At 39.9% G+C, this 144179-nt stretch overlaps 5 protein-coding genes, 2 long non-coding RNA genes, 1 other non-coding gene and 2 pseudogenes across 10 annotated transcripts in view; 2 read left to right on the top strand and 8 right to left on the bottom strand.

Annotated features, from left to right (window-relative positions):
* The window catches only part of LOC107804481 (uncharacterized), a 951-nt gene extending 633 nt beyond the window's left edge, over positions 1 to 318 (bottom strand). The window contains exon 1 of the long non-coding RNA XR_001652261.2: positions 132 to 318. This is a non-coding gene — a long non-coding RNA (uncharacterized LOC107804481). The remainder of the gene's footprint in view (positions 1 to 131) is intronic.
* Positions 319 to 475: 157 nt separating this feature from the next.
* Positions 476 to 2245, top strand: LOC107804482 (bidirectional sugar transporter N3). The gene is made up of 6 exons (XM_016628383.2): positions 476 to 728; positions 823 to 859; positions 946 to 1156; positions 1268 to 1429; positions 1531 to 1650; positions 1751 to 2245. Exons 1-6 carry the CDS (start codon positions 683 to 685, stop codon positions 2066 to 2068), a joined length of 894 nt encoding a protein of 297 aa, XP_016483869.1. The 5' UTR covers positions 476 to 682; the 3' UTR covers positions 2069 to 2245.
* Positions 2246 to 10660: 8415 nt separating this feature from the next.
* Positions 10661 to 12901, bottom strand: LOC107804483 (small ribosomal subunit protein eS1-like). Its single transcript, XM_016628384.2, has 7 exons — positions 12763 to 12901; positions 12632 to 12679; positions 12442 to 12547; positions 11704 to 11841; positions 11439 to 11624; positions 11162 to 11362; positions 10661 to 11046 (listed from the first exon to the last, which is right to left on the bottom strand). Exons 1-7 carry the CDS (start codon positions 12771 to 12773, stop codon positions 10951 to 10953), a joined length of 786 nt encoding a protein of 261 aa, XP_016483870.1. The 5' UTR covers positions 12774 to 12901; the 3' UTR covers positions 10661 to 10950.
* Positions 12902 to 64422: 51521 nt separating this feature from the next.
* LOC142179916 (uncharacterized) lies at positions 64423 to 80023 on the bottom strand (annotated as a pseudogene).
* A 259-nt stretch (positions 80024 to 80282) lies between these two features.
* On the bottom strand, positions 80283 to 97689 carry LOC142179915 (uncharacterized). Its single transcript, XM_075250808.1, is given in 8 exon segments — positions 80283 to 80343; positions 80894 to 82001; positions 82083 to 83005; positions 83072 to 83805; positions 95498 to 95637; positions 95640 to 95716; positions 95795 to 96686; positions 96939 to 97689. Coding segments are annotated over 8 exon segments (4686 nt in total).
* Positions 84159 to 86391, bottom strand: LOC107821959 (uncharacterized; annotated as a pseudogene).
* A 506-nt stretch (positions 97690 to 98195) lies between the features above and the next one.
* Positions 98196 to 100151, bottom strand: LOC142179914 (uncharacterized). The gene is made up of 2 exons (XM_075250807.1): positions 98990 to 100151; positions 98196 to 98755 (listed from the first exon to the last, which is right to left on the bottom strand). Exons 1-2 carry the CDS (start codon positions 100149 to 100151, stop codon positions 98196 to 98198), a joined length of 1722 nt encoding a protein of 573 aa, XP_075106908.1.
* A 13270-nt stretch (positions 100152 to 113421) lies between these two features.
* On the bottom strand, positions 113422 to 114688 carry LOC107786111 (uncharacterized). 2 transcript variants are annotated; one of them, XM_016607548.2, is made up of 3 exons: positions 114213 to 114688; positions 113792 to 113863; positions 113422 to 113620 (listed from the first exon to the last, which is right to left on the bottom strand). In XM_016607548.2, the coding sequence occupies exons 1-3, from the start codon at positions 114657 to 114659 to the stop codon at positions 113516 to 113518; spliced, it is 624 nt and encodes a 207-aa protein (XP_016463034.2). In that variant the 5' UTR covers positions 114660 to 114688; the 3' UTR covers positions 113422 to 113515. The 2 variants fall into 2 exon arrangements, with proteins under 2 accessions (XP_016463034.2, XP_016463035.2); XM_016607549.2 differs by having other exon boundaries at positions 113792 to 113860.
* Positions 114689 to 114797: 109 nt separating this feature from the next.
* On the top strand, positions 114798 to 114871 carry TRNAI-AAU (transfer RNA isoleucine (anticodon AAU)). Its single transcript has one exon. It is a non-coding gene; the product is annotated as a tRNA-Ile (tRNA).
* Positions 114872 to 115835: 964 nt separating this feature from the next.
* Positions 115836 to 118251, bottom strand: LOC107786112 (uncharacterized). 2 transcript variants are annotated; one of them, XR_012708369.1, is made up of 5 exons: positions 117828 to 118251; positions 117113 to 117540; positions 116742 to 116835; positions 116574 to 116646; positions 115836 to 116383 (listed from the first exon to the last, which is right to left on the bottom strand). It is a non-coding gene; the product is annotated as an uncharacterized LOC107786112 (long non-coding RNA). The 2 variants fall into 2 exon arrangements; XR_001648057.2 differs by having other exon boundaries at positions 115846 to 116383; positions 116750 to 116835; positions 117828 to 118248.
* Positions 118252 to 144179: the final 25928 nt, after the last annotated feature.

Here is a 144179-nt window from a genome sequence, read left to right as displayed (position 1 = left end):
ACAAATTTAAGAAAAACATAGAACTATTGGTAACATTTCATTTCATTTATACACAATACAGATAAAATGACAACACACCAAGAAAGGAAAAGCCGAGCTAGTAAAGCAAAGCAAAGCAAAGAGAAGCATACCCTGAATTCATCAGCCATTAGCAGCAAATTGATTTTCTCTTCTAAATAGCTGCACAAGAGCCAAAACTTGATGGCCCCAACTCTATCATTGATGCAAATTGCAAGCTTTAATTGGTCCCTTTGTCATTTCTGGACTGATTTCTGCCTCATTTTGTACAGAGAATAAAAATCCTCCATAGAAATAAAGCATGAGTTGTACAAGTAATAGTGCTCCTAAGGATTGGGGGATGACATAATAAAAGAGCCACCTGGGACCCTTGCGCTTTGAGGATATTGCCATAGCATCATGACTTATCTGCTTTTCGCACTTTAATTAAATATTTGTCCAAATACATTATACACAGAGAGAAAAAAAAAAGATCTTAATTTTAAATGTTGCATGCACCAACTTTAATAATTCCCATCCCTTGCCTATATAAACATGTCAAGCAAACCCTCCTAATTTCACAGCCAAGTAGAAAACTTGATTGTCTTTTGCAACTCTAGCATTTTGGGTGAGAGGCGAAGTGTTAGAGATTTGCACTTCTTTGGCTAGAAAATACTAAAAAGAGATGGCTGGTATTTCTGGTCACTGGGCTTTTGCCTTTGGTGTCCTTGGTAAATATAAACATGTTTTCTTCATAAAATATATATGTTCAATGTGTTGAGGTTAAACTCATCGTCTCTTTCCTTTTTCTTTTGCAATTTGCAGGTAACATCATCTCATTCATTGTGTTCCTTTCTCCACTGTGAGTCTCCATATACATTTATTTTTTGAAATGATCAGTTTATTTTGACTTGTAATCTGACTGACACCATATTTTCTCAATTGCAGGCCCACGTTTTATAGGATATACAAGAAGAAATCAACAGAAGGCTATCAATCAATCCCGTACGTGGTTGCGCTCTTTAGTTCCATGCTTTGGATTTACTATGCACTTCTCAAGACCAACACTACACTCCTCATCACTATAAACTCCTTTGGGGTCTTCATTGAAACTATCTACGTTGGTTTCTACCTTTTCTACGCGCCAAAGAAAGCCAAGGTGAGGTTTTACAAGACATCTAGTTAAGGAGTTTTTTTTTTTTCAATCTTTCCTCTTTCTAAAGCAAGAAAATTACATATAATTTTGATCTTCAAAATTTAATTAATGCAGGTCCAAACTGTGAAGATGCTCCTATTATCAGTGGTGGGTGGCTTTGGTGCTATAGTTCTGGTTACCCAATTTCTATTCAAAGGAGCAGTTCGAGGGCAAGTAGTTGGATGGATTTGCCTTGTGTTTTCCTTGTGTGTGTTTGTAGCACCCTTAGGCATTGTGGTGAGCTTTTATATACAAATATTTCAAAACATGGTCGTCTTCTCGTTTTTTCTCCCATGCATGAAGAATATAATGCTGATGATTTTTATCATTTTATGCAGAGAAAAGTTATAAAAACAAAGAGTGTGGAATACATGCCACTTCTCCTATCAGTGTTTCTCACGTTAAGTGCTGTGATGTGGTTCTTCTATGGTCTTCTACTAAAGGACATCAACATAGCTGTAAGTTCTTTAATTGCATGTATCCACGTTTACGTGCGTAAAATTTCTTGGATCTTATCAATGTAAGTCATACGTGTACTTTACTTGTTATCTTATATAGGCTCCAAACGTATTGGGATTCATATTTGGTATTCTCCAAATAGTACTCTACGCAATATACAGCAAAAAGGAGAAGGCCATATTAAAGGAGCAAAAACTTCCAGAGATACAAAAGCCAGAAGTCATAGTGGTGGACGAGAACATGAACAGTAAAAAGCTTCCAGAACTGACACAGGAACAGATTATTGACATAGTGAAGCTTGGTTTACTGGTTTGCTCAGATAAAGTTAACGTAGCCTCGCTTCCACATGATACTACTTGTGGAGTTAAAGCACCTAAAGTAGAAAACATGCCCAAGCTGCAAACTGTAGAAGCCTAGGACAGTTAATGTCAGGCTTGGAATTAGCATTGATCTCAGTGCAGCATATATATAGTTTTCCTAAGTAATCCTGGTGTGTATGTACACAAGTTATCTCTATATAAGCTCATATATATAGTTTGTGTAAGCTTTCTCTTGGCATGTCCTATAAAAGAATAAAATGGTCATCTTGATCTATATATAAGAGGCTAGGCGTGAAAGTTTTCTTTTACACCAATAAAAGTAATTATTTATAGTTTATCCCGGTTAATTCCTATGTAAGCGTTAAAAGTGTATGTTTGCTGTATCGTTTTTATACACTATCACTGATATAATGATCACTTATACTATTTAATGTTATACTAAGAAGTGGTAGAATGCCTGACTAGTGGAAAAGGTACCTTGATTCCAATTTATAATAAGAATAAAAAGAAAATATTCAAAGTTGTGTGAATTTTGCAACATTATATAAACTTATGTGTCATACGACAAAACTTTAGGATAAAATTATAAATTATAAATCTACTCAAGAACATTACAAAAGTGAACAAGAATCAATTTGGATGTGCCCGATAGATCTACAACAGAAGATATACTCTTGTTAAGAAGATTGCAAAAATTTATCGCAAGAGGAAAAAAAAATACAACTTAATCATCGTTGATCTAGAGAATATACATAGAGTACCATGATATGCCTTGGTGGGGGGTTGGAAGAGAAAAAATTTCATGTTAATATATAAATATTATAAAGGGCATGTTATCATTAACGTGAAAACAATAGTAAGCTATAAAGGAATACTTCTCTCATAACATTAACCGGTACTTATTAACTCTAGTTGTGGATGAGCTAATCAACATAATGAAACGTCGTACGCTATTTGCTGACGATACTATATAAATTGATAAAACTAGCAAGAATGCGACCAAAAACTTGAACTATTAAGAAGCTTTGTGGAGAGTAAATGGTTTTAAGATAAGTAAATGTAAGACTAAATATACGCATTGCAATAATTTAGTCAACATAAAAGCGTGAAGTGGAGATGAGGTTAGATGGGATTTTAGTAGCTAAACGCGAATAGTTCAGATAATTAACTTGACTCATTAATTATTCCATAACAAAGGAATGATTGATGAAAGTAATAAGCATAGAATAAAAAATGAATGGCTGAACTTGAGAAGTGCTACAGAAGTATTATGTAATAGTAGGATGACCATTGTTAGCCCCTCGGCTAGATTGATCGAATATGGCATGGCGGTGACGAGGGATTTACATGATGGACCTCGGCACGGTCCTATGATGGTTATGGCATCATGCTGACAAGATTGTCCGACATGGGTAGGTGTTGATGGGCATGGACTGTTGCACGACGACATGTGGCTTACGTGCCAAGACATGACAAGACCATGGAAAGGCAAAAGCAACAGGCAGCAAAAGCATAGCAAGGGCTGGAAAAGCTAAGGCAAGCTAAGGCAGGGCGTGGCAAGGCAGATGGGCGTGGGCAAGGCAGTGTCATGGGCGAGCTGGGCATGCAGACTGGCAGACATGCGCGTAAGGCGTGTTGCACATTAGCATGGCAAGATTTGGCATGTTGGCGCCAAAATTCAAAGGTTGCGCCCATGTGCCACACGCATGCAAGGCAATTGGGCAGTTTTCTATTTTTCAGCAAGAGTGGCTATGTGGGTCTTGGGCAGTTGTCCTTTTCAAATTCGAATGTTTGAAATCCTTTGCAATTGGGGATGTAAATTGCTAGTTTAGGATAAGGCAAATGCCAAAAACGTGTGCCTATATGTATAGGCTTGGTAGACTTGTCAAAGGCAGAGAGTTGGCTGTCTTTGGCTATCATTTTGTAAGACTATTTGTATGTGTTCTTTATAGCACGACAAAGTTGGAAAGAAATTTCTGTAACTGTGTGCCTTGTCTGATTTTTGTATGATGTTATATTCTAAGTGTCAAACTGAAACATGAGGGAAACAGGAAGAGGGTTGAGTCATTGTTGTGTGACTGTCGTGCAGTGTCAAAACAAAACAAATTGATACTGTAACAACTGTTATCAGAGCAACGTCGGCAAGATCTTGGAATTATCATGGCTGGAAATACAGAACTTCATGAAAGACTTCAGAAGTTGAAGGCACCGGTGGGAATAACTGATAACGTTGTGAATCTGGTGATATTTTGACGCAGATCCATGGTGTTAACACAGAACTTCAACACGTTCGTGAGAGTGTTGATACCCAACTGGTGGAATTGCATACTTTTCATGAAACTACTGCAAAGCAGTTGGAAAAGTCAAAGAATGAAAACGAGGATCTTAAAACAGAAATCCAAATCCTTCGACGGGTTGTTGCAAATGTGACCCAAGGAGGTGAAGAACATACCTAAATTAAGATTCCAGAGCCAAAGGCATTTGATGGCGTTAGAGGTGCCAAAGAACTAGAAAACTTCTTGTGGGACTTGGAGCATTACTTCTCCATTGCTCATGTCACGGAGAAGGACAAACTGACCGTGGCAGTGCAATATTTCAGAGGAGATGTAGTGCTGTGGTCGCGTACGAAAAATGCAGACGATGAAAGTGTTGGAAGACCCAAGGTTGATACTTGGGAAAAACTTCGTGACGTGTTGAGGTATAAGTTCTTGCCTAGCAACTGATCTTGGATTGCTAGGGATCGCTTGAAGCGGTTGAGACAAACTGTTCTATTCAGGAATATGTGAAGGATTTTTCATCCTTGTTGCTGGACATCCAAAATATTTCTGATGAGGATAAGCTGCATAATTTTATTTCTGGAATGCAATGTTGGGCTCGAAATAAAATCGTAGGCAAAGAGTTAAAGATCTGCCTAGTGCAACTGCGGCAGCGGATGCATTGGTGGATTTTCACTCAACTGGTCTAACTTTTTATCCTACCTCTTCTTCTAAGACAAAGAAAAAGGAGAATAGCAAGGATTGGAAGAATGACAATCGGAAGCAAGATAAAAATGATAAAGGAAAAGGGAAGATAGATGTTTCTTCGTCAAATACAAACAGGCCAATGGGTGGTGAAAAGGTTTGTTGGGCATGTCAAAAACCTAGACATCATGCTCGAAACTATCCAAATCAAGTTATCTAATTGCACAACAATCATGTTGAACTTTCCAGACCAATGGCCCAATATCATTGGGACATCTAGCGCCACCCCATAACCAGGTTGCGCCTTTGAGTTCACAACCTTCATCTTCGTCGGACACTTTGTCACTTGCAGCCCATACTCTTGAACAATTCTGGAGGCAACAAAGGTGTGCGTGACTCCGGTATCAACCATTGTCACAACACTCTTGTTTCTGATTTTCAAATCCACATACATTAGTGTGGAATAAGCATCAGCCAAATCATCCTAGCATTCACGTATGCAACTTCTTCCTTGGCAGCATTTTCTTCATCATCCGTCGTAGTTACACAAGCCAAAGTGTTCAACAGCCGCAACGGATTCACATAAGCAACAACTTTCTGTCCCTTTCCTTGTTTCTCCTCTTCAGTAAGAAGAGCAAAAAACAACAAAGTCACTCTAATTCCTCATTTGGATAGATTTATGTTCATGGGGGAGACAAACCCCGGCTTTGTGAAAGGTATTCGACCCTATGGGGATGAAAGAAATAACGTTGGGATACCTACTTTGATTTTTGCCATTGTATTTGAGAAAGGCTTAAAGAGTGGTGAGGAGACTTACCGCGCTGCACTTGTTGAAGTCAAGCCAAATGTGCAGATTGTGGTCCTGGATTGTTTTGCAAATTTGCTTAAGGAATTCAAAGATGAGATGCCTCCATAATTGCCTAGGGAGTTACCACCGAGAAGGGAGATTAATCACAGGATTGAACTTATTCCTGGATCATTACCGCATGGACGGCCTCCTTACCACATGTCGCTTATGGAACTGACAAAATTAAGAAAGCAATTGTCTATGTTGCTTGATATTGGGTTGATTCAACCATCGATGGCTCCATATGGTGCTCCTGTTTTGTTCCAGAAAAAATAGGATGGTACGATGCGGATGTGTGTTGATTATAAGGTGCTGAATAAAGTGACTATCAAAAACATGTACTCGATCCCTTTGATTCAAGATCTGCTGGACAGGCTCTCGAAGGCTAGTTATTTTACTAAGTTAGACCTAAGGTCAAGCTATTGGCAGGTTAAGATAGTCGAGGGGGATGCCCCTAAGACTACTTGTGTAACTAGATATGGTAGCTTTGAATTTCTTGTAATGTCACTTGGGCTAACCAATGCCCCAACAACTTTCTGTAATTTAATGAACAATGTTCTTTATGAGTATCTTGATGACTTTACAGTTGTTTACTTAGACGACATAGTCATCTATAGCCGGACCCATGATGGTCATTTGTATCACTTAAGGAAAGTGGTGGAAAGACTTAGAGCCTATCAACTCTATGTCAAGATGGATAAATGTGAATTTGCAAGTTGCGAAATAAAGTTTCTAGGCCATTTGGTTAGTGAAAACCAAGTGCATATGGAGCCAAAGAAGGTGCAAGCAATAGTTGATTGGCAAGCACCAAGCGGGGTAAAGAAACTAAGATCATTTTTTGGCTTGGCAAATTATTACCGGAAGTTTATTGCAGGCTATTTAAAAAGGGCTACTCCTTTGACAGATTTGCTGAAAAGGAATGTCAAATGGGTTTGGTCGGATTCGTGTGGCAAGGCTTTCTATGCATTGAAGAAGGCCATTGCATCCGAACCAATCTTGAAGCTGCCAGATTTTGACTTGCCATTTAAATTACACACTGATGCTTCAGATTATACTGTTGGCGGTGTGCTGGTCCAGGAGGATCATCCGGTTACATTTGAAAGCAGAAAGTTAAACGTTGTGAAGCAATGTTATTCTGCACATAATATGAGAAAGAGATGGTTGCAGTAATTCATTGCCTTCAAGTTTGGAGAGTCTATTTGCTGGGAACAAAGTTCGTGGTGCGAATGGACAATGTGGCTAATACATACTTTAAAACTCAACAGAAATTGAGTCTGAAGCAGGCCAGGTGGAAAGATTTCTTGGCTGAATATGACTTCGTATAGGTGCACAAACCTGGAAGAGAAAATCAGGTTGTCGATGCACTTAGCCGCAAAGAGGTATTTCCTGCAAGTTATGCACTTACTCGAATTGAATCTGATTTTCTAGATACAATCAAGTTATGTGCTGTGAACAATCCATAGTATGTGAAATTAATGAATCAAGTGATAAGACGGGACAGTTAGACGGTATTGGATTGAGGACGATCTGTTACACTTCAAATGAGGGAGAATTGTGGTTCCTCAAGGTGATGGATTGCGTCGTTCACCTCTAAATGAGACGCATGATACTCCTTATGCTGGTCATCCGAGAGTTGAAAGGATGTTTGCATTGTTGTCCCGAAATTACTTTTGGTTAAGATGGAAGATGACGTTGAGGCCTATGTGAAAACCTGTCTTGTATGCCAACTTGACAAGACTGAATGGAAGACAGAAACCGGTTTACTACAACCTCTACTGGTTCCAGAGTGTCTGTGGCCTTCTGTTTCTATGGACTTTATCAGTGGGCTTCCAAAAGTTGATGGCAAAGCATCAATTATGGTGGTGGTAGACAGATTCTCAAAGTATAAAGTTTTCGTTGCTGCTCCAACCATTTGTTTTTCTGAGCTAGCTGCTGAATTATTCTACAAGCATATGTCGAAACACTTTGGGGTTCCAAGGGATATTGTGAGTGATCAGGATCCGAGATTTACAAGCCGATTATGGACTGCTTTGTTCAAATTCTTGGGGACTGATTTGAAATTCTCGACTGCAAATCACCCACAAACTGATGGACAGACCGAACGTATAAATCATCTGCCTGAAGAGTATTATGTGACTGTTAATCGAATAAATTGGGTTGAGTTACTAGACAGTGCACAATTTTGTTACAACTTGCACAGGTCTTCGGCAACTGAAATGAGTCCTTTTGAGATAGTGTTGGGAAGACAGCCTGACACACCGCTGGAAGTTGCTCAGTTGAAATCATGGGGTAAGTGTCTTGCTGCCTATAGATATGCTCGCAACAAACATGAGTTGTTGGCTGAGGTGCGAGACAACTTGAGAAGAGCGACTACAAAAATAAAAAGGAATGCTGACAGAAATAGGCGGCCTTTGGAGTTCAATGTTGGTGACAAGGTGTTGCTGAAGCTTACGCCATAGATTTGGAAGAAATTCAGTAGCAAGATGTGTCATCGTGAGATGATTCCAAAGTATGACGGCATGTTTGAAGTTGTAAAGAAGGTGGGTGAAGTAGCCTATCGGCTAAATCTGCTGGAACATCTCAAAATTCACCCAACTTTTCATGTGAGTTTCCTAAAACCGTTTCATGAAGATGATGAGGATCCTACAAGGGAGGTGCCAAAACGTGCTCCTCCAGTAGAGCGCTAACAATTTGAGGAGACTATTGAGAAGATTTTGGATCACTGTACGCTAGGCCAAAGCAAAAAAGAACAGGCGAATAGAGTTCCTGGTTCAATGAACAGGAAAGCAAGAGTGCGATGCAACTTGGGAGAAAGGACCGTCTCTATGGCAATTTCAGGATCAAATCAAGGCGTATCCGGATTCTGTCGATTGTCGAGGGCGACGAGCTCATCTGGTAGGGGATGTTATATAGCTCCTCAGATTGATTGATCGTACATGGTGTGGGCATAACGAGGGATTTACATGATGGACATCGGCACGGCCCTATGATGGTTGTGGCATCATGTTGAAAAGACTGTCTGACATGGGAAGGTGTTGATGAGCAAGGACTGTGGTACGACGACATGTGGCTTAGGTGCAAAGACATGACAAGACCATGGCGTTGGCGTGACCATGGAAAGGCAAAGGCAACGGGCAGCAAAAACATAGCAAGGGATGGAAAAGCTAAGGCAAGCTAAGGCAGGGTGTGGCAAGGCAGATGGGCACGGGCAAGGCGGTGTCATGGGCGAGCTGGGCATGCAGACTGGTAGATATGCGCATAAGGCATGTTGCACAATGGCATGGCGCGAAGGCATGACAAGATTTGGTCTGTTGGCGCCAAAATTCAAAGGATGCGCCCATGTGCCATGCACAGTTGGGCAGTTTTCTGTTTTTTCAACAATATTGGCTATGTGGGTCTTGGGCAGTTATCCTTTTAAAATTCGAATGTTTGAAATCCTTTGCAGTTGGGGATGTCAGCTGCTAGTTTAGGATAAGGCGGATGCCAAAAATGTGTGCATATATGTATAGGCTTGGTAGACTTGTCAAAGGCAGAGAGTTAGATGTTTTTTGCTATCTTTTTGTAAGGTTGTTTATATGTGTTCTTTGTAGCACGAGTTTAATATAAAGTTGGGAAAAAATTCATGTAACTGTGTGCCTTGTCTGATTACTATATGATGTTATATTCTAAGTGTCAAACCAAAATGTGAGGGAAAAAGCAAGAGGGCTGAGTCATTGTTGTGTAATTGTCGTGCAGTGTCAAAATGAAATGAAAAATTGACCATGTAACAGCTACCAAGGTAAAAAGTAAAATATTTACAAAAAAACAGTATTATATGAGAGTAAATGTTGGGCTGCTAAAATGCAAAATGCCCACGAGGTAATTGTTGTAGAGATATGAAGTAAGATGGATGAGAGATTATAAAGATTATAAAAAAAATTCTTCAAACATATTTGCTTAGTTAGACAGCAGCTTCATTTGAAGTCTGAAGTTAGACAAAATGACAAATTCTCTCGTTCTCTACGGTTTAACCGACAAACCGTTCGATAACTGCCCGATAATTATTAATCCAATACAAATCTGTCCAATGTCTTATTGGATGGCTAACAGATTACTATATTTATACCGATATGCCAAATCATTAAAGCATAAATAACTGCCCGATCCACCCGATAATCATCCCTACTACTAACTCAAAAGCACTTATTTTTTTCTTAAAAACTTGACCAAAAACATTAAAATGCTGTGCTAACTCGACGGGCAAAAAAACTTCACAGTCGAAACCAAAAAGGTTATCGTTCCAAGAAACAAGAATCTACTATAGGGAGTACTACTATTGATCGCAAGTTCCAAATTGTCCCCAACTCTCAAAATCAGAAAAATACATGTTTATATTTAAGGCTCAATTTGATAAAGAGTAATTTAACACCCATACAGTTTATATCAAAAGTCCCGTAAACACGAAGAACTCATTTGGCACGAGAGATAAGGGATAATTAATTCCAATTTTAATTTGAGATGAGTTTATCTCATGTTTGATTGTGATAAAATTGTGGTATAACTAATCCCAAAATTAATTATATTACTTCCCAACCAAACGACCGCCAAGAGAACAGTCGGGTACAAGTTGGCGTTCCACAGAGTCTCACAATAAACTTCCACATTATTGGGGTTCAAATGTCAAAAGCATAGTTCCATGGCATCAATAAAGTCAGTACGAAGAGAAATGTTTTCTAGGTAGGCCAAGTACTAGTTTACAGAACGTGATAGCTTTATCAAAATTAGTGGGACAACAGCTTTTTGGGTGCACTAGAATTACCGACATCAGGTTTCAATCTTAATTATCAAAAACAGCAGTATTTTCTAAAGAAATAAAGAGTTCGTCCACAAGCACATCATTTACTGTCCTCCAAAATTTGCAGCTGCCAAAATCTATAAAAGATAGCACGACTCGCCAAGTTTCAAAGTGAGATAAAAGCACAAATGGGGCATAGTTAGCAGTAGATGTATCTTGGTCTATGATAAATAGCTGCAAAAACCATATCTTGGTCTATGATGATGTATAAATCAAACATAGGCAAAGAACAAGAAGCAAAATTTTGAGATCGTCACAACAAAACTCAACTTAAACAATGTGAGGCTCTAAAGACTATCACCATATTTGATCACATACTTCAGAAGGATGAAACGAGTCTACGCTCCAGGAACCTCGGGTTCTGCCTCTGCTACTGTCTCATCAGTTGGCCGATCCAACTTCACACCAACATCTTCTGAATAATCACCATGAACCTACAAGAATAACTCGAAATTAATAACAAAATAGCTTCTGGTATACAATACGAATAGTAAACTATGGATGTGTCCTGTTTAAATCAATACGACAAAGAACAGACACATAACATACCTCCATCAGCTTGCCAATATCAAACTTAGGGGCCTTGAGAATCTTGACTTTTCGAATATAAACATTTTGCAAGGGGAAGATGCTTGAAGTTGCTTTCTCAATCTCTCTGCCTATTGATTCAGGGATGAATTTGGCAACCAACTCCTTCAGGTCACATGAACTTGCTTGGTTCCTCATGATCTCAACCATCTTCCTACGGATCTAAGACAACATTAAAGGTACGGTTGTGAGAACTTGTATGTGCATAAGATAACACCAAGTTGAAAATACTACCAACCTGACGGATCTGGCTGCTTTGAGCATAACAGGTACGTTTCTGCTGGTTTGGGCGTTTCTTGGTAAAAGCAATGCAGAACATCCTCAGGGTATAACTGTCTGTTGTCTTGACATCCACATGGGCCTCAATCAAAGTCTGCCATTTGCGAACCAGTGACCTCAATTTGTCTGTTGTGAAATCCATTCCCTGTAATTACTTAACAAAGTTAGAAATCAATCTACAGCAGCAAATGCAAACAAATGATTGTCTGAAAGAATCATCTTACCCAGAAGTTTGTGAGGACATTCTTCCCTTGCACATCCTCTGCTCTCAACCTGATCTTCCTGAAAGCCTGATCCTCATCCTTTTGAAGATCAGCCAGACTCACTTCAAATACTCTATGCTTAAGTCCCTCTGAAGCAATCTGAGAGGAAAATAAGGACATAATTATTCCATTGAAATTGCAATTACAACCGTGCTTTCTTAGTATACAAAAGATGAAAAATCAAAGTTTAATCTTTTTTAGTGGAGCACAGTAAATAGACCCAAGAAAAGCAGGTAGATCAAATATAACATGAAACAGAGTAAACCTAGTAGAAAACAATACTCTAGATATGTGGTCCTCCAGCCATTTTAAAGATAAAAAGTCATAGAACCTTATTGGACAGTTGCTTAATTGCAAGATAACTTATTACATTTTAGCTTGTACGTCTCTATGAGAAGTTATAGCAGAAATCAACCCAATCCGACTAGCAACATTAATTAAACATTATAAATCACCAATTACTAGTAAAGTGTGAATACTGTAACAACCCTCCACCCTCCATTTGAATATTTATGTATAATTTAACAAACAGTCAAACTCTAACTACTGATAACCAACAGTACTCTCCTACACAAAGGCAATCAAACATTTCTTCACTTTAATGTCATTTAAGTGTAACTTTAATCAAGAAGCGCAAGATAGAAAGAAATGTAAAGGGCAAAATGAAGTAGAGACAAAAAGGAGAGGGAGAATAAAAACCTTAGTTCCTTGAGTCCTAGTAACAAGGGTTTTTCCAACGTTCTTGATATCAAAAACTGATGGTGCCTTAATGTCATACCAATCCTTCTTTGCGTACGGATCCGCCCTGCAATCCCACATTCACATATAGTATAACCACATTACACATACAAAACAAACGGACCAATGAATAAGTGTTAATGCTACTTACGCCTTCTTCTTTCCTCCCTTCTTTCCCTTGGAAATCCTCTTGTTCTTGCTGCACAATGGAACAACAAAAGAGGATTAGAATTTGAAAAGAAAAACAATCAGAAATATGGAATGAGCGTTAAAGAGAGATACCCGACGGCCATGTTGGGAAGGAGAGGTTAGAACTGCTTTGGGGGGATTGGGGAAGGGGATGAGGCGATACTTAAGAGGAGCTGCGGACGAGAAACCCTAGTTTCAGTAAGGGGTGGTTTGGTAGGGCTGTACATGAATAATGTTAAATATGGTGTATTAAGTATGCTTGTATTAGTTATACTAACATCACTTATATTGAGATATTTGATTTGATATATTAAAAAATTATATAATTTTTAAAATAATTATTTGTTTACAAAAATACTCTCATAAAGGATTTATCGTTTAAAAGAAACATATGTTAATGAATTATTTAATTTGTCTATATATATGGTAGTATAAAATTAAATATTTACTTATAAGAAAGAAAATATGCTAAGTATTTATTGATCTACTATGATATAATTTTATTTTCTACTTTCTTGGATTATTAGGCAAAGAAAGTTAATCGTTTTTCAAGGAAAGATGCAAGACGACTCTACAGGCACATGAGTGAAGTGATCCCCACCCGGGAATCACGAACAGAGTTGTTCCTATAATAGTATGATTCAGAAAAGGAATTGATTACAAGCCATTCCAGTATGTAGTAGTAGAGTACATATTTATAAATTTATAATGAAGAAATTGGCGGAGTATAGATATAAATAGCGGGAACAATTTCAGTTAAAAACTTTATATCAAACTTGTATTAATATAATAGCATATTTTAACCAAACATAAATTTTGAAGGGTAATTTTATCTTTGACTACGCTAATGCATGTATTAAAACCCATTTGTATTGTTAATACCATGGTTTTTTATGCATTAGTTATGCATAGGATAATACCAAATATGGTGTATAACTAATGATTTCATAACTAATGCAGTTCAAAAAATATACCAAACAAGATATTATTAATACACAAAACTAATACATACATTATTTTATCTAATGCATACTACCAAACGAGCCATAAGCAGCGTTGTTGTGTCACGAGCTTGGTTATATATATCTTCCCATGACAACATCTGCCACTTGTTTTGGGTTTAATTACGATAATATTTTAGATCCTCGTATCCGTTTTTTTTTTTAAAAAAAAAATCTTCGGGGATAGTCACACAAGTATTAGCACAAATAACACATAAGAGGTCGTTTGGTATAATGAATAAGCAAAAATAATCTTGGGATAAAAATTCTGCATCACCTTATATTTTGCTTGGTTACTAATCTAGAGATAAATTATTATAGGATTAAAAATTAGTACCGAGACAACTTATACATATCAGAAAGTGGAATAGTAATCCCAGAATAAAGCAGTAAAATTGAGAGATTATTACAAGATGCCAAACAGTCAATACAAAATAATATCAGGATAACTAATCACAACATAATTAGTCTCAACATAACTTATCTTCAAACCAAACAACATCGCATTTGGATTAGCTGGATTTAAGTAGTTCACTTTTTAAATGTTAGAAGCTGAATTTACGAATATGCAGTTAAATGAATTCATCGTTTGGTTATTAATATTAGCTAATATTGGTTATATCGAATACTTGACTTTATCTATCTCATGTAAAAGATGAGATTATAATCTTGGCATAACCTTATTTTCAATCAAACGATTTCTTAGTATTATACAATTAATTCAAAAGGATCATCTAGTCTGAATTTTAAAATGTATAACTAATATTCATATTACGTGCTTATTTTTTAAAAAAGTGGTCGATTTCTAAATACAAGATCATAAAAGTGGTCACCTGATTTAAATTTTAAATAAGCATCACTTCATACTTTATTTATTTTCTTTTAAGTGTTGTTAATAGGGTACTTCACACTTTATGTTGTCCTTCTACTTCTTTTGGTTGTCGCGTTGCCCTTCTAATATTGCCTCATTCAAGGCTCTTCTGATCAATCATCATTCATCAGATGAGAAAACGCAAGTAATTGGATAAAAAACTAACATATTTGAAATTTGTGAGGAAAATTTTGAGAGGGTTGTATACTTTTAGTTTGATCTTAATTTTAAGGTGGTTGTCCTCTTTCTCCGATCTGACAAGACCATGTATTCATCAATTCAAACCAACATGAACTTTTATTTTTACATTGTGGTAGTCTATCCTAAATATTCATGTGCCATTTATGTATTGTGGCAAGTTATTCATTTGGACCGTTTTGAAAGGTCATAATTTCTTTCTCGTTTCTTAATTACCGCCACGTATTTGTATGCTTTTCTAAGGCAATTTTCTATTACTTTAATTTATTCCCCTGTAATAAGCTAAGAGGAAAACTTCACGGGCGGGTAATCATATTGCTTATGTTGTAGGCAAGCTAAAGATTTTAAAAAATGATGAATATCATCAATGAATTCATCAACTATGTATAATCAACACTATGAATTCAGGAGCTTCCACTTCTTCTCCGCCTCTCCACGCCATATTGTGGTATAATTAGTTCCGTCTTTACAAAACTTATTAGCATATAACATGTTATGCAACATAATTTAACATACGGGGAATGTTATGCAGCAATTTGATTCCTGTGACAACCCTTTAAGGTAAAAGTACTACCATTTGATGTAGACTACTTGGGTAGAATAAGGGGAATATGCGGATTGTCTGCATCTAGACACTGTTAGCCTCCACAATGAGGAATACTACTGGTCGTACAAGTTTAGTGTATGATGCATAAGTTAACGAGATAGTTTGTCTAGGCAAAAAATATGCAAAGTTTTTTGTATTTTATATTTTCCATCACATGGGTCAAGGTAGAACTGTAAGATTGAGCATTGTCATTGGTCAATATTGAACATCATCATAGGTCCATTTGGTCTGATGATTTTTTTGGAGATTTGCAGTCGTACTATATATTTGTGTCACCTTTTAACATGTACCCTATTTTTAAAAATTATTGATTTAGTAGCCAGCTGACAAAAAATCCATAATTAAATGACAATTATACCCCTAACAAAAAATATAAAACCTACATCATGCATTAATCGCATGATCTCCAACCTCATTCGTGAAAAAAGATCTCCTCTATCACTTTGTCTCTCCTCAAAAGATCTCCTTCAACCCTAGTCGAAGATCTCCTCTGTCACGACCCAAATCTCACATGTCGTGATTGTCACGCCCCAACCTCGGGGAGCGCGACCGGCGCTCAACCGAGTGAACCCGGTCGAGCAAGCCTATTAAACCATTCCTACCCGACTCATTCATAATCCGAAAAGGGAACGCATCACCATTTGTAAAATAGGGGAGAGATCAGTGATATAACAATATAAACGTAACTAGTTCATTTTTCCTTATAAAGGTACATTATGCCATAGTTGAGTTTCCAAAATACAACTCGATCGAACGACCACCCCAACATACATACATTGCCCACATAAACGTCTACGGAGCCTCTAAGGATACAAAAGAGCAACCTGACAATGCCGGCAACAAGGCCCCGACTATACCTCAAGATATGAAGACTTATACAAAAGAAGGACTACATAACCCCTGGGAGAAATGGGGCTCACCAGGACTGCTGTGAGGAGAGAAAGAGAACACCACTATCTGCGATCGGCACTGTCTGCGATAGAACCACCTACATTCATTCAAAGATGTAGCGTCCCCGACAAAAGGGATGTTAGTACTGTCGAATAGTACTAGTATGTAAGGCAAAAACCAATCTTAGTAGAATGAACAGTGAAACAAAGAGAAGGCAGTCATACAAATCAATAAGTACTTCATGGAAATACAAGAAACACCAAGTAAGGATCACATAATTTCCAATCCAATCTTTCCATCTTTTTAGGTTAATAATCTTTAGTGCCAAAGCCATAACTCGTAATGCCATCGTGCTTTTACACGGAGTTCGGTCTCGGCCCGACCGTCTAAGCCATCCCAAGTGAGACATATCTATATCCATAATGTAATTCAATAATTCCAATACAAATGCCACCATGTATATAACATGGCGTCCGATCTCGGCCCGATCGGCTAAGCCATCTCACTTGAGACATAACCTCTTTCAATTGTCCACTCAATTCACATTTCTTTCTCATCTTCATTACATGGCACAAACAACCTCATTTATTAAGTAGTTCTTGGCACTTTGGCACATTTTACAATTCAAGTCTTTCCCTTTTTATTTGTTCAAGTAACGTCATCATTCATGTCGATAAGTACTATCACATAAGGCATTTCACACATAAGAGAAGGAGCTTGAAAAATCATAATTACGTTCTCAAATAGCATGGTGACATGGTAACCATCTAAAACAGTGAGGGAACATGAATCTTTTAATCAAACACACTAAGGCAAACAATTCTAGTATAATCAAGTTGGAACTTACACCAATTATTCAGACACCAGGAGTTCGATTCTAAGAAGAAGAGAGTTAGCCATACATACCTCAATTGCGCTTCTTTAGATTCTACAATTATCCAGAACCCTTAGCAACCTCAATCTATTTTAGCAATATACAAATTGAACCCAAAATTAGGAAAATATTCATGGTTCTAGTTCCCTTTTCCACACTCTTTTTACCCCACATGCATGCAAGATAAACAACCCTCATACCCATGGATCATCTTATTAATTACTCATTTTCAGTGTAAGTTTCAAAAATTTAGGGCTAGGGTATAGATTCTTACCTCTAGGATGGACGCCTAGATTGCTTTCCTTGATAATCTTCAAAGTTTCAAGCAAGAATTGAAGAATAATTGATGAGGATTACTTTCTTACTCAAAGTCTCCCTCTCTCACTCTATAGTATCAGGAAAATGAGCTCAAAATAGACTAAAGGGGGTGTTTTAACGGAATGGGGGTCGGGTTTTAAATTAAGAAAATGGGTGCTCCGACACAGGTCTGCAGTCGCATATGCGATCTCATAATGGATATGCGGTCCGCAAAGTGACTGCAGAAATGGCCCTCAGGGGCCTAAACTTTCGGCTCAGATATGCGACCAGTATGCGGTCTGCATACTTATTCTGTGGTCGCATAATGCACCGCAGAAACTCAAGAGGGATTATGCGATCGATATGCAGTCCGCATATCGATTATGCGATCGCATAATCGACCGCAAAACTAACCTCAAATTGGCCAAACTTTCTGCTTCACTCTGCGGTCATTATGCGGTCCGCAGAGTGATTATGTAGCCGCATAATGGGCCGTAGAAATACGTTCTTCTGCAAAATATTTTTCTCTCAGTTCGTAGGGAACGCAAGAATTTAACTTGGCACCACGAAACCCCGAGTATTTTGGTTAAAACTTTTACGGGTCCTTACAGTGATGGTGCATACCGCAATACTAGGCAAGTCGATAATTACAATAAACCACGCATATTTAAATTTGAAAAAATAACAAAATAGGTTTAAGAGTAAAATCTCATAAATACTAATACGAAAATACCGCGACTCAATACAATATTTTTTCCAAAATTCGGATGTCACTAGTACATGAGCATCTATACAATAACATGGTCTAACTACTAAAACACTGAAACATTATCTAGGAAGGTAGAATAATATAAATAAAACTAAAAGATAAAGGAGAAAATTCAAGGTCTGGGGACGCCAAAGCAGCTACGTCGAGAATCTCCGAACTAATAAAGCTCCAAAATCAATAACCACCGTACCCGAAAGTACCTGGATCTGCACACGAAGTGCAGAGTGTAGTATGAGTACAACCGACCCAATGTACTCAATAAGTAATAAGACTAACCTTGGGCTGAAATAAGTGACGAGCTCTATAGGCACAATCCAAATACAGAATTTAACAATATAGAAAAATGTAGACATGCTTTCAAGTTTAACAGTTTCAGCTCAAAACAGATAAAATATGCCAAATGTGATTGAAATGAGGAATGATACATCTCTATATCTAAATGTCAATTATACATGCCAACTGTAATGCAAAACAATGATAAAATCATATGCATACTCTCAAAGTATCAATTCACTCAGTCCTCCCATTCACTCAATCCTCATAGTCACTCATTCCTCGCAGTCATTCAATCCTCACAGTCACTCATTCCTCACAGTCATTCAATCCTCACAATCACTCAATCCTCCCAATTGCTCGGCACTCGCACTCAATAGGTACCTGCGGTCACTGCTGGTGAGTCAAACTCCGGAGGGGCGGATCCTGCCCAAGCGCTAAAATAAGCCAATTATGGCATGAATCAATAAAGCATGTTGCGGCGTGTACTCCGATCCCATAAATATCGTCACAGGAACCACCTCTATCTTCTTTGGATCCATCTTTGTGAACACCTACTTTTTGCACTATTTTAACACCTCTTAAAATCATTAGTGTTTTGTTATTTTAATTATTTTTCTCAATTTTTGTGTCTTTAATTGCATATTTCGTATCATAAAAATACAAAAAAAAAAAATATAGTTCTTTCTTCATTTGTGCATTTTAGGAATTAATTAACTATTCAATTGGTGAATTAATCAAGTTAATTGACCATTTAAAAAAGTTATTTAATTAATTTATTTGTTTGTGTAAATTTAGTTTGATAAGTTGGATTAAGAAAGAAATTGAGCCAAATTTAAAAGAGAAAGTGGCCAAGAGTGCAAGACAAGGGGTTGTTATGGGAGGATTTAAAACGACGTAGTTTCAAGACAAAACTACGTCGTTTTGGTTAAATAAATAAAAATCCATCATGGCCATTCATTCCATCTTAATCTAATGGTCCAAATTTATCCTCAACTAAAATATAAAAGCTGAAAATTAGATTTTTTGCCCCATTTGTTAACCCTAAATCTTTTTCCCATCTCTATCTCTTCTCCTCTTTCTCTCCAGCCGCCGCCCACTCGCCGCCACCTCTGCCACCATCCATCGCCGTGGCGTTTGGTCCAAACACCCCCAAAATTTTACCATATAATCTCTAACACCTTCTCTTTCCATATCTTCAAACCAAAACCTCCAAACCCCTCAAACTCTATGAATTTTAGATTTAGGAACCATAGCCGCCACCCCTTTTACCCAAATTTGTAGCGTTCATGGCATCTCTACCCCACAACACATACATGGTCGGATAGATTCTTGTTTGGACTACCTTTCCCTACTGATTTCGAAGCCAAATTCTGATTGTCATTTTTCCGGCGACTGCCTCACCACCACAAGCACACTGAGCCGCTGTTTTTGCCTAGATACGACCTGGGAACGACTTTTTTTAGGCGACATGGTGTTGAAATCACCATTCGGCTTCCCCAAATTGGTGGTACTAATGTCTACCACCTAGAAAAGTTCGTTCGAAGGTCGCTTTTCATCTTTTTTCACTGCTCGCGTGTTCCCTGAGATTTATGGATAGTTTCAAGCATGTTCGTTTGGTATAACTTTCATTCCCTCATTTTCTTAAATTTTGTTTTCCCGTTTGGTTTTGAATTTAGTTAAGTTTTTCTATTTTGATTAGTTGTTAGTCTATAATAAGTGTGTTGTGCTAATTTTGTGCAAAATTCAGCAAGATTAGTTGAATCGTTCTATTTATTTAGTCGTTTGTTTAGTCGTTGTCTTTCTTCATTTCTTAGTTAACGATGCTCGTCTAATTTCTGTTTTGAGCATTAGTTTGTGAATTTAGTTGTATGTTCTATTTTTTAGCTTGCACAAATCAATTTGTTTTAATCTAGTTAGTTTGAGTTTTAGTTCCATTTGAAGTCTTGTTTCTGTTTTGTTAATTTTAGTTGTTTGAGTTTGATTTGGTTCAAAATCAATAGGGTGATATTGATGTTGAAAAATCTAAAGTTTAGATGGGTTTGATCATGACTTAGGGAACTAGTGGCTTACTTTCCTACTAGTAGGGTGGCTGAAATGATATTTTTTCTCCTTGCTTCTGACATAGCAGATTTTCAGGCTGTCTGTTTAGCACATAAAGTCAGTTCTTTTGGACAGACTTTTGGTGAACCAAAATATGTCCAAAAGTGGCTTTCTTGGCCTATTTAAGTGTGCCCTTTTCCTCGTTTAGACTCTATCTTACACTTACACACATCTTTAGAGCTGCTCGAATGCACAAAAACTTGAGAGAAAAATAATAATCAGCTGAATACCTATAGTAAGTTGAATTTCAGAGCTTTGTGATCTACTATTTGAGTGTAAAATTTTTCACAAAAACAAAAAGATCTTTTGGGTATATATATAAGTATATTAATAATTTTATTTTGCTGGTCAGGCCCCAAAATAATAAGCAGCTGGCCCATTTCATAAATAATTGGGGCACATCTTACATTTTTCTTAAATGAAAACGAGCCCAGTGGCCCCATTGCCATGAAACTCAAGTTGGCCCATTTTCTCAAATAAAACAAGCTGGCCCATATTTAAATAAAAGCTGGCCAACCTTTTACATTCTAATTTAGTCATAAAATTCTAATAATACGATTTTCTTTTAAATAATTTAATTACCTTATTAATTAATTTAAATGGTTGGCAATTTTAGGCACGTTTCAAATATAGACCATGCGTTAATACACGATTCTTGGTCAACATTTAATTAATAAAATGGTCGCATGTGCATTCTCGCTCCTTGACCTTTGATTAATAAATTATTCTTTTCAGTAATTAATTTTATTTAAACCATGTGTACCGACACGTTCCTTGGTTTAGTACATGTAATTAAATAAAGGCATTATGTGCTTACACGCTCCTAGGCCAAAGTTAATAAAATTCAATTAATTATTAAGCGGTAATAGACAATAGTAATTTAAGGCAAATAAAGTATACTTTATCCAAAAATAATTCAAGTCAATTTTAGTCAATAAAAGCGATCGTGCTAGAACCACGAGACTTAGAGAATGCCTTACACCTTCTTCCGGGTCAACAAAATTTCTTACCCGGACTTTATTTTCGCAGACCAACATGAAAAGAGTCAATCTTCCTTTGAATAGGGATTCAAACAAAATGTGTCTTGGAACACCCAAAAATCAATTCCAAGTGGCGACTCTGAATAATAAAATAATCCCTACTTCAAAATTATCACTTTAATTGGAAAAACTCTTTAACTCACAACAATCCATAAAACAGCGCACCTTTCGTGCATATATATATATATATATATATATATATATATATATATATATATATATATATATACATGTATGCCACGTGTCCCAAGAATGCCACCGAATTGAGCCAAAACTCACACTTGGAGAACTTGGCATAAAACTTCTCTTACCTCAACCATTGTAGCACAATCCTCAAATGTTGTGCATGCTCCTCCTGGCTACGTGAGTACATCAGGATATCATCAATAAATACTATGACAAATGAATCAAGATATGACTGGAATACATTGTTCATCAGATGCATGAATGTTGATGGGGCATTGGTCAGCCCAAAAGACATCACGAGGAACTCATAGTGACCATAACGGATCCTGAATGTTGTCTTCAGAATATCCGAGTCCCGAATCTTCAGTTGGTGATACCAAGACCTCAAATCAATCTTAGAGAACACCATCGCTCCTTGAAGATGGTCAAAATAAATCATCAATGCGCGACAAAGGATATTTGTTCTTGATTGTAACTTTGTTCAACTGCCTATAGTCGATGCACATCCGCATAGTACTATCCTTCTTCTTCACAAACAGAACCGGTGCACCCCAAGGCGATACATTAGGCCTAATAAACCCCTTATCAAGAAGCTCCTGAAGCTACTATTTAAATTCCTTCAACTCTGCTGGTGCCATACGATACGGAGAAATATAAATGGACTTACTGCCCTGCACCAAGTCAATACCAAAATCAATGTCCCTGTCGGGTGGCATGCCCGACAGGTCTACAGAAAACACATCCGGAAAGTCTCGCACTACCGGAACAGAATCAATAGTAGGAATATCAGCACCAACATCTCTCACAAACTCCAAATATGATAAACACCCCTTCCCAACCATCCGTTGGGCCTTCAAATATGAAATCACCCTGCTGGGAATATAATCCAGAGAACCTCTCCACTCGATCCTTGGCAACCCCGTTATCGCCATCATCACAGTCTTAGCGTGGTAATCCAGAATAGCATGACATGGAGACAACCAATCCATACCCAAAATTACGTCGAGATCAACCATACTAAATAATAAGAGGTCAACTCTAGTCTACAATCCTCCAATGGTCACCACACACGACCGATACACAAGGTCTACAACAATAGTATCGCCCACCGGCATAGATACATAAACATGTGAAACTAAGGACTCACGTGGCATATCCAAATAACGAGTAAAATAGGATGATACATAGGAATAAGTAGAACCATGGTCAAATAATGTGGAAGCATCTCTATGGCACACAGAAAGAATACATGTGATCACTGCATCTGAAGCAACGACCTCTGGCCTGGCAGGAATAGCATAGAATCGAGCCTGACTGCCACCTGATCGGCCTCCCCCTCTAGGGCGACCTCTAGCTGCCTGAGCCCCGCCCGAGCTGGATGGGCTGGTGGTGAAGTAATTGGTGTGGAAGTCACCGCCTGACCCCTCTGCTGAACTAGACTTCCAAAGCAATGGGGACACTCTCTCCATACCTGCCCAAAATCCCCGCACTTGAAGCAACTCCCTGTTGGTGGTGGGGAGTGAATCGGGCCCCGAGAACCAGAATAACTGCTAGGAGAACCTGGTACAGATGAACCTTGAACCGATGGTGTACATGATAAACTCTAAGCTGGGAGAGCACTGAGAGATGACTGACCCAGACGAGCACTGTATGAACCATGTCTAGTTGATGCACCACAATGAACCAAACGAGCCATCTGAGCGGGTCTATAAGGACGACCCCAGCTGTGGTAGTACTGCCCCCAGAAGGAACACCGCTGAAACCACGCAAACTACGAGGCTTCTTGGCCTCCCTCTTCTCAGGCTCCTGACTTCGGACCAACTCTAGCTGCCGAGCAATATCAACCATCTTATCGAACCTAGTACGTGATGCATTCTCCTGAGTCATAACAAAACGCAACTGATAGCTGAGGCCATCATGAACCTCCTAATCCTCTCCCTCACTGTGGGAACCAACCAGATCGTGTGACGAGCCAACTCTAAAAATATAATCTCGTACTGGGTCACGGACATACCCTCCTGGCATAGTTGTTCAAACTGCCTCCACAACTCTTCCCCGCGGGTCGGTGGCACAAGCTTCTCCAAGAAGAGAACGGAGAACTCGTGCCATGAAACTAGTGCAACATCAGCTGGCCTACTCCGCTCATAGGCCTCCCACCATCTAAAGGCTTCCCTTGTCAGTTAAAAAGTAGTAAATGTAACCCCACTCGTCACGACCTTAAATCCACTAAATATCGTGATGGCGCCTAACACCGCCGTCAGGCAAGCCAACAATAAATGATTAACTTAATTACTCATTTTTGGTACTTTTGAAATCATAATTTTCATTAATTAAATGGTAAGAAATAGAATTCATAGGGTAAATGGTAATATATTTTTACAACTTAATTAATAAACAACTTGTAAGCACCCCCAAAACCCGGTGTCACAAGTGCATGAGCATCAACTAGGAAATATAAAAAAATACAACATCTGTCTGGAATACAACTTAGACAGGAGAACATAAATAACTCTGATGGAAACTATGCAGGCTGCGGATCGTAACATGAAATGCAGCTCACGGTAAATCCCCGCAATATCTGCGCCTCTACGCCTAAAAGATCACCAGACATATATGTACCTGCACAAAAATGTGCAGCAAGTGTATCATAAGTATGTAAATCAACGCGTACCCAATAAGTATCTAGACTAACCCCAGCTAAGTAGTAACGAGAGGTCGATATCGACACTTATTAGTGGTCCAATATGATAGATACAGCAATAGGTAAACAGATATGGGGCTGAATAAATAAACGAAATAAAAAAGTATAAATACGTGGTACAATCCTCCTCTCAGCAGTAAACTCAAACTCTCGATTAGTAGTTACCTCCTCAATCGGAGTATATGTATATATAATGGACCTCACCAGATAGGTCATCATAAATTGAATCAGGAAACCTCCCAGATACACTGGCTCCTGACAATTAATACGCACGATTCCATTGGAATATTTTATAGAAAGGCCGAGGCGTACGGCCTGATCCCATCATAACCGGTAGGAACCATAGATGCATCTATTATACTGTCGAGGCGAACGACCCGCTCCCATGAGAGTGTGGTACATAATCCTGCCGAGGTGAATGACCCGATCCCATAAAAGTGTGTGCATTGCCGAAGGTCGAACGATACGAACCATAGATGTTTTCTATTACACTGCCGATGTGAATGGCCCGATCCCATTAGAATAAAAAGCTTTGACGGGTCCTTGACCCCACTCACGAATAACGTGTGAGTTATGAACTTCAAGGAAACTTTTTGATGAAGAGGCACAACACGAGGGAAAAACTTAAGGAGAGTATAATTATTCCACGGCTAATCATGAAGCCTGTCGAATATCTATAATGGCAAGTCTATCACTCTACGAGAGTCTAGTATCCAGTTATAATGCGAAATAAAAGAATTAAACGAGCAAAGATAACCCCTATAATATAAGTATAGCATGGTATGAACCTAAGTCTATCCGGACAATAACATGAATCTAGCTACGTACGGACTCTCGTCACCTCGTGCGTACGTAGCCCCCGCAACAAGTAACACATATCAAATACATCACCTAGGGGTAGTTTCCCCCTCACAGAGTTAGACATGAGACTTACCTTGCTTCAAAGTTCCATAACTGACTTCAAAGCCTCTCTAACACCTCAAATTGATGCCTGTTGCTCCAAAACTAGTCAAACAATGTGCAAACCAATAAAAATATACTCCAAAACTCGTAACAAATCATTTTAAACCAATTCGCAACTCCGCTCGAAAAGTCGATAAAGGAAACCCTCAGGCATACGTGCCCGAATTATGAAACTTTTCGAGGATAAACATTACCCATAACATTACGAACTCAAATATATAATTTATTCTAAATTTCATGTCAAATTTCGTGGTAAAAATCTCAAAATACCAATTTCTAGGTTTCGTTCAAAATCTCACAATTTCTACCAATTTTCATGCTTGAATCCATATAAAAATCATGTATTTAACTCTAAATAAGTGGGGATAACTTACCTTGCCATCGATGATAAAAACCTCCACTTGAACCTCTCCAAGAATCGCCCAAACCAAGAGAGAATGAAAGAAAATGGGCCAAATCTCGTTCTTAAAAGAGCACACTGCCCAGCGACCACTTACACATGCGGTCACTTGAACGCTTATGCGGTCCCGCAGATGCGGCCAAAATACCGCTTTTGCGGTCCTTCTTCAGGCCCCTCAACTCCGTATCTGCGTCCCCATACTCGCTTTTGCGCCTTCGCTTTTGCGTCTCCATGTGCGCAGGTGCGGTCCCGCTTCTGCAAAACTCGACCGCATTTGCGGTCCCAGTGAGAACCGCTTCTACGACCCTCTTGGCCATTTCTATGGCTCCACACTGCGGCCAAAACCTCACATGTGCGGTTACACCAGAAGACAACTGCTTCAGCACTTCTTGCAAGTCCAAATTCGATCTGTTGATCATCCGGAATCCACCCGAGGCCCTCGGGACCTTAACCAAATATACCAACATGTCCCAAAATACGATACAAACTTAGTCGAAGACTCAAACCAAGTCAAGCAACATCAAAACTACAAATCGCGCCTCGAATCAAACTTACAAATTTCCAAATTCTATATCCAATGCCGAAACGTATCAAATCAGGTCCGATCGACCTCAAATTTTGCACACAAGTCATAAATGACATGGCAAAGTTACTCCAAGGCTCGGAATCCCAAATGGACATCGATAACATAAAAATCCATTTCAAGTCAAACTTAAGAATTTCTTAAACTTTAGAAATACCAACCTTCCATAATAAGCGCAGAAATGCTCCCGGGTGATCCGATACTCAACCCGAACATACGCTCAAGCTTGAAATCATCATATGAACCTATTGGAACCTCCAAATACCGATTCCGAGGTTGTTTACTCAAAAGTCTTACCTTAGTCAATTCTTCCAACTCAAAACATCCGAAATTAGAATTTTCTTCCCAAATCAACTCCGAACTTCCCAAAATTTAATTCCGACCACACGTGCCAGTCAATATACCAAAAGTGAAGCTACTCAAGGCCTCAAACCGTCGAACGACGTGCTATAGCTTAAAACGACTGATCGGGCCGTTACATTCTCTCCCACTTAAACATACGTTCATCCTCGAATGTGCTAAAACTGCTCTGTAGTTGTCCAAAATAACTGTTTAACACCTTGTGCACCTACCCGTGACACCACAACCCAGTTGAGCACATTAGCTCGAGCCAGACTGAAGATCCTTCCTGCTACCTTGGCTAACAAGCTTTAGAACCAAATTCCAACATCCAGAATTCTCCACGACACCATATTCTAACATGTGAATACTGTATCAATCACTACACACTGTACCAAAACATGATCATGCATTTATGCTTAAATCACACCATGCACCACATAACTCATTTGTCCAAGGCAATCTCTCCCCAAGCACAACAGTTGAAATTTCATGAATCCGGTGCCCGCAATACACCTCCTAAAACATGTAAGTCATGTTCCAACTCTTGCAATACTGCCACGATGGAAGAGATGTGGAGAAACTCATAACCACCTACCGAATCAACAAAGCATGGAGTCTCTTCTCCTGAACTGAATAACAATATTTGCTCTTTAATATACTTTATGTAAATCTGATCGCACTGATCCCAGGTCCAATTATCTCGTCTCACCCAGTACAAGCTGCTCAGGCAATAAGCCACCTCAAACACTGACCAAGATTCTCATATGACGCCATCAATGTGCCGACAAACTACAAACTCGAATATGACACATAAGAAAAAGCAAACTCTGGAAAAGAATTACTCAGCCTACATGTCTAATGAAACAACCGAAAAGATGTCATGAACCTTCCTCAGAGAATGGGAAACAAAACACACAAGAATAGGTATAGGGAACTGTACTCAACATCTCACTGTTGCGGCGTGCAACCCGATCCACACATGATGTCGTTGCGACGTGAAACCCGATCCAAACAACATACCCATGGCGGAGTGCCACCCGATCTGCACATAACAATCAAAAAGAAAAATACACATATCAAGCTGTAATACTTATACTTATGAAGTGCCCGAATATCGGCCACAAGCACGCCAAGTGCATAATTCAAATTCTGGGGAGACGGATAGCGTCGTATGCTACGAAACTCAAGCACAACTAAGGTGCAATAAATGACCTACATCTCGAGAAACATCTTGCTCCCACAATCACCACAAACTCTATGGGACCTCAATATGTGTGCGAATAATAAAACTGTCTCACAACCCACATGGCACAGTAGAGATTACACGGAATAGGTGACGACAGAAATAACATCCCAAGACCGAAGACTCCTCCGTAAGAAATGCTATGCTGAATGAATGCATCCCCGACCTGATGTAGAGCACACATTCACATTTAGACCCATCAGCGGACCTCAAGCCGATTTTGATCATACCATACTAGGCTAATAACCCTTCAATGATCCACAATAACCCTTGACACATAAGAACAACCGTCAAATCCGAAACAAACTCACACAGTCCACAACCCAAGGAATAGAACGCCTCTCAGGCATAAACACTCACATTAGCGATAGTACCATAATCCCCATACTTGGTTTCAATCTATAATCAATAAAGTGACTACATGTCACACTTGTACAATATTCTCGTGGGATGCGTCCCCACAACCTTCCGCATCAGGTAGCAAAGTCTACACATCTATACCACCAGTCATACTAATGTTGTAAAGCAACTCGAGAATCCGCAATTCAGTACACAAAGCCTCTTACACAGGACACCATTCTCAGGTGACGATAAAGAAAATACCAGCTTACTCTGAATATCTGAATTCTTCCATGCTCATCCGAGCTCGTGATGTTATTGACAACACCGAATCGCAACCTTGATCCTCAATTTCCAAATTCCCATATTGCTCACTGCACCAAACATGCCACTACGCGAGAGTACGACAATTTCACCATAACTCCTGAACCACCAATAGGATAAACATTTCATCATATAGAAACCTTTCACTTAACTCATTTCAGGAGAACCTTTGCAACATGCGACTGAATTCCATAACTGGAGGAAATACAAACCTCAAGTTGTGGTCTAATCCACCATAACTCTTCCGGGACCCATCTACACATAACAAGCCATCCTAATCAGACACCTCCAAATCAATCAACTTGCGGTGGCTGTCAAGCCCGCATGTATAGCCGCAAACCACCTGTATAACTTAACATTAACACACCGAATGAACTGATCACTGCTACAATCATGCTGATTCAAACCATTACTAACCGAACCAACTTGTTCTAATTTACTCTGGACTTGCCTTAGAAATAATAATAGCTCCATTCACAATATAACGAACTCAATTCGCACTCATCCCGAGTGATCCGAATCACGAGACCACATCGTCTCAATACTCATGAACCATCTCATACCCTCATTACGCACACAATAGCATCTTGAACTGGTACACCCATTCTCATAGTTCCTCTTCGACTCATAATTTATTTTCTCCTATTTCTTCAATGCTGCACCGCAGAGCGATGATCCTTAGGTGCTGCACTTTAATTCTTGAACCCACTAGAACTATTGTTGAGAGTCACCCACTCTGACCTGGTCCCAAACATAATCAAACTCTAGTGCGCTGCTAGCACGTGAACACCCTATCAGGGAAGTATAAACTCTAAGTCTTCCCAAAACCTGAACATGAATCGATAAGACAAAATGTAGCACATATTCCTCAAATCTTTTGCTCGAACTATCACTGATGTTTTCTTTCCTTAGTCATAATAACCCACTAACTCACTGATATTCAGAATCTGCACAAGCAGACAACCACGCGATCCAATCGTAGACGGTGGGCTCCCCCACTTAGCTTTAAGCTACCATCACAAAATGTAGATCCCACAATAATTCTTCCTTCTCAAATACCATGATCTCGCACCGTCGACCCACCAAATTCTCACCATCCCATATTAATCTTTGCATAAACATTCTGAACCATCAGCCACAACCACACATTCGATCTCCTGCTGGATAGTAAGTAGAAATCTTTGTAGAAACTTCATCGAAATCATGCAACCGTTGACCTGCTTACAGGAGATAACCCAGCCGTGGAATTCCATATCGACATCTTCCTACATCGCTGCACGGGGTACAACTACCACGAAATCAGTAACCCTCCTGAGCCCATTCTCATCCACTAGTTGTACATGTCTGTTCACACCCCATTGACATCAACTGAAAATCTGACAATACATTCCAAACTCGAAGTCATGTTGCATACAAATAAAATTCGTGGACCTAGTCACTGCCTACCATAATTCCCAAATTGCTCTAAACTTTCCTCAAGGCGGATGGCTATCCTACCAAAGAACCCATATGCTACTTTACCACTATCCCATTTTGGTTAAACCCTCTCCTTTAAGCAACTTATAGACTTTCGCTTTTCATACTTGACCTGCTAGTAATTCGACCACTGCGAGACACCTTTCGCCCTCTCCTTCCTCGTCTTTCCCTGCCCAAATACTGCATCAAAGCAAAATCCATCACTATAGCACCTGACCTGGTAAATTGCTACCAACTCTAAGCCTCCTCGAAGATCATCTTTCCCGAGCCATCAGCATTAGAAATGCCGATTCGATCCTGAAGCCATCATACACCTGCCATATCTGACAACTGCTTCTTAGGCACTATTTCACGACACCCTGCCCGAAGGCAAATCAAAGAAAACCATAACACCGGTGATCCTTAATGCATTCAACAAAGACAACGACACCACATCAAAATGAGAATTCCTCTATACTCAAGAACATCAAGTCTCGTTACTCCATCAACCAAAGCCCGAGCATCCATAGACTGATTTTCTTTCCTCTGTTGGAATTAAATGTTGAACCTCTGAATCATGCACTGAGAAAAATCCTCTTTTCAAGTCATTCACTGCCTCGACATAGAGGCAAGCACCCTACCATTTCATCAACACTGTGCGATAACAACGTCTGAACATCATAACAACCTGTGCATAGTCTCAAGACCATCAGAAATACAGCTACTGAGCAAAAATGATGGAACACCCTTCCGCAAGTAATAACTTGCTCGAATGCCTAAGGAGAAACATCATGCTCCACATCTGTAGTACCACTGCAACTCCTCGATGCCCAATTGACATGAGCATTGTACAACGTATAAGAATGAGTATGAAGGAAATAAAGGAATAAGCCTTAAAGGAATCAAATCGCACGATGAGGAATCAAGAAGGGAAGTGCTCCAAACAGCCCTGTAGCCTCTCAAAGATAAATACATACATCTCTGTACCGATCCGTAAGGCTCTACTAGACTTGCTCATGACTCGTGAGACTTATGTGAACCTAACACTCTGATACCAAGCTATCATGACCCAAAATCCACTAAAGGTCGTGATGACGCCTAACACCGCCGTCAGGCAAGTCAACAGTAAATGATTAACTTAATTACTTATTTTTGGTACTTTTAAAATCATAATTTTCATTAATTAAATGGTAAGAAATAGAATTCACAGGGTAAAGGGTAATATATTTTTACAACTTCATTAATAAACAACCCGTAAGCACCCCAAAAACCTGGTGTCACAAGTGCATGAGCATCAACTAGGAAATATAATAAAATACAATATATGTTTGGAATACAACTTAGACAGGAGAACATAAATAACTATGATGGAGACTCTGCATAATGGGAATTGTAACATGAAATGCAACTCACAGTAAGTCCCCGCAATATCCGCGCCTCTGCGCCCAAAAGACCACCAGACATATATGTACCTGCACAAAAATGTGTAGTAACTATAGCATGAGTACGTAAATCAACGCGTACCCAGTAAGTATCTAGCCTAACCCCAGAGAAATAGTAACGAGGGGTCGACATCAGCACTTACTAGTGGTCCAATATGACAGATACAGCAAGAGGTAAACAAATATGGGGCAAAATAAATAAACAAAATAAACAAGTATAAATATGTGGTACAATCCTCCTCTCAGCAGTAGACTCAAACTCTCGATTAGTAGTTACCTCCTCAACCGGAGTATATGTATATATAATGGACCTCACCAGACAGGTCGTCATGATTCAAATCAGGAAAACTCCCAGATACATTGGCTCCTGACAATTAATAAGCACGATTCCATGGGAATATCTTATAAAAATGTCGAGGCGTACGACCTGATCCCATCATAACCTGGTATATAACCATAGATGCATTTATTACATTGCCTATGAGAGTGTGGTACATAATCCTGCCGAGGCGAACAACTCGATCCCATAAAAGTGTGCGCACTGTCGAGGGTCGAACGGAGACCTACCTCGTTCCAAAGTTCCATAACCTGCTCCAAAGCCTCTCTAACACCTCAAACCAATGCTCGTTGCTCCAAAACTAGTCAAACAATGTGAAAACCAATAAAAATATACTCCAAAACTCGTAATAAATCATTTTAAACCAATTCCCAACTCCGCTCGAAAAGTAGATAAAGGAAACCCTCGGGCCTACGTGCCCGGATTTCGAATATTTTCGAGGATAAACATTACCCATAATATTATGAACTCAAATATATAATTTATTCCAAATTTCATGTCAAATTTCGTGGTAAAAATCCCAAAATACCAATTTTTAGGTTTCTTTCAAAATCTCACAATTTCTACTAATTTCCATGCTTGAATCCATATAAAAATCATGTATTTAACTATAAATAAGTGGGGATAACTTACCTTGTCATCGATGATAAAAACCTCCACTTGAATCTCTCAAAGAATCGCCCAAACCAAGAGAGAATGAGCGAAAATGGGCCAAATCCCATTCTTAAAAGAGCACACTGCCCAGCGACCTCTCGCACTTATGGTCACTTGACCGCTTCTGCGGTCCTGCAGGTGCGGCCAAAATACCGCTTTTGCGGTCCTTCTTCAGGCCCCTCAACTCCGCATGTGCGTCCCTATATGCGTTTCTACGCCTTCGCTTTTACGTCTCCACGTGCGCAGTTGCGGTCCCGCTTCTGCAGAACTCGACCGCATCTGTAGTCCTAGCCTCCCCTAGCCAGAACCGCTTATGCAACTCCGCACCTACGGCCAAAACCTCACTGGTGTGGTTACACCATAAGACAACTGCTTCAACACTTCTTCCAAGTCCAAATTCGATCTGTTGATCATCCAGAATCCACCCGAGGCCCTCGGGACCTTAACCAAATATACCAACATGTCCCAAAATAAGATACAAACTTAGTAGAAGCCTCAAACCACGTCAAACAACATCAAAACTACAAATTGCGCCTTGAATCAAACTTATAAATTTCCAAATTTCATATCTTGTATCGAAACATATCAAATCAGGTCTGATCGACCTCAAATTTTGCACACAAGTCATAAATGACACGGCGAAGCTACTCTAAGGCTCGGAATCCCGAACGGACATCGATAACATAAAAATCAACTACAAGTCAAACTTAAGAATTTCTTAAACTTTCAAAATACCAACCTTCCGTAATAAGCCGAAATGCTCCCGAGTGATCCGATACTCAACCCGAACATGCGCTCAAGCCTGAAATCATCATACGAACCTACTGGAATCTTTAAATCCCGATTCTGAGATTGTTTACTCAAAATTCATGCCTTAGTCAATTCTTCCAACTCAAAGCTTCCGTAATTAGCATTTTCTTCCCAAATCAACTCCGAACTTCCCGAAATTCAATTCCAACCATACGTGCCAGTCAATATACCTGAAATGAAGCTACTTAGGGCCTCAAAGCACTGAACGATGTGCTAGAGCTCAAAACGACTGGTCGGGTCATTACACCACTAGTCTCCAGAATACCCGTTGTGCGAAGAATCCACTGGCACTTATCCAAGAAGTCCTGAGCATCCTCTAACTCAGCCCCACTAAATGTTGGAGGCTTGAGCCTTCCAAACCTCTCTAGTCTCTTCTGCTCCTCATCACTCATAATGGAGCCCACCTGAGCCTGGGTAACTATAACCGACTGGGCTGGTAATACCCCGGTGTCTGAAGTACGTGCATCACCTGCTTTGGAGTACGGGTGGCAAGAGTCTGAGCACCTCCCCCGGCCTGAGAAGTGGCTGGCGCGACCGGGACTTAAACCGCCTGAGCAAGGCTAGTGGAAACAATTAATATTTGGGCCAGAGCCTCCTGAAGGCCTGGAATCACAATAGGCACAGCTGGTGCCTGAGTTGGTCCAACCAGCTCAACCACATCTAGAATCTGCTTCTAAGCTGGAGCAACTGGTGGATCTGTAGGTACTGCTCTAGCTGTTGTACGAGCTGCACCTCATTCTCTACCGCGACCCCAACCTCTCGTGGCCCTAGTTGGTGGCATTGGTGGCCATTTGCCCGGTCCGGTAGCACGTGTTCTCACCATCTGTGAGAGAATAGAATAACAGAAGTTTAGTTTCCGGAATCAACAAATTTACACGACAAGAACACAAGAAAGTGAAGTTTTCCTAATGGTTCGACAGCCTCTCGAAAATAAGTACAGACGTTTCTGTATCGATCCGCAAGACTCTACTAAACCTGCTCATGACTCGTGAGACCTGTGTAACCTAGGCTCTGATACCAACTTGTCATGACCCAAATATCACATGTCATGATGACGCCTATCGCAATATTAGGCGAGCCGCCAATCATAATAAACCATGCATCTTTAAATTTGAAAACAAAATAAAATAGGTTTGCGAGTAAAATCTCATAAATACTGATACGAAAATACTGCAACTCAATACAATATTTTCCTAAAATTCGGATGTCACTGAGTACATGAGCATCTATACAATAACATGGTATGACTACTGAAACACTGTCTAGGAAGGTAGAACATTATAAATAAAACTAAAAGATAAAGGACGAGAGTCTAGGTCTGCGGACACCAAAGTAGCTACCTTGAGAATCTCCGAACTGATAAAGCTCCAAAATCAGCAACCACCGTACCCGGAAGTATCTGAATCTGCACACGAAGTGCAGAGTGTAGTTTGAGTACAACCGACCTAATGTACTCAATAAGTAACAAATCTAACATTGGGCTGAAAGCAGTGACGAACTCCACAGGCACAATCCAAATACAGAATTTAACAGTACAAAAATGTAGACATGCTTTCAAGTTTAACAGTTTCAGCTCAAAACAGATAAAATATGCCAAGTGTGACTGAAATGAGAAATGATACATCTCTATATCTATATGCTAATTATGCATGCCAATTGTAATGCAAAACAATGATAAAATCGTATATATACTCTCACAGTATAAATTCACTCAGTCCTCCCATTCACTCAATCCTTACAGTCACTCTTTCCTCGTTGTCATTCAGTCCTCACAGTCACTCAATCCTCCCAATCGCTCGGCACTCGCACTCAGTAGGTACCTGCAGTCACTGCTAGTGAGTCAGACTTCCGGAGGGGTGGATCCTGCCCAAGCGCTAAAATAAGTCAATCATGGCATGAATCAATAAAGCATGTTGCGGTGTGCATCCCGATCACATAAATATCCTCACAATCAGGCCCTTGGCCTCACTCAATCATCAATCTCTCCAGTCTCTCGGACTCACGAATATCATGACAATCAGCCGAAACAATGATGATGTGATGTATCAATATATGGCAACAGAGAGTGAGATATGATATGCAAATGATAGATGTGATTGACTACATAATTGCAAATTAAGCAAGTAATTCAACAGCAATACGACCTCTGTGGGTCCCAACAGTACCAGCGTATGGCCTAAGAATGATTTCTAACATGAATCACCTCTCAATTTCTCTAACACATGGAGAATATATGGATAATAACAAGATTATTAGACTACACAGTTCCAAGGAATCGACCGAGTCATAATTCTTACGGTACACACCCACACGCCCGTCACCTAGCATGTGCGTCACCTTAACACCTACCACATAACACGTAATTCAGGGATTCTTACCCTCAAAACCAAGTTTAGAAGTGTTACTTACCTCAAGCCGTGCAAAATCTCTACTCCAATAAGCCCCTGACTCGCGAATCGGCCTCTGAACGCCTCAAATCTTGCACAAATAACTCGATACAATCAACACAAGCTATAGGAATCAATTCCATATGAAAAAAGCTAAGTTCTTAAGCAAAAGTCAAAAAGTCAACTAAAAAGTCAACTCCTGGCCCACGTCTTGAAATCATCCAAAAGTTACAAATTCTGAAACACCCATTCAACAACGACTCCAACCATACTAAAATTACTCAAATACGACACCAAATCGCCACTCAAAATCCCATATTCTTACTCTCCAATTCCTAGCCCAAAACTCCCAAAATTTTCACCTTAAAAATACACTAACTAGGTGGGAAATTCGATGGGTAATCAATATAATTAGATAAAAATGACCAAAAGTGTCTTACCTCAAGAAATCTCGCGGAACCCCTCTCAAAACAATCCTCCAACCGAGCTTGCAAGATCCAAAAATGAATAAAATCTCCGTACCCTTCAATTAAAGACACTGCCCAGGCCTTTCGCTTCTACGGGCCAAAAATATGTATCTGCGGAATCGCTTTTGCGAAGAAAACTCCGCATCTACGGAATTTACTAAGTTCCCAAGCTCCGCATCTGCACCCCAAGTTTGCTTCTACGGAAGCGCTTCTGCACGCCCGCTTCTGCGGAAACACCTGGCCATCCCAGCTTCTCCCCCATAATCTGCTTTTGCGACCTCCTTTCCGCAGGTGCAACTCCGCTTATGCGGACCACCTCTTCGCACCTGCGACCGCTGCCCAAATCTTTCCATACCGCACCTGCGATCACTTCTTCGCTTCTACGGTTACGCACCTGCGACCAATCCTCCGCAGGTGCGATGGCACCAAACATCAACAACCCAGAAATTCTCCTAACTCAAATTCCAATTCGATATCCATCTGAATCACCCCTGAGGCCCCCAGTACCTCAACCAAATATACAAGCAAGTCCTAAAATATGATACGAACTTAGTCGATGCCTTAAATCACATCAAACAACATCAAAACCACGAATCGCACCCCAATTCAAGCCTATTGAACTTATGAAATTCTAACTTCTACATTCGATGCCGAAACCTATCAAATCAACTTTGATTGACCTTAAATTTTGCACACACATCATAAATGACACAATGGACCTACAAAGTCAACTCTCGATTAAACTTCTCAATTCTCCAAATTCTAATTTTTTAACTTTCGCCAATTTAAGCCAAAATTATCTACGAACCTCCAAATCGATATCTGAACACGCTCCTAAGTCCGAAGCTATCAGAATCATCAAAATTCCATTCCGGGGTCATTTACACATAAGTCAACATCTGATCAACTCTTTCAACTTAAGCTTCCAACCTTAGGACTAAGTGTCCTAATTCATTCCGAAATATCTCCGGAGCCGAACCAACAATCCCAACAAGTTACATAACAACAATTGCGTGCATAATAAGTAGTAAATGGGGGAACGGGGCTACAACACTCAAAATGAACGGCCAAGTCGTTACATCTTCTAGTCTCAGCAGCTTTATCAAAAAAATAGAAACTTGAACCATATTCATATTCAGAATTCAAATTACAAAATACATTATAAATATTGCAATTCATCTTCAGAATTCGCATTAGTTATGAAACTGATTGAACTTCATCATATATATTTCTGCAATTATTTTGGTAATTCGTCATGCCTTTTTAAGTTTTGAACTTAAAAAAACAAAATCTGAATTCAATTAACTCCTATAGATATTTCCACTTATGGTCATGTACAAATCACACTTGCATGAAGTTGTTTGACAGTTATAACATGAAGTTTTTACTTATAGATCTTCAAAATCTTTTCAAAACATCAAATTTAATGCGTGAAGGATATAGAATAAAGTTGTTTTATGTTGAAGTCTGAAGTTTTAATCAAATACAAGCTAAAACTTCATGCTGATGTAGCATGAAGTTGTTTCACGTTGAAGTCTGATATTTCAATCAAACATAAGCAAAAACTTCATGCTAATGTAGCATGAAATTGTTTCAAGTTGAAGTCTAAAGTTTCAAATGAAATATAAAGCTAAAAGCTTCATGTTAATGTAGCATGAAGTTGTTTCAAAGATATAAAATATAAAACTTCAAACTAAACATGCTGAAGTTTTGTCCTATAATACGTAATTTTGTAAATGACTTTTTCCTAAACTTCATAATAAAACATGCTGAAGTTATTTAGTTCATTTGCTAAAATTTCATACTAAACATGCTGAAATTTTGTCTTGCGGTTTGTAATTTTGAAATGAGTTTTTTCCTAAACTTCATACTAAACATGTTGAAGTTCTTATGTTCATTTGCTAAAATTTTAGACTAAGAATGCTGAAGTTTGTTTATGTAGTCTGTAATTTTCTAATTAGTTTTTGCAAAACTTTAGACTTATGCATGCTGAAGTTTTTTAGTTCATTTGCTAAAACTTCATACCAAAATGTGCTAAAGTTTTGTCCTACAGTCTGCAGTTTTGCAATGAGTTTTTCCCTAAAACTTCATATTAAACATGCTGAAGTTTTTTAGTTCATTTTTTAAAACTTCAGACCAAAAATGCTTAAGTTTTTGTCCTGCAGTGTGTAATTTTTTTAATGATACTGTATCTAGACAGAAGTTAGAGGAAACAAGTACTACTAGCACCTGCACACTGGAAATCACTTCCACCAAAATAGTAACAAAGAAAATAGTATAAACCATCTTATCAACATGTATTACTAATACGAATACTAGATGAGATCAAAAGCTTCAGCTTCTGACATAGACTAACTGTGTAAGGTGAACAAGATGATGACTGCAAGCCATTAGTGTCAGCACATTAAGAAAAGAGGAATATGAATTCAACTTCTTTAGTTTCTGACTCAATCTGACCACTTGAGGCTTCGCCGCTGCTTCTACTTCTAGAGAATTTTCTGCAGATTCCCTAATTGTTGTTGTTGTCGTCGTCTGACTAGTTGTCTTTGCACCTGTAGGATCCAATACTGAATCCACTCCTCTACTGCTTGGTTCAACATTAAATATGTCTCTACCTCTACCTTCTCCATCTTTAATATCTCAAATATAACCTGCAAATATCCCATAGCAGATCACAAATCTAAAAACTAGACTATGTGTGGTTAAGAAAATAATCTGGCTTCTCAAACTTCAGACATATACATGCTAAACTTATTTAGTTCATTTGTTAAAACTTCATACCAAAACATGATGAAGTTTTGTCCTACAGCCTACAGTTTTGTAATGAGTTTTTTCCGAAACTTCAGACTAAACATGCTGAACTTTTTTAGTTCATTTACTAAATCTTCAGACTAAACATGCTTAACTTTTTGTCCTGCATTATGTATTTTTCTAATAATTTTTTGCTAAATTTCATACTTGTACATGCTAAAGTTTTTTTGTTCATTTCCTAACACTTTACACTAAACATGCTAAAGTTTCCATACTACAGGATAGTTTGATTTGCCTTGTTATTACTTTCAATGGGAGATGGACTTTTGATTACAACTACTTGGATCATGATACAAAACTTGTTTTGGTTAATAAACAAGTATCATTCAAACTTTCCTGAAGATAATTAGTGAAGTCACAGATTTTGATGCAACCAAATATGCACTAAAAATATGGTTTGATATCAAACTACATACAAGCAAATGGATGCTTGTGATGAAGAACTCAGAACATGTATACATTTGCTAACAACTGATTCAACTTATAAAAATTGCCATTTTTGTCATCGTAAAAATACAACTATTTTCTGACAGTATTGCTGCTTTAGAATCTGCAACATTTAAACCATCCCTTGCACATACAATAGATTCAGAACAACTTGTTGATTATCAACATGAAGTAGAACAACCAATAATGGAAGAAGACAACGAGCGACAACCTTCTAACATTACAGCTGATTCAGAATCTGGAACGCTGTAAGAATTACCTGTCGCTATAATAAATTCAGACCAGTTTGGTGAGGCCTAACAAGAAGAAGGACAACTAATAATGCAAATAGACAACCAACACACAATCCAACAATGTTTATTGTTATCTCCTGCAATGATAAGCAATAACCAAGATCAAGAAAAAACATAAATTATACTGATAACATCAGATACAATTGAAGAAATTGTTAAAACTTCTACTGCTTCTAAGAAATCAAGAAAAAGAGTGAGGAGAAAGCTGAAAGAATCTCCACTATGTTGACAATGAGTCTAGTCATCACGAGGAAAATAATAACATAGCGCCCGGTGACGAAGTATCGCCTGTTGATCCCATCAGAATTTCGGTCGCATGCCCAATTGATGCTAATTCACATGTGGCTATCAACACAAACCTGCCTACCGACCCCGAGAATAGCATCCGTGGTGGAGCCCGATAGGCAGCTCAAAATACACAAAATATTAGAGGAGACGAGATTAGTTTACGGGTGATCTTCAAAATATTGCAGGCTCAACAGGCGGCGATAGCTCAGTTACAGAACTAAAGCCGTGCACCGAGCAAAGTTGAATCCGATCCACCCTAGGAAGTCATCCGCAGGGATGGACCGGTCGCAGAAAGATCAAATAAAAATAAACCGGGGGCTAACCCCGAGACCATAAAGATGCTCGAAGAATTGACAAAGTGGGTAGAATCAGAGGAGAAGAAAATCGAAGCTAATGACAAAAAGATGGAAACTTACAATTCCAGGGTAGACCAAATCCCAGGAGCACCGCCGATATTTAAAGGCCTGGATTCCAAGAAGTTCGTACAAAAATCATTTCCTCCGAGCGCAGCTCAAAACCGATCCCTAAGAAGTTCCACATGCCCGAGATTGCTACCCAAATAAGCATGTAACCTCTTACACATGTGACATCAAAGGGAATGACTTGGAGGATGATGAGATCGAGTATGTCCTGTTAAAGAAGTTCGGAGAGACCCTGTCGAAGGGAGCTATGATATGGTACCACAACTTACCTCCTAATTCTATTGACTCATTTGCTATGCTTGCAGATTCTTTCATGAAAGCACACGCCGGGGCCATCAAGGTCGATACCAGGAAATCAGACCTTTTCAAAGTGAAACAGAAGGATAACGAGATGCTCAGAGATTCGTGTCGAAGGAAACATGAGGTACAATGCCTTGTTTGGGAGACCATGGATCCACAACATGAGGACAGTACCCTTGACTCTGCACCAAGTGTTAAAATTCCCAACACCAGGTGGGATTAAAACAGTTTATGGGAAACAACCAGCCACCAAGGAAATGTTCACGGTCGCGGCATCCACGATCTCAACATCGGATTCGAACCGGATAGTCAAAGACGGGGCCAAATAGCAATCACTGGTACCAGCCTCGACAGAATCAGAGGAACGAGGGGTAAACGAGGACGATGACTACGGGGTCCCTAGATCTTTCATAGCCACCAATGACTCCGACACTACAAAATCAACAGTCGAGGAATTGGAATAAGTCGCATTGAGTGCACACTTGCCCGAGTGAAAGGTACACCTGGGCACGGGGTTAAGCCCCAAGCTCAGGAAAAAACTCATTCAATTTCTTATAGGTAATGCAGATTGTTTTGCTTAGTCTCACCTTGATATGATAAGGACCCCGCCGAAGATAACCACTCACAAATTGAGCTTGGACCTGAAGTTCCATCCGATTAAATAGAAGAGGAGGCCCCAATCCGAGGTCAAACATGCTTTCATCAAGGACGAGGTATCTAAACTCCTTAAAATAGGGTCCATTCGGGAGGTCAAATACCCGAATTGGTTAGCAAATATAGTGGTAGTCCCTAAAAAGGGGAATAAATTAAGAATATTTGTAGACTATAATGATTTTAATAAGGCATGTCCCAAAGACTCCTTCCCTTTGCCCAACATCGATCGCATGATCGATGCCACGGCCGACCACGAGATCCTCAGTTTTCTCGATGCCTACTCTGGGTACAACCAAATACAGATGAACCCGAGTGATCAGGATAAAACCTCCTTCATCACTAAGTACGACACATACTTCTATAACGTGATGCCATTCGGATTAAAAAACATCGGTGGAACTTACCAATGCCCAGTAAACCGAATGTTCGAGGAACAAATAGGAAAATCAATGGAGGTTTACATTGACGATATGTTGGTTAAGTCCCTGCGAGCAGAGGGCCATTTAAAACATTTGCAGGAAACCTTTAGCATATTGAAGAAATACAAAATGAAGCTGAACCCAGAGAAATGTGCGTTTGGAGTTGGATCAGGTAAATTCCTCGGGTTCATGGTATCCAACCGAGGAATCGAGATCAACCCCAACACTATCAAATCCATCAAAGACTTCACGATCGTGGATAATATGAAGGTTGTGCAAAGATTAACCGGGCGCATAGCCGCCCTGGGGCGATTCATCTTGAGGTCCTCCGACAAGATCCACCGATTCTTCACACTATTGAAGAAAAAGAATAACTTCTCATGGACCCCAGAGTGCCAACGAACCTTGGAGGATCTCAAGTGGTATCTATCGAGCCCACCGCTGCTACACACGTCGAAGACAGATGAACAACTATACTTGTACTTGGCAGTATCAGAAATAGCGGTAAGTGGAGTCCTGGTCTGGGAAGAGCAAGGTACGCAATTTCCAATTTACTATGTTAGCAAGACCCTAGGTAAGGCAGAAACCAGGTACCCTCACCTAGAAAAGTTGGCGCTCGCTTTGCTAAAAGCCTCTAGAAATCTAAAACCATACTTCCAGTGTCACCCCATATGTGTCGTGACTACTTACCCGTTGAGGAATGTTATGCATAAGCCTGAGCTCTCGGGTCGGTTGGCCAAATGGGCCATGGAAATCAGTGGCTACGATATTGAATATCGACCCCAGACCACCATTAAATCTCAAATTTTGGCAGACTTTGTGGCCGACTTTACACCGGCCCTATTACCCTAGGTCGAAAGAGAGTTATTAATCAACTCAGGGACTTTCTCGGGGATCTGGACCCTCTTTACGGATGGCGCTTCGAATGCAAAATGGTTTGGACTTGGCATCGTTTTGAAGCCACCAACATGCAATGTAGTTAGACAATCTATTAGGACTGTGAAATTGACTAACAATGAGGCCGAATATGAGGCCATGATTGCAAGTCTTGAACTAGCCAAAAGCTTGGGGGCAGAGGTGATCGAAGCCAAGTGTGACTCCCTCCTCGTGGTGAACCAAGTTAATGGGACGTTCGAGGTCAGAGAAGAACAGATGCAAAGGTACCTGGATAAGTTGTAGGTAATATTACACCGGTTCAAAGAATGGACTTTGTAACGCGTACCTCGAGATCAAAACAGTGAGGTCAATGCCCTTGCTAAGTTAGGATCATCGTTCGAGGACGGCGAGTTAAACTCGGGGGCAGTCGTACAACTTATGAGATCGGTAGTGGAAGAAGGACATGCCGAGATTAACTCAACGAGCCTAACTTAGGACTAGAGAAATAAATATATAGAATATCTGAAGACTGGAAAACTGCCCTCAGATATAAAAGAATCGAGGGCCCTGCGTACAAAGGCGGCCCAGTTTAGCCTGTCCGAAGACGGAACCCTATTCAGAAGAACATTCGATGGCCCACTTGCGATATGTCTAGGACCAGGGGATACCGAGTACGTTTTGAGGGAAATCCAAGAAGGCACCTGTTGTCACACCCCCTTTTTTCCCACGCAACCCTTATTACGAGGTTGAGTTAGAAGAGTTTTTCCAATTAAAGTGATGTTTTGAAAAGGGATTATTTATTATTCAGAGTCGCCACTTGGAATTGAGTTTTGGTGTTCCAAGTCACCTTTTATTGAATCCCTTATCAAAAGGAAGATTTGACTCCTAATTTATGGTCTACGAAAACAGAAGACTGAGTAAGGAATTCTGTTGACTGAGGGGAAGGTGTAAGGCACCCCTCGAGTCCCGTGGTTCTAGCACGGTCGCTTTATTGACTAATGTAAGGCTTAAATCAATTTTTAGTTATTCTTGTATTTTATTGATTATGGCTTATTTATTACCGCTTAATTAATTATTATATTTTATTAATTGTGTTCACCAAGATGCGGTACGCACACAAGGTACTTCTTTGAAATTAAATGTTAAACAAGGTACGGAATGTACACATTGTCAAAACATAATTATTTTGAATTTAAAGGTATCAAGACGCGGGAATGCACACATGATCCTTTTATTACTTAAGCATATCAATCCAAGGTTCGGGTATGAACACATGAGCTAATATTTAAAGTACATCTAAAGTTTTTCTAGCGTTTTATAGTTTTTCAATTATTTATCTTTTTAGATCTGAGATATATATATTTGTATACTATTACTTTTACCTATTACAATGAGTCTTAAATTAGTGCCTAGGCCGAATTAATATACTCCTTGTGAACCCTCTTTATTAAAATTGACATATAAATGCGAGCAGCAATATGCCAAAAATTTAGCCATGACATTTGTAAGCAATTAATGCAAAATTAAGACTAAAATTTGAAAATACAGTCATTTAACGATCACAATCATGAAATCAATTCTTGACTCCAAAATGGGAAGCAGCAAACTAATTCAATTCTTGAAACTATTTCAAACAAAATATTATCCTAACACTATTTCAAATCATTAAGAACTCACTTAAATCACTAGTATAATATTCCATATACGAAGGACGTTAGCTTTTAGAAAAGAAATTCTCATATAATCTAGCCATATATATCAATAGAATAAGTCAACTTAACTTACTTAAACGCCAAAGGCAGTAAGTAATAAAAATAATTAACGTAACTCTAGTCACTTTCTTTTTACCTTTTTTTTTTCTGAGACTAAATAACTGACCAAATTAACAAGTTACAGACGTGATTTAAGCTTACAAAGATATCTTTTTTTTTTTTTTTTTTACAGAAAACTTTACCAACAGGGTTGAAGGATTTTCGACAAAGACTCCGACATTTACTCTTTAAGTTGAAATGCCTTTTATTTTTTAACTGATGCTCCTACGAGTCTAAGTGAAAATATACCGCAACTCCAGCTTAAAACGCAGACAATACAGTAACGTGCTCGACATAACATTTATACCAACTTAACAATAGATAAGGCGAATATTAGCAGGAAAGCTTCATTCATCCAAAGCATATTTAGAGTAAAACAAGCAGAAAATAGAGTCTTTTATCTTCTCATGTAGCTTATAAACCTACTGTTAGAATGTTCATATCAACAAACAATTATGTAATAGGCTATCAACATGAATCACTTAAAGAAAGTTCTCATAAAAAAACAGTAACAATATTAAGAGAAAAGGTAGTATATCCAAGACGAAAACGAACCTCTAAGGCAGCAAAAGAAACTTTTCCTTTTATTTATAAAAAGTCAAAACTGGTACAAGGAAGCAACTTTCGAATATTCAGAACCAAAAACCGTAACAAAACCTCGACTTCGAAACTCGCCGGAACTCGATGAACCTCGGACGTACTCAACTGGGTTTGGGCATTTTTTTTTTGGCTGAGATTTGGACCGTTCTCGAGCTGCTTTTAATTGAGTTTGGAGATTATTTCAAGGCTGAAATATTTCCGATGACGTTTAATGTCGATAATGAGAGAAAAGATAAAATCTTTGGCTGCTACTAGCTTAACTCTTTTTAGCGTTCTTTCTTTCTTTCAATTTTCATTGCTTGTTTTCTTCTTTTATGAAGTATTTTCTTTCCTCTCTTCAACGTTACATTCCTTCTGTTCCCCCCGATTTCGTTCCCTTTTTCTACTTTTTTCTGTCCCCCCCCCTTTCTAATCTAAATGTATGCCTTATATAGAGAATGTGTAATAGTGTGTGTGTTGATGGAGAAGAAGAGTGGAAAGGTGGGGGGGCGTGTGTGTGTGTGTGACGGAAATGAGGATATGGGGTTGGGACGTGAGAGACGTGAGTAAGAGGGACATAAAAGGTGGGAAGTTAGGCTAAAAATGGGGATTTATGGGATTGAGATTGTTATCTAATTAAAAATCAGATTTTTGAATTCATTTTTTAGGAGATAAATTAAAATATTAAATAAAAAGATTAACTAACATTTCTTACAATATAAAAAAATTAAATATTTACATGTACTTTAAATGATACTAATAAAGATACTATAATTTACTTATTAAAATTCTAATTAAAGAAAACCAATTTTTTTTTTTTTTTTTGTAAATTTTCTTTTTCTCTTTACAAAAAGAAATAAAATTTGTACTATAAGTATGTGAATATCTTTGTAGTTTTTTTTTTAATAAAACCTATTAAGAGTAAGATAAAAATTTAAAATATTAAGATTAGACCTAAAAAGAAATATTTATACTAAAATAGTATAGAATTTGGGTGCGGTCAAAAATTAGGTGTTCACAGCATGCCCCTCTTTGCTTGGAAACATGAAGAGTTTTCAAGCAAAGAAAATGAACAAGGTGACTTATTTTTGACCTCACTATTATTTAAAAAGGAAAAGAAGATAAAAGAAAAAAGTGCGACCGAGCCTTGGTTGTAGGCAGCCTACATATCCCGGGTTATAAGGGAATCGGGTCACGTGTAGTTCAAGCGGAAAATGACTGATAGAGTATACTTAGATGGAGAGCCGAGCGAATTTCCGTCGAAGTTCTGATCCGCGGTTCCTACTATTACATCAAAGTGAAAAGAAAATTACATACTCTTGAAATCTAAGAGTTACAAAATTTCGATCTAAATGCTATCTGGAGTCTTGTCTTGATTCTTGACTTGCTTCCCTCATTGACTTTAAACTGAAACTTGATGCTCTCGATGTAACAAACTATGAAATATTCTCCGAGGCTTGATTCTCGATCAGATGACGAGAAGATGGATCTTGAGACCCTATGTCTTAGCATGTATTATGTCAAAGCTGGTTCGGCTGGTATTGAGATCAAACGTTCCACTTTCTCTGGCGAGAGATGGAATCTTATTTTTTTGCACATCCAATCCGTACTTTGCAAAAACAACCTACAAATCATCAGAAACAAACAAAACGAACAAAAAAATTTTCTGCCCCAGTTTGCTCTAGGAAATTTTTGTGAGTTATTGAAAATTCATTAAACTATATTTGCTATTGCAGAATAAAGAATTAAAAAAAAAAACATGTACCCTATGTTAATAAAAAGGAAGGCAACCAGGGGATGTAGTACCCTATGTTGACCATAAGATGAGGCTCGTGGCACTCTGAGATACTACTAGGGAATGTCATACCCTATGTTGGCAGAAAGTAAGGCAGCCAGGGGATGTAGTACCCTATTTGGCAATAAGGTGAGGCTCTTGGCACTCTGGGATGCTACTAGGGAATGTCGTACCCTATGTTGGTAGAAATTAATGCAGACAAGGGATGTAGTACCCTGTGTTGGAAATAAGATAAGGCTCATGGCGTTCTGAGATGCTACTAGGGAATGCCGTACCCTATGTTGGCAGTAAAAATAAGGCTCGCGGCACTCTGGGATGCTACTAGGGAATGTTGTACCCTATGTTGGTAAAAAGTAATGCATCCAGGGGATGTAGTACCCTGTGTTGGTGATAAGATGAGGATCGTGGCTCTCTGAGATGCTACTAGGGAATGTCGTACCCTATGTTGGCACTAAAATGCAACCAGGGGATGTAGTACCCTGTGTTTGGCAGTAAGATGAGGCTCGTGGCACTCTGAGTTGCTACTAGGAAATGTCGTATCCTATGTTAGCAATGAGAAATGCAACCAGGGGATGTAGTACCATGTGTTGGCAATAAGATGAGGCCCGTGGCACTCTGAGATGCTACTAGGGAATATCGTACCCTATATTGGCACTAAAATGCAATCAGGGGATGTAGTACCCTGTGTTTGGCAGTAAGATGAGGCTCGTGGCTCTCTGAGATGCTACTAGGGAATGTCGTATCCTATGTTAGCAATGAGAAATGCAACCAGGGGATGTAGTACCATGTGTTGGCAATAAGATGATGCTCGTGGCACTCTGAGATGCTACTAGGGAATGTCGTACCCTATGTTGGCACTAAAATGCAACCAGGGGATGTAGTACCCTATGTTTGGCAGTAAGATGAGGCTCGTGGCTCTCTGAGATGCTACTAGGGAATGTCGTACCCTATGTTGGCAATAAAATGAGGCTCTTGGCACTCGAAGATGCTACTACGGAATGTCGTACCCTATGTTAGCAATACAAAATGCAACCAGGGGATGTAGTACCCTATATTGAAGATAGGGTATTGATTCCCTATAATGAAACTAAAAATAACATGATTACATGTATTAGGAGAAAATCAAGGATTTGAGAACTTCACTTGGTGGTGTTCGTCTTTTCACGAACTGTTTCCTAAAATTAATTGTTATGTTCCTGTTCTAAACAAAGAAAGATTTGTTAGTTTTAAAATGGTGGTCGGTTTGTGGCCTTGATTTCTTGGGCGACTTGACCTTGCGTCTTGTTACACCCTATATTTTCGTATGTAAAAATGCGTCGTAAGCAAACTAATGTAGGACAAAAAAATGAGATAATATTTAAAAGTATATAAAGTAAGTTAATCAGGTTACCTCTGAGTTTACAAATATTGAAGATCATGAACTACAAGTACAAAGAGGGTTGGACAGTTCAGAAGCTAAAGCAATTAAATAAAACAATGTTTCATCGAAAGTCGACAAGTTGGGAATGTTATAACATGTACCTTTGGGGTGAGACTAGGGTGATTAACATGATAAAGAGATTATGTTATGATTTATATTAGTCGTATTACATCCGTGTGTTATGTTTTTAAGTCAAGCGAGTTGTGGAACAAAAGTCGATGAAAGTCATCACAAGTTACATTCATAAGTTTTACTGAAACTTTGGGTCAAATGTAACTGCAATTTTCTCCCAATATGCTTAGAGTTATGGTGTGTTCCACCCATCAAATTAAATATCTATGAGTCTATTTTCCAACGCATTAAACCATTTGTCAATACGACATCGGAGTAGAGAGATATGTGCATTTTTGCGATACTGCGCAAGCTGCTAGGTGACAAGTAGGTGTGTCACCTACTTGCTTAAATGAAAGCCCAAAAATGGGCCATTTCGGGTCGTCCAAAGAGGCCTTTTAAGGGCCTATTTTCTTCATATATTAGACTTAAAATAGAGCATAATAACCAGATATAAGCTCTGCAAAGAATCCTCCCAAAAATTTCCCACAAACCCTAATTGATTTTCTCTCCCTTTCAAGTTCCAATTGGAGGTAAAACTTAGAGTTTGAAGAACCAAGATAGGAGCTGAGTTATCCAACAAATAAGGTGAGTTTACTGCTCTCTTTCATCCATTTTTTCTTCTGTAAATTCATGGTAAGTCGTTCTATACTTGTAAGAACTCACGGGATGGTGATCGGAAGCCGTGAGTTCGAGTTATTCACTTGTAGCTGACTGTTTTGTGGACTGTTTTGTGTTGCTGTTGGGCTGCGTGTTTTATTACTATTTTGTGGAGTTTTGGAGGAGGAAGGGGGTTTATAAACACCATATAAATGTAGGGTGGTTGGCTGGTCGTTCGTCATAACATTTTCGGGTCGTTTGACACTACTACGGTGGTCGTTTTGTGTACGAAGAGATTGGGGTGTGTTGGGCTGTTTTGTAGTATTTGATGGTGTATATAGGGCTGGAAAATGATGTATATATGTTGTTATTGTTCTGTCCTTGTATTGTTGGTGTTATCTTGAAGTTGGAGGAAGGGCATATTATAGGGGAGATGCTGCCCGTTTTAATACAAAATAGGTTTGTCGTTCGTTGTGCAATAGTTGTACCTTTCGTAACTTAACGATAGTATTATTATCATTCTTGTAGATTAAGGTGCGAAGAGGTGAGTTCAACTTGGTGATTGAAAAGATTGTGATAAGGTATGTTAAGGCTAAGCCTTCCTTCATTTTGGCATGATCTCGTAGCTACATGTGTTAGTAATGAGACAAAAGAGAAGTTCATATTCATGAATTTATTCACACTATTCTAGTCTCATAAGTTACAATATTATTCCTTATCGAGACTCTATATTCAATTTTAGTATTGTCTTCTTTCAGTCAAGAGAGCAGCAAGCCTATATATACAGTATTACAGTATTTTCATTACCATCGAGCTATAATCGATGGGCAGGCCCCTATTGGGCAACCACTGATCAGATGGAAAGTTATATACCGAGCCTACTGTGGCCGAGCGCCTATGAGCGAGCCCAGCATGGTCGAGATACATAGCCTAGTATGGCCGAGCGCCTATAAGCGAGCCTACTATGGCAGAGCAGTTATATATACCGAGCCTTATAAGGCCGTACAATTATTTTACTTACTATATTGAAGGAGTTGAGTCAGTATCAGCAGGTAAGTATATCTCCAGATCATCTTTGACTCCCAGTTAATTTCAGCTATCATATTATCAGTTCAGTTTCAGATTTCAGTTATTTTATTGCCTTACATACTCGGTACATTATTTCGTACTGACGTCCCTTTTTGGGGGCGCTGCATTTCATGCGTGCAGGTTCAGACAGACAGACGGGTAGACCTCCTCAGTAGGTGTTTTCCGAGTTCCGCCTGATCGGTAAGCTCCACGTCTTTCGGAGTTGCCAGGACTAGAGTTTTGTGTACATCTTATGTATATCTGTATATATGTTATGGGTAGGTCGGGGCCCTGTTCCGATCACAGTACATCTATCAGTAGAGGCTTGTAGGCATATCCTGTTGGTTAGTGCATTATGTTGGGTTTGTATAAATTGGTGGTTTGTCAGCTGTAGTAGCTATGACGGCCTTGTCGGCCTAGCTTTATATTGATATTTAGTTAGTGCTAGTTTCCATTCAGTTTTATATTTTGCTTCGCAAATTGTCTTGCAAGGTGGCCCCATGGCCAAAGTATGACATTATGTGTTCAGAGTCCCTTAGTCGCAATTTGGTACGCCAGGTTAGGTGAGGCACGGGGTGCTTGTCTCGCTCCTAGGTTCGGGGCGTGACAAACTTGGTATCAGAGCAGTTCTGTCCTAGGGAGTCTACAAGCCGTGTCTAGTAGGGTCTTGTTTATAGATGTGTTGTGCACCACATTATATAAGCAAGGAACTACAGGGCATTTAGGAGTTGGTTACACTTCTTTGAAATCTAAATCGTGCTATAGAACTGAGTTATAGGAAATTTGAATTAAACTTATGTGTTGGTGTTTGCATGCACAGATGACGGTGACTAGGAAGACTACGGCTAGCCAGAGGAGAGATACAGTAGTAGGTGAGGGGACCAACAGGGTACCCCCAGTAGATGGGGCCCAGTCTGAGGCTCAAGGGGAGACCCCTACTCAGCCATTACCGGCTCCTCCACCAACTACGGAGATTCCTAGGGAAACCGCACATCCAGTTCCCCCTCCACTTCCATCAGATCAGGACTTAAGGAGTGCGGTGCATTTGTTGACACAGTTGGTAGCTACCCAGCAACATGCTAGGGCATCAGCTAGTGCAGGAACTTCTGAGGGGTCTGGGAGTTCAAGGGTCCGAGAGTTTATTGCTTTGAGTCCCCCAGAGTTCACGGGGACAGATCAGAGGGAGGACCCGTAGGATTTCATAGATCAGCTTCACAGGATCTTTCGTGTTATGCATGCCACGGAGAAAGAGGCAGTTGAGCTAGCAGCTTTTCGACTCCGAGATATAGCCATCCTTTGGTATGAGGGATGGGAGAGGTCCAGGGGACGTGATACACCTCCAGCTATTTGGGAGAATTTTTCAGATGCTTTCCTTGACCAGTACTTACCGCGGGAGATCCGACAGGCTCGAGTCGATCAGTTTCTAGCCCTCAAGCAGGGTAATATGAGTGTTCGAGAGTATAGTCTCCATTTTGACTCATTGGCCAGATATGCACCATCCATAGTTTCTACTATGCGGGACAGGATTCACAGGTTTATAGCAGGGTTAGCCCCAGAGTTAACCGAGGCATGTGCCACCGCTGCATTGCAGGATAGTATGGATATCTCCCGGATTCAGGCATTCGCCCAGAATATAGAAAGGGGTAGGCGTCGGCAGCAGGGTACAGAAAGGGCTGAGCAAGGGCAACGTAAGAGGATGAGATTTCCCAGGTCTCAGGAGCAATCTCAGGGTAGTTATAGGACCCAGTACTTCGGACGGCCACCTAGGCCTCCGCCACCTCAGTTACAGGGTTACGGGTATGACCGCTATACTCAGTCAGGACCAGGTGAGAGCTCACGGGCGTCGGGTTTGCAGCGACAACGAGGTTCTGCGCAGACATGGTCATTTCCTCCGCGGTGTGACATCTGTGGTAGAGGACACTTGGGTCAATGCCGAGCAGGTTCTGATGCTTGTTATACATGTGGGCGTCCGGGGCATATGATGCGAGATTGCCCAAATAGAGATTCTGGGGGAATGGCACAACCAGCGAGTTCAGCAACAGGATCGTCTATGTCCGTGCATCCTTCAAGGCGTGAGTCTCAGTCTTCGGTTGGTAGAGGTCGAGGCAGAGGTAGAGGTTCCAGTTCAAGTGGTAATCAGAACCGTATCTATGCTTTAGCGGGTCGACAGGACCAGGAGTCTTCACCAGACGTTGTGACAGGTATATTAACCATTTGCTCTCATGATGCTTATGCTTTGATAGACCCAGGATCTACTTTATCGTATATTACCCCATTTGTCGCGAGGAAGTTTGGTATAGTGCCTGAAATACTAAGTGATCCTTTTGCGGTATCTACACCGGTCGGAGAATCGATTATTGCTAGACGGGTTTACCGAGGTTGTACGGTGACAATTTGTAGTCGTCAGACCTCAGCTGACCTAGTTGAGCTAGAGATGATGGACTTTGATGCTATCATGGGCATGGACTGGTTGGCAGCTTGCTATGCCACAGTTGATTGCCGAGCAAAGGTAGCCAAATTTCATTTTCCGGGTGAGCCAGTCCTTGAATGGGTAGGTAATACACCAACACCCAGAGGTAGGTTTATTTCCTATCTGAAGGCGAGGAAAATGATCGCAAAAGGGTGCATTTATCATATTGTGCGAGTTAGAGATGCAGATGTTGAGATACCTACACTTCAGTCTATTCCCATAGTCAAAGAGTATGCAGATGTGTTTCCAGATGAGCTTCCAGGTATTCCTCCAGAGCGAGAGATTGATTTTAGCATTGATTTGCTTCCAGGAACTCAACCAATATCCGTCCCTCCGTATAGAATGGCACCTGCCGAATTGAAGGAGTTGAAGGAGCAGTTAAAAGATTTGCTGGAGAAAGGTTACATTAGGCCCAGTACCTCACCTTGGGGTGCACCGATACTATTTGTGCGGAAGAAAGACGGCTCGCTGAGGATGTGTATCGATTATAGGCAGTTGAACAAGGTAACTATTAAGAATAAGTATCCACTTCCAAGGATCGATGACTTGTTTGATCAGTTGCAGGGAGCTAGATGCTTTTCCAAGATTGATTTGAGGTCGGGGTACCACCAGGTCAGAGTTCGGGAAAAAGATATTCCGAAGACAGCCTTCAGGACCCGATATGGCCACTTCGAGTTCCTTGTCATGTCCTTCGGGTTGACTAATGCACCTGCTGTATTTATGGACTTGATGAATAGCCTATTCCGGCCATTTTTAGATCTGTTCATGATAGTATTTATTGATGATATTCTAGTTTATTCCCGTTCAGAGGATGAGCATGCGGACCACCTACGAGCGGTACTCCAAACCCTCCGTGATCGTAAGTTGTATGCTAAGTTTTCTAAATGTGAGTTCTGGTTGAAGTCTGTAGCATTCTTGGGGCATATTGTATCAGATGAAGGGATAAATGTGGACACTCAGAAGATTGAGGCCGTGAAATCTTGGCCTAGACCTACCACTCCGACAGAGGTTCGTAGCTTTCTAGGCTTAGCAGGATACTATCGGAGGTTCGTAGAGGGTTTTTCTTCCCTTTCGGCACCATTGACGAAGTTGACACAGAAAGAAACTAAGTTTCAATGGACAGAGGCTTGTGAGCGGAGTTTCCAAGAGCTTAAGAACAAGTTGACCTCAGCTCCAGTTCTAACACTTCCAGAGGGTCTAGAGGGTTATGCCGTGTATTGTGATGCATCAGGTGTCGGGTTAGGATGTGTCCTGATGCAACATCGGAAGGTAATTGCATATGCTTCAAGGTAGTTGAGGAAGCACGCGAGGAATTATCCGACCCACGACCTCGAGTTAGCTGCGGTTGTCCATGCACTTAAGATATGGCGGCATTATTTATATGGTGTTCATGTTGATATATTTACTGATCATAAAAGCCTACAATATATTTTCAAGCAGAAAGAGTTGAATTTGCGACAGAGGCGATGGCTTGAGTTATTGAAAGATTACGATGTTAACATTCTCTACCATCCAGGGAAAGCTAATGTTGTAGCAGATGCCTTAAGTCGCCGATCTATGGGTAGCTTAGCACATGTAGAGCCCGAGAAAAGACAATTAGCTAGAGATATTCATCAATTGGCTTCGTTGGGGGTTCGGTTAGTAGATTCTGAGGATGGTGGAGTTGTAATCCAAAACACTGCAAAATCATCCCTCATAGCTGAAGTCAAGGAAAGGCAGTACGAGGACCCAGAGTTGGTCGAGTTGAGAGAGCGAGTTCCGCAGCAGAAGAAGCCATTGTTAGAGCTCAAGGGAGATGGGGTTCTCAGATACAAGGGTCGTTTGTGTGTTCCAGATGTAGCAGGGCTACGAGACAGGATTATGTCAGAGGCACATTATTCATGGTATTCCATCCACCCTGGATCGACGAAGATGTATCATGACATTAAGGATATGTACTGGTGGAATGATATGAAGAAGAACATTGCTGAGTTTGTCGCCCAATGTACTAGTTGCCAGCAAGTGAAGGTAGAACACCAGAAGCCCGGAGGGCTAATGCAGACTATAGAGATCCCGACATGGAAATGGGAGGCGATAAACATGGACTTTATCATGGGTTTACCTCGTTCTAATCGTAAGTTCGATTCCATATGGGTGATAGTCGATAGGCTCACGAAATCAGCTCACTTCCTACCGGTCAGATCTACATATACATCAGAAGATTATGCAAAGTTATATATTAAGGAGATAGTGCGGCTACACGGAGTACTAGTTTCTATTATATCTGACCGTGGGGCTCAGTTTACAACACATTTTTGGAGGTCATTTCAGAGAGGTCTAGGGACTCAGGTGAATCTCAGCACAGCTTTTCATCCACAGACTGATGGACAAGCCGAGCGCACAATTCAGACGCTCGAGGATATGTTACGAGTATGTGTGTTGGATTTTAAAAGAAGTTGGGATGAACATCTACCTCTTATCGAGTTTGCATATAATAACAGTTACCACTCCAGTATCCAGATGGCTCCGTACGAGGCTTTGTATGGGCGTAAGTGCAGATCTCCTATAGGGTGGTTTGATGTTGGAGAATCTGGGTTACATGGGCCAGACCTGGTTCAGCAGGCCATAGAGAAAGTAAAGGTTATCCGGGAGCGACTGTTGACAGCTCAGAGTCGTCAGAAGTCATATTTTGACGTGCGGCGACGAGACTTAGAGTTCAGGATTAATGACTGGGTATTCTTAAAGGTATCACCTATGAAGGGCGTGATGAGGTTTGGCAAGAAAGGAAAGCTTAGCCCACGGTATATTGGGCCTTATAGGATCATTCGGAGAGTGGGCCAACTAGCTTATGAGTTAGAGTTGCCCTCAGAATTGGAGTCTGTCCATCCGGTTTTTCACGTATCTATGCTACGGAAGTGCATTGGCGATCCTACCCGAGTGGTGCCCACGGATGATGTACAGATTATAGAGGACTTGTCATACGAGGAAATTCCAGTTGCCATCCTAGACCGACAAATCCGCAATCTACGAAATAAGGAGGTAGCTTCCGTAAAGGTTTTATGGAGGAGCAAGAATGTAAAAGAGATGACGTGGGAATCGGAGGAAGAAATGAAGTCTAAATACCCCCACCTATTTCAAAATGAAGATATGGTTCGAGATGGGACGCTACAACATAGCTCTATGTAGGCTAGCAGGTCATCAGGTAAGCTTTTATTTTTCACTTTCAATATTTATGATTTACGGTCGGTGAGGCAAATTGCTGCTATTTATAAAGATTGGCCATGTGTGGCATGCATAGTATGTTTCTGGCTACGTGCAGGTTGGTTTTAACCTAGTGTACGAAGGATACTCTGGAAAAAGTTTCCAAAGTCTCCAAGAGTAAACATTCGAGGACGAATGTTCCCAAGGGGGAGTGATGTTACACCCTATATTTTCGTATGTAAAAATGCGTCGTAAGCAAACTAATGTAGGACAAAAAAATGAGATAATATTTAAAAGTATATAAAGTAAGTTAATCATGTTACCTCTGAGGTTACAAATATTGAAGATCATGAACAACAAGTACAAAGAGGGTTGGACAGTTCAGAAGCTAAAGCAATTAAATAAAACAATGTTTCATCGAAAGTCGACAAGTTGGGAATGTTATAACATGTACCTTTGGGGTGAGACTAGGGTGATTAACATGATAAAGAGATTATGTTATGATTTATATTAGTCGTATTACATCCGTGTGTTATGTTTTTAAGTCAAGCGAGTTGTGGAACAAAAGTCGATAAAAGTCATCACAAGTTACATTCATAAGTTTTACTGAAACTTTGGGTCAAATGTAACTGCAATTTTCTCCCAATATGCTTAGAGTTATGGTGTGTTCCACCCATCAAATTAAAGATCTATGAGTCTATTTTCCAACGCATTAAACCATTTGTCAATACGACATCGGAGTAGAGAGATATGTGCATTTTTGCGATACTGCGCAAGCTGCTAGGTGACAAGTAGGTGTGTCACCTACTTGCTTAAATGAAAGCCCAAAAATGGGCCATTTCGGGTCGTCCAAAGAGGCCTTTTAAGGGCCTATTTTCTTCATATATTAGACTTAAAATAGAGCATAATAACCAGACATAAGCTCTGCAAAGAATCCTCCCAAAAATTTCCCACAAACCCTAATTGATTTTCTCTCCCTTTCAAGTTCCAATTGGAGGTAAAACCTAGAGTTTGAAGAACCAAGATAGGAGCTGAGTTATCCAACAAATAAGGTGAGTTTACTGCTCTATTTCATCCATTTTTTCTTCTGTAAATTCATGGTAAGTCGTTCTATACTTGTAAGAACTCACGGGATGGTGATCGGAAGCCGTGAGTTCGAGTTATTCACTTGTAGCTGACTGTTTTGTGGACTGTTTTGTGTTGCTGTTGGGCTGCGTGTTTTATTACTATTTTGTGGAGTTTTGGAGGAGGAAGGGGGTTTATAAACACCATATAAATGTAGGGTGGTTGGCTGGTCGTTCGTCATAACATTTTCGGGTCGTTTGACACTACTACGGTGGTCGTTTTGTGTACGAAGAGATTGGGGTGTGTTGGGCTGTTTTGTAGTATTTGATGGTGTATATAGGGCTGGAAAATGATGTATATATGTTGTTATTGTTCTGTCCTTGTATTGTTGGTGTTATCTTGAAGTTGGAGGAAGGGCATATTATAGGGGAGATGCTGCCCGTTTTAATACAAAATAGGTTTGTCGTTCGTTGTGCAATAGTTGTACCTTTCGTAACTTAACGATAGTATTATTATCATTCTTGTAGATTAAGGTGCGAAGAGGTGAGTTCAACTTGGTGATTGAAAAGATTGTGATAAGGTATGTTAAGGCTAAGCCTTCCTTCATTTTGGCATGATCTCGTAGCTACATGTGTTAGTAATGAGACAAAAAGAGAAGTTCATATTCATGAATTTATTCACACTATTCTAGTCTCATAAGTTACAATATTATTCCTTATCGAGACTCTATATTCAATTTTAGTATTGTCTTCTTTCAGTCAAGAGAGCAGCAAGCCTATATATACAGTATTACAGTATTTTCATTACCATCGAGCTATAATCGATGGGCAGGCCCCTATTGGGCAACCACTGATCAGATGGAAAGTTATATACCGAGCCTACTGTGGCCGAGCGCCTATGAGCGAGCCCAGCATGGTCGAGATACATAGCCTAGTATGGCCGAGCGCCTATAAGCGAGCCTACTATGGCAGAGCAGTTATATATACCGAGCCTTATAAGGCCGTACAATTATTTTACTTACTATATTGAAGGAGTTGAGTCAGTATCAGCAGGTAAGTATATCTCCAGATCATCTTTGACTCCCAGTTAATTTCAGCTATCATATTATCAGTTCAGTTTCAGATTTCAGTTATTTTATTGCCTTACATACTCGGTACATTATTTCGTACTGACGTCCCTTTTTTGGGGCGCTGCATTTCATGCGTGCAGGTTCAGACAGACAGACGGGTAGACCTCCTCAGTAGGTGTTTTCCGAGTTCCGCCTGATCGGTAAGCTCCACGTCTTTCGGAGTTGCCAGGACTAGAGTTTTGTGTACATCTTATATATATCTGTATATATGTTATGGGTAGGTCGGGGCCCTGTTCCGATCACAGTACATCTATCAGTAGAGGCTTGTAGGCATATCCTGTTGGTTAGTGCATTATGTTGGGTTTGTATAAATTGGTGGTTTGTCAGCTGTAGTAGCTATGACGGCCTTGTCGGCCTAGCTTTATATTGATATTTAGTTAGTGCTAGTTTCCATTCAGTTTTATATTTTGCTTCGCAAATTGTCTTGCAAGGTGGCCCCATGGCCAAAGTATGACATTATGTGTTCAGAGTCCCTTAGTCGCAATTTGGTACGCCAGGTTAGGTGAGGCACGGGGTGCTTGTCTCGCTCCTAGGTTCGGGGCGTGACACGTCTATTACACTTGTTAGAAAAACTGACTCCGTCGATGATTGTACAAGTTGCATGGAGATTCTGTCTTTTCTTTCTGGAGATCTTCTTTCTCAACATCAATACCTAACCATTTTGCGCCTATCACCATTTGTGTTCATGGTGCAAACAACCTTGCTTCCCAAAAATCTTTTAACTGAGTAACTTTTGTTGACCCTTGGAACATTATTTAGTCCTTCCAGCCTTTTTCTCGTCAAGGAAAATCGCAGATGGCTTTATGCCTTTTCCTATACGGTTTATGCCCTGCAATCTTTGCTTTATATAACGGGGAAACTGTAACCAATTTTGCGGTCTTTTCTTTGCTTTGCTTTGACAAGATTATACTGAAAGGGACTCAAAAAAAGTAATGCGAAAGAAAACAAGAAGGTAACCTAATAGATATTACAACTTAATCAAGAAGTGTCCCTTTCATAAGAAAAAATAAGAAAGGACTTATCTAAAGGAAATATGCTGACTTCAATGAACATGACATGCACTTTGGACTGGATGCCCGATCCGTTTGAACCATCTAATTCTCGAAATCTGTTGTAAACTTAACTTTGAAACTGAGTTCTTTGTCTTGACCATGCTTGTGTCGGGATGTACGAAGCCTTAAATCGATCAATGATGCCCTTTGTGGGTTTTTGCCAATTGACCTCTCTCATCTATCTTTCTCTCAACTCACCATTGCCTTATAGTGCCCGTGAGGGTTTTCACCAATAAGACTCTCATTTATTTTTCTCTCTTTATAATGACTGAGGCATCACCCGTAGTATACTGACTTAGCATTCTCGAAAGTTGATCAGAAGGTCTTAGCAGGGAAAGGTAAAAAGAAATACTCAACTGAATTACAACTTTTGGACCCATTTTGATGGAACAACCATCGAAAATAAAATAAACCATGCCCCAGTTTATTTGAATACTTAGGACATGTGGATTTTTGTTTTGGTGTGACCGAACCCCAGAGTGAGGCTGCATACGTATCCTTTCGGAATCAGGTCAGACGTAGTTCAATGACATGAACTTGTTTTGATGATTTTTTTTTTTGAGTTTTCTTTCTTCTTTTTTGTTTTTTTAAGTACATTGGTTCCAAAAGAGGGGAAAACAAAGAAATATAAACAAGGCTTCAAAGGGATAACTAGGGTTGACAAGTGTTTGGGTAGCGAGAATGATAGCCTTTCGTCATCCCAACCTGAGAATGCTAAATATAAGAATGCCCCAACAGAGCCATGTCAGACATAGTATCTCTTGACCGCATCTGCGTTGACGGATATATCAGTCACCTTTCCTTCTATATCTTCCAAGTGTAGAGCTCCTTTTGACAATACTTTCTTGACGAGGTAAGGACCTTGCCAATTCGGGGCGAACTTTCCTTTTGCTTCTTCCTGGTGCGGAAAAATACGTTTCAAAACAAGTTGTCCTACCTCAAATTTTCTTGGGCGCACTTTCTTATTGTAAGCACGTGCCATTCTTTGTTGGTATAACTGACCAAAACAAACTGCCGCCAAACGTTTTTCATCAATCAAATTCAACTGTTCCAATCGGGACTTCACCCATTCAGTGTCCTCAATCCCTGCTTTAACAATGATTCGGAGAGAGGGAATCTCAATTTCAGCAGGTACGACCGCTTCAGTTCCATAAACCAATAAGTAGGGCGTTGCGCCAACTGATGTACGGACAGTTGTCCGGTATCCCAAAAGAGCAAAAGGTAGTTTCTCGAGCCATTGTCTAGACCCTTGGATCATCTTCCTAAGAATCTTCTTAATGGTCTTATTCGCAGCTTCAACAGCTCCATTAGCTTTGGGACGGTAAGGAGTAGAATTTCGATGCTCAATTTTAAATCGTTCACATACCTCCTTCATCAGATGACTATTCAAATTAGCAGCATTATTTGTAATAATGGTTTTTGGAATACCAAAATGACAGATAATGTTGGAGTGAACAAAGTCTACTACTGCTTTCTTGGTAACTACTTTCAATGTAATAGCTTCCACCCATTTGGTGAAGTAATCAATTGCAACCAAGATGAATCTGTGCCCATTTGAAGCTTTTGGCTCGATTAGGCCAATGACGTCCATTCCCCAAGAAACAAAAGGCCAAGGAGCTGACATAGGATACAACTCTGAAGGAGGCGAGTGAATCAAATCACTGTGAATCTGACACTGGTGGCACTTGCGAACAAAATGAAAGCAATCTCGTTCCATAGTAAGCCAATAATATCCTGCCCGAAGGATTTTCTTTGCTAGAACATATCCATTCATGTGCGGGCCATAAACTCCCGAATGCACCTCATTCATAATCATTTCAGCTTCTTTGGCATCCACATATCTCAACAAATTCAAATCCAGAGTTCTTTTGTATAGGATTTCCCCACTCAAAAAGAAACCATTAGAGAGTCGCCTAACAGTTCTCTTTTGATCCCTATTAGCATGTTCCGAATATTCTCTTGTTTTTAGAAACTGTTTAATATCACGATACCATGGTTCACCATCTGGTTCTGCTTCAATTGTATTGCAATAACCATGTTGATCCCGAATTTGAATTTCTAATGGGTCAATGTGAGTATTACCCGGATATGGAAGCATTGAGGCCAGGGTGGCCAAGGCATCAGCTAATTCATTGTGAAACCTGGGAATGTACCTGAATTCGATGGACTTGAACCTTTTGCTAAGATCCTCCACACATTGTCTATATGGAATGAGCTTGATGTCTCGAGTCTCCCAATCACCTTGAGCCTGCCGAATAAGCAAATCTGAATCTCCCATCACCAACAATTCATGCACATTTAGGTTTATTGCCATGTTCAGACCCATGATGCAAGCTTCATATTCTGCTGTGTTGTTTATACAGAAAAAATGAAGTCGCGTCGTGGCAGGGTAATGTTGCCCAGTAGGTGATACCAGAATTGTCCCAATCCCTACGCCTTTGATGTTGACAGCCCCATCAAAGTATAGTTTCCAAATTTGACTGTCATCTTGGACTACTTCTTCAACTAAATTAACCTCTTCATCTGGGAAATATATGTTCAAAGACTCATACTCATCATCAACCGGGTTTTCTGCCAGATGATCAGCCAAAGCTTGTGCCTTCATGGCAGTGCGAGTGACATAAACAATATCAAACTCTGTGAGCAAGATTTGCCATTTTGCTAATTTGCCAGTTGGCATCGGCTTCTAAAAGATGTACTTCAGGGGATCCATTCGGGATATGAGGTAAGTTGTATAGGCCAAAAGATAATGCCTAAGCTTCTGGGCGACCCAGGTTAAAGCGCAACATGTTCTTTCCAAAAGAGTGTATTTGGCCTCATAAGTGGTGAACGTTTTGCTCAAATAATATATTGCTTGTTCTCTTTTGCCTGTGACATCATGTTGACCCAGAACACAACCAAAGGAACTATCCATTACTGACAGATATAAAAATAGAGGCCTACCAGGTTCCGGCGGGACCAAAACAGGGGGATTTGACAAATATTCCTTGATCTTATCAAAAGCTTCTTGGCACTCATCTGTCCACTTGATAGCGGCGTTCTTTTTCAACAACTTAAAAATAGGCTCACATGTTGTTGTAAGCTGCGCGATGAACCTGCTGATGTAATTCAACCTCCCGAGTAAACTCATGACTTCTGTTTTGTTCTTCGGGGGAGGCAGCTCTCGAATGGTTTTTATCTTGGAGGGATCTAACTCAATGCCTCTTCGACTAACTATAAAACCCAAAAGCTTCCCAGAAGGAACTCCAAATGCACATTTGGCTGGATTGAGTTTGAGATTGTACCTTCGTAGCCTTTCAAAGAACTTTTTCAAGTCTTGCACATGGTCAGCTTGTGTTCTCGACTTAATGATCACATCATCAATATACACTTCAATCTCTTTGTGCATCATGTCATGGAACATGGTAGTCATGGCTCTCATGTAAGTTGCCCCTGCATTCTTCAAACCGAATGGCATAACCCTATAACAATAAGTTCCCCATGGAGTTGTGAAGGCGGTCTTTTTTGCATCTTCTTCATCCATCAGAATTTGGTGATATCCGGCATAACAATCCACAAAAGATTGGATCTCATGTTTAGCGCAATTGTCAACAAGGATATGAATGTTGGGTAAGGGAAAGTTGTCCTTTGGACTTGCTTTGCTTAAATCCCTATAGTCAACACAAACTCTGATTTTCCCATCCTTCTTTGGCACTGGCACAACATTTGCTAACCATGTAGTGTATCGGACGACCCTGATCACATTTGCACTTAGTTGCTTCGTGATTTCTTCTTTAATCTTATCACTCATGTTTGTCTTAAACTTCCTTTGTTTTTGTTGGATTGGTGGAAAATTAGGATGTGTGGGAAGCTTATGGACCACTAGATCGGCACTCAAACCCGGCATGTCATCATACGACCAAGCAAATACATCTCTATACTCAAACAAAACTTGAATTATGGCATCTCTCGTCTTTTGTTCAGTATGAATGCTTATTTTTGTTTCTCTGATTTCTTCAGGACTTCCCAGGTTAATTGCCTCAGTTTCATTTAAGTTAGGCTTAGGCTTATTCTCAAATTGATCCAATTCCCTTTTTATTTCTCTAAAAGCCTCATCTTCGTCATACTCAACTTCTTGATTCATTATTTCGAGATTAGATAGCTTTTTAAGATCTAGGCATGAATTCCGCGTGCATGTCATGTTTTTAAAGCCAGCACTATCAAAACTGAAAATGATAAGAAATTAACAAAAATTAGGAAAATAAAAAGATAGAATTTTACTACGAAAATGGAACTTCATTTCATTGAATTTGAAAGGATAGAAGGGTTAACATCACAGCAAAGCAATTAAACTAAAATATCTGGATTACAACCCTTAAAATAATCCAAATACAGAAAAAACAACAAAACAGGCTACCAAGTCTCCTTCCTGATGGGAAGAGGAATTGCTTCCCAGTTGCTGAGCGAAGTATCTGGACCAATCAGTTGAACACTTGCCCGACTAGGGCCCTCCCCAACTTGAACCATATTGATCTCATAAAACATCTCCTTGAGACCCTGGCAAACTCCGTCAATGTCATCCTGAGTAGAAGGATTTTGGACTTCTTCAAATTGTGGCTTGACAAAAGAGTAGGCAATGTGAGGGATTGGTTTGGACAGATTCCAACCATTCTTTTTGCGGGCCTTGGCTCTGTCTATGTCAGCTGATGTTGGTTTAAAGCCCAAGCCAAAGGTACTTTTCTTCGAAAATGGAGCAATGGGGTTCACAATTCCTTGTAGAGAGGATCCCAATCCTTTTCCTGGTTCATAGCCGTTCCTCAACATCAGCGAAGCTACCATCATAGATGTGGCTGAAAGACGGGGATGCAGAATTGGTTTTCCTTCTTCCACTTGGTCCACCTCAATCACCTCAAATGCTTGATATATGATAGATTCACATCCTTCCTTGGCGTCGATATATGGAATGGACGGGTCTTTATAGACAGATGAGTCGTCCTCCCCATGAACAATAATTTCTTGCCCGTCACACTCGAATTTGACCATTTGATGTAGGGTGGATGGTACAGCTCTGGCCATATGGATCCACGGCCTTCCCAAAAGAAAATTATAGGAAGTTTCCATATCTAACACTTGAAAGACAATGTTAAAATCAACCGGGCCGATTGTCATGGTGAGTTCGATTTCCCCAATAGTGTCTCCTTTTGAACCATCAAAAGCTCTAATGCTGACATTACTGGTTCGAATTCTGTTACTGTCGATGTTCAGCTGTTGTAGAGTAGAAAGAGGACACACATCTACACTTGAGCCTCCATCAATCATGACTCCTTTTACGTAGTGCCCTTCACATTTGACCATAAGATGCAAAGCTCTATTGTGGCCAGCCCCTTCCTCAGGCAAATCATCATCGCTGAAAGTAATTCTATTTACTTAAAAGAATCTTTCAGCCATTTTTTCTAGCTGATTCACCGTTGTCTTTTCTGAGATATATGCCTCGTTCAGAGTTTTGATCAACACACGATGTTGCTCTTCTGAATGCAAAAGCAGAGATAACAAAGATATCTGAGCAGGAGTTTTCCTTAGTTGGTCAATGATTGAGTAGTCTTGCAATTTCATCTTCTTAAAGAATTCCTCTGCTTCTTTTTCTGCAACGGGTTCTTTCACTAGCAAGTGACTTTCCCTGGCTTGCTTAGCTTTTCTCAATTCCTCTGGTGAATAACACCTTCCAGAGCGGGTCAAGCCCCCCATTTCACCTGTTTCTTCAACTATCTCTTTTCCTTTGTATGTCATGACAGTCTTGTTATAATTCCAGGGAATAGATTTTGTGTTTGTCACTAGGAGTTGGGCAACAGGTCGGATCACGACTAGCTCTGTTATATTCCTCAAACCATTATTCGGAATGATCTTTTGAATGCCTCCGGGGATGTAAAGTTTTGGCCCACCCAATTGAACCTCAACCTTTTTTGTGCTTCCAGGAACATAGAGAATCGTTTTTTCAGAACATGCCAAGTTCAAACTAGAATTCGCACCTTTCACCATCAATGGTGCCAATTGCGGCGGGCTCACTATCACTTTTGGTTCTGGCCCTATGGTTCTAACAACCATCTCTGTCTTGCCAGACTGCTTATAATCCCGATCATAACAAATCATCCCAATAAAATATGTATTATCATGAGTTGGGAGCGGATTGTTTGTGATATTAGGAGTATCCTCATTGTTTGTTACCACAATTGCCTTTGCTTCAATCAAATTTTCAATGGCTTTCTTTAATGTCCAACAGTTTTCAGTACTATTCCCTTGGGTGTTAGAGTGATACTCACATCTTGCATTTGAGTCAAAACCTTTTGAATTTGGATTCACATAACGCGGCATAATAGGTTCAATCAACTTCAACTGCATCAACTTTCGAAATAGGCTTGTATATGATTCTCCAATTGGGGTGAACTCTTTCTTTGGCTCCTGTTCTCTCACATATTCTTGTCGGGGACGAGGATTATATGGTGCCTGAAAATTCGGCCGGAGTTGACGGGAGCCTTGTGGAATCGGTGCCCGCCATTGTTGGTGATTAGGAGGCCTAGCATAAGCCTGAGCATTAAACACTGTGTATTGTTGCAGGGGAACTGAGTATCGGGGACCTTGAGGCGGATAATAATGTTGAAGAGAATTGGATAGTCCTTGTTGAAATTGCACGTAAGAAGGAGCTATTCCTCTTTGAACTCCCCCGAACCCAGATGCCATCATGGATCCTTCCTCCTTCTTTTTCCGATTTCCGAAATTGCCTGACCCGCTTTGAATTGCTTGTGTGGTTGCCTTAAGGGCTGCCTGACTCACAATTTTGCCTGACTTCATGCCATTCTCAACTATTTCACCAATCTTAATCGCCTCAGCAAAAGGTTTACCGATGGCGGCCAACATGTAATGGAGGTAATCTGGATCCTGAGCTTGGAGAAAATAGTCAATCATTTCTGCCTCTTTCATTGGTGGTTTGACCCTAGCAGCCTGCTCTCTCCACTTGATTGCATATTCTCTGAAGCTTTCTGTTGGTTTCTTCTTTATGTTGACGAGAGAGGAGCGGTCTGGCACTATATCAATATTGTACTGAAACTGTTGGACAAAATCTTGAGCCATGTCATTCCAAACGTGCCAGTGAGAGATGTCTTGATCTATGAACCACTCTGAAGCAATTCCTGTCAAACTTTCCCCAAAATATGCCATGAGCAATTCTTCTTTGCCTCCCGCTCCCCTTAGTTGGTTACAATATCTCTTCAAATGGGCAACGGGATCACCATGCCCATCATACTTGTCAAACTTGGGGGTCTTGAAGCCGGGTGGCAAATGAACATGGGGAAACATGCATAGATCGTTAAACGAAACACTCTTGTGGCCCCCTAAACCCTGTATGTTTCTCATGGTTTGTTCCAAGCTCTTCATTTTTCTGGTCATTTTCTCTTGTTCCATATTCTTTTCGGGCTTTTCGATCTCAATTGGGAACACGTTATGAGGAGTGTGCTTGTATGAATCTGGAACCTTTAAAGTCAGTTCTGGAGAGTAATGTTGGGCATCATGAGCATCCAGCTGTGGATCATTATTGGACATTTGAGCAAGAGCCGATTGAGGGACAGTGAAAGTATGGACAATGAGTATAGTAGGTGGGTCATTTCTGAGGGGTGCGATTGGAGGACGTGGAATGGAGGTACTGGGGATAGTGGGAAGGTTAAAGCTCGGACTGAATCCAGGTTGGTACAATGGGTTACTTGTTATGGAGATAGGCACTTGAGTGGCAACTGACACATTATGAAGATTGTCCGATGGCCCTATGGGTAGTGAGGGCGGTGCTTGTCCATTCACCCAGGCTTGGTACATCTCTGCCAATTGTTGCTTCAACACTCTTACTTCTTCAACCAGTCCTGAACCTTGTTCAACCAATTGTCCATGGACATCATCATTATCTGACTCATTCTCACTGTTGTTTGCCATTCTACTTTTTCCTTTTGATCTCGTGTTGTAAGGGTGAGTCGCCAGTTTAAACCACAAACCAACCACCTCTGTTTTACTTTATCTTTTAAAATGACAAACAACAAACGTGTTAGAGTTAGGCATTTTGCAGATATTAATCACACATTATATGTCATGCACCTAATGCCATTTTCATTTCTAAAATGATCTTGGAAGGCTTTATGTTTCATCCCGGCTTATTGATTTATTGGTTTATTTTCATCTTGAATTTAACGGGTTTTTTTTCTTCATTTTTTTTAGATTAATTATGGTTATGATCACATCCGATGAGGATTGCCTACGTATCATGATGCCACATGAATCAGACCATTACGTAGTTCAGGGGAAAACAATAATAGTTTTTTTTAACAAAACGAAATAATACAATAACAGAAAGGACATTACATTGAAAATGACTTACCAAACTCTGACAAGACCAAAAGACAGCGATTTTAAAGATTCAACAATGACTCAAACTAAAACATAACTACTACATAAAAAGTTCTAACAACTACGACTATAATTCAACTCCACAATCTTCTGGCTTTCAAACACTGGAACATCTGCTCATGGTGGGGCTTGCCCTGGTTGACCCCCTAATGTACGGTACATCCTTTTTAACTCTGCTGCAAGATGATGGGCAAAAGTAGGTGCATGCTCCAAAAACTTCTCATAATCCATCCCTTGGCAGTTCACATAACTTTGAGCGGTATAAACAGCCAAATTATGAACTTGCTCTTTGAAGTACTGGAAATTCTGGTCTCGATCTTGTAACTGCTACTGGCGAGTGGTGGCTATCTCCCTTATGTGGCCCTCACGATCTAAGGCTGACTCCAACTGAGCCCGAAGTCTAGCCTGCTCGAGTCTCGCCTGAGCCATCTCCCTATCAAAATCTGCATGCTGGTATTCTCTATTGTACCTTCTCATTTCTTCCAACTGTGCATGGAGCTGAGCTTCTGAACGTACCCAATGGGCCTTCTCTCTCTCGAATTGAGCCCTCTTTTCTTCAAATTGTGTTACTTGGCGATCCTTACTTGATTCGGCCTTCTCATTTAGCTGTACGATCTTTTCATTGGCTTTGTCCAATGACTTTTCAGTCTTTGCCAAGAGGGAATCATAATCTTGCACTTTTTCCATCAGATTGGCAATGGTTCTCTGGTCTTTCCAACTTCTCACTGGCACTTCAGAGGCTTTCTTCATCTGTTGAAGTTGAGCACGAAGGGCTTCATTTTTGCAGATTAGACTCTTCTTTTCCCCTTCGGCTTCTTGTTCTTGCAAGTCTTTCTCAAAATTGAGGTTTCTTAGCCTTTCTTCTAAGGCATGAATAGTTGTTTTGTATCCCTTTTCCCGTTTACCCCAAGCCAACCGTTCTTGGATTTTATCATCAAAGACTTGAATATGCGGCCTTTTTGGGGGCCTTTTGGGCTCTGGCACATCATCCACGTGAGACCTCTTCCCAAACCATATAGCATAACCCGGATCTACCTCACCTCTCACAGGATCTGGCACCTGAGTATCATATTTCATGTAGCGACAACCATTCCAAATTTGCTGGATTAAAGCTTCGGGGAGGGGGGCTTCGGGGTGTAGCTCAATAACTTGCACACTCAAATCTTCATCCTTAGGTACTACTTGGTACCTTCCTAGCTGTCTTAGAACTCTGTGTGGCGCATACGGCTGGACACTTCTCAAACCCAACAATAGCAAATAACTTTTTAGGGCCGACATGTGTATCACCTCTCTTAGCGGGAGCCATCCCAAAGTCCACTCAATTTGACTTGCATTTAAAGATCTTAGGTGGGATATCCAGGCTTTCACCCCTTCTGGAGAGTTGTAATCTTTTACTCTTTCTTCGTAACTCTCAATGAAATTGTCCTTGTTCGGACCATAGCTCATGAACTTGGGGTGATGTCGGAGATGCTCAATCAACCACATTTGTAACAAACTATTGCACCCTTCGAAGAATTTTGCCCCAGACTTGCACAAAGTCAACGCCCGATAAATGTCTGATAGAATGATCGGGGCAAGATTGTGATGTTCTTTGGTAGTGAGGACCTGTACAACCCTGGCTATGCGGGTATCAATTGTCTGCTTCTCGTTTGGGAAGACCATAATTCCCAGAAACGCCACTATGAAGGCGAAGCGACGATGAATCTGCCATGTGTCTTTGTTCTGCTTGTTGTTAAGGCCCTTTTCATGCATTTCAAACCCATTTGGCTGCCCGAACCTAGAGTACAAGAAGTAGAAAGAACAACACCCTTCGACTACGTTGGTCTTTCTAATTTGCTTACTGATGTTCAGAAGATCAAAGAATCGGTGTACAGAAAGAGCCCTTGGGAATATGAGCTCCTGGTTTCTCAAATCCCTGCCAAACCCGGAATATCCAGCTATCTCTTCTAAAGTGGGAGTTAGCTCAAAATCGGAGAAGCGAAAGATATTGTGAACGGGGTCCCAAAAAATCACTAGTGCCTCAATCAAATCGTCCCGTGGTTTAATTTTCATAATATCTGTAAGGGCTCCCAAGTGCTTGGTGACCCATTTCTGCCCATCTTCTCCTAAATCATACCACCACATCTGAAGCTGAAGTGGAGCCTCGCCTACAACTGTGAATGGTGTGTTCTGAACAGTGCTCATTTTGTACCTGTGGGTGGTTAAGGTTAGGGTTGACACTAGTCTCAAGAGACAGAACCAATGCACTCCTTTTGCAAAACAATCTTTTGTAAATAACTCAATTTTAAGAAAAATCAACGAGAAGGGGGGCTATTTTTGCAATTGTGACCGAAGAAAGGGTGGCTATTTTTGCAATTATGGCCCCTTCTTACTTTCAAGGATAGCTTTAGGGTCGGGGGAAGGGCATTATGGTCAAAGTGATTCCCAATTGACAGACACGTCCGTTCTTGCGAGAACAACCCTTCAACAATTTTGAAGATGATCTAAGGCTATTTTGACAGGAACGATTTGGGATTAACCGAAGCTGGGTCTGCTTATTTATTTATTTTTGATTAAAAAAAAAATACTAGACACATTTCTTTTCTTTTTTTTAATAGTTATTTTATAAAAATGGGGCCGAACCCTATGAAGGTTGCCTACGTATCTCACATCCGGTAAGAATCAGACCCGCGTAGTTCGTAAATATTTCAGGAATAGGATGACACTTTTTTTAAAGAAAAATTCATGAAAAATTCAATTTTTTTTTTTTGGATAAATACTGAGATTTTCGAAAATCGGGTAAATTTTCTCCCTCATATTTTCTTCTTTCTGGTTTTCCCTCAATATTTTTATATTTTTATTTTATTTTAGAAACCGGTCAACATGCACAAACCAAATCAAACATAATGCACAAGTAGCACATAAGATGCATCAGGATGGTCTTGTAATTTCGGGTACACCTGTCCTAGACGGACCCAACCCCTATGTTGAGTCCCCAAAGTCAAATGCACATGATGCAAACAAACGTTCCTATTAGGGATCCGGCATGAGGCTATGTTATTCTAGGTTTAAATCCTAAGGGGAGTGTTTTAGACCTGGCTTACCCAAGCGGACAGCTCGAGCCGAGATGGGGGTAAAGTACCGGGAGCACGAAAGTCTACCCGGCCTAGTTACTGACCCAGCCTCGTTTTAATTGGTATGACTTCTAACAGAAAAGTGGGCCACGCGCACGTGTGCACCATAAATTCAGAAGACTCAGAAGGGAGGCGTAAGAAGACAATTTAATACAGTTCAAATAGTATCAAAGCGGTAAATAAGCAACAATTAGCACATTAGGCCCACAAACACAATAATATCATACAATCAATAAAGCCAAGTATAAATCACATTACAAGCTCGAATTCTGAACCCTGAACCAAAAGTTCTGGGTTCTTGTTCCCCAGCAGAGTCGCCAGAGCTGTCACACCCCCTTTTTTCCCACGCAACCCTTATTACAAGGTTGAGTTAGAAGAGTTTTTCCAATTAAAGTGACGTTTTGAAAAGGGATTATTTATTATTCAGAGTCGCCACTTGGAATTGAGTTTTGGTGTTCCAAGTCACCTTTTATTGAATCCCTTATCAAAAGGAAGATTTGACTCCTAATTTATGTTCTACGAAAATAGAAGACTGAGTAAGGAATTCTGTTGACTGAGGGGAAGGTGTAAGGCACCCCTCGAGTCCCGTGGTTCTAGCACGGTCGCTTTATTGACTAATGTAAGGCTTAAATCAATTTTTAGTTATTCTTGTATTTTATTGATTATGGCTTATTTATTATCGCTTAATTAATTATTATATTTTATTAATTGTGTTCACCAAGATGCGGTACGCACACAAGGTACTTCTTTAAAATTAAATGTTAAACAAGGTACGGAATGTACACATTGTCAAAACATAATTATTTTGAATTTAAAGGTATCAAGACGCGGGAATGCACACATAATCCTTTTATTACTTAAGCATATCAATCCAAGGTTCGGGTATGAATACATGAGCTAATATTTAAAGTACATCTAAAGTTTTTCTCGCGTTTTATAGTATTTCAATTATTTATCTTTTTAGATCTGAGATATATATTTGTATACTATTACTTTTACCTATTACAATGAGTCTTAAATTAGTGCCTAGGCCGAATTAATATACTCCTTGTGAACCCTCTTTATTAAAATTGACATATAAATGCGAGCAGCAATATGGCCAAAAATTTAGCCATGACATTTGTAAGCAATTAATGCAAAATTAAGACTAAAATTTGAAAATACAGTCATTTAACGATCACAATCATGAAACCAATTCTTGACTCCAAAATGGGAAGCAGCAAACTAATTCAATTCTTGAAACTATTTCAAACAAAAAATTATCCTAACACTATTTCAAATCATTAAGAACTCACTTAAATCACTAGTATAATATTCCATATACGAAGGACGTTAGCTTTTAGAAAAGAAATTCTCATATACTCTAGCCATATATATCAATAGAATAAGTCAACTTAACTTACTTAAACGCCAAAGGCAGTAAGTAATAAAAATAATTAACGTAACTCTAGTCACTTTCTTTTTACCTTTTTTTTTCTGAGACTAAATAGCTGACCAAATTAATAAGTTACAGATGTGATTTAAGCTTACAAAGATATCTTTTTTTTTTTTACAGAAAACTTTACCAACAGGGTTGAAGGATTTTCGACAGAGACTCCGACATTCACTCTTTAAGTTGAAATGCCTTTTATTTTTTAACTGATGCTCCTACGAGTCTAAGCGAAAATATACCGCAACTCCAGCTTAAAACGCAGACAATACAGTAACGTGCTCGACATAACATTTATACCAACTTAACAATAGATAAAGCGAATATTAGCAGGAAAGCTTCATTCATCCAAAGCATATTTAGAGTAAAACAAGCAGGAAATAGAGTCTTTTATCTTCTCATGTAGCTTATAAACCTACTGTTAGAATGTTCATATCAACAAACAATTATGTAATAGGCTATCAACATGAATCACTTAAAGAAAGTTCTCATAAAAAAAACAGTAACAATATTAAGAGAAAAGGTAGTATATCCAAGACGAAAACGAACCTCTAAGGCAGCAAAAGAAACTTTTCCTTTTATTTATAAAAAGTCGAAATTGGTACAAGGAAGCAACTTTCGAATCTTCAGAACCAAAAACCGTAACAAAACCTCGACTTCGAAACTCGCCGGAACTCGATGAACCTCGGACGTACTCAACTAGGTTTGGGCATTTTTTTTTTGGCTGAGATTTGGACCATTCTCGAGCTGCTTTTAATTGAGTTTGGAGGTTATTTCAAGGCTGAAATATTTCCGATGACGTTTAATGTCGATAATGAGAGAAAAGATAAAATCTTTGGCTGCTACTAGCTTAACTCTTTTTAGCGTTCTTTCTTTCTTTCAATTTTCATTGCTTGTTTCCTTCTTTTGTGAAGTATTTTCTTTCCTCTTTTCAACGTTACTTTCCTTCTGTTCCCCCCGATTTCGTTCCCTTTTTCTATTTTTTTCTGTCCCCCACCCCCCCTTTTCTAATCTAAATGTATGCCTTATATAGAGAATGTGTAATAGTGTGTGTGTTGATGGAGAAGAAGAGTAAAAAGGTGGGGGGGGGGCGTGTGTGTGTGACGAAAATGGGGATATGGGGTTGGGACGTGAGAGACGTGAGTAAGAGGGACATAAAAGGCGGGAAGTTAGGCTAAAAATGGGGATTTATGGGATTGGGATTGTTATCTAATTAAAAATCAGATTTTTGAATTCATTTTTTAGGAGATAAATTAAAATATTAAATAAAAAGATTAACTAACATTTCTTACAATATAAAAAAATTAAATATTTATATGTACTTTAAATGATACTACTAAAGATACTATAATTTACTTATTAAAATTCTAATTAAAGAAAACCAATTTTTTTTTTATTTATAAATTTCCTTTTTCTCTTTACAAAAAGAAATAAAATTTGTACTATAAGTATGTGAATATCTTTGTAGTTTTTTTTTTTTTTTTAATAAAACCTATTAAGAGTAAGATAAAAGTTTAAAATATTAAGATTAGACCTAAAAAAAAATATTTACACTAAAATAGTATAGAATTTGGGTGCGGTCAAAAATTAGGTGTTCACAGCATGCCCCTCTTTGCTTGAAAACATGAAGAGTTTTCAAGCAAAGAAAATGAACAAGGTGACTGATTTTTGAACTCACTATTATTTAAAAAGGAAAAGAAGATAAAAGAAAAAAGTGCGACCGAGCCTTGGTTGTAGGCAGCCTACATATCCCGGGTTATAAGGGAATCAGGTCACGTGTAGTTCAAGTGGAAAATGACTGATAGAGTATACTTAGATGGAGAGCCGAGCGAAGTTCCGTCGAGGTTCTGATCCGCGGTTCCTACTATTACATCAAAGTGAAAAGAAAATTACATACTCTTGAAATCTAAGAGTTACAAAATTTCTATCTAAATGCTATCTGGAGTCTTGTCTTGATTCTTGACTTGCTTCCCTCATTGACTTTAAACTGAAACTTGATGCTCTCGATGTAACAAACTATGAAATATTCTCCGAGGCTTGATTCTCGATCAGATGACGAGAAGATAGATCTTGAGACCCTATGTCTTAGCATGCATTATGTCAAAGCTGGTTCGGCTGGTATTGAGATCAAACGTTCCACTTTCTCTGGCGAGAGATGGAATCTTATTTTTTTGCACATCCAATCCGTACTTTGCAAAAATAACCTGCAAATCATCAGAAACAAACAAAACGAACAAAAAAATTTTCTGCCCCAGTTTGCTCTAGGAAATTTTTGTGAGTTATGAAAATTCATTAAACTATATTTGCTATTGCAGAATAAAGAATTGAAAAAAAAAAACACGTACCCTATGTTAATAAAAAGGAAGGCAACCAGGGGATGTAGTACCCTATGTTGACCATAAGATGAGGCTCGTGGCACTCTGAGATGCTACTAGGGAATGTCGTACCCTATGTTGGTAGAAAGTAAGGCAGCCAGGGGATGTAGTACCCTATTTGGCAATAAGGTGAGGCTCTTGGCACTCTGGGATGCTACTAGGGAATGTCGTACCCTATGTTGGCAGAAAGTAATGCAGACAAGGGATGTAGTACCCTGTGTTGGAAATAAGATGAGGCTCATGGCGTTCTGAGATGCTACTAGGGAATGTCGTACCCTATGTTGGCAGTAAAAATGAGGCTCGCGGCACTCTGGGATGCTACTAGGGAATGTTGTACCCTATGTTGGCAAAAAGTAATGCATCCAGGGGATGTAGTACCCTGTGTTGGTGATAAGATGAGGATCGTGGCTCTCTGAGATGCTACTAGGGAATGTCGTACCCTATGTTGGCACTAAAATACAACCAGGGGATGTAGTACCCTGTGTTTGGCAGTAAGATGAGGCTCGTGGCACTCTGAGATGCTACTAGAAAATGTCGTATCCTATGTTAGCAATGAGAAATGCAATCAGGGGATGTAGTACCATGTGTTGGCAATAAGATGAGGCCCGTGGCACTCTGAGATGCTACAAGGGAATGTCGTACCCTATGTTGGCACTAAAATGCAATCAGGGGATGTAGTACCCTGTGTTTGGCAGTAAGATGAGGCTCGTGGCTCTCTGAGATGCTACTAGGGAATGTCGTATCCTATGTTAGCAATGAGAAATGCAACCAGGGGATGTAGTACCATGTGTTGGCAATAAGATGAGGCCCGTGGCACTCTGAGATGCTACTAGGGAATGTCGTACCCTATGTTGGCACTAAAATGCAACCAGGGGATGTAGTACCCTGTGTTTGGCAGTAAGATGAGGCTCGTGGCTCTCTGAGATGCTACTAGGGAATGTCGTACCCTATGTTGGCAATAAAATGAGGCTCTTGGCACTCGGAGATGCTACTACGGAATGTCGTACCCTATGTTAGCAATAAAAAATGCAACCAGGGGATGTAGTACCCTATATTGAAGATAGGGTATTGATTCCCTATAATGAAACTAAAAATAACATGATTACATGTATTAGGAGAAAATCAAGGATTTGAGAACTTCACTTGGTGATGTTCGTCTTTTCACGAACTGTTTTCTAAAATTGTTATGTTCCTGTTCTAAACAAAGAAAGATTTGTTAGTTTTAAAATGGTGGTCGATTTGTGGCCTTGATTTCTTGGGCGACTTGACCTTGCGTCTATTACACTTGTTAGAAAAACTGACTCCGTCGATGATTGTACAAGTTGCATGGAGATTCTGTCTTTTCTTTCTGGAGATCTTCTTTCTCAACATCAAAACCTAACCATTTTGCGCCTATCACCATTTGTGTTCATGGTGCAAACAACCTTGCTTCCCAAAAATCTTTTAACTGAGTAACTTTTGTTGACCCTTGGAACACTATTTAGTCCTTCCAGCCTTTTTCTCGTCAAGGAAAATCGCAGATGGCTTTATGCCTTTTCCTATACGGTTTATGCCCAGCAATCTTTGCTTTATATAACGGGGAAATTGTAACCAATTTTGCGGTCTTTTCTTTGCTTTGCTTTGACAAGATTATACTGAAAGGGACTCAAAAAAAGTAATGCGAAAGAAAACAAGAAGGTAACCTAATAGATATTACAACTTAATCAAGAAGTGTCCCTTTCAGAAGAAAAAATAAGAAAGGACTTATCTAGAGGAAATATGCTGACTTCAATGAACATGACATGCACTTTGGACTGGATGCCCGATCCGTTTGAACCGTCTAATTCTCGAAATCTGTTGTAAACTTAACTTTGAAACTGTGTTCTTTGTCTTGACCATGCTTGTGTCGGGATGTACGAAGCCTTAAATCGATCAATGATGCCCTTTGTGGGTGTTCACCAATTGACCTCTCTCATCTATCTTTCTCTCAACTCACCATTGCCTTATAGTGCCCGTGAGGGTTTTCACCAATAAGACTCTCATTTATTTTTCTCTCTTTATAATGACTGAGGCATCACCCGTAGTATACTGACTTAGCATTCTCGAAATTTGATCAGAAGGTCTTAGCAGGGAAAGGTAAAAAGAAATACTCAACTGAATTACAACTTTTGGACCCATTTTGATGGAACAACCATCGAAAATAAAATAAAACCATGCCCCAGTTTATTTGAATACTTAGGACATGTGGATTTTTGTTTTGATGTGACCGAACCCCAGAGTGAGGCTGCCTATGTATCCTTTCGGAATCAGGTCAGACGTAGTTCAATGACATGAACTTGTTTTGATGATTTTTTATTTTTTTTTGAGTTTTCTTTCTTCTTCTTTTTTTTTTTAAGTACATTGGTTCCAAAAGAGGGGAAAACAAAGAAATATAAACAAGGCTTCAAAGGGATAACTAGGGTTGACCAGTGTTTGGGTAGCGAGAATGATAGCCTTTCGTCATCCCAACCTGAGAATGCTAAATATAAGAATGCCCCAACAGAGCCATGTCAGACATAGTATCTCTTGACCGCATCTGCGTTGACGGATATATCAGTCACCTTTCCTTCTATATCTGCCAAGTGTAGAGCTCCTTTTGATAATACTTTCTTGACGAGGTAAGGACCTTGCCAATTCGGGGCGAACTTTCCTTTTGCTTCTTCCTGGTGCGGAAAAATACATTTCAAAACAAGTTGTCCTACCTCAAATTTTCTTGGGCGCACTTTCTTATTGTAAGCGCGTGCCATTCTTTGTTGGTATAACTGACCAAAACAAACTGCCGCCAAACGCATTTCATCAATCAAATTCAACTGTTCCAATCGGGACTTCACCCATTCTGTGTCCTCAATCCCTGCTTCAACAATGATTCAGAGAGAGAGAATCTCAATTTCAGCAGGTACGACCGCTTCAGTTCCATAAACCAATAAGTAGGGCATTGCGCCAACTGATGTACGGACAGTTGTCCGGTATCCCAAAAGAGCAAAAGGTAGTTTCTCGAGCCATTGTCTAGACCCTTGGATCATCTTCCTAAGAATCTTCTTAATGTTCTTATTCACAGCTTCAACAGCTCCATTAGCTTTGGGACGGTAAGGAGTAGAATTTCGATGCTCAATTTTAAATTGTTCACATACCTCCTTCATCAGATGACTATTCAAATTAGCAGCATTATCTGTAATAATGGTTTTTGGAATACCGAAACGACAGATAATGTTGGAGTGAACAAAGTCTACTACTGCTTTCTTGGTAACTGCTTTCAATGTAATAGCTTCCACCCATTTGGTGAAGTAATCAATTGCAACCAAGATGAATCTGTGCCCATTTGAAGCTTTTGGCTCGATTGGGCCAATGACGTCCATTCCCCAAGAAACAAAAGGCCAAGGAGCCGACATAGGATACAACTCTGAAGGAGGCGAGTGAATCAAATCACTGTGAATCTGATACTGGTGGCACTTGCGAACAAAACGAAAGCAATCTCGTTCCATAGTAAGCCAATAATATCCTGCCCGAAGGATTTTCTTTGCTAGAACATATCCATTCATGTGCGGGCCACAAACTCCTGAATGCACCTCATTCATAATCATTTCAGCTTCTTTGGCATCCACACATCTCAACAAATTCAAATCCAGAGTTCTTTTGTATAGGATTTCCCCACTCAAAAAGAAACCATTAGAGAGTCGCCTAACAGTTCTCTTTTGATCCCTATTAGCATGTTCCGGATATTCTCTTGTTTTTAGAAACTGTTTAATATCACGATACCATGGTTCACCATCTGGTTCTGCTTCAATTGTATTGCAATAACCATGTTGATCCCGAATTTGAATTTCTAATGGGTCAATATGAGTATTACCCGGATATGGAAGCATTGAGGCCAGGGTGGCCAAAGCATCAGCTAATTCATTGTGAAACCTGGGAATGTACCTAAATTCGATGGACTTGAACCTTTTGCTAAGATCCTCCACACATTGTCTATATGGAATGAGCTTGATGTCTCGAGTCTCCCAATCACCTTGAGCCTGCCGAATAAGCAAATCTGAATCTCCCATCACCAACAATTCATGCACATTTAGGTTTATTGCCATGTTCAGACCCATGATGCAAGCTTCATATTCTGCTGTGTTGTTTGTACAGAAAAAATGAAGTCGCGTCGTGGCAGGGTAATGTTGCCCAGTAGGTGATACCAGAATTGTCCCAATCCCTACGCCTTTGATGTTGACAGCCCCATCAAAGTATAGTTTCCAAATTTGACTGTCATCTTGGACTACTTCTTCAACTAAATTAACCTCTTCATCTGGGAAATATGTGTTCAAAGACTCATACTCATCATCAACCGGGTTTTCTGCCAGATGATCAGCCAAAGCTTGTGCCTTCATGGCAGTGCGAGTGACATAAACAATATCAAACTCTGTGAGCAAGATTTGCCATTTTGCTAATTTGCCAGTTGGCATCGGCTTCTGAAAGATGTACTTCAGGGGATCCATTCGGGATATGAGGTAAGTTGTATAGGCCAAAAGATAATGCCTAAGCTTCTGGGCGACCCAGGTTAAAGCGCAACATGTTCTTTCCAAAAGAGTGTATTTGGCCTCATAAGTGGTGAACTTTTTGCTCAAATAATATATTGCTTGTTCTCTTTTGCCTGTGACATCATGTTGACCCAGAACACAACCAAAGGAACTATCCATTACTGACAGATATAAAAATAGAGGCCTACCAGGTTCCGGCGGGACCAAAACAGGGGGATTTGACAAATATTCCTTGATCTTATCAAAAGCTTCTTGGCACTCATCTGTCCACTTGATAGCGGCGTTCTTTTTCAACAACTTAAAAATAGGCTCACATGTTGTTGTAAGCTGCGCGATGAACCTGCTGATGTAATTCAACCTCCCGAGTAAACTCATGACTTCTTTTTTGTTCTTCGGGGGAGGCAGTTCTCGAATGGTTTTTATCTTGGAGGGATCTAACTCAATGCCTCTTCGACTAACTATAAAACCCAAAAACTTCCCAGAAGGAACTCCAAATGCACATTTGGCTGGATTGAGTTTGAGATTGTACCTTCATAGCCTTTCAAAGAACTTTTTCAAGTCTTGCACATGGTCAGCTTGTGTTCTCGACTTAATGATCACATCATCAATATACACTTCAATCTCTTTGTGCATCATGTCATGGAACATGGTATTCATGGCTCTCATGTAAGTTGCCCCTGCATTCTTCAAACCGAATGGCATAACCCTATAACAATAAGTTCCCCATGGAGTTGTGAAGGCGGTCTTTTTTGCATCTTCTTCATCCATCAGAATTTGGTGATATCCGGCATAACAATCCACAAAAGATTGGATCTCATGTTTAGCGCAATTGTCAACAAGGATATGAATGTTGGGTAAGGGAAAGTTGTCCTTTGGACTTGCTTTGTTTAAATCCCTATAGTCAACACAAACTCTGATTTTTCCATCCTTCTTTGGCACTGGCACAACATTTGCTAACCATGTAGTGTATCGGACGACCCTGATCACATTTGCACTTAGTTGCTTCGTGATTTCATCTTTAATCTTATCACTCATGTCTGTCTTAAACTTCCTTTGTTTTTGTTGGATTGGTGGAAAATTAGGATGTGTGGGAAGCTTATGGACCACTAGATCGGCACTCAAACCCGGCATGTCATCATAAGACCAAGCAAATACATCTCTATACTCAAACAAAACTTGAATTATGGCATCTCTCATCTTTTGTTCAGTATGAATGCTTATTTTTGTTTCTCTAATTTCTTCAGGACTTCCCAGGTTAATTGCCTCAGTTTCATTTAAGTTAGGCTTAGGCTTATTCTCAAATTGATCCAATTCCCTTTTTATTTCTCTAAAAGCCTCATCTTCGTCATACTCAACTTCTTGATTCATTATTTCGAGATTAGACAGCTTTTTAAGATCTGGGCATGAATTCCGCGTGCATGTTCATGTTTTTAAAGCCAGCACTATCGAAACTGAAAATGATAAGAAATTAACAAAAATTAGGAAAATAAAAAGATAGAATTTTACTACGAAAATGGAACTTCATTTCATTGAATTTGAAAGGATAGAAGGGTTAACATCACAGCAAAGCAATTAAACTAAAATATCTGGATTACAACCCTTAAGGTATTTTTCTTCGAAAATGGAGCAATGGGGTTCACAATTCCTTGTAGAGAGGATCCCAATCCTTTTCCTGGTTCATAGCCGTTCCTCAACATCAGCGAAGCTACCATCATAGATGTGGCTGAAAGACGGGGATGCAGAATTGGTTTTCCTTCTTCCACTTGGTCCACCTCAATCACCTCAAATGCTTGATATATGATAGATTCACATCCTTCCTTGGCGTCGATATATGGAATGGACGGGTCTTTATAGACAGATGAGTCGTCCTCCCCATGAACAATAATTTCTTGCCCGTCACACTCGAATTTGACCATTTGATGTAGGGTGGATGGTACAGCTCTGGCCATATGGATCCACGGCCTTCCCAAAAGAAAATTATAGGAAGTTTCCATATCTAACACTTGAAAGACAATGTTAAAATCAACCGGGCCGATTGTCATGGTGAGTTCGATTTCCCTAATAGTGTCTCCTTTTGAACCATTAAAAGCTCTGATGCTGACATTACTGGTTAGAATTCTATTACTGTCGATGTTCAGCTGTTGTAGAGTAGAAAGAGGACACACATCTACACTTGAGCCTCCGTCAATCATGACTCCTTTTACGTAGTGCCCTTCACATTTGACCATAAGATGCAAAGCTCTATTGTGGCCAGCCCCTTCCTTAGGCAAATCATCATCGCTGAAAGTAATTCTATTTACTTCAAAGAATCTTTCAGCCATTTTTTCTAGCTGATTCACCGTTGTCTTTTCTGAGATATATGCCTCGTTCAGAGTTTTGATCAACACACGACGATGCTCTTCTGAATGCAAAAGCAGAGATAACAAAGATATCTGAGCAGGAGTTTTCCTTAGTTGGTCAATGATTGAGTAGTCTTGCAATTTCATCTTCTTAAAGAATTCCTCCGCTTCTTTTTCTGCAACGGGTTCTTTCACTGGCAAGTGACTTTCCCTGGCTTGCTTAGCTTTTCTCAATTCCTCTGGTGAATAACACCTTCCAGAGCGGGTCAAGCCCCCCATTTCACCTGTTTCTTCAACTATCTCTTTTCCTTTGTATGTCATGACAGTCTTGTTATAATTCCAGGGAATAGATTTTGTGTTTGTCACTAGGAATTGGGCAACAGGTCGGATCACGACTGGCTCTGTTATATTCCTCAAACCATTATTCGGAATGATCTTTTGAATGCCTCCGGGGATGTAAAGTTTTGGCCCACCCAATTGAACCTCAACCTTTTTTGTGCTTCCAGGAACATAGAGAATCCTTTTTTCAGAACATGCCAAGTTCAAACTAGAATTCGCACCTTTCACCATCAATGGTGCCAATTGCGACGGGCTCACTATCACTTTTGGTTCTGGCCCTATGGTTCTAACAACCATCTCTGTCTTGCCAGACTGCTTATAATCCCGATCATCACAAATCATCCCAATAAAATGTGTATTATCATGAGTTGGGAGCGGATTGTTTGTGATATTAGGAGTATCCTCATTGTTTGTTACCACAATTGCCTTTGCTTCAATCAAATTTTCAATGGCTTTCTTTAATGTCCAACAGTTTTCAGTACTATTCCCTTAGGTGTTAGAGTGATACTCACATCTTGCATTTGAGTCAAAACCTTTTGAATTTGGATTCACATAACGCAGCATAATAGGTTCAATCAACTTCAACTGCATCAACTTTCGAAATAGGCTTGTATACGATTCTCCAATTGGGGTGAACTCTTTCTTTGGCTCCTGTTCTCTCACATATTCTTGTCGGGGACGAGGATTATATGGTGCCTGAAAATTCGGCCGGAGTTGACGGGAGCCTTGTGGAATCGGTGCCCGCCATTGTTGGTGATTATGAGGCCTAGCATAAGCCTGAGCATTAAACACTGTGTATTGTTGCAGGGGAACTGAGTATCGGGGACCTTGAGGCGGATAATAATGTTGAAGAGAATTGGATAGTCCTTGTTGAAATTGCACGTAAGAAGGAGCTATTCCTCTTTGAACTCCCCCGAACCCAGATGCCATCATGGATCCTTCCTCCTTCTTTTTCCGATTTCCAAAATTGCCTGACCCGCTTTGAATTGCTTGTGTGGTTGCCTTAAGGGCTGCCTGACTCACAATTTTGCCTGACTTCATGCCATTCTCAACTATTTCACTAATCTTAATCGCCTCAGCAAAAGGTTTACCGATGGCGGCCAACATGTAATGGAGGTAATCTGGATCCTGAGCTTGGAGAAAATAGTCAATCATTTCTGCCTCTTTCATTGGTGGTTTGACCCTAGCAGCCTGCTCTCTCCACTTGATTGCATATTCTCTGAAGCTTTCTGTTGGTTTCTTCTTTATGTTGACGAGAGAGGAGCGGTCTGGCACTATATCAATATTGTACTGAAACTGTTGGACAAAATCTTGAGCCATGTCATTCCAAACGTGCCAGTGAGAGATGTCTTGATCTATGAACCACTCTGAAGCAATTCCTGTCAAACTTTCCCCAAAATAAGCCATGAGCAATTCTTCTTTGCCTCCCGCTCCCCTTAGTTGGTTACAATATCTCTTCAAATGGGCAACGGGATCACCATGCCCATCATACTTGTCAAACTTGGGGGTCTTGAAGCCGGGTGGCAAATGAACATGGGGAAACATGCATAGATCGTTAAACGAAACACTCTTGTGGCCCCCCAAACCCTGTATGTTTCTCATGGTTTGTTCCAAGCTCTTCATTTTTCTGGTCATTTCCTCTTGTTCCATATTCTTTTCGGGCTTTTCGATCTCAATTGGGAACACGTTATGAGGAGTGTGCTTGCATGAATCTGGAACTTTTAAAGTCAGTTCTGGAGAGTAATGTTGGGCATCATGAGCATCCAGCTGTGGATCATTATTGGACTTTTGAGCAAGAGCCGGTTGAGGGACAGTGAAAGTATGGACAATGGGTATAGTAGGTGGGTCATTTCTGAGGGGTGCGATTGGAGGACGTGGAATGGAGGTACTGGGGATAGTGGGAAGGTTAAAGCTCGGACTGAATCCAGGTTGGTACAATGGGTTACTTGTTATGGAGATAGGCACTTGAGTGGCAACTGACACATTATGAAGATTGTCCGATGGCCCTATGGGTAGTGAGGGCGGTGCTTGTCCATTCACCCAGGCTTGGTACATCTCTGCCAATTGTTGCTTCAACACTCTTACTTCTTCAACCAGTCCTGAACCTTGTTCAACCAATTGTCCATGGACATCATCATTATCTGACTCATTCTCACTGTTGTTTGCCATTCTACTTTTTCCTTTTGATCTCGTGTTGTAAGGGTGAGTCGCCAGTTTAAACCACAAACCAACCACCTCTGTTTTACTTTATCTTTTAAAATGACAAACAACAAACGTGTTAGAGTTAGGCATTTTGCAGATATTAATCACACATTATATGTCATGCACCTAATGCCATTTTCATTTCTAAAATGATCTTGGAAGGCTTTATGTTTCATCCCAGCTTATTGATTTATTGGTTTATTTTCATCTTGAATTTAACGGTTTTTTTTTCTTCATTTTTTTTAGATTAATTATGGTTATGATCACATCCGATGAGGATTGCCTACGTATCATGACGCCACATGAATCAGACCATTATGTAGTTCAGGGGAAAACAATAATAGTTTTTTTTAACAAAACGAAATAATACAATAACAGAAAGGACATTACATTGAAAATGACTTACCAAACTCTGACAAGACCAAAAGACAGCGATTTTAAAGATTCAACAATGACTCAAACTAAAACATAACTACTACATAAAAAGTTCTAACAACTACGACTATAATTCAACTCCACAATCTTCTGGATTTCAAACACTGGAACATCTGCTCATGGTGGGGCTTGCCCTGGTTGACCCCCTAATGTACGGTACATCCTTTTTAACTCTGCTGCAAGATGATGGGCAAAAGTAGGTGCATGCTCCAAAAACTTCTCATAATCCATCCCTTGGCAGTTCACATAACTTTGAGCGGTATAAACAGCCAAATTATGAACTTGCTCTTTGAAGTACTGGAAATTCTGGTCTCGATCTTGTAACTGCTGCTGGCGAGTGGTGGCTATCTCCCTTATGTGGCCCTCACGATCTAAGGCTGACTCCAACTGAGCCCGAAGTCTAGCCTGCTCGAGTCTCGCCTGAGCCATCTCCCTATCAAAATCTGCATGCTGGTATTCTCTATTGTACCTTCTCATTTCTTCCAACTGTGCATGGAGCTGAGCTTCTGAACGTACCCAATGGGCCTTCTCTCTCTCGAATTGAGCCCTCTTTTCTTCAAATTGTGTTACTTGGCGATCCTTACTTGATTCGGCCTTCTCATTTAGCTGTACGATCTTTTCATTGGCTTTGTCCAATGACTTTTCAGTCTTTGCCAAGAGGGAATCATAATCTTGCACTTTTTCCATCAGATTGGCAATGGTTCTCTGGTCTTTCCAACTTCTCACTGGCACTTCAGAGGCTTTCTTCATCTGTTGAAGTTGAGCACGAAGGGCTTCATTTTTGCAGATTAGACTCTTCTTTTCCCCTTCGGCTTCTTGTTCTTGCAAGTCTTTCTCAAAATTGAGGTTTCTTAGCCTTTCTTCTAAGGCATGAATAGTTGTTTTGTATCCCTTTTCCCGTTCACCCCAAGCCAACCGTTCTTGGATTTTATCATCAAAGGCTTGAACATGCGGCCTTTTTGGGGGCCTTTTGGGCTCTGGCACATCATCCACGTGAGACCTCTTCCCAAACCATATAGCATAACCCGGATCTACCTCACCTCTCGCAGGATCTGGCAGCTAAGTATCATATTTCAAGTAGCGACAACCATTCCAAATTTGTTGGATTAAAGTTTCGGGGAGTGGGGCTTCGGGGTGTAGCTCAATAACTTGCACACTCAAATCTTCATCCTTAGGTACTACTTGGTACCTTCCTAGCTGTCTCAGAACTCTGTGTGGCGCATACGGCTGGACACTTCTCAAACCCAACAATAGCAAATAACTTTTTAGGGCCGACATGTGTATCACCTCTCTTAGCGGGAGCCATCCCAAAGTCCACTCAATTTGACTTGCATTTAAAGATCTTAGGTGGGATATCCAGGCTTTCACCCCTTCTGGAGAGTTGTAATCTTTTACTCTTTCTTCGTAACTCTCAATGAAATTGTCCTTGTTCGGACCATAGCTCATGAACTTGGGGTGATGTCGGAGATGCTCAATCAACCACATTTGTAACAAAATATTGCACCCTTCGAAGAATTTTGCCCCAGACTTGCACAAAGTCAACGCCCGATAAATGTCTGATAGAATGATCGGGGCAAGAGTGTGATGTTCTTTGGTAGTGAGGACCTGTACAACCCTGGCTATGCGGGTATCAATTGTCCGCTTCTCGTTTGGGAAGACCATAATTCCCAGAAACGCCACTATGAAGGCGAAGCGACGATGAATCTGCCATGTGTCTTTGTTCTGCTTGTTGTTAAGGCCCTTTTCATGCATTTCAAACCCATTTGGCTGCCCGAACCTAGAGTACAAGAAGTAGAAAGAACAACACCCTTCGACTATGTTGGTCTTTCTAATTTGCTTACCGATGTTTAGAAGATCAAAGAATCGGTGTACAGAAAGAGCCCTTGGGAATATGAGCTCCTGGTTTCTCAAATCCCTGCCAAACCCGGAATATCCAGCTATCTCTTCTAAAGTGGGAGTTAACTCAAAATCGGAGAAGCAAAAGATATTGTGAACGGGGTCCCAAAAAATCACTAGTGCCTCAATCAAATCATCCCGTGGTTTAATTTTCATAATATCTGTAAGGGCTCCCAAGTGCTTGGTGACCCATTTCTGCCCATCTTCTCCTAAATCATACCACCACATCTGAAGCTGAAGTGGAGCCTCGCCTACAACTGTGAATGGTGTGTTCTGAACAATGCTCATTTTGTACCTGTGGGTGGTTAAGGTTAGGGTTGACACTAGTCTCAAGAGACAGAACCAATGCACTCCTTTTGCAAAACAATCTTTTGTAAATAACTCAATTTTAAGAAAAATCAACGAGAAGGGGGGCTATTTTTGCAATTGTGACCGAAGAAAGGGTGGCTATTTTTGCAATTATGGCCCCTTCTTACTTTCAAGGATAGCTTTAGGGTCGGGGGAAGGGCATTATGGTCAAAGTGATTCCCAATTGACAGACACGTCCGTTCTTGCGAGAACAGCCCTTCAACAATTTTGAAGATGTTCTAAGGCTATTTTGACAGGAACGATTTGGGATTAACCGAAGCTGGGTCTTCTTATTTATTTTTTTTTTATTAAAAAAAAAATACTAGACACATTTCTTTTTTTTTTTTTAGTTATTTTATAAAAATGGGGCTAAACCCTATGAAGGTTGCCTACGTATCTCACATCCGGTAAGAATCAGACCCGCGTAGTTCGTAAATATTTCAGGAATAGGATGACACTTTTTTTAAAAAAAATTCAGGCTTTTTTTTGGGGTGGGGGGGAGGGGGGTAAATACTGAGATTTTCGAAAATCGGGTAAATTTTCTCCCTCATATTTTCTTCTTTCTGGTTTTCCCTCAATATTTTTATATTTTTATTTTATTTTAGAAACCGGTCAACATGCACAAACCAAATCAAACATAATGCACAAGTAGCACATAAGATGCATCAGGATGGTCTTGTAATTTCGGGTACACCTGTCCTAGACGGACCCAACCCCTATGTTGAGTCCCCAAAGTCAAATGCACATGATACAAACAAACGTTCCTATTAGGGATCCGGCATGAGGCTATGTTATTCTAGGTTTAAATCCTAAGGGGAGTGTTTTAGACCTGGCTTACCCAAGCGGATAGCTCGAGCCGAGATGGGGGTAATGTACCGGGAGCACGAAAGTCTACCCGGCCTAGTTACTGACCCAACCTCGTTTTAATTGGTATGACTTCTAACAGAAAAGTGGGCCACGCGCATGTGTGCACCATAAATTCAGAAGACTCAGAAGGGTGGCGTAAGAAGACAATTTAATACAGTTCAAATAGTATCAAAGCGGTAAATAAGCAACAATTAGCACATTAGGCCCACAAACACAATAATATCATACAATCAATAAAGCCAAGTATAAATCACATTACAAGCTCGAATTCTGAACCCTGAACCAAAAGTTCTGGGTTCTTGTTCCCCAGCAGAGTCGCCAGAACTGTCACACCCCCTTTTTTCCCACGCAACCCTTATTACGAGGTTGAGTTAGAAGAGTTTTTCCAATTAAAGTGATGTTTTGAAAAGGGATTATTTATTATTCAGAGTCGCCACTTGGAATTGAGTTTTGGTGTTCCAAGTCACCTTTTATTGAATCCCTTATCAAAAGAAAGATTTGACTCCCAATTTATGGTCTACGAAAATAGAAGACTGAGTAAGGAATTCTGTTGACTGAGGGGAAGGTGTAAGGCACCCCTCGAGTCCCGTGGTTCTAGCACGGTCGCTTTATTGACTAATGTAAGGCTTAAATTAATTTTTAGTTATTCTTGTATTTTATTGATTATGGCTTATTTATTACCGCTTAATTAATTATTATATTTTATTAATTGTGTTCACCAAGATGCGGTACGCACACAAGGTACTTCTTTGAAATTAAATGTTAAATAAGGTACGGAATGTACACATTGTCAAAACATAATTATTTTGAATTTAAAGGTATCAAGACGCGGGAATGCACACATAATCCTTTTATTACTTAAGCATATCAATCCAAGGTTCGGGTATGAATACATGAGCTAATATTTAAAGTACATCTAAAGTTTTTCTAGCTTTTTATAGTATTTCAATTATTTATCTTTTTAGATCTGAGATATATATTTGTATACTATTACTTTTACCTATTACAATGAGTCTTAAATTAGTGCCTAGGCCGAATTAATATACTCCTTGTGAACCCTCTTTATTAAAATTGACATATAAATGCGAGCAGCAATATGGCCAAAAATTTAGCCATGACATTTGTAAGCAATTAATGCAAAATTAAGACTAAAATTTGAAAATACAGTCATTTAACGATCACAATCATGACACCAATTCTTGACTCCAAAATGGGAAGCAGCAAACTAATTCAATTCTTGAAACTATTTCAAACAAAAAATTATCCTAACACTATTTCAAATAATTAAGAACTCACTTAAATCACTAGTATAATATTCCATATACGAAGGACGTTAGCTTTTAGAAAAGAAATTCTCATATACTCTAGCCATATATATCAATAGAATAAGTCAACTTAACTTAAACGCCAAAGGCAGTAAGTAATAAAAATAATTAACGTAACTCTAGTCACTTTCTTTTTACCTTTTTTTTTCTGAGACTAAATAACTGACCAAATTAACAAGTTACAGACGTGATTTAAGCTTACAAAGATTTCTTTTTTTTTTTTTTTTTTACAGAAAACTTTACCAACAGGGTTGAAGGATTTTCGACAGAGACTCCGACATTCACTCTTTAAGTTGAAATGCCTTTTATTTTTTAACTGATGCTCCTACGAGTCTAAGCAAAAATATACCGCAACTCCAGCTTAAAACGCAGACAATACAGTAACGTGCTCGACATAACATTTATACCAACTTAACAATAGATAAAGCGAATATTAGCAGGAAAGCTTCATTCATCCAAAGCATATTTAGAGTAAAACAAGCAGGTAATAGAGTCTTTTATCTTCTCATCTCATGTAGCTTATAAACCTACTGTTAGAATGTTCATATCAACAAATAATTATGTAATAGGCTATCAACATGAATCACTTAAAGAAAGTTCTCATAAAAAAAACAGTAACAATATTAAGAGAAAAGGTAGTATATCCAAGACGAAAACGAACCTCTAAGGCAGCAAAAGAAACTTTTTCTTTTATTTATAAAAAGTCGAAACTGGTACAAGGAAGCAACTTTCGAATCTTCAGAACCAAAAACCGTAACAAAACCTCGACTTCGAAACTCGCCGGAACTCGATGAACCTCGGACGTACTCAACTGGGTTTGGGCATTTTTTTTTTGGCTGAGATTTGGACCATTCTCGAGCTGCTTTTAATTGAGTTTGGAGGTTATTTCAAGGCTGAAATATTTTCGATGATGTTTAATGTCGATAATGAGAGAAAAGATAAAATCTTTGGCTGCTACTAGCTTAACTCTTTTTAGCGTTCTTTCTTTCTTTCAATTTTCATTGCTTGATTCCTTCTTTTGTGAAGTATTTTCTTTCCTCTTTTCAACGTTACTTTCCTTCTGTTCCCCCCGATTTCGTTCCCTTTTTCTATTTTTTTCTGTCCCCCCCCCTCCCCTCCCCCCCTTTTCTAATCTAAATGTATGCCTTATATAGAGAATGTGTAATAGTGTGTGTATTGATGGAGAAGAAGAGTGGAAAGGTGGGGGGGCGTGTGTGTGTGTGTGACGAAAATGGGGATATGGGGTTGGGACGTAAGAGACGTGAGTAAGAGGGACATAAAAGGCGGGAAGTTAGGCTAAAAATGGGGATTTATGGGATTGGGATTGTTATCTAATTAAAAATCAGATTTTTGAATTCATTTTTTAGGAGATAAATTAAAATATTAAATAAAAAAATTAACTAACATTTCTTACAATATAAAAAAATTAAATATTTACATGTACTTTAAATGATACTAATAAAGATACTATAATTTACTTATTAAAATTCTAATTAAAGAAAACCAAATTTTTTTTTTTTTTTTTTTGTAAATTTTCTTTTTCTCTTTACAAAAAGAAATAAAATTTGTACTATAAGTATGTGAATATCTTTGTAGTTTTTTTTTTTATAAATAAAACCTATTAAGAGTAAGATAAAAGTTTAAAATATTAAGATTAGACCTAAAAAGAAATATTTACACTAAAATAGTATAGAATTTGGGTGCGGTCAAAAATTAGGTGTTCACAGCATGCCCCTCTTTGCTTGGAAACATGAAGAGTTTTCAAGCAAAGAAAATGAACAAGGTGACTGATTTTTGACCTCACTATTATTTAAAAAGGAAAAGAAGATAAAATAAAAAAGTGCGACCGAGCCTTGGTTGTAGGCAGCCTACATATCCCGGGTTATAAGGGAATCAGGTCACGTGTAGTTCAAGTGAAAAATGACTGATAGAGTATACTTAGATGGAGAGCCGAGCGAAGTTCCGTCGAGGTTCTGATCCGCAGTTCCTACTATTACATCAAAGTGAAAAGAAAATTACATACTCTTGAAATCTAAGAGTTACAAAATTTCTATCTAAATGCTATCTGGAGTCTTGTCTTGATTCTTGACTTGCTTCCCTCATTGACTTTAAACTGAAACTTGATGCTCTCGATGTAACAAACTATGAAATATTCTCCGAGGCTTGATTCTCGATCAGATGACGAGAAGATGGATCTTGAGACCCTATGTCTTAGCATGCATTATGTCAAAGCTGGTTCGGCTGGTATTGAGATCAAACGTTCCACTTTCTCTGGCGAGAGATGGAATCTTATTTTTTTGCACATCCAATCCGTACTTTGCAAAAACAACCTGCAAATCATGAGAAACAAACAAAACGAACAAAAAATATTTCTGCCCCAGTTTGCTCTAGGAAATTTTTGTGAGTTATTGAAAATTCATTAAACTATATTTGCTATTGCAGAATAAAGAATTGGAAAAAAAACACGTACCCTATGTTAATAAAAAGGAAGGCAACCAGGGGATGTAGTACCCTATGTTGACCATAAGATGAGGCTCGTGGCACTCTAAGATGCTACTAGGGAATGTCGTACCCTATGTTGGCAGAAAGTAAGGCAGCCAGGGGATGTAGTACCCTATTTGGCAATAAGGTGAGGCTCTTGGCACTCTGGGATGCTACTAGGGAATGTCGTACCCTATGTTGGCAGAAAGTAATGCAGACAAGGGATGTAGTACCCTGTGTTGGAAATAAGATGAGGCTCATGGCGTTCTGAGATGCTACTAGGGAATGTCGTACCCTATGTTGGCAGTAAAAATGAGGCTCGCGGCACTCTGGGATGCTACTAGGGAATGTTGTACCCTATGTTGGCAAAAAGTAATGCATCCAGGGGATGTAGTACCCTGTGTTGGTGATAAGATGAGGATCGTGGCTCTCTGAGATGCTACTAGGGAATGTCGTACCCTATGTTGGCACTAAAATACAACTAGGGGATGTAGTACCCTGTGTTTGGCAGTAAGATGAGGCTCGTGGCACTCTGAGATGCTACTAGAAAATGTCGTATCCTATGTTAGCAATGAGAAATGCAACCAGGGGATGTAGTACCATGTGTTGGCAATACGATGAGGCCCGTGGCACTCTGAGATGCTACTAGGGAATGCCGTACCCTATGTTGGCACTAAAATGCAATCAGGGGATGTAGTACCCTGTGTTTTGCAGTAAGATGAGGCTCGTGGCTCTCTGAGATGCTACTAGGGAATGTCGTATCCTATGTTAGCAATGAGAAATGCAACCAGGGGATGTAGTACCATGTGTTGGCAATAAGATGAGGCCCGTGGCACTCTGAGATGCTACTAGGGAATGTCGTACCCTATGTTGGCACTAAAATGCAACCAGGGGATGTAGTACCCTGTGTTTGGCAGTAAGATGAGGTTCGTGGCTCTCTGAGATGCTACTAGGGAATGTCGTACCCTATGTTGGCAGTAAAAATGAGGCTCACGGCACTCTGGGATGCTACTAGGGAATGTTGTACCCTATGTTGGCAAAAAGTAATGCATCCAAGGGATGTAGTACCCTGTGTTGGTGATAAGATGAAGATCGTGGCTCTCTGAGATGCTACTAGGGAATGTCGTACCCTATGTTGGCACTAAAATGCAACCAGGGGATGTAGTACCCTGTGTTTGGCAGTAAGATGAGGCTCATGGCACTCTGAGATGCTACTAGGAAATGTCGTATCCTATGTTAGCAATGAGAAATGCAACCAGGGGATGTAGTACCATGTGTTGGCAATAAGATGAGGCCCGTGGCACTCTGAGATGCTACTAGGGAATGTCGTACCCTATGTTGGCACTAAAATGCAACCAGGGGATGTAGTACCCTGTGTTTGGCAGTAAGATGAGGCTCGTGGCACTCTGAGATGCTACTAGGAAATGTCGTATCCTATGTTAGCAATGAGAAATGCAACCAGGGGATGTAGTACCATGTGTTGGCAATAAGATGAGGCCCGTGGCACTCTGAGATGCTACTAGGGAATGTCGTACCCTATGTTGGCACTAAAATGCAATCAGGGGATGTAGTACCCTGTGTTTGGCAGTAAGATGAGGCTCGTGGCTCTCTGAGATGCTACTAGGGAATGTCGTATCCTATGTTAGCAATGAGAAATGCAACCAGGGGATGTAGTACCATGTGTTGGCAATAAGATGAGGCCCGTGGCACTCTGAGATGCTACTAGGGAATGTCGTACCCTATGTTGGCACTAAAATGCAACCAGGGGATGTAGTACCCTGTGTTTGGCAGTAAGATGAGGCTCGTGGCTCTCTGAGATGCTACTAGGGAATGTCGTACCCTATGTTGGCAATAAAATGAGGCTCTTGGCACTCGGAGATGCTACTACGGAATGTCGTACCCTATGTTAGCAATAAAAAATGCAACCAGGGGATGTAGTACCCTATATTGAAGATAGGGTATTGATTCCCTATAATGAAACTAAAAATAACATGATTACATGTATTAGGAGAAAATCAAGGATTTGAGAACTTCACTTGGTGGTGTTCGTCTTTTCACGAACTGTTTCCTAAAATTGTTATGTTCCTGTTCTAAACAAAGAAAGATTTGTTAGTTTTAAAATGGTGGTCGGTTTGTGGCCTTGATTTCTTGGGCGACTTGACCTTGCGTCTATTACACTTGTTAGAAAAACTGAGTCCGTCAATGATTGTACAAGTTGCATGGAGATTCTGTCTTTTCTTTCTGGAGATCTTCTTTCTCAACATCAAAACCTAACCATTTTGCGCCTATCACCATTTGTGTTCATGGTGCAAACAACCTTGCTTCCCAAAAATCTTTTAACTGAGTAACTTTTGTTGACCCTTGGAACATTATTTAGTCCTTCCAGCCTTTTTCTCGTCAAGGAAAATTGCAGATGGCTTTATGCCTTTTCCTATACGGTTTATGCCCAGCAATCTTTGCTTTATATAACGGGGAAACTGTAACCAATTTTGCAGTCTTTTCTTTGCTTTGCTTTGACAAGATTATACTGAAAGGGACTCAAAAAAAGTAATGCGAAAGAAAACAAGAAGGTAACCTAATAGATATTACAACTTAATCAAGAAGTGTCCCTTTCAGAAGAAAAAATAAGAAAGGACTTATCTAGAGGAAATATGCTGACTTCAATGAACATGACATGCACTTTGGACTGGATGCCCGATCCGTTTGAACCGTCTAATTCTCGAAATCTGTTGTAAACTTAACTTTGAAACTGAGTTCTTTGTCTTGACCATGCTTGTGTCGGGATGTACGAAGCCTTAAATCGATCAATGATGCCCTTTGTGGGTTTTCACCAATTGACCTCTCTCATCTATCTTTCTCTCAACTCACCATTGCCTTATAGTGCCCGTGAGGGTTTTCACCAATAAGACTCTCTCATTTATTTTTCTCTCTTTACAATGACTGAGGCATCACCCGTAGTATACTGTCTTAGCATTCTCGAAAGTTGATCAGAAGGTCTTAGCAGGGAAAGGTAAAAAGAAATACTCAACTGAATTACAACTTTTGGACCCATTTTGATGGAACAACCATCGAAAATAAAATAAAACCATGCCCCAGTTTATTTGAATACTTAGGACATGTGGATTTTTGTTTTGGTGTGACCGAACCCCAGAGTGAGGCTGCCTACGTATCCTTTCGGAATCAGGTCAGACGTAGTTCAATGACATGAACTTGTTTTGATGATTTTTTATTTTTTTTTGAGTTTTCTTTCTTTTTTTTTATTTTATTTTAAGTACATTGGTTCCAAAAGAGGGGAAAACAAAGAAATATAAACAAGGCTTCAAAGGGATAACTAGGGTTGACCAGTGTTTGGGTAGCGAGAATGATAGCCTTTCGTCATCCCAACCTGAGAATGCTAAATATAAGAATGCCCCAACAGAGCCATGTCAGACATAGTATCTCTTGACCGCATCTGCGTTGACGGATATATCAGTCACCTTTCCTTCTATATCTGCCAAGTGTAGAGCTCCTTTTGATAATACTTTCTTGACGAGGTAAGGACCTTGCCAATTCGGGGCGAACTTTCCTTTTGCTTCTTCCTGGTGCGGAAAAATACATTTCAAAACAAGTTGTCCTACCTCAAATTTTCTTGGGCGCACTTTCTTATTGTAAGCGCGTGCCATTCTTTGTTGGTATAACTGACCAAAACAAACTGCCGCCAAACGCTTTTCATCAATCAAATTCAACTGTTCCAATCGGGACTTCACCCATTCAGTGTCCTCAATCCCTGCTTCAACAATGATTCGGAGAGAGGGAATCTCAATTTCAGCAGGTACGACCGCTTCAGTTCCATAAACCAATAAGTAGGGCGTTGCGCCAACTGATGTACGGACAGTTGTCCGGTATCCCAAAAGAGCAAAAGGTAGTTTCTCGTGCCATTGTCTAGACCCTTGGATCATCTTCCTAAGAATCTTCTTAATATTCTTATTCGCAGCTTCAACAGCTCCATTAGCTTTGGGACGGTAAGGAGTAGAATTTCGATGCTCAATTTTAAATTGTTCACATACCTCCTTCATCAGATGACTATTCAAATTAGCAGCATTATCTGTAATAATGGTTTTTGGAATACCGAAACGACAGATAATGTTGGAGTGAACAAAGTCTACTACTGCTTTCTTGGTAACTGCTTTCAATGTAATAGCTTCCACCCATTTGGTGAAGTAATCAATTGCAACCAAGATGAATCTGTGCCCATTTGAAGCTTTTGGCTCGATTGGGCCAATGACGTCCATTCCCCAAGCAACAAAAGGCCAAGGAGCCGACATAGGATACAACTCTAAAGGAGGCGAGTGAATCAAATCACTGTGAATCTGACACTGGTGGAACTTTCGAACAAAACGAAAGCAATCTCGTTCCATAGTAAGCCAATAATATCCTGCCCGAAGGATTTTCTTTGCTAGAACATATCCATTCATGTGCGGGCCACAAACTCCCGAATGCACCTCATTCATAATCATTTCAGCTTCTTTGGCATCACACATCTCAAAAAATTCAAATCCGGAGTTCTTTTGTATAGGATTTCCCCACTCAAAAAGAAACCATTAGAGAGTCGCCTAACAGTTCTCTTTTGATCCCTATTAGCATGTTCCGGATATTCTCTTATTTTCAGAAATTATTTAATATCACGATACCATGGTTCACCATCTGGTTCTGCTTCAATTGTATTGCAATAACCATGTTGATCCCGAATTTGAATTTCTAATGGGTCAATGTGAGTATTACCCGGATATGGAAGCATTGAGGCCAGGGTGGCCAAGGCATCAGCTAATTCATTGTGAAACCTGGGAATGTACCTGAATTCGATGGACTTGAACCTTTTTCTAAGATCCTCCACACATTGTCTATATGGAATGAGCTTGATGTCTAGAGTCTCCCAATCACCTTGAGCCTGCCGAATAAGCAAATCTGAATCTCCCATCACCAACAATTCATGCACATTTAGGTTTATTGCCATGTTCAGACCCATGATGCAAGCTTCATATTCTGCTGTGTTATTTGTACAGAAAAAACAAAGTCGCGCCGTGGCAGGGTAATGTTGCCCAGTAGGTGATACCAGAATTGTCCCAATCCCTACGCCTTTGATGTTGACAGCCCCATCAAAGTATAGTTTCCAAATTTGACTGTCATCTTGGACTACTTCTTCAACTAAATTAACCTCTTCATCTGGGAAATATGTGTTCAAAGACTCATACTCATCATCAACCGGGTTTTCTGCCAGATGATCAGCCAAAGCTTGTGCCTTCATGGCAGTGCGAGTGACATAAACAATATCAAACTCTGTGAGCAAGATTTGCCATTTTGCTAATTTGCCAGTTGGCATCGGCTTCTGAAAGATGTACTTCAGGGGATCCATTCGGGATATGAGGTAAGTTGTATAGGCCAAAAGATAATGCCTAAGCTTCTGGGTGACCCAGGTTAAAGCGCAACATGTTCTTTCCAAAAGAGTGTATTTAGCCTCATAAGTGGTGAACTTTTTGCTCAAATAATATATTGCTTGTTCTCTTTTGCCTGTGACATCATGTTGACCCAGAACATAACCAAAGGAACTATCCATTACTGACAGATATAAAAATAGAGGCCTACCAGGTTCCGGCGGGACCAAAATAGGGGGATTTGACAAATATTCCTTGATCTTATCAAAAGCTTCTTGGCACTCATCTGTCCACTTGATAGCGGCGTTCTTTTTCAACAACTTAAAAATAGGCTCACATGTTGTTGTAAGCTGCGCGATGAACATGCTGATGTAATTCAACCTCCCGAGTAAACTCATGACTTCTGTTTTGTTCTTCGGGGGAGGCAGCTCTCGAATGGTTTTTATCTTGGAGGGATCTAACTCAATGCCTCTTCGACTAACTATAAAACCCAAAAGCTTCCCAGAAGGAACTCCAAATGCACATTTGGCTGGATTGAGTTTGAGATTGTACCTTCGTAGCCTTTCAAAGAACTTTTTCAAGTCTTGCACATGGTCAGCTTGTGTTCTCGACTTAATGATCACATCATCAACATACACTTCAATCTCTTTGTGCATCATGTCATGGAACATGGTAGTCATGGCTCTCATGTAAGTTGCCCCTGCATTCTTCAAACCGAATGGCATAACCCTATAACAATAAGTTCCCCATGGAGTTGTGAAGGCGGTCTTTTTTGCATCTTCTTCATCCATCAGAATTTGGTGATATCCGGCATAACAATCCACAAAAGATTGGATCTCATGTTTAGCGCAATTGTCAACAAGGATATGAATGTTGGGTAAGGGAAAGTTGTCCTTTGGACTTGCTTTGTTTAAATCTCTATAGTCAACACAAACTCTGATTTTCCCATCCTTCTTTGGCACTGGCACAACATTTGCTAACCATGTAGTGTATCGGACGACCCTGATCACATTTGCACTTAGTTGCTTCGTGATTTCTTCTTTAATCTTATCACTCATGTCTGTCTTAAACTTCCTTTGTTTTTGTTGGATTGGTGGAAAATTAGGATGTGTGGGAAGCTTATGGACCACTAGATCGGCACTCAAACCCGGCATGTCATCATACGACCAAGCAAAAACATCTCTATACTCAAACAAAACTTGAATTATGGCATCTATCGTCTTTTGTTCAGTATGAATGCTTATTTTTGTTTCTCTGATTTCTTCAGGACTTCCCAGGCTAATTGCCTCAGTTTCATTTAAGTTAGGCTTAGGCTTATTCTCAAATTGATCCAATTCCCTTTTTATTTCTCTAAAAGCCTCATCTTCGTCATACTCAACTTCTTGATTCATTATTTCGAGATTAGACAGCTTTTTAAGATCTGGGCATGAATTCTGCGTGCATATCATGTTTTTAAAGCCAGCACTATCGAAACTGAAAATGATAAGAAATTAACAAAAATTAGGAAAATAAAAAGATAGAATTTTACTACGAAAATGGAACTTCATTTCATTGAATTTGAAAGGATAGAAGGATTAACATCACAGCAAAGCAATTAAACTAAAATATCTGGATTATAACCCTTAAAATAATCCAAATACAGAAAAAACAACAAAACAGGCTACCAAGTCTCCTTCCTGATGGGAAGAGGAATTGCTTCCCAGTTGCTGAGCGAAGTATCTGGACCAATCAGTTGAACACTTGCCCGACTAGGGCCCTCCCCAACTTGAACCATATTGATCTCATAAAACATCTCCTTGAGACCCTGGCAAACTCTGTCAATGTCATCCTGAGTAGAAGGATTTTGGACTTCTTCAAATTGTGGCTTGACAAAAGAGTAGGCAATGTGAGGGATTGGTTTGGACAGATTCCAACCATTCTTTTTGCGGGCCTTGGCTCTGTCTATGTCAGCTGATGTTGGTTTAAAGCCCAAGCCAAAGGTATTTTTCTTCGAAAATAGAGCAATGGGGTTCACAATTCCTTGTAGAGAGGATCCCAATCCTTTTCCTGGTTCATAGCAGTTCCTCAACATCAGCGAAGCTACCATCATAGATGTGGCTGAAAGACGGGGATGCAGAATTGGTTTTCCTTCTTCCACTTGGTCCACCTCAATCACCTCAAATGCTTGATATATGATAGATTCACATCCTTCCTTGGCGTCGATATATGGAATGGACGGGTCTTTATAGACAGATGAGTCGTCCTCCCCATGAACAATAATTTCTTGCCCGTCACACTCGAATTTGACCATTTGATGTAGGGTGGATGGTACAGCTCTGGCCATATGGATCCACGGCCTTCCCAAAAGAAAATTATAGGAAGTTTCCATATCTAACACTTGAAAGACAATGTTAAAATCAATCGGGCCGATTGTCATGGTGAGTTCGATTTCCCCAATAGTGTCTCTTTTTGAACCATCAAAAGCTCTGATGCTGACATTACTGGTTCGAATTCTGTTACTGTCGATGTTCAGCTGTTGTAGAGTAGAAAGCGGACACACATCTACACTTGAGCCTCCGTCAATCATGACTCCTTTTACGTAGTGCCCTTCACATTTGACCATAAGATGCAAAGCTCTATTGTGGCCAGCCCCTTCCTTAGGCAAATCATCATCGCTGAAAGTAATTCTATTTACTTCAAAGAATCTTTCAGCCATTTTTTCTAGCTGATTCACCGTTGTCTTTTCTGAGACATATGCCTCGTTCAGAGTTTTGATCAACACACGACGATGCTCTTCTGAATGCAAAAGCAGAGATAACAAAGATATCTGAGCAGGAGTTTTCCTTAGTTGGTCAATGATTGAGTAGTCTTGCAATTTCATCTTCTTAAAGAATTCCTCCGCTTCTTTTTCTGCAATGGGTTCTTTCACTGGCAAGTGACTTTCCCTGGCTTGCTTAGCTTTTCTCAATTCCTCTGGTGAATAACACCTTCCAGAGCGGGTCAAGCCCCCCATTTCACCTGTTTCTTCAACTATCTCTTTTCCTTTGTATGTCATGACAGTCTTGTTATAATTCCAGGGAATAGATTTTGTGTTTGTCACTAGGAGTTGGGCAACAGGTCGGATCACGACTGGCTCTGTTATATTCCTCAAACCATTATTCGGAATGATCTTTTGAATGCCTCCGGGGATGTAAAGTTTTGGCCCACCCAATTGAACCTCAACCTTTTTTGTGCTTCCAGGAACATAGAGAATCGTTTTTTCAGAACATGCCAAGTTCAAACTAGAATTCGCACCTTTCACCATCAATGGTGCCAATTGAGGCGGGCTCACTATCACTTTTGGTTCTGGCCTTATAGTTCTAACAACCATCTCTGTCTTGCCAGACTGCTTATAATCCCGATCATCACAAATCATCCCAATAAAATGTGTATTATCATGAGTTGGGAGCGGATTGTTTGTGATATTAGGAGTATCCTCATTGTTTGTTACCACAATTGCCTTTGTTTCAATCAAATTTTCAATGGCTTTCTTTAATGTCCAACAGTTTTCAGTACTATGCCCTTGGGTGTTAGAGTGATACTCACATATTGCATTTGAGTCAAAACCTTTTGAATTTGGATTCACATAACGCGGCATAATAGGTTCAATCAACTTCAACTACATCAACTTTCGAAATAGGCTTGTATATGATTCTCCAATTGGGGTGAACTCTTTCTTTGGCTCCTGTTCTCTCACATATTCTTGTCGGGGACGAGGATTATATGGTGCCTGAAAATTCGGCCGGAGTTGACGGGAGCCTTGTGGAATCAGTGCCCGCCATTGTTGGTGATTAGGAGGCCTAGCATAAGCCTGAGCATTAAACACTGTGTATTGTTGCAGGGGAACTGAGTATCAGGGACCTTGAGGCGGATAATAATGTTGAAGAGAATTGGATAGTCCTTGTTGAAATTGCACGTAAGAAGGAGCTATTCCTCTTTGAACTCCCCCGAACCCAGATGCCATCATGGATCCTTCCTCCTTCTTTTTTCGATTTCCGAAATTACCTGACCCGCTTTGAATTGCTTGTGTGGTTGCCTTAAGGGCTGCCTGACTCACAATTTTGCCTGACTTCATGCCATTCTCAACTATTTCACCAATCTTAATCGCCTCAGCAAAAGGTTTACCGATGGCGGCCAACATGTAATGGAGGTAATCTGGATCCTGAGCTTGGAGAAAATAGTCAATCATTTCTGCCTCTTTCATTGGTGGTTTGACCCTAGCAGCCTGTTTCTCATGGTTTGTTCCAAACTCTTCATTTTTCTGGTCATTTCCTCTTGTTCCATATTCTTTTCGGGCTTTTCGATCTCAATTGGGAACACGTTATGAGGAGTGTGCTTGTATGAATCTGGAACCTTTAAAGTCAGTTCTGGAGAGTAATGTTGGGCATTATGAGCATCCAGCTGTGGATCATTATTGGACTTTTGAGCAAGAGCCGGTTGAGGGACAGTGAAAGTATGGACAATGGGTATAGTAGGTGGGTCATTTCTGAGGGGTGCGATTGGAGGACGTGGAATGGAGGTACTGGGGATAGTGGGAAGGTTAAAGCTCGGACTGAATCCAGGTTGGTACAATGGGTTACTTGTTATGGAGATAGGCACTTGAGTGGCAACTGACACATTATGAAGATTGTCCGAAGGCCCTATGGGTAGTGAGAGCGGTGCTTGTCCATTCACCCAGGCTTGGTACATCACCTAATGCCATTTTCATTTCTAAAATGATCTTGGAAGGCTTTATGTTTCATCCCGGCTTATTGATTTATTGGTTTATTTTCATCTTGAATTTAACGGGTTTTTTTTCTTCATTTTTTTTAGATTAATTATGGTTATGATCACATCCGATGAGGATTGCCTACGTATCATGATGCCACATGAATCAGACCATTACGTAGTTCAGGGGAAAACAATAATAGTTTTTTTTAACAAAACGAAATAATACAATAACAGAAAGGACATTACATTGAAAATGACTTACCAAACTCTGACAAGACCAAAAGACAGCGATTTTAAAGATTCAACAATGACTCAAACTAAAACATAACTACTACATAAAAAGTTCTAACAACTACGACTATAATTCAACTCCACAATCTTCTGGCTTTCAAACACTGGAACATCTGCTCATGGTGGGGCTTGCCCTGGTTGACCCCCTAATGTACGGTACATCCTTTTTAACTCTGCTGCAAGATGACGGGCAAAAGTAGGTGCATGCTCCAAAAACTTCTCATAATCCATCCCTTGGCAGTTCACATAACTTTGAGCGGTATAAACAGCCAAATTATGAACTTGCTCTTTGAAGTACTGGAAATTCTGGTCTCGATCTTGTAACTGCTGCTGGCGAGTGGTGGCTATCTCCCTTATGTGGCCCTCACGATCTAAGGCTGACTCCAACTGAGCCCGAAGTCTAGCTTGCTCGAGTCTCGCCTGAGCCATCTCCCTATCAAAATCTGCATGTTGGTATTCTCTATTGTACCTTCTCATTTCTTCCAACTGTGCATGGAGCTGAGCTTCTGAACGTACCCAATGGGCCTTCTCTCTCTCGAATTGAGCCCTCTTTTCTTCAAATTGTGTTACTTGGCGATCCTTACTTGATTCGGCCTTCTCATTTAGCTGTACGATCTTTTCATTGGCTTTGTCCAATGACTTTTCAGTCTTTGCCAAGAGGGAATCATAATCTTGCACTTTTTCCATCAGATTGGCAATGGTTCTCTGGTCTTTCCAACTTCTCACTGGCACTTCAGAGGCTTTCTTCATCTGTTGAAGTTGAGCACGAGGGCTTCATTTTTGCAGATTAGACTCTTCTTTTCCCCTTCGGCTTCTTGTTCTTGCAAGTCTTTCTCAAAATTGAGGTTTCTTAGCCTTTCTTCTAAGGCATGAATAGTTGTTTTGTATCCCTTTTCCCGTTCACCCCAAGCCAACCGTTCTTGGATTTTATCATCAAAGGCTTGAACATGCGGCCTTTTGGGGGCCTTTTGGGCTCTGGCACATCATCCACGTGAGACCTCTTCCCAAACCATATAGCATAACCCGGATCTACCTCACCTCTCGCAGGATCTGGCACCTGAGTATCATATTTCAAGTAGCGACAACCATTCCAAATTTGCTGGATTAAAGCTTCGGGGAGTGGGGCTTCGGGGTGTAGCTCAATAACTTGCACACTCAAATCTTCATCCTTAGGTACTACTTGGTACCTTCCTAGCTGTCTTAGAACTCTGTGTGGCGCATACGGCTGGACACTTCTCAAACCCAACAATAGCAAATAACTTTTTAGGGCCGACATGTGTATCACCTCTCTTAGCGGGAGCCATCCCAAAGTCCACTCAATTTGACTTGCATTTAAAGATCTTAGGTGGGATATCCAGGCTTTCACCCCTTCTGGAGAGTTGTAATCTTTTACTCTTTCTTCGTAACTCTCAATGAAATTGTCCTTGTTCGGACCATAGCTCATGAACTTGGGGTGATGTCGGAGATGCTCAATCAACCACATTTGTAACAAAATATTGCACCCTTCGAAGAATTTTGCCCCAGACTTGCACAAAGTCAACGCCCGATAAATGTCTGATAGAATGATCGGGGCAAGAGTGTGATGTTCTTTGGTAGTGAGGACCTGTACAACCCTGGCTATGCGGGTATCAATTGTCCGCTTCTCGTTTGGGAAGACCATAATTCCCAGAAACGCCACTATGAAGGCGAAGCGACGATGAATCTGCCATGTGTCTTTGTTCTGCTTGTTGTTAAGGCCCTTTTCATGCATTTCAAACCCATTTGGCTGCCCGAACCTAGAGTACAAGAAGTAGAAAGAACAACACCCTTCGACTACGTTGGTCTTTCTAATTTGCTTACTGATGTTCAGAAGATCAAAGAATCGGTGTACAGAAAGAGCCCTTGGGAATATGAGCTCCTGGTTTCTCAAATCCCTGCCAAACCCAGAATATCCAGCTATCTCTTCTAAAGTGGGAGTTAGCTCAAAATCGGAGAAGCGAAAGATATTGTGAACGGGGTCCCAAAAAATTACTAGTGCCTCAATCAAAACGTCACGTGGTTTAATTTTCATAATATCTGTAAGGGCTCCCAAGTGCTTGGTGACCCATTTCTGCCCATCTTCTCCTAAATCATACCACCACATCTGAAGCTGAAGTGGAGCCTCGCCTACAACTGTGAATGGTGTGTTCTGAACAGTGCTCATTTTGTACCTATGGGTGGTTAAGGTTAGGGTTGACACTAGTCTCAAGAGACAGAACCAATGCACTCCTTTTGCAAAACAATCTTTTGTAAATAACTCAATTTTAAGAAAAATCAACGAGAAGGGGGGCTATTTTTGCAATTTTGACCGAAGAAAGGGTGGCTATTTTTGCAATTATGGCGCCTTCTTACTTTCAAGGATAGCTTTAGGGTCGGGGGAAGGGCATTATGGTCAAAGTGATTCCCAATTGACAGACACGTCCGTTCTTGCGAGAACAGCCCTTCAACAATTTTGAAGATGTTCTAAGACTATTTTGACAGGAACGATTTGGGATTAACCGAAGCTGGGTCTGCTTATTTATTTATTTTTGATTAAAAAAAAACACTAGACACATTTCTTTTCTTTTTTTTTTATAGTTATTTTATAAAAATGGGGCCGAACCCTATGAAGGTTGCCTACGTATCTCACATCCGGTAAGAATCAGACCCGCGTAGTTCGTAAATATTTCAGGAATAGGATGACACTTTTTTTAAAGAAAATTCAGGCTTTTTTTTGGGGTGGGGGGAGGGGGGTAAATACTGAGATTTTCGAAAATCGGGTAAATTTTCTCCCTCATATTTTCTTCTTTCTGGTTTTCCCTCAATATTTTTATATTTTTATTTTATTTTAGAAACCGGTCAACATGCACAAACCAAATCAAACATAATGCACAAGTAGCACATAAGATGCATCAGGATGGTCTTGTAATTTCGGGTACACCTGTCCTAGACGGACCCAACCCCTATGTTGAGTCCCCAAAGTCAAATGCACATGATGCAAACAAACGTTCCTATTAGGGATCCGGCATGAGGCTATGTTATTCTAGGTTTAAATCTTAAGGGGAATGTTTTAGACCTGGCATACCCAAGCGGACAGCTCGAGCCGAGATGGGGGTAATGTACCGGGAGCACGAAAGTCTACCCGGCCTAGTTACTGACCCAGCCTCGTTTTAATTGGTATGACTTCTAACAGAAAAGTGGGCCACGCGCACGTGTGCACCATAAATTCAGAAGACTCAGAAGGGAGGCGTAAGAAGACAATTTAATACAGTTCAAATAGTATCAAAGCGGTAAATAAGCAACAATTAGCACATTAGGCCCACAAACACAATAATATCATACAATCAATAAAGCCAAGTATAAATCACATTACAAGCTCGAATTCTGAACCCTGAACCAAAAGTTCTGGGTTCTTGTTCCCCAGCAGAGTCGCCAGAGCTGTCACACCCCCTTTTTTCCCACGCAACCCTTATTACGAGGTTGAGTTAGAAGAGTTTTTCTAATTAAAGTGACGTTTTGAAAAGGAATTATTTATTATTCAGAGTCGCCACTTGGAATTGAGTTTTGGTGTTCCAAGTCACCTTTTATTGAATCCCTTATCAAAAGAAAGATTTGACTCCTAATTTATGGTCTACGAAAATAGAAGACTGAGTAAGGAATTCTGTTGACTGAGGGGAAGGTGTAAGGCACCCCTCGAGTTCCGTGGTTCTAGCACGGTCGCTTTATTGACTAATGTAAGGCTTAAATCAATTTTTAGTTATTCTTGTATTTTATTGATTATGGCTTATTTATTACCGCTTAATTAATTATTATATTTTATTAATTGTGTTCACCAAGATGCGGTACGCACACAAGGTACTTCTTTGAAATTAAATGTTAAACAAGGTACGGAATGTACACATTGTCAAAACATAATTATTTTGAATTTAAAGGTATCAAGACGCGGGAATGCACACATGATCCTTTTATTACTTAAGCATATCAATCCAAGGTTCGGGTATGAACACATGAGCTAATATTTAAAGTACATCTAAAGTTTTTCTCGCGTTTTATAGTATTTCAATTATTTATCTTTTTAGATCTGAGATATATATTTGTATACTATTACTTTTACCTATTACAATGAGTCTTAAATTAGTGCCTAGGCCGAATTAATATACTCCTTGTGAACCCTCTTTATTAAAATTGACATATAAATGCGAGCAACAATATGGCCAAAAATTTAGCCATGACATTTGTAAGCAATTAATGCAAAATTAAGACTAAAGTTTGAAAATACAGTCATTTAACGATCACAATCATGAAACCAATTCTTGACTCCAAAATGGGAAGCAGCAAACTAATTCAATTCTTGAAACTATTTCAAACAAAAAATTATCCTAACACTATTTCAAATCATTAAGAACTCACTTAAATCACTAGTATAATATTCCATATACGAAGGACGTTAGCTTTTAAAAAAAAAATTCTCATATACTCTAGCCATATATATCAATAGAATAAGTCAACTTAACTTACTTAAACGCCAAAGGCAGTAAGTAATAAAAATAATTAACGTAACTCTAGTCACTTTCTTTTTACCTTTTTTTTTTCTGAGACTAAATAACTGACCAAATTAACAAGTTACAGGCGTGATTTAAGCTTACAAAGATATTTTTTTTTTTTTTTACAGAAAACTTTACCAACAGGGTTGAAGGATTTTCGACAGAGACTCCGATTCACTCTTTAAGTTGAAATGCCTTTTATTTTTTAACTGATGCTCCTACGAGTCTAAGCGAAAATATACCGCAACTTCAGCTTAAAACGCAGACAATACAGTAACGTGCTCGACATAACATTTATACCAACTTAACAATAGATAAGGCGAATATTAGCAGGAAAGCTTCATTCATCCAAAGCATATTTAGAGTAAAACAAGCAGAAAATAGAGTCTTTTATCTTCTCATGTAGCTTATAAACCTACTGTTAGAATGTTCATATCAACAAACAATTATGTAATAGGCTATCAACATGAATCACTTAAAGAAAGTTCTCATAAAAAAAACAGTAACAATATTAAGAGAAAAGGTAGTATATCCAAGACGAAAACGAACCTCTAAGGCAGCAAAAGAAATTTTTCCTTTTATTTATAAAAAGTCGAAACTGGTACAAGGAAGCAACTTTCGAATCTTCAGAACCAAAAACCCTAACAAAACCTTGACTTCGAAACTCGCCGGAACTCGATGAACCTCGGACGTACTCAACTGGGTTTGGGTTTTTTTTTTTTGGCTGAGATTTGGACCATTCTCGAGCTGCTTTTAATTGAGTTTGGAGGTTATTTCAAGGCTGAAATATTTCCGATGACGTTTAATGTCGATAATGAGAGAAAAGATAAAATCTTTGGCTGCTACTAGCTTAACTCTTTTTAGCGTTCTTTCTTTCTTTCAATTTTCATTGCTTGTTTCCTTCTTTTGTGAAGTATTTTCTTTCCTCTTTTCAACGTTACTTTCCTTCTGTTCCCCCCGATTTCGTTCCCTTTTTCTATTTTTTTCTGTCCTCCCCCTCCTTTTCTAATCTAAATGTATGCCTTATATAGAGAATGTGTAATAGTGTGTGTGTTGATGGAGAAGAAGAGTGGAAAGGTGGGGGGGCGTGTGTGTGTGTGACGAAAATGGGGATATGGGGTTGGGACGTGAGAGACGTGAGTAAGAGGGACATAAAAGGTGGGAAGTTAGGCTAAAAATGGGGATTTATGGGATTGGGATTGTTATCTAATTAAAAATCAGATTTTTGAATTCATTTTTTAGGAGATAAATTAAAATATTAAATAAAAAGATTAACTAATATTTCTTACAATATAAGAAAATTAAATATTTACATGTACTTTAAATGATACTAATAAAGATACTATAATTTACTTATTAAAATTCTAATTAAAGAAAACTAATTTTTTTTTTAAATTTTCTTTTTCTCTTTACAAAAAGAAATAAAATTTGTACTATAAGTATGTGAATATCTTTGTATTTTTTTTTTTTTAATAAAACCTATTAAGAGTAAGATAAAAGTTTAAAATATTAAGATTAGACCTAAAAAGAAATATTTACACTAAAATAATATAGAATTTGAGTGCGGTCAAAAATTAGGTGTTCACACCTGTGGAAATCATTCAGGCGCTGAATCATTGGTTCAAAAAATAATCATAGCCGGCTACTACTGGATCGATATAGAAAAGGACGCGAAGGAGTTCATATGAAAATGTGATGAATGTCAAAGACACGCTCCGATGATTCATCAGCCCGGGGAGCTGCTACATTCAGTTTTGTCACCATGGCCATTCATGAAGTGAGGAATGGATATCGTTGGCCCCCTTCCATGGGCACCTAGTAAGGCTCAATTTATATTATTTATGACTGATTATTCTTCTAAATGGGTGGAAGCCCAGGCATACGAAAAGGTCAGGGAGAAAGAAGTCATCGATTTTATTTGGGACCACATCATATGCCAGTTTGGAATGTCGGCCGAGATCGTATGCGACAACGAGAAACAATTCACCGGCAATAAAGTAAGCATATTTCTCGAAGATCATAAGATCAATAGGATCATATCAACATCCTACCATCCTAGTGGGAACGGACAAGCAGAATCAACCAACAAAATCATACTCCAAAACCTCAAAAAGAGGTTGACCAACACCAAAGGAAAATGGAAGGAAATTTTACCCGAAGTCCTATGGGCATACCGTATGACCTCGAAGTCCAGTACCAGGGCCACCCCGTTCTAACTGGTTTATGAAGCCGAAACTTTAATACCGATCAAAGTCGAAGAACCGAGTCTCAGGTTCTGATATGCAACCAAGGAATCAAATGACGAGGCAATGAATACTAGCCAAGATCTATTAGATAAAAGGCGTGAAGTGGCCCTTGTCCGGTTGGCCGTCCAAAAATAGCAGATCGAGAGATATTACAATCGAAGGGCCAACCTTCGACATTTCAATATCGGGGATTTGGTGCTGAGGAAGGTCACGCTAAATACCCGAAACTTGGATGAAGGGAAGTTGGGACCAAAGTGGGAAGGCCCTTATCAAATTATCGAGATCACCGGTAAAGGATCGTACAAACTCGGAACAATAAATGGTGAGCAACTACCGAATAGCTGGAACAAAGATCACTTGAAGCGATACTACTGCTTAAGTACAACCACATTCATTTCTTTTATTTTGAACTAACACTTGCAGGTAACAAACAAGGACCGATGCAATTTTTAGGCCTGAAAGCACACATTGCACTCTTTTTTCCTTGAACCGGTTTTGTCCCAAGTGGGTTTTACAGTAAGGGTTTTAACGAGGCAACAGTTAATCGTGCTAACTTAAAATCAAAAGCCGATTACAAACCAGTATTGAAGATTATGACAACAGTATTCGAGGCCTCTCTACAATCGGCCCTGAAAACTGAGGGGCATTACCCTCGGATAACGTCTTCACAAGGAAAGAAACTTTATGGCTGAATGGTCTCGGCTCGATCGATATGATTTATTGTAAGGAACAAATAGTCAAATGAACCGTGCCCACATAGACTGCTCGAGCCCTGGCACAAAATATTTACACATATGTAACTATTATGCACAAGAATAAAAAGAAGTTTCTACCTTGCGGATAAATATTTTGTCCCTTAAGAATTTCTCTCTTTTGTCTCTCCTCTTAAGGAATTTCCTACATCTGATCCCCTAAAGGTATCGAGCCCAAGGGCTACCTTTATCCGGGTCCAAACGATCACTCCCAATCGGGGACTGCCGTCCAAAAATAAACTCGGACGGCTCGGACTGAGGGAGCCCGAGGGCACAAGATCTATTAGGCAACGCCCGAACCTTAAAGGCTACGGTCATCCCCATTCGGGGACTGTTATCTTAGGCAAGCCCGGATAACTCGAGGTGACAAGCCCACTGGGCAACACCCGAACTAAAAAGGCTACAGCCATATTAAAATGGCTCGGAGACGTCTATGACCTGTAATAAAAAACAAGGCCTTGAAAATTTTCTAAATCGGTTCTAAAGGCTACCCCCAACAAACTATAATCTATAAAATTATAAGTACCTTAGGGAAAAGTTCTGGTCATACCGACCCCCCACGATGCCTTAGACAAAATAATGTCAAAGGCAAGGCCTGTTTGAACCCCCGAACACTACCTAACTAGTTCAAGCTAAGGCATTTCGATCATTGCAAACATAAAGAATAAAGAAAAAGGAAACAAAACTCGTAAATTGTCGAAGGGAAAACAAGCTTTATATTATACATACAGTCTTTAGAAAGGCCAAATAGCCTTAACAAAAAGTACAAAAGTGCACAAGTGCGAAAAAAGCAAAAACATCTACAAAGTCGTCTAAATAGCCTAGTCTTCTTCGCCCCCGAATCCATCGGAACCCACTGAGCCTTCCTCTTCTTCCTCCTCGGGGTAAGCCAACTTCTTAGCCTCAGCCTCGAGCCCCTTAGCGATTTTGATCTCGGCCGATAGATCAAAACACCGTGCATGAATCTCCTCGAGGGCCTCTCTTCGTGACTGTCGCTTCTCATATTCAACAATGTCTTGCAAGCGATCCTGGGCCGCCTCGGCATCGGCCTTATATTGGGCCACCATCTCGTCGGCGTCAGCTTTAACCACCATGGCCGTTGACTTGGCCATTTCAAGTTCCTTGGCCATAATTTCTCGATCAGAGGCAACCAAACTTTGCCGAGACTGGAAATCTTTAACCTTTTTGGCCCGCACCTCAGCCTTTCCCTTTGCTGCTCGAAGCTAGACCTCAGCCGAATTCAATTGCGCCCGAGCAGCCTCTCTTTGCGAAGCCAAATGATCCATCCTGCCCCTCCATTCGTCGGTCTCGGCCTTGACAACATCCATCTCAGCTCGCAGTTGATCAATTTTTTGTTGGACGTGCGGATTCCGGCCGTTAGTCATCGAGCCTAGCTCTTCGTCACTAACCTCAAATATTTTTACCTGCTCGACCAAGTCGGCATGCTCCTTTCGAGCCACCTCCAGCTTAGCTTGGAGGCTCTTAGTCTCCCCCTCACGCTGCTAGCCGAGAAGTTTGTAAGAATCTTTCTTCTCAGTAAGCCCTTGGACCTTGGCCTTAAGCTATTTTAGCTCATCCCGGTATCGGAGAAAAGTCTCGTGGTGAAGCACCGAGGCTTACAAGCACAAAGAGAAAATGTTAGAGTTATTTGTAAAATATCCTAAGTACAAATTGAAAATCGTTGAGGAATATCTAAAGTTACCTAGTTTAACGCCTGTTGTGCTTCGTTGAACAGACAGGGTGCATCCACCCCGTTCATCTTGGCCTGATCACCCTCGGTCACCAGACACCGAAGATATTGGCCACCCCTACGGGGGCGGAGAGGACTCGGGCGTCCTCCAAAAAGGAGATAGTGATGGACCGCTTCCGGCCAGGATCCACACTCGGGGCAAGGAATCGATTGACTAGTTTGGGGCTCGAGGAAGGTCTGCTTGCTCCCGAAGATGGGCTCTTCCTTGGTATCTCTAAATCACCCAACCCGGTGATGCCCTCCGTGGTCGTAGAATCCACTCCATCAAAAAAGTCACGGAATGGGTCGTTCGCTCCGAGGACCCCCTCGTTGGGACGTTCCTTCACCGTCTGAGCCTCGTTGTACATGGACTCAGTGAACAAAGGTGACTCGGTGATCTCTATCACACCAAGTGCTTCCTTCGGCGCATTGCCCACATCCCGAGAAGCTTCGGCATCGGCCTCCTCATCGACCTCCCTAACTTGATGAAGACCGGCATCGTCTCCCTCTGATTCGGAGGCCCCTTGACCTTCGAGTCGTGACGACACTCGGGCCACCAGATTGAAGGCTTCTACCTCTTTTTCTCCCTCGGATTCATCCCTCAGCTGATAAAGAGAACCCGAAGGTGGTGCTCGAGCGCTGGTACTTTCTTTGGATTTATGCACCAGCCTTCTCTTTGGTTTTTTCTTCACCGAGCTCGGAGAACTCGGACCCTTTTTTCTTTTCTTCTCTTCACTCTGTCTCGGAGCAGGGGACTCGGTGGGAAAATCATCGCTACCAGATGGGGGCCTCATTTGGACATCCTTGGATAAACCTGCAAAAGGAAATAAAACAAGTGAGAATTTAATGATGCAAAAGGAAAACCAAATATTACTCATGAAAGTGATCTCACCATGCGAACGAGCCTCCCATCTGCCCTTTAAAAGCTCGTGCCACGAACGCTCGGAATAAGGCCTTTGTGATACGATGCCTTCGACCCACTCCTTGAGTCGAGGAACTGCATTCAGGACCCGAGCAACAACTGCACCACCACAGAACACCGATAAGAAGGAAAAAAGCGATAAATTATATTTTGGAAGAAAAATTATACTTACGTGACATGTTTCACTTCTCGGGGAATGGCATGTGCTCAGCCGGGATCAAGTCTGAGGTACTCACTCGGACGAAACGGCCTAGCCAACCTCATGTCGTTTCTCGTCGTTTACTCTCCGAAAAATGGGGGGACTATCTGTATACAGTCGAAATCGAGCTCGCCTACGACATGGCAGGTTAGGCTCGGAACGTGACAACCAAAGACTGAAGATCGACCCCAAGCCTCACCGAGCTAGAACCCGAGGTATGAACGCCTGCCTTCGAGAATATTGAGTCCATAATCCCGGAGTCGACCTTAGCCCCGATTGAGCTCGAAAAAACATTGTTAACATAACCAACAGAAGACCGAAATATCCGTGACCGGTCGGATATTACGGCGGGAATCTCGGCGCGTATCAGTAAGGAACCGACAATCAGCTAATCAAAGGATTTTTACCTTTTATAGCATTGTACCTAAAGTAGGGACTCCCCTACTATATAAAGTGGGGTCTGATAATTCATTGAGGACACTGTAATACGCATCCCAAAGCAACATATTATTATTTTCTTTAAGTTCTTATTCTTCTTGATATCGATTGAAATATGTTCAGCTCGAGGGTGGCTAATCTTCCAAGGCTGAAACTGTTCAATTCGTGTGGTTTGCATATAGTTTATCATTATATATTTCAATTGCAATCTGATTTATCATTTTGTGTCAAGTTAATCTACGTATCCTTAAAACCACTTACAAATTCAATTGTTATCCGATTTTGAGGGAAAACAAAAATAATATATCAAAAATTTGGGTCCATTTTTGTAAGCTTTTGGACAGAATGAAACATAGTTTGTTCCAGATCTTATTCCTCCTTTCCTCTGTTTGAAGTTGAAATCAGAAGCATAAAGTTAAATTCATCATTTCCCTCTCATTTCCTTAGGTTCAACGTATCCATTAAATTCAAATTAAAGAGAAGGGAAACAAAGGAAATGCCAAATTGAATATTTCAAGGTGGCATTTCGAATAGAATTTGGTTAGTTTATTTTTTCATCCATTGGTGGACCTCTCTTATTCAATCAATCAGCTTCACAAGTATGCAAAAGAAGATGTAGTTTGAATTATTGAGAGCTTAAAAATCTGACATTCTCTCCTACTTTTGTAATCTGTTATCTATGACGAATTGACGATGACTACATTGGACTATGTTTCCCAAGACAGTTAAGGTAATAATATTAGTCTTTATTACCAAGAAAATCTCTACATGGACGTTTAAAATGCCAAACCCATTTTTTCTAGAAAATGTTGTTGTTACAACTATTGTAAGAATTCAAACTAAAGTTTTTTGGCCAGTCAAAAGAAAGGAAAAAAGGGCGGGGGTGGAATTATTCCACCATTATATTCTGGTATCAACTTTTATTGTTTTAGGATTGCTCTATTTAAATGAGCCCTACATAATACGACTTTAGATTAATGGGGACATCATTTTCGAATACCTCCACCAACCAACCAGTAAATTGATGATTGGAATTGTATGAAATGTAAATAGAAAACTATATTGATTTCTCATGAGGTAGGAAAAAAGGAAAATGAAGTTTGAAGAGTTTTCGAGACAACAGAAAACAATTGCTTAGTGAGTAGTGACTATAGCTATAATTTCATTCCCTATGGCACTGGGGTCGTTCTCCGATGAGCTTTCTGTCCTGATGTCATCTTCTTCGTCATAATTCAGCTCCTATAAGTTTTTTTTTTAAAAAAATAAAAAATAAAAATCAATGTCAACGAAAGAAACAGAACATGCCTTGTAAACTTGACTCAATGCGCTAAAAATAATTAGATTTCCATCAATTAAATAAATCAATTGTGATTGTAGAAGAGGATGCTAGTAAAATAATGTTCTACTTGCCTTAGGCTGATATCCATTCATTTTCTTTTCTTCTTCCTTCTCCCTGAGAGTTCGAATCGGAGAAATTTTCTGCTGCAATACCACCACCACAGTCAATTTGTCAATCAATCAATCAGTTTCCTCTAAATCTCAAATTGTCCGTTATTTAAATTCTGTATGTCTAATGTACCATACTCATGTTCATTTTAAAACATGCCAGCAGTTCTTTACATTATACACATCCTTACACAGCTACCTTGTTCAACCCACAAACAACAAAATTAAACAAGAACAACTTCAATGGGAAATTTCCTTACTCACTTCTTATTACCATCAAATTTTTAGATTTGTTTTTTATTTTGATTGCAAACACAGATTTGAAATTTTGTACTTTCCATTTTTGGTCAAACTAAAAGCAATCAGAAAAAATAAATAGAGTTACCATGCAGGATAATCTGAGCTCTTTCAATCGGAAAAGGCGATCGACTTCAAGCTCAAGCTCTTTCTGCAGCTCTCCTCTGTTGAACAACTCTTTCATCTGCAAATCCAGCATCAGATTCCTTTCTTTCAACATCTTCTCCGTCTTCTCTCTATCGATTCTCAGCCTCTCGAGCTTCTCACGAATGGCGCTCAGCTCCTCAGCTAATGATGAATCGAATGGTACTTCCGCTTGAATGCAGAGTACTGCATTTTCCCTTTTTGGATGGAGATTCTCTTTGTTTGAGTTTTGGGTTAGTGAGATTCCTATCAATTGTAGAGTTTTGGGCTTGGGATGATTATTGGGAATTGCCGGAGTATTAGTATTCTTGGGCTGAAGGGGTTTCCGGCCACTTTTTGGGCGGTGGATCTGATTGTCGGGGAAAGGTGATGGTGGAGCTGTGGATGCCATTTTTCTAATTTGGTTTTTTTCGAATTTGAAATGGTACAGGCGGACAACGACTACTTATAAAAACTTGTGTACAGACTTTGAACGTGGCTCCAGATCTTGTTTGTATTAATTGATGTTATGATTGATTTGACATAACAAGGCCCATTAGCTCAGTTGGTTAGAGCGTCGTGCTAATAACGCGAAGGTCGCAGGTTCGAGACCTGCATGGGCCACACTTCTGCCAACTTGCACTTAACTGGTTATATTTTTGTATGCACTGAGAACGTACAATGCTTAGTTGCCTACAAATAGTATTTCATTATTGCAAATACTCAAACAATGATTTGGCCATCAGATTTTGTAGACTATTGAAGTCATATGTGAATAAAGAGGAGAGGATAGTGTCGTAAACCTTGCATTCCAGCATCTCCTTGTTGCGCCGAAGGATGTCTTCCACCCATTTCCCAATAGCAAGGTGTGTATTGAACCTCGCCAAAGCCAGAATGAGGACAACTCCAAGCTGGAAGACCTTCATCAGAAGGTTTGGGGCTAACACAATTGTATGATCATGAGTCGATGATTTCAACAGAAGAACCTCTACCAGTGTTGGTAGCCTTGCTAGAGAAATTTTCGAGGATATCGAATTCCTCCTTCGTTGACTATTCCGTAAGGTGAAGCGAAGAGTCAGGAGACTGCCTTATTAGCGGAAAAGCACCAATCACTGGGAAATTGACTTTCAATTGAAGAACTTTGGTGTGCGGATTTTTTTTATCCCCCGCAATCTCAAGGTATGGATATGGAATTTCATGATCCTTGAAGTGCACCATGGTTGCTTGTGTAGACATGCAAAATTTATTGAATTTAAATTCAATAAAACCTTTGGACTATACTTTAAATATATGTTAGTCCAAATAAATATTATGGGCCAATATGATTAGGTTAATTATATTAGTCCAATATATATGGATTAAATAAATAAATCCAAATTTATGGGGCTAGCCAATTTAATTGGGTTAAGAGTGATGAGCCTACTTCATTAGGCCCAAGAGGTCCAGTTTGGTGCCACGTGTCAAATGACGTGGCACGTCCAGTCAAACAGAAGAGCCAATGGGATCACGCCACATGTCAAAATGACAAGGCATTCCAAATCAAATTGGAGGGCCAATGAAATTGTACCACATGTGCAAGTGACATGTTCTGGCCAATCAAATGCGGCCTTGTCACGCTTCAATCTGATTGGTCGAAAAGAATTTGTTCTCATCACAACTCTTCTATTCCACAACTATAAATAGGGGTCTTCATAACCAAGAAAAAACACCAGAAGTTATAACAAGAAGCAAGAAAGAGCTCGTGGATCAAACGCTGCAAATTCCTCCACAAGTTTCAAGCAATCAAGTTCAAGTTTAAGAAACCAAGTTCAAGAACGAAGAACAAATCAAGTTCAAGCTCAAGTTCAAGAACGAAGAACAAATCAAGGTTCAAGGAGTACGAGTTCAAATCAAAGTTCGTGCTAGTTGAATTCTAGATCATCATTCGTGACAACAAATATAGATTCAAGATCAAGCTCAAAGGCCCTTGAATTTACATTGGAAAAGTAGAATCAGATGATTCATAGAGATTGTACACTCATATTATTTGAAATAAAATACTACGATTGTTGCAATATGTTTTCGGTCTCGATTATTTTCTTGACGCAATTTATTGTCTACAGTTTGATATCAAAATCAAGTTGTAACTCTCCAGAACTGCAAACAAAAAGAAAAGAAAGAATGGAAGAGTTAGAAGAAATAAAACTACGCTGCCAAAAGAGACAATGCACGAGCAAAGTATTAAAAAAAATGTCTGTCAAGGCACTTAAAGCTGTCAAGGCAAATCATCCAAAATTCAGGACCATGTTCGAAGTATTATCTGTGCAAATCTAAAAAGCATCTGAACCTGATTTTTATGGATATTATAGTTCCAGAAGTCCTCTTTCCAACGGCGCAAGCGGATTGAGGTTTCAACGTGTCTGCAAAGAAATATGAATTTTTAAGTCAGGGCGTGCAGAGCTGTAAAAAGCAGAACTCCAGAAATCTAGTACTGAGTTCAAACAAGTATCTGTACAAATATACTTAGAATCTGGATCTGATTTTTGTATATATTGTAGTCCCAGAAGTTCCCTTTCCAACGGTGTAAGCGGATTGTGGTTTCAACGTGTCTGCAAAGAAATATGATTTTTTTAGTCGGGGCGTGCAGAGCTGTAAAAAACAGAACGCCAGAAATCTAGTACTGAGTTCAAACAAGTATCTGTACAAATATACTTAGAATCTGGATCTGAATTTTGTATATATATAGTCCCAGAAGTTTCTTTCCAACGGTGTAAGAGGATTATGGTTTGGATGTGTCTTGCAGAAAGATATGATTTTTTTAGTCAGCGCGCGCAAAGCTGTAAAAAATAGAGCACCCAAAATCCAGAGCTGAGTTCAGAAGATTACCTGTGTAAATTCACGGGGAATTTGAACCTGATTCTGGTGTAGATTGTAGTCTCGGAAAGTCTACTTCATGACACCAAAGACGGATTGCAATTTCAATATATGTGCAAAAAGATATGTTTTTTCTTGTGAAGACGCGCAAAGTTGAAGGATCAGTAACTGAATTCGAAGTTAAGTTTTGAAATTTGCCTAAAACATGGCAGCTACTTTTATATATGATGTAGCACCTGCAGCATAGTCCTGTTTCAAGAATTTGAGGTCGTACCTGGTCCTAGCACTTGGAAAAGAAATTTATCCTCACCAGAATGAAGCAAGGCGTTGCTGCGACGAATGATGTTACGCCTCCGACACTGCTATTAAAGGTGGCAAGTCTCGCGAGAATTGTGAAGTAGATAACTTAACATCAGTAGATGCCTAAGGTCTTGAACCAGCTGCATAAGTGATCAAGGCTATCAGTGTCTGCTCGATGAAGGCAATGTTCAGTTTATTAGCTAACGACATGAAAACTAATGACGCATATTGTGCAAGAACGGAGTCCAAATAACAAACATCTGGCGTGCAACATATTAACTATATAAGTTGGGCGTCTAATTGGTATTAGAACTACTTGCTACGGGGATATAGGAACTCCATCAAAGGTTTTAAGTAGCATTTAGCAAAGGAACAAAACTGAGCAATGATAATAAAGAATGCCAAACAATTTCGCAAAGAGAATCACCTGTCAACTGCTACCATGCAAAGAGGGCTGAATATGTATCTTAACAAGTTTGGATACATATTTATGCATCGTAATCTACCCTTTTATAGGCGTAGGAAAGCAGCAGGTAAACTCAAAAGAGGCGGGAATCGAAGGATAGGGATAACTCCATCGGAATCAAATTGAGGATCTCAACGGAAAAGATTTTGAGTAATCAAAAAGTTGAGGTCCATCTGATAAGTATGTGTTTTGTTTCATGATTAATGTCACGCCCCGACCTCGGGAGCGCCACCCGCGCTTAATCGAGATATCCCGGAAGTCTGTTAGATGCCTTCTACCCAATCTTGCCCATTAACAATATAAGAACTAGTACATGTGATAGATGTTACACCCTGTGCGTCCCAAGATGACGTAATGAATATGAGACTAGTTAATCATGATTTAAATGATTTTAAAGTCATAATATGGCTATATATGATGTTTGGATAGAAAATATGAAGTTTGGGAAAAATCGGATTAAAGTTGCGGAAAAATCGATTAAGGATTTGCCTTGTAACATATCTTTTTGAGAAATAAATTCCGTGTGCTATATGAGGTCTTTTTGGGACATATTACATATCAAATTGAAGGTCTTGGAATTTAGTTTCCAACGCTCTTAACCGAACATTCATACGACACCCGGATAAAAAGTTATAGGCGTTGGAAGAAGGACCAATGCTAGGGTGCCAAGTAGCATCTTTTGACTTTTCAAACAAAATGGATATTTATATCCTTATCTCGTTTCTTTCTTCAATTTTCCAGAACACACAACCAAATAAGACCCTACTCTTAAGCTCTCTGCAAGAGCTTCAAACAAGATTATCATCCCGGGCACAGAATCAAGCAATGATAACATTAAAACGATCCCTACGACGTAAGTATATCTAAATCGCCTCTCTTTTTCTGAGTAGTTTGAGTTTTGGAAGGTACTTCATAGTTAGAAAAATGCGTACTTTCTGTATTTAAGTATTTAAATATCAAGGAAGGTTGATAAATTCATTTCCTAATAGTTAGAACTCACGGGACGGTGATCGGAAGCCGTGAGTTCGAGTCATTCACTTGTAGCAGATTGTTTTGTGGATTTTTTTGTGTTGCTGTTGGGCTACGCGTTTTACTATTGTTTTGTGGAGTTTTGGAGGAGTAAGATTGTGGAGAAACACCACATAAATGCATGAAGTACCGCGTTATATACGCATTTCCTATGAAGTACCCTAGGTGTTTATTAATGTATTTCTTATGCATTTCATTTATTTATACATGTACATTGACCCATGACCAGATGGCGTTATATATGCGTATATTATATGTATATGGAATATGGTAAAAGGTTACCGCATTATATACGCACCACCACCTGATCAGCTGGTATACGTTGATGATTTCGGCTACAGTGGCTGAGATGATATGATGGGATGCCCTCAGGGGCTTGATGATGTTATGTACGCATATACTAATGCATGTTATGACATTTATACGCACATGCATGACATTATAAATATTTTCATGATTCATAAAGTTATTCAGACTTACAGGTTGAGTTCCTTACTCCATGTTTCTTTCATGCCTTACATACTCGGTACTTTATTTGTACCGACGTCCCTTTTGCATGGGGACGCTGTGCTTCATGCCCGCATGTCCCGATAGACAGGTTGAGAGTTTTCCTAGTAGGATATCAGCTCAGAAGAAGGTATTTGTGCACTCCACTTGCTCCGGAGTTGCATTTTTGGTCAGTATGATTTGAATATGTATTGATTAGTATAACGGGGCTCTGTGTGAGACCCCAGGTGTTTCTCTCTTCTCTTACGTAATATACGTAACGTGGCGTGGTTATATTAGGTATATATGATTGGGTATAGCACATTGGGAGAATAATACTGAAAATGTGTGGTAATATCAAGGAAATAAACTAAAGCTTTAAGTCAAAGGAATCCCTTAAACAAAGGTTCATGGTTAAAGAAATGGCTCGGGTAGCACCCCGCGCGTTCGGAAGGTTTAAGTTAACTTGCACCTGTGGGATAAGACTAAGAGTGTATAATATGCTAAGAATAATGTGTTATGAGGTATTATAATATCACACTGGTCACATGTTAAGTTTTGGAGTCAAGCAAGTTGCGAAATAAAGGTCGGCAAAAGTTATCGTAAATTTCTCTAATAAATTTTCTAAACTTTGGGTCAAATGTATCAGATCATTTCTCACATTATATAAAGAGTTATGGGAACCACAACCTACCAAATCGAAGGTCTACGAGTCTAGTTTGTAACCAAAGAAATCTCACATCAAACCGACATTGGAGTAAAAGGTTATGACTGTTTTACCGCGGACTGTCCGGGCTGAAATCGGGTCGCAAACCGGGTCGGGTCAAACAAGTGGTATAAGTCGGAAAATCCGACTTTTAAGATCCCAAAATATTTTATCTTCGTCCCAAAACAGTGAGAAAGCTTAAGAGAGGGTTTCATGGTGTTCTTGAGTGATTAAGGTGCGTTTTTAACGATTTCTATCGTTAAAGTTTTCCCCCGTGCCTAGAAGCGCAATCTCTACGCTTTGCAATTGTTTTCCCCTTCTATTAGCTGTGTTTGGAGCTATTTTTGGAAGATAGAAAATTATTGTTCTTGCTGGTTCTTCAAGATTTATACTTGGTTTGCCAAGGTAATCATCTTGGGACTCTTTTATGATCATTTTTACAAAGTTCTACGGGCGTTTCGTCAAGTTAGGGTCATATGGCAAATCTACCGATTTAAACTCATTTATGAACTGTTTATAGGTGCGTATAAGCTGCATATATATAGTGGTTTCGAAGCTTAGGACGTAACGAACAACTTTCGTTAAGGAACTACAGGCATTCGGACGTTCGTTGGAGAGGTATGTTAAGGCTAAGCTTCGTCCTTCCTTTTAGCACGAATTTTGGAAAATTCCTAAGACGCCAAATGTAATATTTTACTATTCTGTTGCTAGAAAGACCTTCTGTGAAAGGCATTGGTATCGTAGCTGAAGTATTTTCATGATGCTATTAGGTTGATATTCCACTCATTCGGTTAAAAAGGGTATTCAACATCTATATATGTCATTTTGTCGGCTTTCTTAAATATATGTTCATATATATGAATTCTTATTCGTCTTTGGGTTGTGTGACTTAAAAATAAGGCATTTAGTATTTGCGATCAGTCCTTCTTCCTTGTTAAAGTGTATTTTAAAATCTCTAAAGTGACACGTCGATTTCAAAATTTTCAAATATAATTTTTATGTTTAAACTACTAAAACATTTGATTTTTTTTTTTGAAATACTTTCTTTTACTAATTATCAAGAAATCAGGTATAAGGACTAAGTGAAGCACCTTAAGCTTTTTATGAACATATTCAGAGTTAAGTTATCTTTCTAAAAGTCGAGTTAAGTTTTCAAACTTATTAAAAAAGATATGAGATTCCACGAGACATTTGTATGCGATACGAAGGTGATTATGAGATTATGAGAATAAGAGTACCAATGAGCCAAGGTTGGCTAAGTTCTTGTTATGGCCTATTATGTGCATTCAAAGTTCATATCATACATGACATATTATGCATGGACTTCGAGCTATAATCGGAGGTAAGGGGCCTATTTGCCCGAAAGACTATATATATTGTACAGATGGCCACAGGTTGGCAATATGATACCGGTTAGCTACCGGGAGAGACCGCCATTGCTAGCATTTGGTTGGGTATGTCATGCATTTACATCAATATATATGTATTCACGACATACGATTACACGAGCATACCATGCATATTTTATTACTATGAGGTCGGATGTCGGCCATGGAGGCTATCAGAGTTTCAGTGTCAGGTGGTATCTTTATTACCTTTTTACATCAGCTATGTATGATTCTACTTTCTGCCTTACATACCAGTACATTTTTATTTGTACTGATGTCCCGTTGCCTGGGGACACTGCATTTTTGTTTCGTGCGTGCAGGTCCAGGTAGGGACTCTGATCGACCCCTCCGCTAGGATTTCGGGGTTCAACTGTGAGTTGGTAAGCTCCACCTCTTCCTGGAGCTTTCATAGGATGGTTACTTTTGTTGTACAGTTTGGGTATAGTTGGGGCCTTATCCCGACAGTGCTTTTGACACTCTTAGAGGCTATTGTGGACACAATATTCTGGGTTTCTTTTTGTAGCTTTCAGTCTCCAGCCCATAGGCTTGAAATGTATATATAGGTGTGTAGGCATGTATGTCTTCAGTCGCGTCCTCGTCGGCCAGCTAGTATTTTATTATTTTGGCTTGTCTACCTATGTTTATATGGCTTATTGTTATTCATGTCATAACCTTACGGTACAAGCTTAGTATTTCAGATGTTGTGCTTGCCCGATCTGTTGGGCCACCAGTCTAGTTAGCTAGTATGTTTAGTGGCTAACTCGATCGAATACAGTATCGAGTGCCAGTCGTGCCTCCCCTAGTTTGGGGCGTGACACTGCCTCATTTTGAAATTTATGTACTCTTAGAGGCTTGTAGACAGATTACATGTATATGGATACTTGTATGGCCTTATCGTCCTATGTCTTGACTATACAAATGATTATGTCGGCCTTATAGGTCCGTATGTCACATGTATAAGTTTCTATATCATGTTGGGTTATCCTATGTCTAGTATTCCCTTATGTTTTATTCTAGTTATCTCATGACGGTCTTTCCGGTTCATTTACCCATGATAGTATGATAAGAATGATACGTTACGTTGGTACTCTGTTTTGTTAGGCATCGGGTGCCCGTCGCGGCCCTTCGGTTTGGGTCGTGACAATATACATAAGAAGAGTCAAGTATTCTACAATATTTTCTACTACTATAGGATATTCATTTATGATTTCCAAAATATAACAAGTTTACTGATATGATAAAAACATGTTCGCCTAAATACCAACACTTACTAGTTTAATTCTTAATATCATATACCACCCACAACCTGTCTACGGAGCCTCTAAGTACAACAGAAGAGTAGTATGGATGTGCCAGCGATAAGTCCCCGGCTATACCTCAAAATGTAACGTACAACATCAAATAACATAAAGCCCGGAATAGAGTAGGGCTCACCAAAAGCTGTAGAATAGAGAGTAACTGCTAACGAGGGTCAAAACCACCTGCTGACGAATCACCTGCATCCATTGAAGATGTAGCTCCCCCGGCAAAAGAGATGTTAGTACATATAGAATAGTACTAGTATGTAAAGCTAAATGTCCACTTTCAAAATAGAATGCCATTATAAGGAAGGGAAAACCATAGAAACAGCAAGTCACAATCAACAATATCCAAATGCCCAGTTAACACATACCAGTTTTCAAAATACGAAAAATAATATATATTTTTGGTTGGGAGATCATTAGCACCGATATACCACCGTGTTTTTAGCACATAGTCCGATCACGCCCGATAGGCTAGGCCATCTCCCCATGGACAATGTGGTTTGACATGTGATGCGAAAAAAAGGTGTTACCAAGAGTAGTACTACCATGTGCGCAACATGGCGTCCGATCTCCACTCGATCGGCTAGGCCGCCTTTCCATATATGCAGTGTGGGTTGACTTTCCCAATTCACAGCTAATATCAATCTCATCCCAAATAAGGGGAATAATCACAATCCATCATAATCCACCCTACACCGGCACGTGTAGTTTCGGGTGTGGGCCTTATGACCCACCCTTCCTCGGTTTGCTAATGATACTCCCAAAAAAATAATTTTGCACACAAAGGTAGTATAATTACAAATGTATTCACATCATCATATTTCACATTTTATAAATCTCCACTAGTATTTTCAACCAATCACAACAACAATACTTTCTTGGCTCTTTGGCCATTCACAATATTCATTATTCAAGGCACGGTGGTCATATTTCAAATTTCACTTCATATATTTCCTTTCATGGATCATCATCACAAATATCAACATATATAATATTCTGGAAATCAAAACTTTAAGTTCGTTAGAAATGAAGGCTTTAAGCACATTAGATTTCTTTTCAAGAAATGGAGTAAAATGATTGGCAATCGAAGCGCAAGTTAAAATCATAAACAAGTAGCACACCATTTATTCTTGAAATACTTTTCCCCAAAAAGGGCAATACATAATTTCCACTCACGAATATGTAAAAACGTAAAACACATTGAAAAATACTTACAAAGCATAGCATTAGTTAAAACAGCCACGTTTGGGCACAAGTATAACTCTCATTATTGGCACGGTGGCCACACTATCCATATCCAACCCCCTTCTTTCACTTTCAAGCATCCTTATAAATTATCAATGACAAGGCATTTTAATTCAAGACTTTAGATACACATTTGGGCAACTAACTAAATTAAGGATCTTAGACACATGTGATTTCTTATACAATTCGACATGCTAGTTTTCTTTAAAATCACTCTTCAAATCATGACATATTAACACACATCCCATGTTTAATCACCTTATCAAATAGTAGCTCAACAAAGAAGAACGTTTGGAATACAATTTTAACGCATATATCTTTTGACACATGGCTTTTTTGGAATAATCAATTTGTAATGAGCAACACGGGACTTACAAGGCCATTGTGGGGTTCAATTCTAAAAGAGGAGTTTAGCCAACATACCTTGTTTGAGCTTTACTTAAGTTACTATAACGTCCCAACACTTCTAGCAATAACAATCTATAAGAAGGTAGCGAAAATCAGATAATAATTAAAAGGATTCACATGGTGTAATTCTCTTAGGAATTTTGTCGAACACATAGTATGCAAAATGGACTACAAAGCTATACAATGGTAATCTCTTCCTCCCTTAACCAATTTCAATAAGAAACCACCCAAACTAGTTCATTAATCCCACACACTACAACCTATTGTCACATGCATGGCCTATTTCCAACCCCCATAACCTAATTAAACCCATAACAATTGCATGAAGGTTTTATGACAAGCTCTTACCCGAATAGATGATAATCTAGTGATTGGTTTCCTTGATTCTTGAAGGTTGGTGCAAGATTGGATGATTAGAGTGTTAGGTTTCCTCCTTCTCTCTCTAAATTGCTCTTACATCTCTCTAAAATCATCACATAATTGCCCCCAAAATGAGCTCTAAAGGCTATTTATCAAAATGGGCTGGGGTTATAAAAATAGAAAAATGGAAACTCAGATATGCGGTCGCAGAACTGACCGCAGAACAGGTATGCGATCCGCATAATGAACCGTGAAAATGATGCCCAAAAGCTGGGATGATCTGGACAGGTTTGCGACTGGTCTGCGATCCACAGACCACTTATGCAGCCGCAGAATGGGATGCAGAATCACCCAATGAAATTTTATCGTGCAACTTTGCGACAGAAGTGCGGACCACGAAACAAGTTTGCCATCACACAAAGAATTACGAAACAATCCTCAAAATTCAACAACTTCCTGCTCAACTCTACGATGCTTATGCGGCCCGCAGAATGGATCTGCGGCCGCGAATCTGATCGCATAATTGGCCCTTCAGCAAAAACTTTTCCACCAACACCTCGATGCATTCTTCAACCCAAAAAGTCCATACCGCGACCCTCAAACATGTAAGCCTACCTCGACACCACGAAACCTTAAATTCCTTGGCGAAATTTTTGGGGCCTTATAATTAAATGAGTAAAGAGGCTGGAATTACCGCAAGATACGAACAATTCGGCTTTGCCCCGCTCCTACTCAATATGGGCTCATATTAAAGCCCCAAAGCTTAAGGGGTTTATTTCAAGCAAGTTCTTTTGGAAATTCTAAGTCAGCTAAAGGCCCAAGTTGACCATCATTAACAATACTTCAAGCCTAGTCATCGAGGTTTGGCAAATCTACACCGCCAAGTCTTGAAGTAGGGGGCATTTGTGACATGCGAATTTTTATGGACTAAAGTCTAGGACAAATTCTTAAATTCAAGAAATGGTTAGCCTAAATCAAGTTTAATTATTTAAGTCCAATATAGATTTAAATAAAAAACTGATTTTATTTGGGCTCGTTTATTTAATTGGACTTCAAAATATGAGCCCCTTTCACTAGTCCGAAGTCCAAGTGGCTAAAATTACATCTTAAAGCCCAAACAAATATCACATGTCAAATTACATGGCGCCAAATGAGATAGGTTCATAATTCAAACGGACCAATCAAATCATAGCAAAAGCTTTTGGCTTTATCACAACTCTCCTATTCTACCATTATAAATAGCGAGCTCCCATAAGGCTAAAGGGGGACAACACAGAGAGAAAGACATCAAGCAAGTTGGAGAAAAGCTGGAGAAACTCCAAGGAAGCATCTATAGTTTTCTTCTACCTTGTTGATCTTCATTCGTAAACAAATCCAACAAAGCAGTACAAGTCAAGAATCCAAAAGGCAGTTCCAAATCTTCCGTTCGTGATAGCTAAATCTCAAATCATTGTTCGAGACGGCCATCAAACTGTTCGTGACGGATCCCGTCCTCTCAAGAACAAGCCAAGAGCCCTTGAAGCGACGTTTATGAGAAAAAGAATCAGAGGACGTCATTTACAGATCTAGTGACATTCTGGAGATGTATTGCCTGAGAAAATAAAAGTAGGATCAATTTTTGAGAACAAGAAGAGCATAACTAAATTTTTCTGTAGCTTGGAGATAAACTAAAAAAGTTTAATTCACTACTATTAGATCATGTTCAAAGAGATACGAGCTGAAACGCATCGTGGTGAAATGTGGTTGGAATATACGTGCTACTAGAATAAAAGATTTCACACTTTTAAGGGTGATAAAATTTCATAACAACCATCAATACTCAGTTGATGCAAGAAAATCATATCAAAAACATGCTACATCAAATCTTATAAGTGAGCAAATTTTAGAACATGTTCCGAATAAAACGTTTGAGGTTACACCAGCTTTATAGAAAGTGAAATGAAAAAAATATTTGGAATTGACATTGGATATCACAAGGCATGGCGCGCTATTCAAAAAGTTATTGCTTGTATAAGAGGAACACCAGAAGAGAACTACCAAATTCTTCCTTCATACCTACACATGATGGTTCATAAAAACACAGGGACGTACGCTAGCATAAAAAGAGATCAGTAGAATCGGTAAGCAAAATAATAATAACTATCAGTCTAAAGTTTCAACTATTCCTATTTGAAAATTTCACACCTTGTGATATGTTGTGTTTCACCTGTACAGGTTTGCTTACATGTTCTTTGCTCCTACGACATCAATAGCTAGTTGGCTTTACTGTAGACTCGTGATTGCAGTAGATGCAACATTTTAAAAGTCAAAATATCGTGGTGTTCTATTTGTTATTGTATCAAAGGATGCAAACAATAAAATCTTTCCTCTATTGTTTGGTGTAGCAGATTCAGAAAACAATGATGCGTACATTTGGTTCTTCGGGGAAATGAGAAAAGCAATTAAAATCTGTCGTGAACTGGTTTTCTTATCAGATAGAAATCAAGCGATCTCACATGAGATTAGACAAATTTATCCTGAAGCTCACCACAGTATCTGCCTCTATCACTTTGAGATGAATTTAAAGCAAAGACATGCAAAAAAGCACATCAATAAATCTTTTCCAAAGCAATACAAGTTCATAAAAACGTGAAGATTTTAATTAGTTAATGTCCCAGATCAAAAGTGTTGACAACAAAACATACAATTATATAATGGAAGAGCCACCAGAGAGATGGGGTCGATCGTGGTTGCCACGGCGACGTTATGATATGCTGACAACAAACATGGTAGAATCAATGAATTCCCTGTTACTAAAAGCGAGAGAGATGCCTGTTTTAAGAATGTTAGATTTCATCCAAGAAAAGTTGAGACAGTGGTTTTATGAAAGGAGTAAAACAACACATGAAATTTTTCACAAAGTATCAATATGGGCAGAAGAAAGATGAATACAAAGATAGACTTGGCTTGCAAAGTATTTGTAAGTATATTTATTAACTTCAAAATTTATGATCTCATTAACTTCCTGCTCACAGAAAAACACATGTCTGAAGTTTTTTAAACTGTATTTTGCTAAACTATAACATGTTTTGTCTGAAGTAATTAACTAATGCATAACTACTTTAGCTTTTTATGTTTGAAGTCCTTCTTACAGAGAAAAAACTTTATACTTTTTCTTTTTGAAGCAATAATACACTAATATAGTTTTTGTACTTTTTTATTCATTTTTAGGTGTTCAACCTTGATTCAACGTTGTTTAGAACAAATAATGAAGGAATTGAATTCATTATGGACTTAAATAAGAGAACTTGTGACTTTGTGGAATTCCAACTTGATGAATTGCCCTGTCCACAGGCAACTGCTGCTATCCATAAGAGATATTTGCAGAAATTTGATTACTACTCAAAATAGTATTCAAGGGAAATATGGTTCAAAACATATGAAGAGAATATAAATACTGTGGGAGATCAAAATTCATGGGATCTATCACAAAATGTAGAATCTCAAATCACAAAACCTCCCGATGTAGAGATTCTACAAGGAAGAAGACAAACGAAGAGGTATATACATGCGACTGAATCAGTACGACTGAAGTCTACCAAATGCAGTCGCTGTAAATAAATTGGGCATAACAGAATAACTTTCTTGTCTTCTCCACCGCCTCATCCATATTCCAAGAAACACGTTGAAAAATACTCCAACATTCAATAATCCTTGAAAAAAAAATTATTCTAAAGGAAGATAGATATTCTGAATTTAGACTTTCATTATTGATTGATATATGTTAAATGTGATTGTTTTCATATAAATAAATAAAAAATAAGCTCTTGGATTGAAAAATACTCGTTTATATATTTCTTGAAGAACAAACCGCTCATTTTTTGTTCGCGGCTTACGGGTTTGGTTGCATTCTAAACACTACTAGATATACAGACTTTTCCCATAGAAAAATCGGTGGGAAATCTGTGTGAAATTTCAATATTCCCACGATATTCCCAGCGGAGACGCTCAGTGGGAATATGGTTGGTGGGAAAATAGTTTCCTAGGACCTTCGTAGGTAATTCTAAGGGAGTTTTCCACTGAGGTCTTCACGAGAACTTAGTGGGGTCACATAGTATATTTTTCCATGAATGTTGGGGGGAAAGTAAGATAATATAATAATTTAATTTTCTTACGTTTTCCACCGAATCAGTGGGATGTATTAAAAATAATTTAGTTTTTTTTTTATTTTACATATGGAAGCAGTGGAAAATATTTGTGTCACGACCCAAAAACCAACCGTCGTGATGGCACCTATCGTGAAACAAGGCAAGCTGACTACTCAACCAGTTCAACCAAGTAAAAACTTTGAAAATAAATGAAAGCAGTTAATATTTAAGAAATCCATTTAAAACCCGAAATAAAACCACAACGCAATGCAAATCTCTCCCAAAAGTTGGGGTGTCACCGAGTACATAAGCATCTATACCAGGATACAACCTACTACAAACGCCATGTAGCTACATCGATAGTCTCCAAGATCTCGTCTCCTCACTCAGTAGCCGCCGTAACCGTAAGCACCTGGATCTACACACGAGGTGCAGGGTGTAGCATGAGTACAACCAACTCAATAAGTAACAAATCCAAATTATGGGCTCAAAGTAGTGACGAACTTAACCGACACAGTTCAATACAGAAAATAATAGTGTAGAAACGTAGACATGCTTTCAAGTTCGATAAACATCTCAAAACAGTATAATGGATCAAATCTGAATGATATGAAGAATATAACTCCTCTACTTCTACAATGCCAATACACATGTTGTATGTGACGCACCATACTGACTGCCTCATGTGCTTACACTCTTAAATGCTCAATTACTCGGTAATATATATGGCCCATACGACCCAGGGAAGATCCATCCCGAAATATATATACATCACTGACCATCAGTCACCCAGTACCGTGTAGGGCCAATCCAGCCCGTGGAGAAGATCCATCTCCAGGTATATAATGCTTCGGACAAGATCCATGTCCAAGGAAAATCCATACCTTAATATAATCAACCGCGCTCACTAGGGTGTGTGCAGACTCCGGAGGGGCTCTTTCAGCCCAAGCGCTATCATAAATCAGTATAACCATTGCGGCGTACAGACCGATCCCATATCTGTCACTCATAATCATGCTTTCGGCCTCACTTAGTCATCAAAGTCTCACTCACGGGCTCACAATATTATGAAAACTAGACCGAAACAATGATATGATGTATTAATTAATAACAACTGAGGCTGAGATATGATATGAAATAAATGAATATGACTGATTACGAAATATCAATGAAATCAGTAAGATGACAGCAAGAAACGACCACTATGGGTCCCAACAGTACCGGCATAAAGCCTAAACATGATATCTAGCATGATCGACAACTCAATTACTTTATCACATGATGAAAACATGGATATCAACAAGATAGAACCACTATATAGTGCCATGGAGTCAACCAGGTCACAATTCTCATGGTGCACGCCCGTCACTTAGTATGTGCGTTACCTCAATACCAATCACATAGCACATAATTCGGGGTTTCGAACCCTCAGATCCAAGTTTGAAAGTGTTACTTACCTCAATCCGGGCAAAACTCTACTCCAAAATACCCTTGCCTCTCAAATCGGTCTCCAAACGTCCCGAATCTAGCCAGAAGCAGTACAATACAATCAATATAGGATAAAGGAATCAATTCCACAAGAAAAATACGAAATTATAGCCAAATTCCGAAATCGGCCCAAACTCGGCCCCTGGGCCCACATCTGAAAATCCAATAAAAGTCACAAAATCTGAAAATCCATTCACTCACGAGTCTAAACATAACAAATTTACCAAAATCCGACACCAAATGGTCATTCAAATCCCCAAAGCTCACTCTCTAAATCCCTAACCTCAAACACCCAAATTACACCTCAAAAAAATACCATCTAGGTGGAAAATCAGTGGGAAACATAATTATTGAAGAAGCATGAACACAAAGAACTTACCTCAAGAATACCCTTGAAAATCCTCTCAAAATCCTCCAAATTCCGAGCTCAAAATGTTGGAAAATGAAGAAAATCGCGAACCCTTATGTTTATATGTTCTGCCCAGTCAAACCGCATATGCGTTCCAAAATCTGCTTCTACGGCCCCGCTTTGCAGTGAAAACTCCGCATCTGCGGATGTCACTTAACCCAATTGTCTCCGCTTCTGCAAGCCCTGGACCGCTTCTACGTCATCGCAGGTGCGGAAAATTCCATCGCACCTGCGCACCAACTCGCACCTGCGCCCGTCCTCACTCTTCTGCGCCCAAACATCCGCATCTGCGGCCCTGCCCAAAGCCTTCCTAGCCACTTTTGCGGTCCCTTTCTCGCTTCTGCGAGCTCACATCTGCGGTTCCTAATCCGCAGGTGCGATTACACCAGTAGTCCTCAAACTTCAGCATCTCTTCACCTTCAAACCTTGATCCGTTAACCACTCGAAATCAACCCGAGAACCCCGAGACCTCAACCAAACCTACCCACAAGTATTAAAACATCATACGAACTTAGTCGAGCCTTTAAATCAACTCAAACAACATCAAAAATATGAATCACACCCCAAGTTAAGCCTAATGAACTTTGAAATATCCAAATTCTACAAACGATGCCAAAACCTATCAAATCACGTTTGATTGACCTTAAATTTTGCACAAAAGTCACACATGACACCATGGATCTACTCCAACTTCCGAAATCGGAATTGGACCCCAATATCAGAAAGTCCACTCCCTGTCAAACTTCCCAAAAATTCAACTTTGTGCCATTTCAAGTCTAATTCAACTACAGACCTCCAAATCACAATCTGGACACACTCCTAAGTCCAAAATCACCTAACAGAGCTAACAGAACCATCAAAATTCAAATCCGAAGTCCTTTACACATAAGTTAATATCCGGTCAACTTTTCCAACTTAATCTTTCCATTATGAGACTAAGTGTCTCAATTTATTCCGAAATCTCTCCGTACCCGAACCAACTAACCTGATAAGTCATATAACAGCTATCACGCACAAATGGAGCAGTAAATAGGGGGAAGGGGCCATAAATCTAGAAACGACCGACTGGGTCGTTACATCCTCCCCCTCTTAAACAAACGTTCGTCCTTGAACGGGCCTAAAAACATACCTGGAGTCTCAAATAGGCTTGGATATCTGCTCTGTATCTCCCGATCGGTCTCCCAAGTATCCTCCTCCATGGGCTGACCTCTCCACTGCACCTTTACTGAAGTTATATCCTTTGACCTCAACTTTCGAACTTGCCGATCCAAAATGTCCATCGGCTCCACATCATAAGTCAAATCAGCATCCAACTGAACCGTGCTGAAATCCAAAACATGAGACAGATCGTCGATATACTTCCGTAGCATAGAACAATGAAATATTGGATGCACACTCGACAAGCTAGGTGGCAAGGCAAGCTTGTAAGCCACCTCCCCAATCCTCTGAAGTACCTCATGAGGCCCAATGAATCGAGGGCTCAACTTGCCCTTCTTCCCGAACCTCATAACACCCTTCATGGGTGAAACCTTCAGTAGAACCTTCTCTCCAACCATTAAGACACATCACGAACCTTCCTGTCAGCATAGCTCTTCTGTCTGGACTGCGCCGTGCAAAGCCGCTCCTGAATCAATTTAACCTTGTCCAAATCATCCTGAACCAAGTCAGTACCCAGTAGTCTAGCCTCCCCCGGATCAAACCAACCCACCGGATATCTACATCGTCTCCCATACAAAGCCTCATAGAGAGCCATCTAAATGCTTGACTGGTAGTTGTTGTTGTAGGCAAACTCCGCGAGTGACAGAAATTGTTCCCAAGAACCCCCAAAATCAATGACACAAGTGTGTAGCATGTCCTCCAATATCTGAATAGTGTACTCAGACTATCCATCCGTCTGAGGGTGAAATGTTGTGCTCAACTCAACCTGAGTGCCCAACTCTCACTGCACGGCTCTCCAAAACTGCGATGTAAACTACGTGCCTCTATCTGAAATGATAGAAACTGGTACACCGTGAAGGCGAATAATCTCTCGGATGTAAATCTAAGCCAACCGATATGAAGAATAAGTAGTACCCACTGGAATGAAGTGTACAGACTTGGTCAGTCGATCCACAATCACCCAGATAGCATCGAACTTCCTCGAAGTCTGTGGGAGCCCAACTACAAAATCCATGGTGATCAGCTCCCACTTCCACTCTAGAATCTCTAACCTTTGAACCAATCCACCCGGTCTCTGATGCTCATACTCCACCTGTTGACAGTTAAGGCATCGAGCTACAAACCCCACTACATCCTTTTTCATTCTCCTCCACTAATAGTGATGCCTCAAGTCCTGATACATCTTTGCGGCACTCGGATGAATGGAATATCGCAAACTGTGGGCCTCCTTAAGAATCAACTCACATAGCCCATACACATTGGGCACACAAATCCAACCATGCATCCTCAACACCTCATCATCCCCAATAGTCACATCTCTGGCATCACTGTGCTGAACTGTGTCCTTAAGGACAAGCAGATGGGGATCATCATACCGACGCTCTCTGATGCGATCATATAAGTAAGATCAAGAAATCACACAAGCTAGAACCCGACTGGGCTCCAAAATACCAATCTCATGAATCGGTTGGCCAAAGCATGAACATCAACTGCAAGGGGTCTCTCTCCAACGGGAATGAATGCAAGACTACCCATGCTCACTGACTTTCTACTCAAGGCATCAGCCACCACATTGGCCTTCCTGGGATGATACAAAATGGTGATATCATTGTCCTTTAGTAGCTCCAGCCATCTCCGCTACCTCAAATTTAGATCCTTTTGTTGGAAAAAGTGCTGGAGACTCCGATGATCTGTAAACACCTCAAAAGACACACCGTAGAGATAATGCCTCCAATTCTTCAATGCATGAAGGATGGCAGCTAACTCCAAATCATGAACCGGATAGTTCTTATCATGAGGCTTCAACTGGCGCGAAGCATAAGCAATCACTCTACCCTCCTGCATCAAGACATACCCAATACCGATCCATGAAGCATCAGAATATACTGTATAAGAGCCTGAAGCTGAAGGTAAAACTAGAACCGAAGTTGTGGTCAAAGCAGTCTTGAGCTTCTGAAAGCTCTCCTCACACTCATCTGACCACCTGAAAGGAGCACTCTTTTGGGCCAAATTGGTCAAGGGCGACGCAATAGACGAGAAGCCCTCCATGAAGCGACGATAATAACCTGCCAAGCCAAGAAAGCTCTGAATCTCTATAGCTGAGGACGACTTGGGCCAACTCTGAACTGCCTCTATATTCTTCGGATCCACCTGAATACCCTCACTGGACACCACGTGCCCCGAGAATGCCATTGAACTGAGCCAAAACTCACACTTGGAGAACTTGGCATAAAGTTTCTCATCCCTAAATCGTTGCAACACAATCCTCAAATGTTGGGCATGCTCCCCTGGCTACGAGAGTACACCTGGATGTCATCAATGAACACTATCACAAATGAGTCAAGATAAGGCTGAAACACATTGTTCATCATATGCATGAACGATGTTGGGGCATTGGTCAACCCAAAAGACATCGCAAGGAACTAATAATGACTATATAACGAGTCCTGAAGGCTGTCTTTAGAATATTCGAGTCCCGAATCTTCAACTGGTGATACCCAGAGCTCAAATTAATCTTGGAGAACACTCTCGCTCCCTGAAGCTGGTCAAACAGATAATCAATACGCGGCAAAGGATACTTGTTCTTGATTGTAACTTTGTTCAACTACCTATAATCAATGCACATTCTCATAGTACCATCTTTTTTCTTCACAAACAACACAGGTGCATCCCAAGGTGACACACTAGGCCTAATAAACCCCTTATCAAGGAGTTCCTAAAGCTGCTCCTTCAATTCCTTCAACTCAGTTGGTGCCATGTGATATAGTGGGATAGAAATAGGCTGAGTGCCCGGCACCAAGTCAATACCGAAGTCAATATCCCTGTCGGGCGGCATGCCCGACAAGTCTGCAGGAAACACATTTGGAAATTCCCACAACACCAAAACAAAATCAATAGTAGGAGCATCAACACTAACATCCCTCACAAAGGCCAAATAAGATAAACAACCCTTCCCAACCATCCGTTGGGCCTTCAAATTTGAAATGACTCTACTAGTAACATAGTCTAGAGAACCTCTCCACTGAATCCTCGGCAACCCCAGCATCACCAATGTCACAGTCTTAGCGTGACAATATAGAACAACATGACATGGAGACAACCAATCCATACCCAAGATTATGTCAAAATCAACCATGCTAAGCAACAAGAGATCCACTTTAGTATCCAAACTCACAATGGTCACTATACATGACCGGTATACACGGACCACAATAATAGTATCGCCCACCGGCGTAGAGGCATGAATGGATGAAACTAAGGACTCACGGGGCATATCCAGAAAATGAGCAAAATATGATAAGACATACAAATAAATTGAACCGGGGTCAAATAGTACAGAGGCCTCCCTGTGGCAAACTAAGACAATACCTGTGATCACTACATCCGAAGCAACAACATCTGGTCTGGCAGGAATAGCATAGAATCGGGCTTGACCACCACTTGATCGTCCTCCCTCTCTAGGGCTACCCCTAGCTGACTGACCTCCACCCGAGCTGGCTAGGTGGGTGGTGAAGTAACGGGTGCTGAAGTCATAGGCTAACTCCTCTACTGAGCTGGATCTCCCTTAAGGTGGGGACAATACCTCTTGATGCGACCCATATCTCCACAATCTAAACATCCTCTCCTTGCAAATGGCGGTGGGGAATGGAGGGAGCCCTGAGCACCAGAATACCCGCTAGAAGAACCCGGTGCCGATGAGCCCTAAACTGAAGGTGCATGGGATGAACTCTAAGCTGGAAGGGCATTGAGAGATGACTGGACCTAATGTGTACTGTATGAACCATGGACGGATGATGCACCATGGTAAACTGGACGAGCCGCCTGAGCATGCCTATATAGAACTGACCTCCAGGAGGATCACCACTAAAACAACCTGACCCACGAGGCCTTTTGGCCTCCCTCTCACCCCGCTCCTGACTGCGGACCATCTCTATCTGCTGAGCAATGTCGACAACCTCATCAAAAGTAGCACCAAATACCTTCTCCCTAGTCATAAGCAACTGCAACTCATATGTGAGGCCATCGATGAACCTCTGAATCCTCTCCCTATCAGTGGGAACTATCCAAACTGCATTACGAGCCAACTCAGAAAACCTCATCTCGTACTGCGTCACAGACATGCCATCCTGACGAAGCTGTTCAAACTATCTATGCATCTCCTCTCTATGATACTACGGCACGAACTTCTCCAAGAAGATAACGGAGAACTCCTGCCATGTAAGTGGTGCTGCGCCGACTGGCCTGCACCTCTCAAAAGCCTCCCACCATCTGAAAGCAACCCCAGAAAAAAGTAATGAACGAGACCCCACTTATCTCCAGAATACCCGCTGTCTGAAGCTTCTACTCACACCTATCTAGAAAGCCCTGAGCATCCTCTGACTCAACACCGCTAAACTATGGAGGTCGAAGCCTCCCAAATCTCTTAAGTCTCCTCTACTCATCGTGTGCCATAACGGGGACTACCGACTGCAGCCGGGTGGGCTGGTAATGCCCCCGGTATCTGAAGTACCTGCACTACCTGATCTGGAGTACGGGCAATAGAGGTATGAGTACCTCCCCTGGCCTGAGAAATGGCAGTTGCGGCTGAGCCAAAACCACCTGAGCAAGGCTAGTGCAAGCTGTCAATATTTGTGCTAGAGCCTCCTGAGGACCTGGTATCACAATGGGCACAGCTGGTGCCTGAGCTGGCCCCACTGGCTCAAATGCATCGGGTACCTGCTCCTGAGCTGGAGCAACTAGTGGGTCTGTAGGTACTATCCTAGTTGTTGTACGAGTTGCACCTCTGCCCCTACCGCGACCTCAGGAGGCTCTAGCACAAATATTGACATCCTGCCCAGTAGTACATGTTCTCACCATCTGTGAGAGAATAGAATAGCAGAAGTTTAGTTACCGGAATCAACAAATTTGCATGACAAGAATACAAGAATGAGTAATTTCCTAAGGGTTCGGCAGCCTCTCGAAGATAAGTACAGACGTTTTCATACCGATTTGCAAGACTCTACTGGACCTGCTGTGACTCGTGAGACCTATATAACCTAGGCTCTGATACCAACTTGTCACAACCCAAAAACCAATTGTCGTGATGGTGCCTATCATGGAATTCCAACTTGATGAATTGCCCAGTCCACAAGCAACTGTTGCTATCCATAAGAGAAATTTGAAGAAATCTGATTACTGCTCAAAATAATATTCAAGGGAAATATGGTTCAAAACATATGGAGAGCATGTCAATACTGTGGGAGATCAATATTCATGGGATCTACCATAAAAAGTAGAATCTCAAATCACAAAACCTCCCGATGTAGAGATTCTACAAGGAAGAAGACAAAAGAAGAGGTATATCCATGCGACTGAATTAGTATGACTGAAGTCTACCAAATGCAGTCGCTGTAAATAAATTGGGCATAACAGAATAACTTTCTTGTCTTCTCCACCGCCTTATCCATATTCCAAGAAACACGTTGAAAAATACTCCAACATTCAATAATCCTTGGAAAAAAAATTATTCTAAAGGAAGATAGATATTCTGAATTTAGACTTTCATTATTGATTGATATATGTTAAATGTGATTGTTTTCATATAAATAAATAAAAAATAAGCTCTTGGATTGAAAAATACTCGTTTATATATTTCTTGAAAAACAAACCGCTCATTTTTGTTCGCGGCTTACAGGTTTGGTTGCATTCTAAACACTACTAGAAATACAGACTTTTCCCACTGAAAAATCGATGGAAAATCTGTGTGAAATTTCAATACTCCCATGACATTCCCAGGGGAGACGCTCAGTAGGAATATAGCTAGTGGGAAAATAGTTTTCCAGGACATTCGTGGGTAATTCCAAGGGAGTTTCCCACTAAGGGCTTCACGGGAACTTGGTGGGGTCATATAGTGTTTTTTTCCACGAACGTCGGCGGAAAAGTAAAATAATATAATAATTTAATTCTCTTAAGTTTTCCACCGAATTTGTGGGATGTATTAAAAATAATTTAAATATTTTTTTTATTTTACACATGGAAACAGTGGAAATTATTCGTGTCACGACCCAAAAACCAATCGTCGTGATGGCGCCTATCGCGGAACAAGGTAAGCCAACTACTCAACCAGTTCAACCAAGTAGAAATTTTGAAAATAAAACGGAAGCAGTTAATATTTAAGAAACCCATTTAAAAATCGAAATAAAATCACAACGCAATACAAATCTCTCCCAAAAATCGAGGTGTCACCGAGTACATGAGCATATATACCAAGATATAGCCTACTACAATGTCTAAGGAATAAGAACTGAAATGCAATAAAGATAATGAAGGAGAGTCAAGGCCTGCGAACGCCATGCAGCTATCTCGATAGTCTCCAAGATCTCGACTCCTCACTCAGCAGTCGCCATAACCGGAAGCACCTAGATCTGCACACGAGGTGCAGGGTGTAACATGAGTACAACCAACTCAATAAGTAAAAAATCCAAACTGTGGGCTGAAAGTAGTGACAAACTCAACCGACACAGTTCAATACAGAAAATAATAGTGCAGAAACATAGACATGCTTTCAAGTTCGATAGATATCTCAAAATAGTATAATGGATCAAATCTGAATGATATGAAGAATATAACTCCTCTACTTCTACAATGCCAATACACATGATGTATGTGGAGCACCATGCTGACAGCCTCATGTGCTCACACTCTCAAATGCTCAATCACTTAGTAATGTATATGGCCCATACGGCCTAGGAAAGATCCATTCCGGAATATATATACATCACTGGCAATCAGTCACCCAGTACCGAGTAGGGCCAATCCAGCCTGTGGAGAAGATCCATCTCCAGGTATATAATGTTTTAGACAAGATCCATGTCCGGGGAAAATCCATCCCTCAATATAATCAACCGCGCTCACTAGGGATGTGTGCAGACTCCGGAGGGGCTCCTTTATCCCAAGAGCTATCATAAATCAGTATAATCGTTGCGGCATACAACCCGATCCCATATCTTTCACTCAGAATTGGGCTCTCGGCCTCACTCAGTCATCAATCTCTCCAGTGTCACTCACGAGCTCACAATATCATGAAAACTAGCCCAAAACAATGATATGATGTATCAATAACTAACAACTGAGACTGAGATATGATATGAAATAAATGAATATGACTAAGTACGAAATATCAATGAAATTAGTAAGATGACAGCAAGAAACGACCGCTTTGGGTCCCAACAATACCGGCATAAAGCCTAAATATGATATCTAGCATGATCGACAGCTCAATTACTTTATCACATGATGAAAACACAGATATCAACAAGATAGAACCACTATACAGTGCCATGGAGTCAACCATATCACAATTCTCACAGTGCACGCCCGCACTCCCGTCACTGGGCATGTGCGTCACCTCAATACCAATCACACAACACATAATTCGGGGTTTCGAACCCTCAAAACCAAGTTTGAAAGTGTTACTTACCTCAATCCGGGAAAAACTCTATTACAAAATGCCATTGCCTCTCAAATCGGTCTCCAAACGTCCCAAATCTAGCCACAAGCAGTACAATACAATCAATATAGGCTAAAGAAATCAATTCCACAAGAAAAATATGAAATTATAGCCAAAATCCGAAATTGGCCCAATCCCGGCCCCGGGTCCACGCCTCGAAATCCGATAAAAGTTAAAAAATCTGAACGCCCATTCACTCACAAGTCTAACCATACCAAATTTTCCAAAATCCGACACCAAATGGTCATTCAAATCCCCAAATTTCACTCTCTAAATCCCTAGTCTTAAACACCCAAATTACACCTCAAAAATACACCATCTAGGTGGAAAATCAGTGGGAAAACATAACTACTGAAGAAAAAGAACACAAGGAACTTACCTCAAGAATACCATTGAAAATCCTCTCAAATTCCTCCAAACTCCAAGCTCAAAATGTTGGAAAATGAAGAAAATCGTGAGCCCTTATGTTTATATGTTCTGCCCAGTCAAACCGTACCTGCGGTCCCGCTTTTGCGGTGAAAACTTTGCATCTACGGAAGTCACTTAACCCAGCTGCCTCTGCTTCTGCAAGCCCTAGACCGCATATGCACCATCGCAGGTGCGAAAATTTCAATCGCACATGCGCACCAGGCGGCACTTGCGCCCATCCTCCCGCTTCTGCGCCCAAACATCCGCATCTGCGGCCTCTGCCCAAAGCATTCCTGTCCGCTTCTGTGGTCCCTTTCTCGCTTCTGCGAGCTCGCATCTGTGGTTCCTAATCCGCAAGTACGATTACACCAGCAGTCCTCAAACTTCAGCAACTCTTCAACTTCAAACCTTTATCCGTTAACCACCCGAAATTAACCTGAGGCCTCCCGGGACCTCAACAAAACATATCTACAGTCTTAAAATATCATACGAACTTAGTCGAGCCTTTAAATCACCTCAAAACATATCAAAAACACGAATCACACCTCAATTCAAGCCTAATGAGCTTTAAAATTTCCAAATTCTACAAAAGACGCCGAAACCTATCAAATCACGTCTGATTGACCTCAAATTTTGCACAAAAGTCACACATGATACCACGGACCTACTCCAACTTTCGAAATCGGAATCCGATCCAGATATCAAAAAGTCCACTCCCAGTCAAACTTCCCAAAAATTCAACTTTCGCCATTTCAAGCCTAATTTAACTACAGACTCCAAATCATAATCCGGACACGCTTCTAAGTCCAAAATCACCTAACGGAGCTAACGGAACCATCAAAATTTAAATCCGAGGTCGTTTACATATAAGTCAACATCCAGTCAACTTTTCCAACTTATATTTTTCATTATGAGACTAAGTGTCTGAATTCATTCCGAAATCTCTCCGGATCCGAACCAACTAACGCGATAAGTCATATAACAGCTATAACGTACAAATGGAGAAATAAATTGGGGAACGGGGCCACAACTCTCGAAATGACCGGTCGGGTCTGTCACGACCCCAAATTTCCTCCGTAGGATGTCGTGATGGCACCTAGTCTCTAAGACTAGGTAAGCCTATCAATGTGGAATAATAATAAATATCTGAAATAAATAAACTACAATTCAAACAATTTCAACTCCCAAAACCCGGTAGAAATAAGTCACAAGCTTCTAAAAATTTATTCTCAATGTCTCTATATGTCAAGGTCTAAATAAAATATAAGGAAGCAACATAAAATGATAGAAGGGGACTACGGAGTCTGCGGACGCTGGCAGATATACCTCGAAGTCTCCGTGCGCAAGTAACTCACTGACGTCTAGGCTGGTAAAATGTACCTGGATCTGCACAAAAAGATGTGCAGAAGCGTAGTATGAGTACACCACAGCGGTACCCAGTAAGTGCCAAGCCTAACCTCGGTAGAGTAGTGACGAGGTCAGGTGAGGCCCTACTGGAATATAATAATGGCATGGTAAAATGTTTATCAATGTAGTAAAATAAAATGACATTGAAAATGAATCAAATAGTATGTCACATTTAATGACACCAAATAATTGCAAATAATATCTCGTGGAAATCAAAATAGAATTTCCTTCAACTTTATGAAAATCACAATAATAATCAAAGGCAACTACGACCATAAATCAATATCAACAAGGGCACTCCCGAGGTACCGCCTCGTAGTCCCAAATCATAAATAAATTCACAATATCTCATTTCCTTATATCACCGCGGGAGCCTTCACAATTTATTTAAAGAAAATATTTTTTCCCGAAATAGCATCCCGCGTTTTAGCCACCCTTATCACACCGCATGAATTCTAGTAGTTCCCCTACTAGCCACGCGTATCAAGCCACCCTTATCTCACCGCATGCGTTTCAACACCCAGACCTTATACCACCGCATGCGTATCAATATCACAATATATCACAATTTGCACCTCATGTGCTCAAATAATTTAACTTGCCAAAATAATTCAACAACAATATTTGTTCAACACTCAAATAATTTAACTTGCCAAAATAATTCAACAATAATATTTTTCCATAATAAAGAGCTCACGGCTCATGCCAAAATAAATCATCAATAATAGTTTTCCACAATAAAGAGCTCACGGCTCCCTCACAATGAGTATAAAAATATTCAGGAGTAAATAATTTAGGAAAATAATATTTCAAAATCTTTACTACGTTGCTTCAATATCAAGTTTAAAAATGTCAAATACTTCATATTAATAATATTTAATTTAAAGAAAATCAACCTTCAAATAATGCACAGAATAAAAGAAACCAAGTTTCAACTAAACAGGTAAAATAATTAGCAAGAAAAGATCAAACAAATTTGAAGTATATATCTCACATCAATGATGAAGAATATAACAAGATAAAATAATTTAATAAATGCGCAACAGTGATCTACACAATTTAAAAATATAATCTTTCGCAATTTAACCCGTGTACACACTCATCACCTCGTGCACACGACTTTCAACACATTTCAATAATCACATCAATACCAATCCTAGGGAAAATTTCCCCCACACAAGGTTAGACAAGTCACTTACCTCGACTTGCTCCAATTTAACCAAGTATTATGCTTTTTCCTCAAATTTCCGACTCCGATCGATTCGTATCTAGTCATAATTAATTCGATACAGTCAACAAAAATTATATTAATCACTTTCATAAGAAAATATTATATTTTCATTAAAATCCGAAATTAGCTCAAAATTTGCCCGTGGGGCCCACATCTCGGAATCCGGCGAAACTTATAAAATCCGACAACCCATTCAATTACGAGTCCACCCATACCAATTTTACCAAAATCCGATAACAACTCGACCTCCAAATCTTAAATTTTCGTTTTTGGAAGATTTTGCAAAAATCTTGATTTTTCTTCCATAAATTCACGGATTCATGATGTAAATGAGTATGGAATCATGAAATATAATCAATATAGGATAAGGAACACTTACCCCAATGTTTTCCCGTGAAAATCGCCCAAAAATCCAAAATGAAATGAATGAAATAACCATTTTTGGTCCTTAAGTTTCTGCCAATCCGTCACTAAAAGTCCATTTTTCGTCACTAAAAGTCCACCAGAAACAGCTCTACCAGTCTTACTTCAATTGATCATAACTTTATGTACAAATGTCCATATGATAAATGGTTTACCTTTCTGGAAACTAGAATCCACCGACTACAACTTTCATGTTTTGAAAGTATTCCGATTCCTTATGCATTGCGCGATATAAGCTCCCAAAGTCGGCTGAATGCATCAGAATTTCTGGCGAAACCGCTCTACCAGCCTTCATTCAATCCATCATAACTTTCTGTACAAATGTCCAAATAATGCATAGTTTAACTTTATGGAACCTATAATCCAACTACTACAACTTTCATGTTTTGCAAATTTTCTGATTCCTTATGCATTGCGAGATATAAGCTTCCAAACTTGGCTCCTTGCACAGAATTTCTGCAACAGAAAAACACAAATTTCCATCACTTTGTCCGAAATCCATTCCGTTTACCTTCTGAAATCCACCCGAGACCCTCGGGACCTTAACCAATTATTCCAACATGTCCCAAAATACCATACGAACTTAGTCGAGGCTTCAAACTACATCAAACAACATCAAAACGATGAATCGTACCTCAAATCAAAATCAATAAACTTTGAACTTTCAAATTCTATATCTTGTGTCGAAACACATCAAATCAATTCGGAATGACTTCAAATTTTGCACACAATTCATAAATGACATAACTAAGATATAAAAATTTTCAGAATCGGATTTCGACCCCGATATCAAAAAGTCAACCTCTCGGTCAAACTTCCCAAAAATTCAACTTTCGGCATTTCAAGCCTAATTCTACTACGGACTTCCAAATAAAATTCCGATCACGCTCCTAAGTCCAAAATTACCATACGGAGCTGTTATAATCTTCAAAATTCTATTCCGGGGTCGTTTGCACATAATTTGACATCCAGTCACTATTTGAACTTAAACTTTTAATTTTTCATCAGAATTCCATATCTCGGGCTAGGGACCTCGAAATTTGATTTCGGGCATACGCCTAAGTCCCAAATCACGATACGGACCTACAAAAATTATCAAAACACTGATCCGAGTCCGTTTGCTCAAAATGTTGACCAAAGTCAACTCAGTTGAGTTTTAAAGCTCTAATTCACATTTTAATTCATTTTCACCTAAAAACTTTTCGGATTTTTTTTTCCGGACTGCACACGCAAGTCGAGTAATGATA

The sequence above is a fragment of the Nicotiana tabacum genome, chromosome 4, assembly GCF_000715075.1.
Source record: "Nicotiana tabacum cultivar K326 chromosome 4, ASM71507v2, whole genome shotgun sequence".
In the NCBI taxonomy this organism is placed as follows: Eukaryota; Viridiplantae; Streptophyta; class Magnoliopsida; order Solanales; family Solanaceae; genus Nicotiana; species Nicotiana tabacum.
The sequence above is the reverse complement of the archived record's forward strand: the minus strand, read 5'-3'. Positions and strand labels throughout refer to the sequence as shown.

What these genes read in the sequence shown, in the direction of transcription:
- LOC107804483 (XM_016628384.2), bottom strand. An exon ending in AAGGGAGGAAAGAAGAAGGC is followed by an intron (nt 12,548 to 12,631) that starts GTAAGTAGCATT and finishes GTGGGATTGCAG; the next exon opens with GGCGGATCCGTACGCAAAGA. An exon ending in CTAGGACTCAAGGAACTAAG is followed by an intron (nt 11,842 to 12,441) that starts GTTTTTATTCTC and finishes TTTTCCTCTCAG; the next exon opens with ATTGCTTCAGAGGGACTTAA.
- LOC142179914 (XM_075250807.1), bottom strand. Translation starts at nt 100,151, where the DNA reads ATGCCGCGTTATGTGAATCCAAATTCAAAAGGTTTTGACTCAAATGCA. An exon ending in CAGCATCAGAGCTTTTGATG is followed by an intron (nt 98,756 to 98,989) that starts GTTCAAAAAGAG and finishes CTGTCTATAAAG; the next exon opens with ACCCGTCCATTCCATATATC.
- LOC107786111 (XM_016607548.2), bottom strand. Translation starts at nt 114,659, where the DNA reads ATGGCATCCACAGCTCCACCATCACCTTTCCCCGACAATCAGATCCAC. An exon ending in AGCTCAGATTATCCTGCATG is followed by an intron (nt 113,864 to 114,212) that starts GTAACTCTATTT and finishes GTGGTATTGCAG; the next exon opens with CAGAAAATTTCTCCGATTCG. An exon ending in TGAATGGATATCAGCCTAAG is followed by an intron (nt 113,621 to 113,791) that starts GCAAGTAGAACA and finishes AAAAACTTATAG; the next exon opens with GAGCTGAATTATGACGAAGA.
- LOC107804482 (XM_016628383.2), top strand. Translation starts at nt 683, where the DNA reads ATGGCTGGTATTTCTGGTCACTGGGCTTTTGCCTTTGGTGTCCTTG. An exon ending in ATTGTGTTCCTTTCTCCACT is followed by an intron (nt 860 to 945) that starts GTGAGTCTCCAT and finishes TCTCAATTGCAG; the next exon opens with GCCCACGTTTTATAGGATAT. An exon ending in ACGCGCCAAAGAAAGCCAAG is followed by an intron (nt 1,157 to 1,267) that starts GTGAGGTTTTAC and finishes TAATTAATGCAG; the next exon opens with GTCCAAACTGTGAAGATGCT.